At 37.1% G+C, this 113,122-nt stretch overlaps 1 protein-coding gene and 1 long non-coding RNA gene across 4 annotated transcripts; one reads left to right on the top strand and one right to left on the bottom strand.

Moving 5' to 3' along the window:
• Positions 1–26,318: 26,318 nt before the first annotated feature.
• TSC22D2 (TSC22 domain family member 2) lies at positions 26,319–75,941 on the bottom strand. Of its 3 annotated transcripts, XM_025913843.2 has the most exons (4): positions 73,827–75,941; positions 61,690–61,761; positions 30,121–30,172; positions 26,319–29,132 (listed from the first exon to the last, which is right to left on the bottom strand). In XM_025913843.2, the coding sequence occupies exons 1-4, from the start codon at positions 75,803–75,805 to the stop codon at positions 28,872–28,874; spliced, it is 2,364 nt and encodes a 787-aa protein (XP_025769628.1). In that variant the 5' UTR covers positions 75,806–75,941; the 3' UTR covers positions 26,319–28,871. The 3 variants fall into 3 exon arrangements, 2 of the variants coding, with proteins under 2 accessions (XP_025769628.1, XP_025769630.1); XM_025913845.2 differs by lacking the exon at positions 61,690–61,761; XR_015240052.1 differs by lacking the exons at positions 26,319–29,132; positions 61,690–61,761 and adding an exon at positions 49,769–49,927 and having other exon boundaries at positions 30,122–30,172.
• On the top strand, positions 75,917–78,649 carry LOC147577228 (uncharacterized). The gene is made up of 2 exons (XR_015240053.1): positions 75,917–78,362; positions 78,406–78,649. It is a non-coding gene; the product is annotated as an uncharacterized LOC147577228 (long non-coding RNA).
• The last annotated feature ends 34,473 nt before the right edge of the window (positions 78,650–113,122 follow it).

Here is a 113,122-nt window from a genome sequence, read left to right as displayed (position 1 = left end):
GCCGGATTTGTTCATTTGTTTGTGTTTTTAACAACAACAACAAGAACAACAACAACAGAGACTCATATAACAGTAGGACTTTCAATGCTGTGTGTTTTTCAGTTACAAATTTTGAATCTCCATTAAAAAACATAACTGCATCAGGGGTACTTTTTACATGAAGATATAGGTAGTTTGAGAGAATATCAGACTCTGGTAGAAAGTAACACAAGACTTTTGAAAATTAAGAAGACTTCTCCGTTCTTGGTTCCTATAAAGAATGAAATTAAAGAAAGAAAGGAATATATCAGTCTTTCTTAGGTTTCACAACAATTGATTTTTTTCCAGTTTGAAAACAATTTCTACTTACAGAATTTGATTTCATATACTTAAAAAAGGAATTGAAATGACTTATTTTTTCCAGTTCCATTAATGACTTGTGTTCTGATTTCCAACCACCAGGTGGAGACAAAACAAAACCAATTCCCTGTGTCTTCTGCTCTATAGGGGATGTGAGTGATTCTGAAATTTAAATTAGGGCACAGAAAATTTTCTCCTCTTGTGATTAAGCCATCGTCTCTTAGGGAATACAACCTCACAGATCAAAGACCACATGCAAATTCATAACACACATAATTTTTCGAAGAGAATCATCAGGTGTTCAATCCATGACTTTAAAAATTGACATTGGGAAACATTTATATTTTAACTAAGTTTAACAAGAGTATACATATTTATATTCCTGGGCTACATTATGGCCAGTTGGAGGATGGGTGAGATGAAGTAGAAATAAAACAGCAGAAAAAGAAGAGAAAGAGGAAGAAAGAGAGGCAGACACAGGCTACACAGAGTGCAACACTGAGGGGCTGAAGGCTGAGCTGAAACACAGAATGGGAGCCCAGTCCCACTGTCTGTCTTGGGGCCAGCACCTTTTTGATCCTTCTTCTAGTCCCGGTGCACGGAGGGTATCCGGGTCAGCAATCCCACAGAGCTCTTTCAAAGGCTGATTAACTTTCAAGCATCTCCTTTCTGAACTGGGAATCGGGTCTGCTTTTATTTGCAAACTTCAAAGTTTAGTTTTTAAGTGAAGAGTTTTTTTTCCACTGAACTTGAAAGATTTACCCACCTCATGTAAAGAAATCTCTTGAGTTTTTTTTTTTTTTTTTAAGTTCCCTCTTTGTAACTTTAGAAGTGTCTAAAGGGGTGAGATATTTACTATTCTCAGCAGTCAGGTGGTTTTATGTCTATCTTTTTTTTTTTTTTTTTTTAAGTTAGGGGTTGCTCATTCCATCATACTTGAAAGTTATAATTAATTCTAGTGGCCATATCATTCTTCTGAAACTTATTGCCAATCAAATCGATGGCACATGCGTGTGAGAACCACAGTGGGTTATACACTACCTAATTAGAGCCTTGTGAAGATGGTCTATGACAGGAACAAAGATAAAATTTCCCTTCTGGGAACGTAGTTCTAACAGCAGACCTTGCTTCCTGCCTCTTAAGGGATCTAAAAGTTTCAGTCACTACAACTCACCACAAAGAGGGGGAAATGGCTCAGTGTCTGTAGCTTACTTCTCCTTATTTACTAGGAACTGGACGCAATAAAATTAGGGGCAGATTCCAGCTATGGGCAAAACTTCTCCACGAGGGTCTCATTGTTCAGATGAAATGTCTAGCAAACTGTCTGCCACAGTTGTCATTGTAACTAGAAAATAGGGGAGATAGTGGAACCAGTCTCACTGTTTTAGAAAAGCCCATCTCACAGGTACTGTGAATCACCACCATTTATCATATTTGATGTTTTTGTGAAACTACATCATATGAAAGATGGTAGCCTTTTCACAAAAATGGGATGGTTTTCACATTTGTTTCCTATATCACGTGGAGAGCTTTAAAAATGGAGCAAAAAAGAAAGCCAACACTGTCTTGCTATTTAACAAGTTTTTACCTACTTTTTAAGAAAGAGCTTTTAACAAAAAATTGCCTCACTGGAAGCCGGGTGTGTGGCCTTGGGAGTTTCTGGGTGTCTGAGTCTCAAGACGGAGCATGTGCAAAGGTGATATACTAGAGAGCCAGAAGAAGTGTTATAACCTTTATTTACATTTTTACCACCTCAAATGTAAAGAAAAATATTAAGCTTCACTAATATTTTATATATGGGCCATGAAAGTACAAGTATATAATTCATAAATGTACAAATTTTGGGAGTGCATGTTCAAAAATGTTTTATTCTTAAAGCATGTGATCAAAAAAGTGTGATTACTGATCTAAACCTTTCAAAGATTAGGTAAGATTTAGTATTGTTTTTTCAAATTGCTGATTGCAAACTATTGTTGGAATGTACAATCAATTTAGTGGATTTTTTATTTTATTTTACTTGTTTATTTATTTAGTTTTCAGAGAGAAAGAGCACAAACAGGAGAGGGGCAGAGAGAAAGGGAGACACAGAATCCAAAGCGGGTTCCAGGCTCTGTGCTGACAGCTCAGCACAGACGTAGGGCTCAAACTCATGAACTGTGAGATCATGACCCGAGCTGAAGTCAGACACTTAACCGACTGAGCCACTCAGGCACCCCCAGTTTAGTGGATTTTTAAGGAGTGGAATAAAATAAGATATAAAATATCAGAGTGCATTACTCATAGCAGGAATTCAGTATTGTTCTGTGAAACTTTTCAGAAGAACATGTGTATGGGTTCCAATGTAAAATGTTTTTCCTGTTGTGGCTTGTGGTTAAAAAGGTGGAAAGCAACTGGACTTGAGTGGTTCTCAAAGAGTCATCCGTGGGCCAGCAGCAGCATCATATTGGAATTTATTAGGAAGGCAAATTCTTCAGTCCCATCCCAGATTTACTGTATCAGAAAGTGGGAACGGAACTCAGCCATTGTGGTTTAACAAATGCTCTGGGTGATTCTGAGGTTCTAAGGTTGAGAGCCACTGGCCTAGAGCATTTCTGGGACTCACCTGGTTGCAAAAGTTTAAGACTCGGTTAGATATTCATTTAACTAAGGCAATGTTTTTCACATTTACCTGATCATAAAAATCACCTGGGTGATTTACAATTACCTCCGAGTTCCTAACCAAGCAAGTCTGGGATGGGACCTTGGAATCTTATTTTTAACAAACGTCTCAGGTGATTCTTGTGCTCAAACAAGTTTGGGAGGCACTTTACCAAGAAACGTGGAGAACAGAGACTCTGTAGAACCTATTTTACAGAGCAGAAACAGTGTTTTAAAGAAACCAAATCTAAAGTGGGAAAATAAGCAATTCAAACCAGAACCCTAGAAGTTAAGAATTATCTAAACATTTTTAAGCTGAATGAAATGATCTTTCTTTCATTTTGAGTGAGTGGAAGCTGAGATTCACTTCTGAAAATCTTGCTCTGGAGTTCTGTATGGCACTTTGGCGGTAACACACAGTAGATGCTAAAAAAGTTCTAATTCTATGAGCCTTGAATGCCTACAATAATTAACCCTTGGGGATGCGGGCAGTTCCTGGATTCTGAATTTGGGGTAGATCCTGGAGGAGATGGTCTCAAATTCCTTCATGGCTGAATCAGGCGAGATTTCAAATACATTGGTGGGGTAGAGACCCTGCTTTCAAAAGTATCACAATTGACTTAGTTCTGTTACTGCTAAAACTCCATTCACAGTTCATTATAATTAAAAATAAAATCTTTGTAAGTTAGAAGAAGAATGCACATTATAAATAAATTCAATAGGGGCGCCTGGGTGGCTCCGTTGGTTGAATGTCTCACTTTGTCTCAGGTTATGATTTGTGGTTCATGAGTTCAAGCCTGATGTTGGGGGCTCGTTGCTGTTGGTGGCAGCGCATAGCCCGCTTCTGATCCCCTGTCCCCTCTCTCTCTGCCCCTCCCCTGCTTGCACTCTCTCTCAGAAATAAGACAGGGGTGCCTGGGTGGCTCAGTTGGTTAAGCATCTGACTTGGGCTCAGGTCATGATCTCATGATTTGTGAGTTTAAGCCCCATGGCGGGCTCTGTGCTAACAGCTCAGAGCCTCGAGCCTGCTTCGGATTCTGTGTCTCCTTCTCTCTCTGCCCTTCCCCCGCTCATGCTCTGTCTCTCAAAAATAAGTAACATTAGAAAAAAATTTAAAAAAATACATATACATGAATGAATGGATAGATGAATGAATGAATAAATTCAGTAAAAATGTGTATAAAAATCTGAAAATTCTTTCACACCCCTCTCATTCTCAGCTTCAAAACCCCAAGTAACTATTGCTAACAATTTGGAGGATATTTTCTGATTTTTTTAATATATATACATATTACCTTTAAAAACAAAATTAATATTAATGATATTCTATAGTTTTTCAGGAGACGATTGTTAATATTTCTGTGCCATTCCATATCTAGCCAAATATTTTGAACACCAGCAGATCTTAAATGTTTAATTTAACATACATTGAACTTATCTGACCTCAGAACACTTTTAAAATTAGAATGTATTTTGATTGAATATCCACAAGAACTCAAGGGAGACAACATGTGCTTGGATTAAAGAAGGCAGCTTAAACAATGTCTCCTGAACACATTACAATTGCAAGAAATGATATAAATTACATATTGCATGAAAAAAGTTTCCAACAGGAAGAATAATACGAGTGGAAACAAATTAAATCATTGCATTTTGCTAAGAATAATGCATACTAAGATTAAGTAAAATGTTTTCATTTTATATGTTGTTATAAAATGTGACATAAAAAAATTAAAAATAGCATTTTGGGATTATTTTACCCTATAGCTTAATAGCTGCAGTATTGTTTGGGGGTAAAGATCTTATATGTGGTTGGGGCGCCTGGGTGGCTCTCAGTTAAGCCTCTGACTCTTGGTTTTGGCTCAGGTCATGATCTCACTGTTCATGAGTTCCGGCCCCTCATTGGGCTCTGTGCTGACAGCTCAGAGCCTGGAGCCTGTTTCGGATTCTGCGTCTCCCTCTCTCTCTGCCCCTCCCCTGTTCATTCTCTGTCTCTCTCTGTCTCAAAAATAAATAAATGTTAAAAAAAAAAATAAAAAAGAAAATAAAAGTCCCATCTTTTAAATTAAAACTAAATAAACAAACAAAAAATATCCCATTTTTAAATATAAGAACATTGTAACCAAGGAAAGAAGTTCATAAACAGTACATTTTATAGTCTCTGTGTATCTTGATTTAGATGCTCTGAAAATCCTTAATTATTTCCCGTTTAATAGCTCTCTGCTGATTTTTCTAGAAACTTATGGGTACACGCATTCATTTGTATGTTAGACATATTCAAACATTTTGCTCTTTTAATTTGCACAAAGCTTTTGAGCCACAAGACTGTTTTTCATTGGAAACTTTCTCCTTTCAGCCTTCAGTCCATGAGGAACAATTCTGTATATTACATGTGCTTAATAATATCATAAACATCAAATAATAACCTCAAATGTGCATGGCAGCTGTGAGATAAGACACCTGGCATAGAGCGAGCAATTGTCACCTGGGACAGAAGGCGTAAAGGGATGGTTAGATGTACAAGCTTCCCAGACATGCACTTACACCTGAAGTATATTTCTCCTGCAATCTCTCAGCATTCCAAGGTTTCAGGAAGCAACCTTAGTATTCGCTGAAGCTTTATGGTTTAAGGACACAATTGTTATATTTAGCAAGGGAAAAGGGGCCCCTCCCTTGGTAGCTCAGTGGGTTAAACATCAGTCTCTTGATTTCGGCTCAGGTAATGATCTCACAGTTCAAAAGATGGAACCCCACATCATGCTCTGTGCTGACAGTGAGGAGTCTGCTGGGAATTCTCTCTCTGCCCCACCCACACTCGTATGCTCTCTCTTTCAAAATAAATAAATAAATAAATAATGTCTTAAAAATGCTACTAAGAAACCATGGATTTAACTTTTGGGTCAATTTTTTTCTGACATTAGAATCCAACTCTTGAATCTGGATTACTCAGCCCAGGACTCAGGCCCAAGGGCGGATGCTCCTCTACTGAGATGTTTGTTATTAATTCAATTAATATTGATGGTGGGGAGGGGAGGAAACACTCTAACATCACTTTAAACTTTATAACTTTCTTTTATAGGCTACAGAACATTTTTCTATGTAGCATTTTATTCAGCCCTTAGAAACAACCTATGAGAGAGGTATGGTTGCCATTTTACAGACAAGGAAACAGAGGCTCGGAGTGGTAAAGTGACTTGCGTGAGGTCTCTAAAATTCAAATTTGTACTTATCTGATGTCAAAGTCTGTGCTTTATCCACTATGGCAGGATTCCCTATGCTTCAGTCATTTGCTCACCATTAGCATTTTCATTGCATGTACTACAGATTCATTTTGTGGTTAAGATATATTTTTAAGTTGATTCATTTTTGCGTGTGTGTGTTTTACATAAGCATATTTTTAAAAGACATCCTATATTAGTGACTTATATTAGGACTTCAAAGTGGTAAGTGAAGACTTTACAAAGGGAACGAAGCAATGATAGTTTTAAGGCAATTAATTTCCAGATCCTCAACTTCCACAGGTATTCTTTACAAACACAAGTCTGAGAACATGATCTTTCCTCCTCTTTCTTCCCTGTCCCATTCTTACTCTGCCATGGCCTTGCTCTGGGGAATAAAAATCTCGGGGGCCTAAACAGACAATCTGAAACATCGGTTTAGGTATTGATTGGGTAACAAGTCCTTTTGCAACCAGGAGTTTCTCAGTTTTTATTTCGACAAAATTGAAGAAAGACCTAATCGGATCTTCAACATGTTGATCACTAGAAATAATGTCTGAGGAGAGATCACTATGTGGATTTGGGGATAGAATTCATGAATTCAAGGATCGATGTTGCCATAATAAAACTCACATTCCCATCTATTTATGTCAACAAGGTTTGTCAGAGCCGACATCTATAAAAATGAAAAAGAAAAATGGAGTTAATGCTAAATCTGTCTCATTCAACAAGAAAACAATATTCATCCATGGATACATTAATCAATTTAAAAATTCTCAGCCATATTTCTCTTATTAAGGTAAGTGTTCCCAGTAGAGCTTTTTAAGTCTAAATTAATCATGATTTTTCAATATTTTTGTTTTTTTAAATCAATTGTTTACTGATATAATGATATACTAATAACTTAATAGAAAAAAATTTAACACATAGAAATCTATGGTCATGTGTAATAAAAATTGTTTTACTCTGTTCAGCCCGCATAACAAAAATACCTTAGACTAGATGGCTTACAAACAACAGAAATTTGTTTCTCACAGTGCTGGAGGCTGGGAAGTCCAAGATCAAGGTGCTGGCAGATTGAGAGAGTCTGGTGATGACCCCCTTCCTGGTTCATAGACGGCCATCTTCTTATTGTCTCCTTACATTGTGGAAGGGATGAGAAATCTGTCTGAAATATTTTTTCAAAAGAATATGAATCCCATTCATGAGGGTTCCACTCTTATGACCTAATCACTTCCCAAAGGCCAATTGCCAACACACTGGAGTTAGGGTTGCAAATATGAATTTTAGGGGGACACAAATATTCAGCCTATAGCAACAATGTATTTTAATTCTTATAAGCATATTTTTATTGCATTAAGCAGAGTTACAAAGACTTTCAGGCTTAACAGTGTATTACATGGAGCCAGGGTTTCTTAACCACAATACATTATGGGGCAGTTAATTGTCTGCTGTTGTTTCGGGGCTTGCTCTCCTGTGCTCTTAAGAATAAATAGCAGCATTTCTGGCCTCTACCAACTAGACACCAGTCGCATATCCCCTAACTTCCTAAGTGATGACAACCAAAACTGTGTCTAGATATTGCCAAAAGTCCCTTGTGGCACAAAATCACCAGCAGTTCAAAACCACAGCATTAGGTTATAATTTTGTGGGGGGAGTGAAATGGAAAATGGAAATTCAAGAGAAAAGCCATCACGTGCATTTTCTGCCTCTTAAAGGAGAGCTTGTTCATCTTTAGTAAATAATGGATATCTGATCACTATGAGATTTAGATTCGGTTGTTATATCACCAATATTGCTTGCTGTTATGGATTAAATTGTGGCCATCCTCCCAAAGATATAATGAAGCTCTAACCCCTATTTCCTCAGAATATCACATTATTTAGAAATAGGATCATTAGAGAGATAATCAAGTTAAAATGGGGTAGTTAGGGTGGCGTCCTAATCCAGTCTGATGGTATCCTTTATAAAAAGGGGAAATTTGGACACACAGACATGCATGAAAGGAAGACAATGTGAAGATGGCCATGTGCTGTGGGAAGCAGAGGCCAGGCTGATGCAGCTGTAAACCAGGGAACGTCAAGGATTTCTGGGTCAGTACAAGAAGCTGTTAAGAGGCAAGGAAGAATTTTACCCAGAGTCCCAGATGGAGCATGGCTACGCCAACACCTGGATTTTGGATTTCTAGCCTCCAAAACTGTAAAGTGATTAATTTTTTTCTAGTCACCCAGTTTGTGGTTCGTTGTTATGGCAGCCCTTATAAACTAATACACATGCCATAAAAATAAAACCAGAAAAAACGAACACAATAAAGACAAGACAATGCTCTTAAATGGTATTAAATTCCAGCGAGATGCTTAGAAGCCTACTGAAAACAGGCCTGAGCCTCACCATCTATTTATTAAAAGGAAAGAATAGTCAGTGTCATGACCACGTTCATAGCAGTGTTATTCGCAATAGACGAAAACCGGAAGCGGCTGGAGTATCTGGATACTGGATGTATCCACTGTATCCACTGATGGACGAAAGGATAAACAAAATACGGTATACGCATACAACGGGATATTATTCATACTTAAGAAGAAATGCTGACGCAGGCTACAACCTGAGTGAATTTTGAGGGCATTAGGCTAATGCCACAAATACCATTATGTCCACTTACATGGAGTACTTAAAGTAGTCAAATTCATGGGGACAGAAAGTACACTGGTGGTGGCCAGGGGTAGAGGGGAGGGAAGAATGGGGAGTTACTGTTCAATGGGAACAGAGTTTCAGTTTTTCAAGATGAAAACGGTTCTGGGGATGGATGGTGGTGACTGCAGCAAGCAGTGTGAATGTCATTTCTGTCACAGTTGCAATGGTTAACACGGCCAGCTTTATAGTGTGTATTTTACCACACACAAAAAGAACAGCTAATGCTAAAAGAGACGTCGAAGGCAGAGCAACGCAAACTTGAGGTGACCTCATCATGCAAATGAGAAGTGAATTGAAATTTGAATGGTTTTCTGTGTGGCTCAATATTACTTTTCTTCAGTACCTGAAGTCATCCCACATGGTGGGAAAGGCTACCCTCCCTCATGTGGTGACTTCCCCTTTGACTTCCCCTTCCCCTCTGTGAAAAGCCACACAGAGCCAGGACCGGGACTTGGACCTCTACGCTCTTTGACTTTTAGTTCAGCACGCTTTCTTTTTTTTTCATTTGACTATAGTTTGACACAAATGTTACATCCATTTCTGGTGCACAACAACGTAGCGATTCAACAAGTCTATACACTACACTGTGCTCTCCAGAAGTGCAGCTACCGTCTGTCACCATACAACGCTGTTACAATGCCAGTGACTATATTCCCCATGCTGCACCTTTCATCCCCATGACTTTTTCATCCAGGACACTTTCCTTGTAACACAAAAGAACTTCTGTTGTGAAATAATCACACCTGGTCCTCAGGTATTGGACGAGAGAACAAACTGTGGACCCCCCATGTTAGGTTGGTGGTTGGCAGTGAAGCATTCTGGAGGGAAGGTTGGAGAAAGAAGAAACTCTTGGATATTCAGTTTCCAGGGAGAAGTCAGGGAGTTTTGAAGCAAAACGGAAGTGCCCAGGAGAGAGACAGTGAGCAGAAAAAAGAAATACGTTTTTTTGTGGTTTCATTATGATATAATTCAGGAGGAAAAGTGAAGATCCCATGCTTGAAAATTGCAGCGGGACTCTTAGAAAAATGGAGTTATTTAATAGTTGTCTATTTTATTCTTGTTTTGCTTGACCCTTCTGGGGTGCCTTGCATCTTGAGCAGCTATTATTTTTAATGTTTATTTATTTTTGAGAGAGACAGAGTGTGAGCAGTGAAGGGGCAGAGAGAGAGAGGGAGACACAGAATCCGAAGCAGGCTCCAGGCTCTGAGCTGTCAGCACAGACCCCGATGCAGGACTTGAACCCACAAACTGCGAGATCATGACCTGAGCCGAAGTCGGATGCTTAAGCGACTGAACCACCCAGGAGCCCCAGCAGCTTGGGTAGTTATTAAATGATAGCTGGAGACAAATATTTGGAGGCATTTAATCTGGAATTAGAAGTAAGAAAGGCTGGAGATGATTTTGTGAAGTGTGAACAGGAGCCGCAAAATATGTTCAGACCAAGTATTATTTGAAACACTAATTTTATGGCTGCATTAGAAGACACATTTTAAATGTGGGTTTGAAATTAGTTTGGACATTGTCTTTAAGCAGGGATTTGTAAATTATTCGAAAGCTGGGCCTCATTGAAAATGTATTAAGTAACAAATCGGATACTGCGTGTCTGCTAACATGATCCCTATGAGGCACAGAACACCATATAGGAAGCTTCTTGCCAATAATGTGTAACTTGAATCTAAGCAAGCCTCTAGAATTAACTCCAATTTACAGGAGGTGGGGAAGGGAGGAGAGAAGAAAAGATTAAATAATAACATTTGCGCTAAGATTTGCTTTAAAATACTTCAGCAAGGAAACAAAAGTAAAAGGAATGCGCATTAGTTTCCTGTGGCTGCCATAACAAATTACCACAAACTGAGTGGCTTAAAACAACAGAAATTTATTTTCTTTCAGCCTTGGAGGCCAAAAGTCCAAATAAGGTATTGGTAGGGCTAGATTTCCTCCAAAGACTCTAGGGGAAAATTCATTCCTTGTCTCTTCCAGCTTCCGCTGACCTCAGGTATTCCTTGGCCTGTGGCTACATCACCTTAACCTTTGCCTCCATGGTTATATTGCAGCCTCTTCTATGTCACGATTTCCTCTGTCTCTTTCTTACAAGGATACACGTGATGGCATTTCGAGTCCACCTGGATAATTCAGAATATATATAATATATATAATATATATAAACAGAATATATATAACATATATAAAATGCTCTTTTGCCATTTGAGACAATATTAACCACAGGTTGGGGATTAGGATGTGGGCATATCTTCTGAGGGCCACCATTCAGTCCACTATAGAATGGAAGGCAAAATCTTGATAACGGATACATTTTATGATTTATTTATCAAACTTCATTGAGGAATAATTAACATATATATACATATATGTACACATATTTTGTACATATAACATATATATGATTGTATATATTTGTGTAACATGATGATTTGATATACCTATAAATTGTGGAATGATTACCAAGATCAAGATAATTAACATATCCATCACCTTACATAGTGAATCTTCCTTCCTTCCTCCCTCCCTCCTCCTTCTCCTTTTTCTTCTTCTCCTTCTTCCTCTTCTTCTTCTTCTTCTTCTTCTTCTTCTTCTCCTTCCTTCCTTCTTTCCTTCCTTCCTTCCTTCCCTCCTTCCCTCCTTCCTTCCTTCCCTCCTTCCCTCCTTCCTTCCTTCTTTCCTTTTTTGTGGTGAGCATGGTTAAGATCTGCTCTCAGCAGATACTGTATAATACTGTATACAATACTGTATTATTAACTATAGTCACCGTGCTGTAGATTATTAGGTTTTCAGAACTTATTCATCTTGATAGCTGATAAATTTGAGTCACAGGCCTAGGCAGGTTTTAGTTTTGGATAAGTTTGTAAATTTTCAATATTAAAAAAATTTGAATTTCTACCTGTGGCAATGACAGATTAACTAAGATCAGATTTAACCTTCTGTCATAAACAAGTAGAAAACAAGACGTAATATAGATGAAACAACTGTTCCCAAATACTAGACAAAAGATTTCAGACCTGTGACCCCTGACAAAAGGAAAATAAATGAGGTGAGTACTATGGTCACCCTAACTTTCTACATAGAGGAAATTTCCAGACCACTGCACAGGAAGGGAGAACTCAAATAGGGCACAAAAGTATGAGTGAACTGAGAAGACTGAGATTGGAGTTTAGAAAAGCTGAGGAGGTGGAAATAGAGCAAAGTGCTGAAAACAAGGGAGCTAAATGGAGCTACAGGTCCAGAAAATTGAATAGAGGTCCTATTGAGTTATATTGCTCAATCCCAAATTGCACACATGTAGAGCAAAATTACACAAGACCAGGCAAAGAGTCACCATGGAGCTGAAAGATGAATATCTGAGAACTCATTCTGAATTCCAGCCAGCTACAGTATAAAATCCTCATTGAACATCTGGGCCCTCTCCAGAGATCACAGAGTCATACCTTAGAAGTGGGGCTAAACTAGTTCCAGAGTTAAGGTTACTCTAGGCCTGTCCTTTAAAAAGCTCGAAAATCAGCCTAAAAAAGAGCAAGCTTATTTTCAATTTGCTTAACTGTCAGAACAAAGTCTGACACTCTTTTAAGGAAGTCAACAAAATCTAGGAGTCAAGAATGAAAAACTTACGATGCCTAGCATCTGGTCAAATATTACTAGGCATGTGAAAAAGCAGGAAAACATGACCCTTAATCAGGAGAAAAATAAGTACATAAATATAAAGGGTTTTTCATTTTGATAATTTTTTAAAAGATAAAATATAAAAATACACGATAAAAATAATCTTTAAAAAAAACCCCTGCAGTTAACAATATACTTAATGCTAAAAAACTGAATGATTTTCTGCTAAGATTGGAAACAAAGAAAAGAAGTCTTGTTCAACATTTTACTACAAGTTCTGGTCAGTGTGGTAAAGAAAATAACATTAATTAATAATATTAATTAATTAACTAAAGATATTCCTAATGGGAATAAAAAAGTAAAACTGTGTTCATAGATGACATAATCCTGTATGTAGAAAATCCTAAGAAACACACTACCCCTCCCAAACACACACACACACACACACACACACACACATACACACACTGGCTGAACTAATAATAGATGAACTCAGTAAGGTTACAGAATATAAGATCAATAAATGAAAATTAATTGCATTTCTATATACTAGTAAAGCACAATTTGAAAATGATCTTGAAAAAAATTCCACTCACAACAACATCTCAGAAAGAATAAAATGATTAGGAATAAGTTTAACAAGGGAAGTGCAAGAATTATATACTGAAAATTATAAAACATTGGTGAGAGAATTAAAAATCTAAATAAATGGAGAGAAATGTTCATAGATTAGAAGACTACATATTATTCAGATGGCAATTCTTTCCAAATTGATCTATAGATATAACACAATCCCTATCAAAGTTTTACCAGAACTTTTTTTTTTAGAAACTGACAACTGGATTGTATATTTTCTTTTCTTTAATTAATTAATTAAAAAAATTTTTTTTACATTTATTTATTTTTGAGACAGAGGAAGAGACAGAGCATGAGTAGGGGAGGGGCAGAGAGAGAGGCAGACAGAATCCAAAGCAGGCTCCAGGCTCTGAGGTGTCAGTACAGAGCCTGATGCGGGGCTCAAAGTCACAAACAGTGAGATCATGACCTGAGCTGAAGTAGGACACTTAACTGACTGAGCTACCCAGGTGCCCCGCGGATACTATATTTTAAATAGAAATGCAAAGACCTCAAGATAGGCAAAACAATTTTGAGGAAGAAAAACAAATTTGAGGGCTTAAACTATTCTATTTCAAAACTTGCTATTAAGCTACAGAAATATAAAGCTGCAGAAATCAAGACAGTGTAGTATTGGAACAAGGAGAGACATGCAGATCATGGAGCAGAATTGATAGAAATAGAGATTACATTTACAGTGTAAGGTTTTTTCATCTATAGTCAATCAATTTTTGACAAAAGTGCCAAGGTGATTCAATAGGGAAAGGATAATATTTTCAAGTGGATCCATATACCAAAAGGATAAATTCAACCTCTTACCTCATACTATATACAAAAATTAACTCAAAATGGATCATAGGTCTAAATGTAAAAGCTAAATATATAACATTTCTAGAAGAGAACAAGGGAGAAAATCTTCATGACCTTGGGATAGGCAAGTGTTTCTTTTTAGATTAGACTCCAAGAAGGGGAAACATAAAAGTTTTGGTAAATTGTACTCCATCAAATTAAAGCATTCTGCCCATAGAATGCAAGTCACAGATTGCAAGAAAATATTTGCAATACCTATATGTGATAACAGATTGTATACAGCATATACAAAGACATCTTACAATTAGATAATACAAAAAAAAATCAAACAACCTAATTAAAAATGGGCAAAAGATTTGAAGAATCTTTCATACTTCATGAAAGAAGATATATCATTGGCCAACAAGCACATGAAAAGATGCTCAATCAACATCATTAATTATAAGGGAAATGCAACTTAAAATCACAATGAAACACCGCTACTTACTCCTTTGAAGTCTAAAATTAAAGAGTGGTAATACCAAGTCCTGGCAAGGATGTGCAGCAACTGGAACCCTCGGTGAGAAAGTATAATATATAAACATTTTGGAAAACATTTCAGCAGTTTAAAAAATCAAGTTGACTAAACATTTACCATAGGAACCATTCCTAGGCATTTACCCAAGAGAAATGAAAACAATATATTCATCCAGGGCTGCCTGAGTGGCTTAGTGAGTTAAGTGTCCAACTCTGGAATTTACTCCGGTCATGATGTCACAGTTCCTAAGATCGAGCCCTGTGTTGGGCTCTGTGCTGACAGTGCAGAACCTACTTGGGATTCTCTCTCTCCCTCTTTCTCTCTGCCCGCCTCCCTCTCTCTCTCTCTCTCTCTCTCTCTCTCTCTCTCACTCACACACACACACACACACACACACACACACAATCTCTTTCTCAAAAATAAATAACTTAAAAAAATATGTCCATTGAAAGACTTGTTCATGAATTTTCATGCAGCTTTATTCATAATTGCCCCCAATAGGAAATATTCCAAATATTCAACATTAAATGGATAAATCGTGGAACATCCCACAGTGGAATACCACTCAGAAGTACAAAGAAATAAATTACTGACGGAGCAACATGTATGAATCTCTAAAAACATTGCACTGGGCACAAGAAGCCAAGTCCAAAAGATTAATTTGGCATGATCCTATGTATATGAAATTCAAGAAAGGGGAAATCTAAAGTGTCCAAAAGGCTGGCTTAGGGCAGGGGACAGGTAGGACTCAACTGCAGAGGGGCAGGGGGAAATTTTTGAGGTGATAGAAGGGTTCTTCGTCTTGACTGTGGTTGTGGTTACATGACTTGCACCTTTGTCAAAACTCATCAAACAACTTATTTAAAACGATGCATTTTACTGTACAGATTAAACCTCAATAAAGTGGATTAAAAGATATTAAAATAAGAGGTTATTTAAAATAATGATTCCCTGCTTTGAATAGTTTCCTTGGAACCCCTACACTTTAGCCATTTTTCCTTTTTTATCCCACTCAATTTTTCCCCCCAAGGCAGGTAGTTTTATAGCTAAGTGTGTGTGATTATCTAAGCTAAGTGGGATAAAGGAGTACATGGGGTTCAAATAAAAGAAATGTAACATTTTGATATCTTATCATTAGAATTTAATATATTTGGAAGATAAATATAATTTGGGTTTTGGAGCTGGGGAACTGAAAATTTGTTCTAATTACATATTAGATAACTACAGCTAATAATACTGTACTGCACATTTGAAAGTTACTAAGAGAGTAGATCTTAAAACTTCTCAGCACAAGAAAAAAATGTGTAACTATGTATGGTGACAAATGTTAACTACACTTATTGTGATGATTATTTTTCAATATACACAGATACTGAATCATTATATCATATACCTGAAACCAATATAATGTTATATGTCACTTGTATCTCGATTTAAAAAATTAAAATAATTTTGAATTATTAAAATAATAAATAATTAAAATAATTTAGAAATAATTGTGAAGGACTCCCATCACAAATAAATGAAGGTGATTATTTAGCACATTTATGCTAGGTTTGAAGATTACCGTATGTAAAATTCTTTGCTTTTCACAGGTTAAAATTTATCTCATTGTTTTAATTCTACATGAGTTTTTTTTTTTAACCTTTATTTATTTTGAGACAGAGAGAGACAGAGCATGAACGGGGGAGGGTCAGAGAGAGGGAGACACAGAATCTGAAACAGGCTCCAGGCTCTGAGCTGTCAGCACAGAGCCTGACGCGGGGCTCGAACTCACGGACCGCGAGATCACGACCTGACCCGAAGTCAGACGCCCCTCTACATGATTTTATGTAGCATGCAGATATACAGCCCAAACAAGAAGAAATTAGATAGAACAAATGACAAGTATTCTCCCATTATCAGCCTGTAATAAATCCCAGGCAAGTATTTCAGAAGACTTTTTAGGTGACATAGTGTCAACAGGAAAGGATTCCTGAGAAGCCAAGGACTGTAGAGTAGTAACACAAGTGCATGCTTATGTAGTTGCAAAACAAAAACAAAAACCTCAAAAAGACCAAATTCTGGTTTTACTTTGTGTGCGCCTTAGCTCTCCACTTTTATATAGTGAAATGACTTCATACCCACAGCTCAACCATCCTTTTTTCCTATCTACATGGCGTGAAGGCAAAGGACTCAAGAAATGTTGGCTAATACCGTTCTTACCCCGGGGAAATTCTCACGCAATTGGACAAAGGTATATGGATAAGCAATTTTGGTTATAGGAAAAAATCAAGTGCCAATCGTCCATTAATAGGGAAGTGTTATGGTATGGTTTATTATAGAATACTACACAACCATTTATTTTTTTATTTTTATTTTTTTTAATTTTTAAATGTTTATTTTTGAGATAGAGACAGAGGATGAGTGGGGGAGGGGCAGAGAGCGAGGGAGACACAGAATCCGAAGCAGGATCCAGGCTCTGAGCTGTCAGCACAGAGCCCGATGTGGGGCTTGAACCCACAGGCGGTGAGATCATGACCTGAGCCAAAGTCGGATGCTCAACCAACTGAGCCACCCAGGTGCCCCACTACACAACCATTTAAATGAATAAAGATGAGCTCTGTGCTGTTACACAAGGATGTCCATTGATTATCGTAGATTTATAGAAAGCAAGTTGAAGAAGAATATGTTTGGTATGATACCAATTAAATAATAAAACCCGCACAATGTGTGTGTGCATGTATATCTGAATTATATGGAGAGAAAACTGTTAGCAGAGATTGCAGAGCAGGGTTGAGAATGAGTAGGTAGGAGAGGGTTTGCCTCTCTAAAAAAAAAAAAAACAAAAACAAAAAAACAACACAAAAATCTTCTTTATTGGAATCTTTCAATGATCATGTGGTACTTAAGGGAATACTAACAAACAAAAAGCACTCCTCCCCTGCACTGAGGTTGCAGAAATCAGATATCAGTAAACTGAATGCAGTCTGGTTGGTATTCTATGAATGGAGTCTTACCTCACCTTTCTTCATTCCAAGGAGGATATATTGTCACACATTGTCCTCACTTCACCCATCCCATATGGCCATCTTTTGAATCACAGAGCTGCCTCAATGAAATAAAATAGATGAATCGATGAATAGGAATAATTTGTGTACAGCTTCAACTTAATTTGTTCCAGAAAAGGAATTCCTTTTTTCTTGTGACCTCCAACCCATTTGAGTACAACAGGGAGAAAAACGGGATATGGCACCCCACAGCCTGGAATCTAGTTCTACCACTAATCAGATCTGAGATTTTTGGCAGATTACAAGCTCTCAGGATTCTCTAAACCTGTTTCCTTATCCATCAAATGAGCAAAAATACTTGCTTTTCCAAACCTTATCAGAGGATAGTTGTGAGGATGGGTTAAGGGGGGGGGGGGGGCGGTGACCTGATTTTGGAGGTGACCTGAATTATCATAGGTGGTATTCCCATGCCTTAAAAATCACCCAGTCTTTTCCTAGACCTTTTTGTCAAAAAGTGATGAGGAAAGAGAGCATGGCCTCAATCATGCCCAGAAAGAGGTACAAAGAAAACTAAGAGCAAGCATTTACTGCATGCATGCAGTGGGCCAGATCCCAGTTAAGTGATATACATGCTTTATCTTGTTTAATCCTCACAAGAAGGCTATGATATGGTTATCTCCGGTTACATTTACAGTTCAGAAAACTCAAGAATAAAGTATGTGTAACATAAGTGTGAACCCTCCCTCCATCCATCCATCCATCCATCCCTTCATCCATTTTATAACAGTACTAAGTACCAGGAATACAACTGTGAATAAAAAAGAAGTCTCTGTTCTCACAGAACTACCTTTGAGGGAGACCTGGTTTGAAGTTTCCCAGCCATCAAAGGGCAAAGGGGGATTCTCATTTAGTTTCACACCACTCAGCTTCTGGCTCTAGGCATTGGCAACCTTCTGTGCCACATTTCCTAGATAGTTCATTTTAAGTCCCACAGACTGGTCCCAGGACCACAATGCCCTTTCTTGTCCTCCTTCTAAGACTGTCTACCTTGAGCCAACATTTTGGAATATTCAGGGGTAGAAGCTTGTATTAACCAGTTGCTTTTTCTCGCAAGGTGTGATTATCTGAGCAAGGAAACTTCCAAGAAAGCTGCACTCCCAGATGAGTCAGCTGTCATCATGGCCATTACCTAATGCTGAACAGGGATGGGTTCTGTCTGGAGAACAGGACAGGGTAGCCTTCAAAAGTCCCATTTAAAAAGAGGCTGAGAGGGGCGCTTGGGTGGCTCAGTCAGTTGAGCATCTGACTCTTGATTTCAGTTCAGGTCATGATCTCATGGTTTGTGTGTTGGAGCCCCTCGTGGGACTCTGTGCTGACAGTGCAGAGCCTGCTTGGGACCCTTTGTCTCCCTCTCTCTGGCCCTCCCTCACTTGCATGCATGCTCTCGCTGTCTCTCTCTCTCTCTCTCTCTCTCTCTCTCTCTGGGTCTCTCTCTCTCTCCCTCTCTCTTTCTCTCTCAAAATAAATAAATAAATAAATAAGCATTTAAAAAAATAAAAAGAGGCTGATATTCCTGACCAGGAGCTTCTTTTCAATTTTTCTCAGTGAGTGCTTAACAAGGACAGTCAACTGGGGGCAGGATAGAATGGAGAAGAATGGGAGAGCAATGGGCCTGAGAAAGGTGGATGGAGGAGTGGTCCCTAGGAGGCCATACAGACCTAGGTTCTTGTGTCAACCACCTAGATTCTTAAGCTGATGTCCCAACACTGAAACCTCTTCTTGTGTCCAGAGCAATACCATTAAAACAATAAGCTGATTCCCATGGAGAGTCAAGACATGGTTAACAAAGGCAATAGGACACATGGGTACCAGTGTTGCTGATCTTTATTGCATTGCTTAGACATAATGCTGCATAAGCTAATTATCACTCATCCCATGCTGTGTTTCTTAGGAAACCTCCTGATTTGGAAGGGTAGTATCTCCACTATCCATGTGGTAGAAAGCGGGCACACAAAAGTCCACTGTTCATTTGTGTAACTCTTCATTCTCTGGTTTCTCAGGGTTCCCTGTCCTGATTTTCCTGTCTGCTGATGCTGCTCCCAAGCCAGCCTCCACTGTGCCTGGAGTGTGGCTTCCTCCCCGCATTCCCTCAAGGTACTCTTGACTCAGAAGTTACGCCCAGACTCAGCTGTAAACAGACAAGTCTATCTACCAACTTTTTGGGAGTCATTGTTTCCTGGCTTCTCCCTACTAACACTGAAATACAGCATCCTAAATCAACTTACTTCATTCCCCTCCCTCTTCTCGGAATAAATATCAGAGAAAATCTTCCTTAATCACTCCTCATTTATTTTTATTCCTTTGTAGGAATTCAGCTTATTATTTTGAAAACCGAGATATGAAAGGAAAGAATTAAGTCCCTGCCTTCCTCATATGAACTGTACCTCAAGGTAACTGAACAGATGATAAGGGCGAGTTCCTCTTTAGAGAAGTAATTTCACTAATGAGTGAGAAGGAATGATAGAGTTTATAGGCTAATGAGTCTAGACAGTGATTATTAACTGCTGCCCAAATCCCAAAATAGGGACAACCAGGCAACATGTGATGGAAATATACACCATCACTTACGAATTAATCTGGACAAAATATGAACCTGAAAATGATTAAGCTTCTAGAGCTAACTAATTTACAGGAACTCTAGGGGACAGATGATTCCACAAGAATACAACCAGGAAAGTTCAGACTTTGGAAAAGCTACAGGACAAACAACCCTAATTTTTAAAGAATTCAAGGGAAAAAAAGAGGGGGCTAGAGAGTCTATAGATGAAAAGAGACTTCAGAGGCATACCAACCAGTTGCACTGTATGGACGTTATTTTGATCGGATTTCAAACAAATGCACTATAAAAAATTTTAAGACAAGCAGGGGAATGTAGACATAAACTAGATTTTTAATGATATTAAGGAATTATGGTTATTTTTTAAAGTAGTATTATGGCTGGTTTTTAAAGAATTCCTATCTTTTAGAAATACGTGCTGAAATATAATAGGAATGGAGAAGGTGCTATGATATCTTGAATTTCTTTCTTTTTTTTTTTTTTTTAAATTTTTTTTTTCAATGTTTATTTATTTTTGGGACAGAGAGAGACAGAGCATGAACAGGGGAGGGGCAGAGAGAGAGGGAGACACAGAATCGGAAACAGGCTCCAGGCTCTGAGCCATCAGCCCAGAGCCTGACGCGGGGCTCGAACTCACGGACCGCGAGATCGTGACCTGGCTGAAGTCGGACGCTTAACCGACTGCGCCACCCAGGCGCCCCTTGAATTTCTTTCAAAAGAATCCAGAGGATGGTGGGAAAACCAGTGCGAGTATAAATAATACAAGATTGGTCACAAGTGGATAATTGTTTAAGCTGGGTGATAGATACACAGAAGTCCCTTATACTGTGTACTTTTGTATATGACTAGAAATTTCCACAGCAAAATGATAAAAAAAATTTAGAAGAGAAACAACTGGAAGAACAGATGTGGGATGTATAACATCCCAACAATCAGAGGGGTAAAATATGAGTAAGAAAACAATCAATTGAATAAAAGCCAGGAAAAGGGAGAAAATGGGGGGAACCTAGAAAGGATTCTGAAGAGAAAACATAAAATAAGGTGGCAGAAATACACCAAATATGCCTGTAATAATAATATACAAAAATGAATTAATCTATTAAAAGAAAACTAGGAAATTCAGCCATATATATATATGTATATTGTAAACACAAGGCTGTAAATTCCGCCATATATATCCATATGTATATTTTTTTTAACAAGAGTAGCCCCTAAAAAAATGAAAAGGAGGGAAATGAAGAGGTAGAAACCTTTTTGCTAAACAAATGATAATAAACTAAAATTAGGTAAAACAGTTCAATAAGGTAAGAAACGAAACTTACTGGAAGGAATTAGCAATACAGTGATCATTGGTGACCTTGTGAAAAATGGTTTTGGGGCACAGGGAGAAGTCCTACCAGGTCAGACTGTGAGCGACAAGCAGCGAGTGGAAGTGGAAGAAGTGGAAAGGCAGAATGGGCAGCTGAAAAAGCAGGTGGAGGCTTACTCATTTATCATTTATTTACATATTAAGCCTGTATAAACACTGGCTGATGTGATGAAGTCCAAGGAGAGGGTGAAGGAGAAGAAAAATAGAGAGGGAAAGGGGGAGGGGAGAAGGCTGAAAACGGTGAGACCCAGGGCACCAGGGAGGACGTTAGCAGAAGAGACAAGAAGGAAACACTTTCTATTTAATTTTATTTCTAATTTATTAATTTGTCATTACACAAACAATACATGAATGCATACTCAAAAACATTGAATATTACAGTTAAAGCTAATGCACTCCACCAAACTACTATTAACAGTTTGGTTAGTATCCTTCCAGACCTTCTCTATACATTTTTATAATATACAAATAGGTACTTAGGAAGTACACTATACAGTATTTGTGTGTGTATATATGTGGTATGTGTTTTAAAATCAATGGTATCATATGTATTGCATGTGTTAACCGTTTTTTCCCCAAACTTTGAAAAAAATGTATTGTATCTAAGAGATCTTTCCATGTCAGTAGGTGTATGAATCTTGCTTTTTTTTTTTTATTGATGCCCAGTATTTTATACTGTTCCAGCCTCTTGATGGGTATTTTGTTTTTTCCAATTTTATTCTATTACAAAGTTACAAGTGACATCTTTGTACAGGCCACCCTGTGAACACAGAATGGGAGTGTGTTTCATTATAAACTGGAAATGTTGAGCGACAGGGCACGTGAATTTTACATTTTAATGGATACCAGTCGACTGCCTTTAAAGGTAGCTGTGCCAATTTATCTGTTTTCCCACACTCTTGCAGGCTTGTGATTTATAGAGATTTTAAATATTTGCCAACTAGATTTGAGATAGCTTCTTTTTATTGTGCATTTCCCTTATTTTGCTGAGTTTGGGCATCTCTTCATAATCTTAGAAAACTTTTTGCTTATCTGAATTTTCACAGGGAGATTTCTACAAGGGATATGTGACCAAAAAGCAATAGACTTGTCTAGCTTGTCTAGCTGGAATTAATTTTTGTGAGCTAGAGATCTATTTTCTCTCCCCAAATGGTTATGTTGTCTCAGTATTATTTGTTGAATAATCCATTCTTTTCCTACTAATTTGAAATGTTACTTTTATCATTTACTCAATACATAGTTGTTTCTGGATTCCAGCTCTATCAGATTTATTTTTGGCATCAGGCACCTGAGTTATTCTTAACTTGGTTCACTGAATGGTAGCTGGTTTTGTCAGCCAAGATAATGAGTGTGTTGCTTATAAGACAATAGATAACATAACTCATTGACACACAAATTCTATTCTAGTTAAGTTTGATTTAAATCAGTTCCATTATCTACAAACTTAAGAGTATTAAAAAATGTGTAAACTTCTCTCTCAGATTAGTTCCTTTTTTTTTAGGGGACACCTCACAGGCTCAATTATAGAGATAGGAGGCTTTTCACCAAGTCCCCTCTTTCTAAAAGTACTGTTTGATGTTAAAGCTTTTTGGTGATGTAAAGTTGCTTCCTGGCAATGTCATGTGGCAGGGCAATATTACTGTTGATTTACATGAACCTTTCATTCAACAGATTATATGACGTTCACAAACTATGACATACACTTTGAATAAACAATGGCACTTTAGTTTTTACTTCTACATGGACCATAGCTCCTGGAGTGCACAAATCATGTCCCATTTATCTATCTCCAAACATCTATTACAGGGTGCAGCACCTGAATTGAAATAGAACTAAAGTGCATTCCAACGGTGTTTCTATAAAACAAAAAATAAAACCCAAACTTCTCAAAAACAAAACCTTTAGGGGATTGACAAAGTTACACATAGTCCTTTTTTCTGTCTGATTAAATTATGTTATCTATTTTAGTAGAAATACTGGAATAAGACACTGACCTGATAAATTATTTCACGCCAAGTGTGGGGAAAATATTCCCTTGTTGTCCATGGACTTCCTCAGGTATGACCTATCTCTAGATGCGTTGCTTGCCTGTGAAATGAGGATAAGAACTGTGATCTGGAAAACAGTTGGATTGCAGTAGGCAAGACTACTTTACAGTTGTTATATAGAAAAATGAAAAGGTAAAAACTTTTTATATGGGCCAGTAGAAGTGTGGCATTTGCCTTGTTTTAAAATTCAGTTATTTTTATGATCTAAGTTACCACACCTCTTTCTTCCTTCTTTCAAAGGGATAACTTTGGCTTCTGTGGGCAATGTCTTAGTCCATAAAGTTAGATGCTGTTTTATAGCTCAATCTATGACAACACATCATGGAAGAATTCTCAAAACTGCCTAATCTATCAGGTTTCCTGGTAAGGAGAAGAAAAAAATAATAAAGCTAACTCATTATGTTGAACAAATTTTATGACCAAGTAGACTGTATCAGTGCAAAATACCAACTTTTTACTTTACCATTACCAATCCCGAAAGGCTGTCTTACTTTTATTTATGATGATTGTTAAAAAAAAAAAAATGTCTATGACCTGTAGCTTGCTTTGTGTATGTGCCTCACTTACCATTTTTCATCTGTGAACATAGCATGCCATACCAACTGTAGCCCACTAAGGAAATCATTAAATAGCACTTGTACAGTGATATTCTCCACTGACAAAGGAATGCATACATTCAAAGAACAGATCTCGCTATAGAAATTCTGTGACTTGGCATAGAAGTACATGTAACAGAGTTGCATCCTAGAATGTTGAAAGGGTGCAAATATATGTCACTAAATAATAAGCCATTAGGTTAGTATTGCTAGAAAATAGAAACATGGGTTACTAGGCTTGAGGCAGGAAGGGGTGGGAGAAGAGATTATTTTGCTTAGGCAGGGGACTTACAGGGAAGAAAGAAGACTTCTGAATTGAACTGTGTCAAAGAATGAAAAGGTGAAGCCAACAAAACCTATTTTGACTTGGGTTTCAGTATCTGCAATGGGGCCAAAACTCACATTATCCTTCTTGGGGAAGGATAGCCTTGAGGGACAGGATTTGGACTCATGCTCTGGGACACTCTAATTCTAGTCACCATAAAGGAACTAAATTTGGTTTACCTAGAGGGCTGAATTTACAGAGGCATAAATGTGAAGCCAGGGGTCTTCCATTCCCCCTACCCTTTTGCTAAATTCTTGAAATTCCTTTAAACAAAGACTTTCATTTCACTGAAGTATTATGGCTGTTGGAAGGAAGAGTTTGACTAAAACATTCTAAGACATAGGGTTCTCTGATCTTTCTTTGGAAGCAGAAAGAACAGACACCGGATGTTGGGAATGGAATGTTCATTGTAGAGGGGATAATGGTATAGAAAGACCCAAGACAAACTTCCTCATGAGCATCACTAACCTATTTATCATTTTGTAATTTTGCCTATTCATTTCTGGATTATTGTACCTCCTAAATTACTTCTCCACTTCCAGTTTCAGCCCACCAATTCACCTCCCATTGGTAACTAGAATGATTAATTTTTCTAAACTGCTTATCTGGTCACAATCCCACTGCCTAAAATCATTCGGGAAGTTATTTTTGTTCTAGCTGCCAACTTACTATGGTGAGTCAGACTTTGCCTGAGTCTGTCTCCTGGGAAACAATTCTGTGGCAATTCAAGGAGTTTTGTTTGTGCTCTCCTTTAAACTTTGGAGCACTGTTTCCTTATCAGGTGTCATCTCTGTGAGGGAACCTCCCCTGACAAATCCATCTTTGTATGTTTTCACTATTGCAATGTACATGTTGGTTTGTCTAAGTCCTCAAACTGTGAATCTTTAGACCTGGGCTTTGTCCTTTTACAAGTATTGAAGAGAATTGAGTCAAGTCACAAGGTGCCTGCACTGAGCCTCCTTTAAAAAAATTAGACTTCAGATCATCTGAAAAATTTCCCCCCCAAATTAGCTGTTATTTTATTTCTAGTTCTACAGAGGTGAATTTCCATCTAAGAACAGGTATTTTAGTTACTCTAATCTTAAGGACTTCCCCCAGATCTTTTTTAAAAGGTCTAGGAGTGACCAGTTTGAATTTGGAGAAACATCATCTCTGAGCTGTGATAATTCTTTGTGGATAAAGACAGTTGTGATTACCTATCTCTGGGGACTTGATGGCAAAGCATTCCACCTTAATACTTCTACTTATCCCAGAACATTTATAATAGAATTGAAATATCCAGCTATTTTGAACATACAACTATGAGTTAAAGTAACCGCATGTTTAACGCCTCATAAGCCTTTTTTGGGGAGGGGGTGTAGCAAGCTGTAAAATCACACTGTTAACTACCTAAAATAAGTTCTCTTTGGGGAAAGTTCGGTTTGTATTGCAGACATATTGCCATTATCAGAAACGAATTCTTCACCTAGGATTTTCTGGTTGGTTAAGGTAAACCAACAGAAAACTTGTGTGGCACTTTGGTCTACAAGAGAAAATTACAGATGGCATTCCTGTAAGACTGTGCCCCCCAAATTGGCATCCCAATAAATATTCCAATTATGTGGACTAAGAGACCTTAAATCTGAGGTCAAACTGAAATTTACTTAAGATCTAAACAAACCGATCACTTGGGGTAATGTCTCGATGTTGTTCTCAAATACAGTGTATTTTATTCTAAAAAACAGTTAAGCTTTCCCACCTTTAAGTCTGTCCCTGACTTCGGGGTGAGGGCGTGCCTCAAGAGAGTAGGTTTGGATGTAAAGATTTCCTTTCACAGCTGTTTTGGGGGTTATGTAAGGGGAAGGGGGACCCAATGGGAAGGAGAAGGACGGGAGAGCAAAGGACGAGCACTATTGTAATTTTGCATCTTTTGAACACCGCACCATGAGTTATCTTATGTCATTAAACTGAAAAGTTTATTAATATTTAAGGCTCTTGATACATATTGTCAAATTACTTTCTAGAAGTACACAGGAAAGTTTGCCTTTCTACATTAGGTCCTGCTATTTAAAAGACAAATAAAAATTCATTAAATATTAATTTGCATTTCTTAGGTTACTAGAGGCTGAAACTTTAGAAACTGCTATTTATTTCTTCTGTGAACTACCCATATTTTCTACTGTGGTGGTTTTTTTTTTTTAATGCAAAAATAGTAATAATTGCTTTTAATTACCATTTTAAATTAACATTATCAATCATTTCCTTTGTGACTATTATTTTATGAAGTGTTTTTCTATCCCAAGAACCAAAATTTGTATTTTCACAAAAATCTCAGCCTTTTCTAATACTAGTTTTTCTCTGCCAGTTTTAAATATCACACTTTTTTTGGACTTGAGGAGCACACCTGGTGAGCCTTGTGATTGACATTCCAACACGGAAGTTTCATTTCCTAACGCACTGGTGGTGACTCTACTTAGAATCTTGTTCCACACCTACAGGATTACTTCTCAAGCTTATGTCCTTAGTTCCTTAGTTTTTTCCCATATTATTCATTAACATTAAAATTTTGTTTATATTCAACAATGTATCCTCCAGCACAACTAGAACATAAAATATTTGGTAATCCTACATACACCCCAATTTTATGCATTTCCTTTGTGGCTAAATCTGATGAAGTTTTAATTTTAAATAGACAAAGAACAGTTATTTATCCTCTTTTAACAACGCAGAGAGCTAACTATTGGTTCCCATTAACTCCTGATTAGCTAGCTGGCTATAGACATGTTAAGTTTTCTACAGGCACCTTTCTGAATTCAAGTAAAAGTTTTGGTAGACAAGGATTTCTTACTTAAAGGTCACTGACATAATATGAATCTTGAGTACAAATATTGCTCACCATTCTTGCATTCTTTAAATTATTTTACTTTGAAAATTTAAGAACTATCATTAAATCATTAAGAACACAGGTTTTCATTTAAGGAACATCTTGAACTGTGAAAATACAAATCTAATCAAATTAAATTTTGAACACATATAGAGCCAAATATTTCAACAAAACTGCAGTTTAATTTCAGAAAATGTGTTAAAATATATATTTATACATCAATTTCTGACATACACTTAATGTGTTAGTATACACAAAATGATGCTTTCTCTTGAAACTGTATTTATGAAATGTACATTTTAATTTAAATACTCAGTATACACTGCACTTAATCTGCATGTTGCATTTATTAAATACATTAAAATCTGCAATGTAACAAAACGTTTTCTGCATACGAAATTCAAAACACCATTTTAATGAACAAAAGATGGCTCACTTCATTTTTTTTTTTTCTTTTTTTTTTTTACAACTAGTGTATGGGACACTAGCTCAGCTCCACCATACTACCTGTTCGTTCTTTTATTTGACATTGTTCACAGACTAGTACATATTACAATAAGAGTGCTGGATAAAAACATGAGGTACGAAAGTGGTTCAAAGATTATAGGTCATGCAGATCATGCTAGACAGCAAAGAAAATTGTGACCGAGAAAACACTAAATAAAAATACATAAAGAATGTGCATTATAAAAAAAAACTCCATTACACAGCTTTGCTTCTTTGGTTACAAAGTAGGTTGAACAATTTCACAGCTTTTTATTCCCACCCGAAAAAAGAAAGTCATACGAAATGTCAAAAAGCAGAGGAATCGTGGCAATTTCTCTATTAGAAAGTAGAAACAAATGAACAAAGTTTTCTTCATCAAAATAGCCCAATTATTTATTATATCACAATAACTGGTGACTACCTGTACAGTTGCACTATGTTCTTCATACTTACACTATACAAAATTTACATTCAAGCTGGGTCTTTACTACTGAAAATAAATACCGAAGGTAAATTGCCATTAGTGTTAGAAATATGCCAGGATTCTTTTGTTCAATTATTGCCTAAACATTTTATCTATTAAATGCAATCCTGTCTTTCAAATCCTTTACTGATACTTATAATTATTCAAAAAAATTAAAAAAGTTCTGTGACATTGTTCATGTACATTATGAAAATAGCAGCCCTGTAATAAATAAAACACAAATAAATGAAAACTTACGTAGGCAAATGTTACTGATATTGAAAGAAAAGTGGCTCTTTAGATGAACTGTTATTTATAATGTGCGAGGAAGGCTCAGGGTAAATCCACGGGTAATAGGAAACATGGGAGAGCCACCAAAGCTCTGAAAAGACCCCACTCATGCGCACCAGGTAAAATGCAGACTCGGCTTGCTTTAATAAACCCCACCTATTATTCTCCTTGTGTACTGATGACATAAAACTGGACATCAATAGCGCTGCATGACATCTCAAAGAGAGGAAAAGCTCCTGTAGAATGATTGTCTAATACTGAAAAGGCCAAACACACAACCGAAGCATGGCTACTTGCTTTCGTATAAAGTGGAAAGTATACCAGTGGCACACAAGGATAGATTGCTTTCAGTTTTTTTCTTAATGAGGCAAGAAAGCTTTATGCTGAGGAGACATTCGGCTGCTGTGGAGGTTGCGTTGGCTGCGGAGGCTGTGCTATCACTGCTTGTTGTTGAGAAGTGCTACCAGGATTGGCCTGTTGGGCTGGGAGTTGGGATAATTGATCATTGTTTGAAAGAGATTTTAACAGTGCATTTTCTCGTTCAAGTAAAGAGTTTCTTTCAACTAATTCTTTTATTTGTTCCTTTAGAACTTCCACTTCTTCTCTTACTGCATACATCAAATGGCTTTTCACCAGATCCTGTGAAAAACAAAATTAGTAATGTCACAAAGAATATAAGGGAAAGGTGTTGCTATTTGGTTCTGGCCTACCTGGTGCCTTATAAACATGAGGCATTTTTATATTAGTTCTTTTGCTCTTGCTTTTAATGTTTCTACTGTATCTTGACTGGCCCTAAGGGAGATAAGAGTGGAAAAAATCCAGTTTCCAACTAGGCAGCTAGCCCAGGATTTCTTTTCAAATTTTGGAGTGATTTCCAAAAATACTAGGCTCCTTAAATTGTCAATTATAAGCTTAGAATTAAAAAAAAAAAAAAAAAAGTTTAAAATCACATGCTTAGATGTTAGACCAAGAGAACAAAGGATATTCAAGTGATATTTAACTAGTTCTAGCACTTCTTTAAGAGATAAGGTGCCTACGATTTCCAACTCTAAAATCTTAAAGAAAAATAGTTTGAGACTAATGGTTCTTATTTATAGTCTATAATTTTAATAAGCTTGAATCAAAATATTTTATATACAATATGAGCAGAATATCTTTAAGGGAATAAAAAAATTGATAGTAATAGCAGAAATCAGAAACAGATTCAACATGAACAGGTCTATTCATTAGAGATGAGTAAAACAGCATCTATAAATGGATGACAAAGGTTTCTAGCTGAAATTTTCATTTTAATATTCTTTTGTCAATAAACTATTTTTGATGCTGGAATATTTGAAGGCACATAATGCATTCTGATTATGTATGCCCCTTAAAATGGCCCTGATTTATCAGTGGTAATGCATGAAATGTGAGATGTTCAAATGGGAGAAATAGTAACTCCACTGGTATTTCTAGGCTAAAAATTCTCAATGTTTTTTTAGCAGTTTCAATTAAATGTCATTATATAAAAAATATACTTTGGTCATCTTGGTGTAAAGAATTTAGGTGTTTTTCAGAATTGATAAAAACCAACTGCCTCCTACAACAAACAACCTATAAAATGAGAGCACTATTAACTTTTACTTACCATTGCTTGTTCTATTTTGTTGTCAATGGCTACACCACCTCCCCCAGATGCACTGGAAAAAATTAGAATATTTCATTAAATTATTCTAAAAAATGTAACATCCTTTCCAACTCTTAAAATAATTAAAAACATTTGTTTTACTTAAAACCAAAAATAACTTAAAATAGCTTAAAAGTCTATTCTCAAAATTTCAGTACTCAGAGCTCTCATTTTGAAAATGAAGGATCTCAGTAAGTACAGGACTTCTAGAAATCCTTTGTAGTTCCAACATTTCTAATTTCCCTATGACATACATACACTACTTTAAAGTAACTCCCTATTCAGGAGTTAACTCAGTGAACTTTTAAAAGGATAAATTTTGAATGAGCACTACACTCTCCACATCTTTTAAACTTCATTTACTAACTATATATTCTAATTGACTTTCATGTGGAAATTCCAGTAGTCACTTACTGCATTAAAATTCAGATGATGACTTTTCTTCTAGAGATTTTAATTCTGGCTTAAAAATTTTCAGAACTGGCTTCTAAAGGGCCTTTGGGCTGGTTAACAGCGTTCTCAACATTCTGGCAAATCTACATACTTTGATTGTAGGTTACTGGCTGGTAAAAATCACCTACGAACGTATGTGGCTTAGACCAGTTTTTCCTGGAAATAATTTGAAGTAATCTAGCTGGTAAATATATCCCAAGGTCAACCTTAGCATTTGTATGATAATTACACAGAAGATTCAGTAACTGTCCTCTTAACTAGTAAGAACAGTGAAGATCTATATCTTTTTCTTGGTATTTTTGTAAATTTTGAAGAACAGTCATTAGATTTTCATGTAAAGACAAATCTGACACTTTAATCTACTTTAACAATACAAAAAGAGATCTTTAAACAATTTTGATATAAAACTTTGCAAAATTACTCTTCATAAAGTATACCCTAAGAAAATTTAGATGCTAATATATTTGAACACTTTTATTTTAGATGATGTAGACCCTCAATGTTCTATCAGACTGAGGCGCAGAAATATCCCGTCTTATGTAGTGGTGCCTTTTATATTGCAATCCAAGTAGATATGGTTATAATTCTGGTTCTGCTACTCACTACCTATGTGACCATCAGCAAAATCAAGTATTTAACTTCCCTGGACCTCCTTCCTCATCTGTAAAATGAAGGGGTGCTTGTCAATGCCTCAGTGGACTTCCTACTTCTAAATCCTTGAAACTGAATCAGTACATGAAAACATTAAACTTGTTTATCTGAGCATTAACCACATTAATTATAGCATACTCTTTCACTTCTTGCTGCTGCTATTTCTAAGATGAAACAGGCTTTTGTAGACCCAATAACTAGAAACGATATATATAGATTGTTAATAAATAATTATACATGTTAGGCTTTAAATGCTTGTAGAGCTATGCAAAACAAAGTATGGCTATATGTAACTATAAACGATAGAACAACTATATAAACCATAAGGCTTCGGTGTAAAGTTCAGTTCAGAGACCACTTGGATATGGTCACCAAATATTGCCTACAATTTGCAAAGAAGACATTAGCATTACTTCTAGGCATTTAGATTAGAGTCTATCTGACCATCCTAGATTGTACTTTCTATATTTTTTATTTCTATGTCAAGGAAAAACTCTATTAGTTTTAGTCAATTCTTGATGTGAATACATGCAAGCCTTTTAACACATCTGTTTTAAACAGAACACCTTCAATGCTAACTTTAACACCAGTTTTACATATTAACAAGCAAGCAAAACAAAACAAAAAATAAACCCTAACCCCTAATAAGGGTTTATTACTTTTTTTTTATGATTAAAATAATATTAGTAAGTTTCCAAACCATTCCCTTAGGCTAAGGAATAATTATCATCCTATTCTTTGCTGATATAATAAACTCTAATCCTGACTCAGACCTCTTTTACAGCAATGGAGGAATAAGTCTGCAAAGTATAAATGGATATGAAGATATGTGTCCCTTAAAAGGTATTAATATCCCAATTTTGTTAAGCATTGTACTTAAACCAGAATTAAATCAGTCACAGACACAATTACTATCACTACAGCAATCTAGTTTGAAGGCTGTTTTTAAAGAATTCTATAACCTATGGCAGTGGTTCTTAAACTTTAGCACACACCAGTCATCCAGAGGACTTCTTAAAACAGACTGCTGGGCTTCACCTCAGTTACTGATTCAGAAGGTGTAGGGTGGAGCCCAGGAATGTGCATTTCTAACAAGTTTCCAGGCAATGCTGATTCTGCTACCTGACAGAACATACTTTGAGAACCAATGGTTTACAAAGATGAAAGTCGTAAGAGAAAATAAAAAAACCTAATTCTATTTTTAAAACTTCTTAACCTGAATACAAAACTTCTTACCCTTCATGACTTTGACCCCTGCCTTCTATGGTCTCCTTTCTTCTCACACTCCATCTGGCTGGCCAATTGTGTTATGTCTTACATAACTATTTACAGTCTGTGAAACATATGTTCTCTCAGGTTTCCATGGCTTTGCAGAACTGCTCCCCGAGCTGCAAATGCTCATGCCTCCAATTCATCTGGCTACCTTTTACTTGTTCCTTAAGATGCTCCAGTGCCACTTCTTCTGTAATGCCTTCTGATTTCCTAAGGCAGAACCAATTACTCCATCTCTCTTACGGTTCACCAATCTTCACAAACTTTTTGTACTGCATAACCAGGAAAGCAAAATAGTGAACTCCAGCTCCTCCACACACTCAGTGTGTGAATTCTGGGAAATTATTTAACCTTTCTAGAACTCAGGTTTTTTATCTAAAATAAGAATTATATACCTCAATTCATAAAACTCCTGTGAGGATTGAATGAGTTAAATAATACTGCCATTGTTAGCTCCTATCAGACTGAGTTCCTTCAGAGAGGTTCTTTATCTTTCACCTGTATGAAGAAGTAAACTCAGTGCTTGGCACATAGGAACTCAAGTGCATACTGAAAGAGTAAATAGGATAGCAATTAGATTTGAAACAATTACCGGTTTATGTCAGAAAGCCATTAAAATATTTTGAGTTTGAATAAATCAGTAATTCTCAAAGTATGGTCACTGGACCAGCAATATCAGCATCATCTGGGAACTTGTTAGAAATGTAAACACTTGGGTCTACCCCAGACCTACTGAATTATATACTCTTGAGGTGGGACCCAGGAAATCTATTTTAACAACTCCTCCAGATGACTGATAGAAACTAAAGATTTGAGAAACTGATTTATAATAAGGATATCAACATGGCAGTCTTAAACAATCAAATAGGAGGGTATTCTATTTAAAAATCCCTGAACATGGTTTAAGACTATTATTTCAACGAGGGTTTTCAATGAGGGTCACAAGTTGTTTTCTACCATATTCAAAGTCAACATAGTGGTTTGGGCTTCACATTCTTAAAAAATGAAACTGATCAACAAAAGGAGAATGAAAAATTTTCCTTTATTTGCTTCCTTGACCTAATGTTAAAGTATTATGTCTTGTTTTCTTTTTTATAATTGCATTCACCACACTATAACTTGATGGTTAACCAGTGTCTGAACTTAAGTTACCAAGACTTTGTAACTATTCTGGTAAACTATAAGTGCTATAGAAAGGGATAATTTTTAAAAAGAAACTTTCTGTTTGCTATGGGTCACTCTTTTAGAATAAAAACATATCATGATTAGTATTTACTAGAAGAATTAAAATTTGTGGGTATTGAGGAAATGGACATATAGACATATAAATAATAAAAATATCTTTTATAGGATGATTTTCCACTAAAACTACAGCACCCCCCCCAAAGAATCAAATGAGCTTGAATTTAGTTTTTTGGTTTTTTTTGTTTTTTTTTTTTTTTTAAGATTTCATACATTTTTAAGTAATCCCCACACCCAACATGGGGCTCAAACTCACAACCGTGAGATCAAGAGTCACAAGCACTACCGACTGAGCCATCCAGGAGCCCCTAAATTCAATGGTTAAGTAAATTACAATTATATTCACAGGAAAAATAAAACTCAATGTATCAAAGGTACAGCAAGACAGCCCGGTTCAAAGCTGTTCATTTTTAAATTCATCCCAATTGGCTCCCCACACCACAGCTTTTCTTCCCCGGCCTCCTTACTCTTATCACAGATTACTTGGCAACCTTACTGAGAAGAGGCCAGATATGAACCTCTGGCTTTGCAAGTTCCCTACATTTTCATCTTTATTAAAAGGCTAACTGCCTCACTCACGCTCTCAGCTCAGTGACTGTACAAATCATCTCCAGTCTCTCCTCTCTAAAAATTAAAATCCATGAAGGCAAGGTTAGGCTAACTGGATCTCACTTTTTAAAAAACTCTTTATGAGAAATCAACTTTTTTCTTTGTCTTTACTAATGTGGACAGAGACATCATGGCTACTTGTTTAAAATAAAAACAGAGCGGGCGCCTGGGTAGCGCAGTCGGTTAAGCGTCCGACTTCAGCCAGGTCACGATCTCGCGGTCCGTGAGTTCGAGCCCCGCGTCAGGCTCTGGGCTGATGGCTCAGAGCCTGGAGCCTGTTTCCAATTCTGTGTCTCCCTCTCTCTCTGCCCCTCCCCCGTTCATGCTCTGTCTCTCTCTGTCCCAAAAATAAATAAACGTAAAAAAAAAAATAAAAATAAAAATAAAAAAAAAAAACAGAGCAAATTTCTTCTCTTACATCTTGACTTCTTTGCTCTTTTTCTGTTCTCCCTTCAGCACAAATGCTAAATAACAGAGCAACAAGGTAGAGACAAAGAACACTTAAATGACTGCCCACTTTTGCAGGCACACATTAACTTTAGTGAGTCCTTACTGCCAAGCTTGAGAAACAATCTCATTTTACAGTTCAGGAAACTGAGGCCAAGTAATTTACTCAAAGATACAATGCTACAGACAGAACTGAAACTAGACAATGTCAAAACACATGCTTTTTCTACCTTGACAGTACGACGGTGTGAAAGGAATAAGCAACTATCTATTAACCTAAAAGAAATAACAGACTTATGTATATTATAAATGCTTTAACTATGTACCAAATGTCATTTGTGAAAGCATAAGCATGGATCCAAAGATTAAACTATGTGCATAATACTATATCTTATCTAGCACATTCCTAAAAGAAGATGAGCTCTGAGAACAAGGGAGGTAACTTCTTGGAAAAGACTCAGTGATCTTTAGACAGCCAGTATAGCTTACCTATTTACCAAGAACTAAAATGCTCTTTTCCTCTGTTAGAAAGCTGAAGAGATCTTAAGCTCATATGTATCTATATGCAGAAAATTATTTTAAAAATTACCTTTTGCTAAAAGACCCTTCTAACTTTGTGTTGAGTCACAATCCCAATTAAAACTCCACTATAGGAATTCCCCAAACTGTAAAATCAAGTATTTTATAAGAACTTCTTTGATTGAGTTGGCAAATCTGATATACTCATGTTCAAGCCCCCTTACCCAAATAAGGTAATGATTCTTCAGAAACTCCCAAGTAGAAGCTACAGTCTTTCTTAGAGGCTAGTCCTCAAGAATCATGTACTGTTTCCAGTAAATAATCTACAACCTTCATTCCACCTCCCCTGCCAATAAGCTCTAAAATATCATCATTACTACTAAAATGGATTAATTCTAACCTGGGTAACATCTGACCTCTTTTCTAAGAAACAGGTATCTGTATTTTTTAGAAAGAAAACTATCAAATTGCTGACTGCAAAAAATGTATCTAATGAATGTACGCTATGAAAGTTAAAAAAAATTCATCACTCTTCTATAGGAGGAATTTAAAAATATTTACAGCTTAACACTTAAGAGCAAATAACAATTCTCCTTCTGAAAAAGCCAAAATAAGTAAAATTCATGTAAACTTACTCTATGGCCAAATGCAAACTTCTGCAGTCAGGAATAAAACTATCAGACAAAGTTAACAGTAAATTAAGCTAAGAACTAAAAAATTTTATGTATTCCAATTAACTGACCGTAAGTTCTCTATCAATATAAAAACAAAAATCTATTTAATTTCATTATTAAGTTCATAAAAGGCCCGATGAAGATTTTTATTAATAACACAAAATAAGTGATTTTTGTGCATGATAAAAGCTATTTATTATTCATGCTAAACAAGCAGGTAAAATGACTACTCACAAAACTAAATGTTATTATTTTCTCAAGTAACCAGTCTTACAATGGTGCAAAAGTTTTTATCAAAGAACAGTTAAAAACTCAGTTAAATATTTATATAAAGGTATTTGTTTTTAGCATCTACAGAAACCAATTATGTCCTTAGCATATTTTACATTCATCTAATTAACTTAAGGTCAAACTCCTGGCCAGAAATGAATATTTAAGAAGTAAAAAAGAATACATGCTGTGGATTGTACCAACGTCAATTTCTGGGCTTTGGATGCTATACTCATGCAAGATGTTACCATTGCAGGAGGGGGGCAAGGAGACAGGACACATACCACTGGGTGAAAGAGTACATGAGACCTCTCTGTCCTTTTTTTTGTTTTTTGGCAGCCTCTTAGGAATCTATATTTATTTCAAAATAAAAGATACATGCACATGGTAAAAAATAAATTCATAAAATTCAAAAAGGTATGCAATTAATACAAAGTCTCTCTCCTACCTCAGACCCCCTTTGTCCAGTCAACCATACCATCTGTATACGGTCTTTAAAAAAGCCTATTTAGGAAGAACTTCTGTAATACTTTGGAGTGGGAGAGGCCTAAGTAGATGCCTCAAAATATAGAAAAATAAAGAACTCTTTCAATACTTTCACTAAAATATAAAGTACTTCTACAAACCTGTAAGATTAGAATAGAATCCCAATTAGAAAAACTGGGTAGATTTCACAGGCACAGTTTAAAAGACATGAAAAAAACTCAAGATGTCATTCATAATAAAAATACAAATTAAAACTATAACATAATACCATTTCCCTAAACAGACTGGCAAACATATTAAAATTTAATACACTGTAAGTGAGATGGTAGGAAATGGGTCTTCTCGTATAGTGATGTAAGTCATATACTGGCCCTTATAGAGAGCAATTTGCTTATATCACAATTTTATACACACACACACACACACACACACACACACACACACACACACACACACATTCTCACTCTATTTATTCTTTGAGTCACCCATCCTACATGTGGGAATTTATCCTATAGATATTTTTACATACATAGGAAATAATATATTTACAAGGCTACTCATTATCGCACGGTTTATAACAGCAAGATTTCTAATTAACAACAGGGAATTAAGATCATGGTATAGCCATCATGGTAGAGTATTCAACTGAATACTACTGATCTATAAAAAAGACCCCATAAAGATGCTTTTCTGTGTACTCAGATGGGAACAACGTACCCTGGAGATCTTTAAAAGTAAAGGTGCAGATGTATGTATATGATCAGTTGTGTGAGGGGGATATAGATATAGATGTAGTATTTGCTTGTATGTGCATAAAGAAACTGGAAGTTTGTGCATACACACAAAGAAAGTGGTTATCTGTCTGGGAAGGCAGGCAGATGGGGGACAGAGATAGAAGATACTTTCATTGCACTTTGGAGAGTACTCAAAAACAAAACAAAGCAAAACAACAACACATTCCAAAATGAAAGTGACTCACAGAAGAGTTATTACCTTGTACAACGTGAACTCAAGACATGAACAAATGGCAGACAGGAAACAGAAAAGGGAGAAAGGACGGAAAGAGAGCCAACAACTCTACTTTCCTTATGAACCACTTCATTCCAGAAGATAGGTACTATGTTCAACATTCAAAACAACAATCAACATAAGTCATATTTGTGATTTGTAAAATTTACTTCTTTGGCTTACAATGAATTATAATCACTTAAAAATATCATGTAAATAATGTTTATAACTCCTAGTATAGTTATTTCTGTTCAAAGTGACTCTGGTAAGAAAAAAATAAGTCTGTGATAAACATTTTTTTGATATAATAGGCTACATAACTTTATATAATAAAAATGTTACTTTAAAAGTACATTCCAGAGAAGGCATAGATAAGAATAATGTAAACTTTACCTTCTTTTTCCAGATCTCTTTACACTTCCAACTAAGGATATCTTGGGGGAATTATTTTAGTATTAAGCATAAAAATTCTGATAACGTTTTCTTGTAAAGCCACTCCAACAAAACAATTTAAAAACTAACCAAACTAAAATTCTTTCTCTTAAAACACTTAAAATAGAAGATGTAAAAATTTAGTCTGGAAAAACTGGAGAGTAATACAAAAGTAAAACATGCACAGCAATTTTACCACTATAATCCAAATATTCCAAATAAACTAAGAAAGTTTAATATTCTATTATTTCAAGTTAAATACTTAAATGTAAAATCATATCTACTTAAGATAAATGAGCTTATGCACTAGCTAGTTATTTTTTATCAGACTAACATTAGGCAAGGTTTGACAGGATGAAAAAGTTATTTTCTTCCTTTGAGTCAGACTGAAATAAAAAGGGTGTGAGAAAGGGGTAGGAGGAGGGTGGCATTTTCTCTAATGTTGGAGTGCTTACATTTACAGCAGGTTCTCTTGAAAGAGATTTCATTGGACTATTTACACAGCAGCAATAGGTTATCTGATGACAGCATAATCCATTAGTGCGAAGTGGCTTAAACCCAAATTAAAAATCTGACACTACAGTCCTGGTTACTTTAATTTACCTCCTGAAGACTGGGAAGCCAGTATATGACTGACAATTATCTAGACTGAGATATACATTGGCATGTAGGAGTAAAAAAGGAAAGAGAGATTAGAAAGGATTTCAAATGTTGCCAACTGATGTCTAACCCAGAATACCTTACAAAAATAATGTGATTATACTGAAAGGGAGTAAAGTAGATGTAGTCCTGTATATTCATTCTAGATATTCTAAAGCCATTCTTTTAATTGCTAAGATAGAAGCTGATATTTGACCAACTTCTAAAAACATCAGAATTGGTGATTAAAGTAAACCTTAATTTAACAAAAGATCTGTTTTTCAGTGATCTGAAGGATGATCCTTCCTAGAAAGATAGAAAATTTAAACAGAAAAAGACAGAAAAACCAAAAAATTCGTTATGTGAACGAGGACATTAAAAACACCTAAGAGTGCAAATTACTTCAGCTGTGTTAGGAAAAGGATATGTTTAGCAACCATTTTGTAGTAAAAATCAATTCTCCTTTAAAAGGTTAACAATAGGGGCGCCTGGGTGGCGCAGTCGGTTAAGCGTCCGACTTCAGCCAGGTCACGATCTCGCAGTCCGGGAGTTCGAGCCCCGCGTCAGGCTCTGGGCTGATGGCTCAGAGCCTGGAGCCTGTTTCCGATTCTGTGTCTCCCTCTCTCTCTGCCCCTCCCCCGTTCATGCTCTGTCTCTCTCTGTCCCAAAAATAAATAAACGTTGAAAAAAAAAATTTCTTTTTTAAAAGGTTAACAATAGCATTCCTTCCCTTTGACTATGAACAAATAATAGCACTTTCAATACCTAAGGAAGTTTTCATGGTGCAAGTGTATGAAAATGAACAAAACTGGAGAAAGAACATGATAGAAAAGAATGTCAAGGGAAATAAAAACAGTAACAACAACAACAAAAAAACCAACCAAAACACTCAATATTTGTGTTTCATTTCAGAGACCAACAAACATGCAGTGGACCTATCATAAAAACAATCTTTTTATATAGCTAAATACACCTAACGTTTCTAAAAGTAATTCAGAATTCTTCAGCAAGGACATAAAAATGGGTCAAACAAACAAAAAATCAGAACCAGCTTACTATTTCTAATGCTAACATTTACATTATTCCCTCCCATTCCAAATGCCTGCTCAACTTTTAAAGCGGATATCGAAAACTCCTGGAGACTCTCCGTGGTTTATTCTCACACTTTGCTCATACTGTTTCTCATTCTCTAAATACTTCTGTGGAAATTCTACCATTCTTTTATGGCTGTCAGCTCAAATATTTTCTTTTCTGTAAAGGCTAGTTTTCTAACCTTTCTAGAAGTAGTATAGTCAGTCATGTCCCACACTATCCTTATGGCTCTAACCATGTATCTACCATAGACTGTGTTCTAATAGCTCCCACCAGATAAAACTCTATGTGCTATACACAAAACCTACCATGGGCTGTCAGCCATCTACTAAAGAATGCTGTAGAAGCCTGAACTCACAAATTGTATAGTTGGAATTTGAGTCCTAAATATATCATTTACTACTTTACCTCTGGGGCCTCTTTCTTCAGTTCTAACATAAGATAGCTGTACTAGACCACCTCCAAAGCTATTTCCCATGTTTAACGGCAAAATTGACTTTTCCCAAAAGTAGTCCTTGCCATCTAATGGACATGGTTAATGCTTCATTTTAGCTAAACTCAAAACAAACAATTTGGGAAACATTCCTTAATCTCGTTCCTCATTTTCAGTCTGAAACGAAACTTGCCATATCTTCTTGCTGGCTAATATCTAATTCATACATCTAGGTAATCCAAATTCCTTTAGAGCCAACAGAGCATAATCTTGAACAAACTTTGCCTCTAATTTCCTATGTAGCCAAATCTCAGTAACATTTATCTTTCTAGATGACACTTTTATAAAAAATGATAAATTCTCATGTCTCCTCTGCACACTGCCCAATGCTCAATGAACACTAGTTGGAAGATTATGAAGTTAGATGATGTCCACCAGTGGGAAGATCACTAGATATGGAATTAGCACACACATGCTGCATCTTGGCCTCACTTCGGATTTGCTGTGTCCTGAGGCTAGTTACTCCCACTGGGCTTTCTCTGTCATTTAGTTTCAAAGGTTTTTATGGAACTTAGTGTAACCTTCACATCTGAGGTTTTTTGGTATGTGTGTGAGGTGGGGGTAACATGGATCTTAAAAAAAAAAAATAAAAGAACTAAGCCAGTAAGGAGGGGGGAGAAGAAATATCAGGATACTGGAAAATGCTTGGTCATAGGTATTAAGCAAGGAAAAAGTGAAACAGTTTTTATAATTGAAGCACAGAGGATCTATGAAAGATCAGAGGGATGATAAAAGAAAGAGATTCACCTATATAACAAAGAAAATGCCACGGATGGCTGCAGTTTCTTTAGCTTGGAAGCAACTAGGAGTAGGGAGATGGTTAATGTGTCATAGGAAGATGGCTAGATTTTAGAGGGCAGGGGCCAGGGAGTGAGTAAAAGAGGAACCTGAGAATAAAGGTGAGAAAAAGAGAAATTTAAGTTTCACTTGGGACTGTTGAATTTTGAGACCTCTGGGATATAGATTCTGGTGGAGAAATACAGAAAGAACGTTGCTGGAAATAGGTATCTAGAACTGTAGAGTAATCTCTGGCCTAGAAGTCTAGATTTGAGAGTTTTTGGAATGTGGTAGGTGGCACAAAACCGTGAGAGGTGAGCTTGCTTATTAAACACTGAAAAGACAAATGGGGCCCAAACAATGGAGAACACTAAGATGAAGAGTTAATGGAAGATGAGCTTGGGAAGAAACTACCCTTCTTCGGAAAGCTAACTATTTCTTTCATTGAACTGAAAGGCCTCACAGTTGCCTTTTTTCCATCTCCAGCATTCTATATACTATTATTTTTTAAAAAGTAAACAATTCTTCCTGAAGCACCTGGGTGGCCCAGTTGGTTAAGTGTCTGACTTTTGATTTTGGCTTAGATCATGATCTCACGGTTGTGAGATCCAGCCCTAAGTTGGGCTCCACAATGGGCGTGAAGCCTGCTTGAAACTCTCTCTCTCCCTCTCCATCTGTCCCTCCCCTGCTTGTGCAACAAACACATGCACGCATATGCGTGCTCTCTCTCTCAAAAAATAACAGATCTTCTTGAAAAAATCCTCTCAATCTCACTTTCTCAATGAGGCCTAACCAAATGAGTGAAAATGAGACAATCCCCCTGAATACGAAACGCCAAATACCAGTGAAGAGCAACAGAGATAATTTTGTTTATCCAAAGCTAATCTTTTCACTTATGCCCAATCTTAAAGATACAGAGATGTTATTTATAAAAGCTTTTTAGAAAAAGCATACCTAATTGTATGGACAACATACTTGACAAAGTAAAATTCTATCACGCTAGCCCTGAGGATTTTCTGATCAAAACTAGCTTGTGTTTTTAGGTTATTAACTAGTCTTTCTTCGCCACCTTATGTCTCTTCCTAATCTGTCCCAAAGTCCAGGGATAGTAATAAATAAAATGAAGGTTACCAATGCACTGTTTCAAAATAGGGATAAACCCAGAAGAATAAAAGTATCACAAAGTTTTTAAAGAGACAGATGCTTTATTCTGGTTTAGACTAAAGGAACAGTCATCAGCTCTTAACAAAATGAAGAGAATATCTTATCAGGGAAAAACTCTGGTCTATTTTACTTTTAATAAATCAATAAATATTTTCCAATTGGGATATTTAAAAATTTTGGATTGCCTTGGGTGTAAGCAAAAAATTAAATTGCTCACTTTCAACAAATATAAAGTATTGTGAATATATGCCCAGAAGAGCGTAAGTTGTCTAGGTCATCAGTTTACCACTTGCTTACTTCTCTTTTGTTCTCTACTTCATTCTGGGGGCAAGACACCTTCCTTCTTAGCAGCTGCCTAAGCAAAAGACTAAATTCTCAAAGAATAATAAAGTGGTTTTAAGAGCACAGGATTCAGAAATTAGACAAGCTTGTTTTAAATCCCAATCCCACCACCTTCTAGTGGGGTGATCATAGCAAGTTAACATACTAAAACCAGTTTCCTTGTCTGTAAAATGGGGTTATAGTTGTACCTGCCCTAAAGGATTGTGTGATGATTATGACATTTGTCAACACTAAAAAAATAAACACTAAAAAAATAATTAGTTCCTTCTACTGTTTGGATAAAATTTGGACTGACAGTATAAAAGGTTACTATTCCAGTGTATCTTAGATCGCGAATGAAGCAGTGAGGTACAAATAAAAATCAATTATGATTAGTATTACACCTCACCCAAAGAACGAAATAATGCTAGTTATACCTTAAATTTACTTGATTCCTTTGTAGTCAATGAGTCAAATGTTAAAGATTTAAGGCAGTCACAAAATATATGCTATAATAAAAATTGCTTGAGATTTAAACTTACATCAATATTTATTAAGCACAGCACTCCTGTGGATTGAACAATAACGACTGTTTAGCATAAAAATAACTTACTGTGGGAGATATTTCCAAAGGCCACTGATATATAACTGAATTATTTCAACATAAAAATTTCAAAAAAAAAAAAAAGTGCTTAACTAAAAATCTCCTGTGCCTTCTTTTAGTGTTATATGATATTTCAACAATTAAATATTACTGAAAACAAATCAGAAGAGTGGGACAAGTACTGCTTTGCTTCTGTACATCACTCCAGTTGAGAATCACTGCTTTAGAATTACTTAATTCAAAAAGAGATTCTGACAGGACAATGAAGAAAAGGATAAAGCAGCACTACTATAAAATCTAAAGGGTTGTTATGTCCTTGAATTTTTCTCGGTAAATATAATACTGTGATATAGACATGGTAAATGATAGAATTTTACAACCATTTGTATACTTCAAATTGGGTAAAATTATTTATGATGAATTCTAAGAATTACATCATGACCCAAAATTTGTTAAATCAATTTAGATTCTAGCGCTAAGACACAGTCATCTGAAATGGAAATGTTTCACCTACATTCTCTTTGCTCTCTTCCTTTCTTGCCAACAGACCCCACCCTTTTCATTCTTCCATAAATAATTGTTTTTGTTGTCTCTATTGAATGTTCATCCTTGAATTAAACTGTAAAGGGAGGAAGTGTGTTCATCTGGAGGGTCTACTAATTATAACACTTTGCATAAAGTTGATATTAAACATTTAATTGAAAAAAAAAGATGGAATAAAATAGTATTAATATGTTATCTAATTGTATTTTGTAAGTTAGCATGAACTTATGTTATGTGGGCTAATCGTGCCAGGAAAAAGAACTAATAAATTACCCATTAAAAAATTTTTTTTCTTTAATGTTTACTTATTTTTCAGAGAGAGACAGAGCAGGAGTGGGGGAGGGGCAGACAGAGGGGAGACAGAATCTGAAGCAGGCTCCAGGCTCCAAGCTGTCAGCACAGAGCCTGACACAGGGCTCGAACTGACAAACCATGAGATCATGACCTGAGCCAAAGTCGGCCGCTTAACTGACTGAGCCACCCAGGTGCCCCATGAAATTACCCATTTAAATATTAGAAACTAATGAGAAGGATATCCCTAGAACATAGTAAAAACGGGCATGTCTCCCGAGAAATCTTTTCTCATTGACTAAAACATCTTAAATAAAAGGTCAATAAACCTTTTTTTTTTGTGATGTTCCTTGCCTCTGGTTGCTACTCACTGAGGAGGAAGAAAGGGTACTAGTTTCTATATAACTGGCAAATGAAGTAAATAGAAAAATGGTTTAAGTCTGAGGAATAGAATAGCTAGAGTTCTATGTACTTTCAGGTTACTTCTGACAAAATTATGCCAGTGAATCGCAGCAGTTCCATAGAAGTGATCATGGTAATGACAAAACTCATAGAAGACTTTGTGGAAAATAAAGTGGACTTTAAAACTCCTAAAGATCTTTTGGATAAAAACCTCGACAAAGATCTTTTACATTAGAATCATGGACTTAGGGAAAATAATTTTGTGAACCTAATGAAAGGCTTAATTGTATAAACATATATCATAAATATCCATGTGTGAGTTCTCTCAATTGCCCAATATCATTCTATACAGATGATTAAAATAGAATCTAAAGAGAAGAAATGAAAAAAAAAAAAACAAAAACAAAAAAAACCCAAAAGCTATCTTGAAGGTGGAAAGAGACCACAGGCTTGCTAGTTTGGTTAGATCAGATAAAGAAGACAATTCAAATTGGCATGCCTTTAAGGATGTCTCACAAACAAGTGGAAGTTCTAAGTGAACTAGATCCAGGAGTCTGAAGAAATTCATATGTACAGTACTTTGCTCTTTTTACACACTGGTGGATCAAAGCAGTATAAAGGAGTCCTGTGAAACCTTTGCATCTTTACTAGAATCAATAATTATGAAGTAGGAGAGCATTCTTGTGATCTCTAAGATGTTAAGCAACGTCTCCTTACCCATTTTTGGAAAAAAAACTTTAGAAATGCATCTATATTAACACCGATGATTTATGGCTACGAACTGCAATCCATATTCTTAATTATTTCAGCTATGAAAACACTAAATTAGAGAATGTTCTCACTTGAAGGTTTCCACAGAATACGCAATACAGCTTTTATTTTTACATAAACCTAATCTCTTTACTCAATGCTTTCAGTGATGGCAATCATCTGATTTTTCTGCTTCATATTTTAGATTTTCTGATATACGGGAAGAATTTTTACAAGGTTTAAATATGAACTGTAAAAAGACCAGGACACCATGATCAACATCACTGGGGGTGTTCAAAGGCTAGAGAACAACTAAGAAGGTATGTTATACACAGGAGACAAGTATGAGACAAGTGGTTGGCATAAATGCCCACTAAATTCCCTTCCAAGTCAGATTTATAATTCTAGACTCAGAAGATAAACTCAGAGATGGTAGTGAATAAAAAGGCTTTGGCTCTGGAGTCATACCCAGGTTTGAATCTTGACTCTATCACTTTTATAATATGACTTCACACAAGTTATTTGGCCTCTCCAAAGAATAATGATAGGATCAGACAACAGTATTCCGTGAGATAATGCATTAGTGTCTGGCACATATTAAATGCTTAACATATTAACTATATAATTTGTATGAATAAGGTAGAGCGGTCAAAAGCTAAATATCATAAAATACACAGGGAACACTAACTTAGGAGTGAGATGATGTGGTTTCTACATCTGACTCCTGCCTGTAATGTATAATTTCTAACATTCTTCCCAGTTACTAACTTTTATGATGCTACATTTCAGGGGGATTTTAATGTATTTAAACATTTATCAGATGCTGATTATGGAGACACATTACAGAATAAACATTACCCCAGAATTTATGAATGTAAGTGTGGGAGATAGACAAGTTAGAGGTATGATAAATGCTATGACAGGGTAAGATTTTAGAGGGTGTCTGGGGAAACATAATCAAGATCTAGGGTCAGGAAAGAATGTTTAGTAATGGAAGTGCCACAGTTGGGTGGAGAAAAAGACACACAGACAAGTAAAAAGACACAACAGTAGGTACAGTTAGCCATGCTAGAAAACTCAAATAATGAAGACCAGTTAGAAGATTTCTGCATTTCCACGTAAGAAAGGACTGTGTCCCAAATGGGGATGAGAGAGACGGATAGGCTGAAAAAATACTCAGGAGGTAGACGTGGCAGTACTTTGCAATTAACTGGCTATGGGAGAACACAGAAATTTGAATGTTAAGGAGAAATGCCTAGGTACAAGTTTAGAAATGCCACAAGTTTAGTGCCTAGAGCATATAGATGGATTCCTATAATATACAGATGACACTCAGAACCATCTACATGTTCTTAGCATGGTGAAGAACGTGAGAAGAGGGTATTGACAGCATCCTGAGGACACTAATTAATACTTAAAAGGACAAACAGAAAGGCAAAGCCTGCCAAGGGGACTGAGAAGAAACCAGTGAGGTAGAACGAAAAACTAGAAGAGATGGTATCAGAGATATCAAAATTATCAGTCACAAATTTAAAACCTATGACATGCCAGTATCAGCTTTGTACAAATTGGAGAAATTTGTGGAATACTAAAAACTATTTAAAAGCTACATAACTGTGATCGCAATTGTTGACATGCTTGCATATGTACTCAAAGTCTGGAAGGGAATATGCAAACACCGAGACAGTAATTGTGTTAAACACTTGGATTAGGTGTGATGGCTCTTATTCTGTTTCCCAAACATTCTGTGTTTTAATTTTGAAAAGGTGAATATGTTACTACTAAAGAAGCTGGGGTTCAAATATATTAACTGAAAAAAAGACTTCTAAATATTCTCATGTTCTGATGACCTATCAAATTGTCGTACACCTTAATCCATGGTCTTGAAGAAATTAAGTTTATACTTGATATGTAGACTAGTTCAACTTAACTGAAGAGTAAACAAATTCTTACAGTTTTACTGGTTTTTGTTTTAAGCAGTACTATTATTGTGGATTTAACTTAAAGTCCTACTTAGAACTTTATTATAAACACTTAAAAATAGGAAAAGGTTGTAACGTTTGAAGCTCATCTGAAAATAAAATTAAACCAATAGAAAAGGATTTACACAAAGTAGGGACTCAAAATAAAAACCATGTGTCTAAAAAATAAATTTTGCTGCACACGTGTTTTAAAAATAAACACTGACGAGGTATCTTAATAGAATTTTTCACAACTAAGGGCAAACGGGAAACTGATATAGCACTTAGTAGAAGGTTTTACATGAGATTCATTCCCCTACCCAAAGAAACATTTGCAGTTCAAAGTAGATTTTTAAACTGCTTCCCATTGTTTGCTATTTATAAATCCTAAATATCAAAGGGCGAGTTCCTTAATGGTTACACTTGGTACAATACTAAATACTTCTAACACATATATAGTTGCTTAAAATCACAAGCATTAAATTCGAATAGAAGTTATTTTCGAATGCAATACATATTTAAATAGCAACTTATCAAATTAGTTTTTTGGACAAGTGCTTTAAAAGATGGTTTTATAATAAAGGATGACCCATTGCTACTTAGGTTCAAAGGAAATCAAATTTATATATTCACGTCTTCACTCAATATAAAATTCTCCCTTATCCTTTAAGCTCCCCAGGGTTACTCTCTGCATACCGACATACAATTGAGAGTCATAGTTCCAGTTAGAAAGCTAGATTTGAATCCCAGCCCCACTACTTAATGGCTATGTGACATGAGCAAGTTACCCAATCTAAGCTTTCAATTTCCTTCTCTGTAAACTGAGGATACTACCTACATAATACAACAGTTGTGAAAATTAAATAACATGCCAAAAATAGGTAGCGGTAGTGCCTGATACATAGTAACCACTCAGGAGCAAAACTAAATTATCCTGTGGAGAAATCCAATCAACATTTGAGCACAGAGACTGACAGTATGAAATTCCTAAACTAAAAGTGGGTAGGCTCTGATTTGTTCCATCAGTCTAATGATCACTTATGATAAATCAGCCTTGGATAAAATTCAGTAAGAGTTACAGAATCAGTGTACTCATTAAAAATTTCTTTCCTACACCATGTAGTTAGGTATATTACAAGGCTGTCTCTTAAATACATTCACTAACAAATGTTATTCAACTGTCTTTGAAAATCTGACAAATGCTCTGAACCTTTCACCAAAAACTGAACATAAAGTTTCATCCAAAATTTCACAGGGTTCACGATCCCTTGAGGCCCACTCACCCACTGACTACCAAAGATGGATATCCTACACTAAAGAAATTAGAAATTGTTTTCCTAATTACCCAAGGTATATAGAATTATTGTAGTAAAGGAAAAAATAAAAACTAAAAATCTTATAGAATATGGGACAATTATTAGTTTGTGATATTTCCTTCCAGACTACTATTGATCGTAATTACTGCTTTAAGAAACTTAAGTTTATATAATATGATCAAAGTCATGTAATACAATCAGAAACAATTTAGAATATTATTCAAAAGATAGAATGTATGTAAGGGAGAGACTAACATATCTCTGGTTGAGAATAAAGTTAGACACAGATATGGTAGCCTATTTATATAATTTCAAAAAATCTTTGATACACTTACAGGATATGTACACCATACTCTAATGAACATACTTTTTCTACAACTTTATGACCTTGGACATAAAAAACTTAACCCAAATATGCAAAATATGATGATGATCTTTTGAAGACTGAAGATTAAGATCTTATCCTAGTCTAAACTGTATTTTCCTAAGAGTCTCCTACAAAATACAGCTGTGTAAAACAAAGTGAAATAAGAAGACCTATAAAACAAGTTTAAAGATTTTTGTTTTCCAAGCAGAATACAATGCTGAAAGGAAATGTTTTATTTTCAGGGCATACAAAAAAGTATATTGACTTATAAGTTTATCATTTTCATTTAATATTGGTTCTTAAGACAGGAACTGAGAAAAATTTCCTTGCTTTACTTTTACAGACATCTAGCAGAAAAATGCCTTTTATTAACAAAAAATAAAATCCCAGAAGCAATAAAAGTAATTTAAACTATATTGTATGAAAAATGGATGTAAGGTGGTTTGTTTTTTTCTAATAAAAGATTAATATATTAGTTCTCAAATCTCTCCTAGGATAATAACTAGAAAGTATTTGGGGGCTCTTAACTACACTGTGAACATCTACAGCAGATGTAATAGCAATATTTAAATAATGTTACTATAGCACAGGATGTCACTTTATTTTTTAAACTGATTATTTATTAAACACCACTGCAAAGATACGGCCTTCAGCCTCATGAAATTTTGAAAGGATTACATACCCCCAAGTATTTAAAATTCCAAGTTTGAACTTATATTTAGTACTATACTCTTAGTTATACAATGTGCTCATTTTGTTCATAAATATTCATCTCAATACAATAACATCAGGTATAATACATAAAATCTAATCCATTAAGTCTTACCAATTTATGACCTGATGAGACACTCTTGTGGACAACATTCAGTCCTTAGAAGCTAGAATAACCCTCCAACCATGTGAGGGCATCACAACTTTTAAACTTTCGGCTTTCGATCATTATTATGTCACATTCCTCCTCCGATGCTGAATTCTAAAAAAAATTCTAGCAAAGAGTTTAAGTAAATAAGTGTTTTAATCAAATAGCCTTTAAAAATCTTTTATAGCAAAGTTTTATGTTTTACCATGATTACACAACTGATATTTTGTACTTAAAATTTTTTTAATGTAAAATAATTTCATATTTAATCTGGATACTTCAAACTTTAAATTTCAACATGGACTTCAGGCCATCAGGAATACTTGTTAGTAAAGAGTCAAGGAGAAATGGAAACCAATTAAAGGTTTAAGATCATGATCCAGAAATTATGATGTAACACCATTAACTTGCTACAGACAGTTTTGTAGTCCTGTAGAATGGCACTTGAATCTATTATCTGGTTCACATCCACATGATTTTCTAGACTTACATACAGCACACGTGGCTGGATCAGTAATAATCCATACTGATCATTTAAATGCTCAAGACAGCATTCAATTTTTATACCTAAATCCTAATCTGTCTCTACCATCTCCAACTTAAAAATTAGACAACATGATAGAATAAAATTTTATTATGCATTTTATATAACAGACATAACAATGTATCCTGTTCAGAAGTGGTCCTACAGCTCATCTGTGTGTGGGCACAGAATGAAATTAGGGGTAGGAATATTTAATAAATGATAAAAAAAATTACTTAATAATCTTGAATTTATTAAATTTTACAAGAAAGCTTTCAATTGGGCATCTATTTTAATTGTTGAAGGGTAATATTTGTAACATTTTCTATCTAGTGTGAATACTCATTTGTTTTTAGTTGCCAGTAATCCACAGAAAAGGCAGCCCACACATTCATGGGCACATTTTTGCCAATTTAAATTATCCCTCTAAATAAAAAGACATAACAGGGCAAGGGAAAGGGGGGAAAGGAAGCCATTACTGAGGAAGATCAATATATGCAAAGCCACAGAAAACTCAAAGACAGCATTGTAAAGGAAACTCTGCAGCAATCTCCAGAAATATTTGACACAAATGTAGAGGGTTGGAGTTATGCTGTTACAGATTTTAACTTTTAATGGATTTTTTTCTATCACACACAGTCTTTAAAAGTCTCCTACACAATCTGAAGAACTATTAGAATTTTTCCAATTTATAAATATCTTTCCAAATGTAATCTCACAACACATTTGACTTCAATAAAATCATACAACTTTACTATCTTTTGTCAAAGTACAGCGTTATAATGTAATCACCTGGTGAAGGCAAAAACCCATAACGATGAGGTAAGTAGTAGTTTAAAGTCGTGGTCATTTCATTAACATATTATCAAAACATTTTAAGCAACTCTTGTCTCCTATCAACCACAATACTACCATGATTTTAAAAAGTCCTTTTTGATGATGTACTCTTTTATGGGACAAGTCCCATGAGAAGACACAATACCCAGACATATGTAGCAGAGTAAATGCTTCCTGAAATATATGTACCTGTAATGCTGGTAATTTGCTTGTCTGTAAAGGCTCTGATGGACTGGCCATTTAAAAGCCACACTACCTGACCCTCTGTTAAAGGGCCTGCCAACAATAAGCATTGTTAACGATAAATGCCTGGAAAGATTCTGGAATAAAGAATCACACCAGTCATATAAAGCAAACTTAGTTATTTTATTATGAAGCTTATAGAAAAAAAAATTTAAGGAGTATGTGCATTATACGAATGTATGGTAAATTTAGGACTTAAGAGCTATACTATATTCAAAAATACAAAATTTTCCTTATCAGATTTTTCCCCCAGCATGTATTTTCAAAATTAGCTGCTACCAAGTACAGGGGTCACATTTGAAGGGTTTCAATGACTAAATTCCAAAATGTAGGAAATCCTTATTAAAAATGTGAAATAAAATTGGGTAACTGAATCGCTTGTAGATGAACATAGTTAAGACTAATCAGATATTCTTTTTAAAATTAGAATTCTCCCCAAAATGAATATTTATTTAGAAAGTTGTTCTAATAGATCAATCATAATCTTGAATCTCTGGCAAGATTGCTATCAAAAACAAATTCTGAACATTTCCTATATTTATCATTTCCTTCTTTTTCAATTTGCGAGAAGGAAAAATCCCATTTAACCAAGTATGTGCTATTGAAAGTTCTTATGGTATAGTCCAGGAAGAACTAGGCTTAGGTTTACCATGATTTAGCTAATTTTATGGCAAATTTATATTGATAGAACAATGTAGAGAGCACAGGGGCAAGAAAGTGGATGATCTACAATTTCCAAGTCATCTGAAAACCGATACGCAAAATCAAACAAATCTGCAAGAGTTCCTAAAGGAACTTGCTATGTGAATAAATGGGCTTAGGTTTGGTCTGATATAAAATTTCACTTTCATGTGTAAACCACATCCTTAAAAACTTCACTACACTGTTTGGAGAAATCCTCGACATGATAAATCAATGCTTGCTTTTCTAAAGATCAGAAATGCTTGTTTTTTAAATGGAAAAAAGGGGGAAATGGGACAACTCTGTATGCTCCCAATAAATTAAGTATATAGTCTTTCCACAGATTACATATTGGGGAAAGGAAGCTAAGAATATCAAAGATAAACTTACGGAAAAGTTTTAGTCCAAACGTACCTAACAGAATAAGAACACTGGAAAGACAGTGTGTTCTAAGAAACTCACATATAAAAAGACATACACAGTAAAGGAAACCTGTATCTGTGGATGAGCCAAGGCAAAATTTAAGATGATTAGCTATGTTAAAAATATTAAAGAAGGTGTTTAGCATGCTGTGCACTATATCCAATCCACCTTTTGGTGAAAGAAACACAAAATATATGGCTTAAAAATTTCATTCATACAGCTCTGAAAAATACCTCTAACAAAATAGGTTATTGATGTTTTTAATAGATCATGTTCATTCATAAGTGATTTACACTCCTCATTCTTTCAAAAGGAGTAGAAACAGCTTATAGAGGATTAAAATAAATTAATTGGGAGTTGGAACAGAAAATAAAAATGGAAAACAGAGTAGGTAGAAGCCAATTATATGTTATTTAAATACATATGTGATAAGGAATGGCAGGCTTTGTTAACAGAAGGCAGGATATCTGACTGAGCTTTTATTAATAACAGCTAACAAAAGGAAATATAACTGCTCTTAAAATTTAAGAGAGCATCACATATTACGTTTTTAAGAGTTAATATCTCCTTCTTGAAACATAATATAACCATCCCAAACATACATTTAGCAACATTTTCCGAACTAAGTTAGTAATACCTAAAACAGAAACAGGTGCTGCAAATAAATTTTCTGAAGCTCAATGGTTAATAGTCACTCTGAACAGAAGGAGTGGGATTAATCAGACAATACAACTCTTCCGGAACTCCTTGTTACCTTCAAATAGTGGGTAGACCCCAGGGCAAGAATACTTTCTTTACCCTGACATTACCCACAGGGAGATATACAGTAAGACACACTTTTGGCTTCCAAGACACTGGTTACATATACCACTGTTTCTGGGTCAAATATCAAATTAAAAACTGAAAAAAAAAATAACAATCAGCACCTTCCAAATCTTTTGGTATTTATAATCAAGGATCTTTAAACCTTGAAAACAACCAGGAAACAAAATTGCATAAAAATGCTATTTATTAAGGATATATATCAAAACATATTCTAAATTATTACCACCTATTTAAATTTATTTCTGTCAAATATGAAAAATGTTTTAAAGGTATTCAACTGAAACCTAAACACAGAAGATAATTTTTGGTACACTAACACATTTAAGTGCTTTATATCCATCACAAAAATCTAATATATTTCCTGATTGGAGTAATTTATTTATTTATTTTTTTCAATATATGAAATTTATTGCCAAATTGGTTTCCATACAAAACCAAGTGCTCATCCCAAAAGGTGCCCTCCTCAATACCCATCACCCACCCTCCCCCTCCCTCCCACCCCCCATCAACCCTCAGTTTGAGTAATTTAGAATATTAGTACGAGTATGCGTGTGCACACATAAATAATAAAGAAAATGCCAACTAGAATATAGTCAGTCATTTCATCTAACTACGTACCAACCCAAATTAAGGAAACAAAAATATAAAGTAACTCCACTTGGTATTTGTTTCTTCCTAAAAGGCTGCCAAACTATCTGGAAGTTTAAATACACTGAGTGAAGTGTGAGCTTAAAATTTTAAATTGTTTAAGACTGGAAAGAAAACAAAACAGATGCTATATATATTTGTTCTGGCTCAACAACTTCAGGCTATATTTAAATATCCTCATCCAAACAAGTTCAGTAAAAGTTTTTCTTAAAAAGCTTTGTTAGAGTTCTAGATTCCATAGAAAAAATAAATTGGGTTTAGCAAATTAGTTTACACACTAATACACACATACAAGTTTCTGTTCTATTCAAAGGTTTGGTTTACTTAAAACTATTCTGGTGAAAAGTAAAAATAAATTAACAATAATAAGACCTTACCAACTATTTCCACTTATTTCAACGGTTTCTCAAATTTTACCCTGAAAGTAATTACCATGACCTCTCAGAGTAGGCTTTGGTGACTTATGTTAAGAAAATTTACTAACTAAAGAAGAAGGTGGTAAACACATGAGCAGAAGCATATAATAATGGATAAGCTGTTAAAAATTTATCATCATCAATTTTGAAGTCTGGTCATGTGATGAAAATAATGTCAGCAAGTCAGGTGTCCCATTTCAGCCAGCCATAGAAAAGCTAAGAGAGGAAAAGAAATGCTTAGAATCCACCAAACATCACATCAAACAATGAGACGCAGATCTATGGTTAAAAATCTGGTAGCAGATAATTCACCTTACACAACTATCAGAATAAAATTAGGAGGATACAACAGAATATAAAGGATAGCAATTAGATAATTTGTAACCCCAACAGGTGAGTAACAAGGTCTTCAAATTACACTACTTTTTCCAATTCCAGATTAGAATCCCAACTTAATATGTATGTATAAAAATCACCTAACAGAAAAAATTGGTACATGAATACACTTGCATTTCTGTTCTAAGGGACACACCCACATTAATATCCACAGGTTCTTCTCTTGCCATTACCCACCCCGCAAGTCTGAGAAATAAAAGACATCCCCTTGTAACATTTTTCCAGCCCCAACAGTTGTTTCAGCTGGATTTTAGGCATCTTGCCTATCTCCTCTCCCCAACCCTGACAATACAGACTAACTAGGCAGATGTGTTTTACCTTATCATTTTATCCAGAATACTAGCACTCCTTTTTTGTGGTGAACATTTAAACTTTTAACAATCCCAGAGAAGACTAATACAAGAGAAGTATTTAATTACATGAGAAGGAGGAAAAAAGACAGGTGTTTGATAATTAAATGTGATCTATGATCTTGTATTGGCTCTTGGATCAGGTAAAAAATGGTAATGAAAGACATTACTGGGACAACTGCAAAATCTGAATAATATAAACTGTGTATTAGATAACAGTATATTAAACTTGAATTTGCTAATTATACTGTTGTTAGATAATAGAATCTTCTTATGCTAGAAGTATTTTTGGGTCAAATGCACAGGATGTCTGCAACTTATTCTTAAATGGTTCCTAAATAATATGTCAGGGTCATAAAGCAAGTATGACAAAATGTTAATGAATGCTTAATCTTGGTAAGATTATTGGAGCTTTTTATTATTCTTGTAATTTTTCTGTAAATTTGAAATTTTTTCAAAATTCAAACATGTTCCCTTCTTTTTTAGTTAGTAAATGATATTCCCAGAATCTATCTTCTACTTTCCAAGATCACTTACCCTCTTCAGAGCTTTTCCTGTTCTCTAAAAGTAGATAATGTTTCCCAAGGTTATGGCTTGACCCTTTTACCCTACTCTGCTCACTCCTTGGCAAACTCAGCTTTCCCTAAAGCTTGAACTCTATATGCATATATACATAAATAAAACAAACAAATGGTTCTTAAATCTCATCTAGCCTTGGCTTCTCTACCAAGCTGCAAGTCTGCAGCTCCAGTTGTACCCTGAGTATTTCCACCTTGACTTTCCAGCAGCTCCATACATCCCAAAGTAGCTAAAACCAGAATCTCATTACTATTTTCTCCTTCTCAAACCAATTCGTTTACTAATTCTTCCTATTGGTACCATCATTCTCTCAATTAGGTTCTAGACTCTGGAGTCAAATATCCAGTAAGTTATAACATCGTGTAATTCCTACCTTCTGATAACTATTCTTTTCTCATCTCCATTGCCTAATTCAGGCCTTCATTACCTTTCTATTCTCTTTGGTCTCTGTCTAACCCAACATCTCTTCTCTGGTGTCTTCAAATGTTCTGTGCAACAAATTTAACCATCCTTACCACATATGCTCTATACTTACACAGTTGCTCACTGTATTACTCTAACTGGAATTCTCCCTTTCCCTCAGTTCTTTAATTCTGTATGAGCAAATTCTATTCACCTTTCAGGTTCCAACTCAAAAAGCCTCTTCCTAAAGAAGCCTTGCCCAGTACCTCCAGCTGTACTTGAGACATTCAAATGCTTGAATTTTAAATGACAGTTATCACTTTCAATCATGTGATGATTTTCTCACTTATCTTTTTCCATATTAAGACCCAGCTCACTGGTTTTCCTATTGTGACCAACACTTAAATGCCTCTGGTACAGGATTCTTTTCTAAGAGTTTGCTAGTCTTCCATTCCTTAAGCAAATACACAGTTCTATGAGGTTTTCTGATAATCATGGCCAACAATGATAAAACAGAAGTAGCACAATTCCAACACCTTTCTTATCTCTTCTTTTCCATTTAGAACTAAGTGCGGGGAATAAAACTCCACAGAACAGGGATTTTAGAAGTAATTGGCTTTAAACCTCAAAGTCAACATTCCTGACATAAGCAGGAAGACAGCTGTTAACTGTATTAATATTAATTTGTAGTGATGGAAAGACTTTTTTTTACAGAGCATGTGTCTACTTTAAGAAAGCAAGCTCAAGCCTCTCTGTTCAAACACCCACCTGACTGTCTGGGTAGAGTATAAAGAAAGTAGTTTTTAGCTACCTTTGCATTTAAAGTAACTAGCCTATAGAAATGGAGTATACTAAGTCTGTCACCATCTTTTCCTGTTTCTTTGAGATCTAAAAAGATTGTCTAAAATTACACTGGCTTTTGTGACAGGACTGTCACTTGCTGATCAATACCATAAAATGCAGGCAACTAAATACATCTAGGGATTTTTTACTCCACCTATTTAACCTAAGTTTCAACTTTCCTGAATTTACACACAAGTTCTTTCAATTTCTAGTTTTCTACACATGCTTCAGACTGTTAAACTTATAAATGCTATCATCTGATAATACCTGTAACTTCCTACTTTATTGTCTAAACATTTTATAAACATGTCTTTAGGTTTTTCTCTAAATCTGAGATCGAGTCCTAAAAGGTGACAGGTTACTAAAACTTTGTCCTCTAATTTTGTGTCTTTGATTATCCTCTACTGGATATCCTTAACTGGAATATGTCAAAATGTAATCACATAATAAACTACATAAGTACTATATAGAAATTATTAGAAAATATATCTGGGGTGCTTACAAAACAATTCAGGTTCATATCCTCAAGGTACTTCTAGTAAGTACAGAACATCTCCTAGTAAGGAAAGAATATTTAACTAGTAACAATTTCCAACAACTCATTATGGTGATTCTTGAAAATTATGTACTGCTGACCCTTTAACAACATGGGTTTGAACTGCACACGTCCTACTTATATGTGGATTTTATTTATAGTTGACATGTTATATTAGTTTCATGCGTATAGCATAGTAATTCAACATACCTTAATTTTTTATAGTACTATAAATGTATTTTCTCTTCTTTATGATTTTCTTAATAACATTTTCTTTTCTGTAGCTTAATTTGCAAGAATACCATATTTAATACATATAACGTACAAAATATGTATTAATCGATTGTTTATATTATTAGTAAGTTACACGTGGATTTTCAACTGCGTCCAGGGGAGGGAGAGAAAAGGGCCAGTGTCCTTAATCGCTGCATTATTTAAGGGTCAACTGTAGTTCAGATCTACAACTGTGCAGAACCACATAGATAAATCTCAAACATGGGGTGAAAGAAGACAGACGCAAAATAAGGAACTACAATTTTGTGTCTTAATCTGGGTGCTGGTTACAAAAGTATGTTCAGTTGAACTGTACATTTATGAATGGTGTACTTTTCTGATAAAAATTATACTTCAATAAGAAGATTTTTTTAAAGTCCTATCACTAAAGCATTCACAAAAACTAGATTAGCCAAGTTCTAAAACCTGAGGTTTACCATCTGGGTAAGTACTAGGGGGTGTTAATGATGTACCCAAGCTTCTTGGAGGATGAGTAAAACAAAACAAATTATCTTATACAAGAAGCTTATTTCTGATTTACTCCTAACTTCAAAAATGAAATCTCATAGGAACAAAACAAAGCAATTTAAATGAAATTACGTATCTAGCATAAAGATCAAAAATTTAGACACTCTTTAACTTAACTCATGTGCGTTATTTTCCTTATTTATTTCTCTTTAAATACTGGTGCTATCATAAGGAAGGACAAGCCAACTCAAGGGGATAGTGCACCTGGCAACTGTTACTCTCATTTGTTAACTACATTTATGCATTTTCTTCATTAAGGCAGAAATACTGCAAGCGTTTATCAATGAAGTCTAAATCCTTACAAGCTACCTAATTTCTTCCTTTAGTCTACCTGAGCAAAAGTTTCTTCCTCCCTACTCTTTTATCTTACTGACCCGATATATACAAGAGGGTAAATTTGTTTGCTATAAATCCTTACCCTCAGCTTTTTTGCAAAGGACTCAACAACAGCCTGTTCCCCAGTGATCGTTAAAATAGGTTTCTAAACTAATTTGTTACCTACCATTGCACTGGTAACAAAGCAATGCCAATAATTAAGTCTGGAAAGCTGTTCTTTACAGAGAAATAGAAAGTCAAATTTTAAAGTTACTATTCTAAAATGCCAATAAGCTAGGATATCACTAAGTATAACTATAGTAAAATAATCTCCAGAAAGCTAATTATGGAAGCTTAATAAATAGTCAATGCAAACACTCTGGGCTTCCTAAGAAAGGGATGTATTATTTTTAAAGTATCAGTATCAATTGTTCTTAAATTTGGCAATGGTTTCAGCTGATTGATTCCCTGAGTACTCTGTAAATGACAGGAAGATAGAAAACAATGATGGCACCTACAGGTAGGTGCTTAAACTTTAGTATAATAACTGAATAAAGTGCTGGTTATCAGTAGAAAGACAATCTCTAAATACAGGTAGAGGCAGATGGGTGAAAATCTTCTCAATTTGCTAATTCTAATTTAAAGAGAGAAGGAAACAAAGGGGCCATTAGGGAACTCTGAGTCAATGTGAGGAAATGTATATTAATTACTTATGTTTTGATTAAAAGATACTCTGCTAAAAGAATATTGGGGGGGGGGGAGGAGGGAAGATTCCAGTCTTTCACATAAGGTAAACCAAGGATCTTCAGCTATTCCGGGAAGGTTTAATGAAAATTGGCACTCCTCTACAGAATAGGAGTTCCAAGATTTCATAAATAAGAGCCTGAAATGTACTTATCAACACTGATAAGCAAATTTATACCTCAAACTTAGATACTGTAAAGGATTTATAGTCCCTTCAACTCCTGAATGGTTCTATTCAATAGAATCATCCCCTGCAAAATACTTTATTTGCCAAATTAGTGTAATTAAAAAAAAAATCCTTAATTTATAATGGTAAAAAAATGAATATGGCAATTTGGTCAGATTATGACCATGGTTAGGATAAGAGTATTTAATATATTTTAAAGCTTAACACACACAAATCTTCAACCCCTTGTCTGCAATGAAAAAAAACGAATAGTCCCACAATACTTTATTTGCTAATATACCTATTAAAAAGTCTGTAGCTATTTACCAACTGAACTCGTATAGTTAGAACTAATAAAGCTAGCCACTACTGCTCTCAACTGAAAATCTAGTAAGTTAGTTGAAAGGTTCAAAGGAAGCCACTAGTTCGTTTCTATGGAGTTGGACTTGTCACTTTAGTACCAAAGGGAAGAATGGCTGATCTATAATATAAGTTTGGTGTCAACACACTACAGACAAGTATCTATTAACATCTTTGGCTCTGGACAACAGGCTTCAGGGAGAAGAGAAAATACTTTCAAACCATGAGAAACTACAGATACAGCAACTTGCCTCATTTCTGATACTTAAATATTTCTGTATCTAAAAATGGAAAACAGATAAGGAGTATTTAGCTATAACAACAAATGATGAGCAGGCAACTTCTGTGGTTGTTTTATAATGGAACAAAAGAAAACTTTTGATATTAGGTCAAAATTATAAAAAATAAAGCTCAAACCTTTCTATATTGTTTTGATGAACAGCTCTTAATCATATTGATATCATGGTAGCTTACAAAATCTAGCTATTTGAAATAAATTACCATTCAACTAAAACTTCTCTTATTATACATTTCTAAATAGAGTGCCATTTTTCCTTTTTCTAATACAAAAGCATAAAGTACAACCCAAGGTACTCATCCTGGCTACATCTGATAAGCCATTTGAATGATTGAGCATCCATGCTTCTTTTATGGCACAATTTACACTTATGTCTTACTTTATATTGATATAGCTGTATAATTTCAAAATTGAAATTATAAACATTGTACTATAAATTTTAAAACTTCTTGTTCTATAAGTAACTATTTGAAAACATTTTCAGTTAAGGAACAGATCACCAAAAAGATACTTTGTTAGACAATTTCTTCAGAGTGACACACAGCAAATCACGTCTAAGAATTAAAAGACTGTTACCATTTGTAGGCAATGTAAACCATGTCTTAACATGACATGTACATGCACTTAGCAATACTCTTTTCTAATGAAAGAGATGAAGTTAAGTCCATGAGTGTTATCCAAACTATGCCAGAGGACACAAATGCGTTGCCAGGCAGAGTTAAAAGAATCTAGCAAAGCTTTGTGTGAATTTTTAAAACAGCATTTGTGCTCATTCTATTAATTAAACACAGAATGGAGTGCTAATAAATATTCAGCCAAATAACTGAACAGAGCATATACTAAAACTATGTAATAAGCAGAAAGATAAACCAAATTATCTTTTGCCATAAATGAACTCTTAAGACTTCACTCTATATTTTAAAAAGTTAAAAATGAAATTTATATAACATTTCTATGAGAAAAGCTGTTTTAGGAGTTTATAAAACAGTAATGCAGGTCTAGGGAATTCGAGCAAACAAGCTTGATGTTAAAGTTTCGCAGCAAGAATTAAACAGTGACTATTACTTTAATACCTTGGTCTCGTCCCTTCTCCAATTTCTTAATAAGTAACATTTCGCTTTGAGTCACTAAGGCGTTTACAGAGAAATATAAAATAGGAAAAAGTAAAATAACCGTAGTTTATTTTACAGAATATATTTTTACATTGAAATATAAAGGGTAAGTGGATATTTCATATAGCAAAATTCAATAGAATATGTAAATCCTTCAAAAAAGTAAATATACTTAAAAAATAAGTAAAAACAAAAGTATGCTTATATTCTATTTAAAATATAGATTGTCCTTTTGGTTTATTTTGCTGCTTTGTCCCATGCTAGATACCACATGATTCCCCCCCTAAAATGACATATAAAGTTTAGTTTTAATAATGTGATACCAGTACAGTGCAAAGCAATTCATGCATACACTTTTGCATGTATGCATTCCATATGTAAGTATTCATACCTATCCCAGAGGTTCTTTGATTCCTGAAACGTGTTCAAATGGAACGCTTGGTAGAAAGCAGTTGAAGGATTCCTGCGAGATCCAAGAATCAAATGGAAATGAGGTTGAGAAAGTACAGTCAAATCACTATTTTTCAAAAAAGATGGAAGATCTTAGATTTCTAATATAGTATAAAGCTTTAAAAGAAAAAAAAAACACTACATAAGCTTGCTTAAAAACATTTTGAAAGAAATTAAAAAACTGGATGAAATCCAGCAGACCCTGACAATTCAGGATCACAGTTATAAAAGAAAGGAGTAATACAGATAAAATAGCACCCAATTATGTGTGTGTGTTATGTCTACACAAACATGAATCAGTTCACAGCCTAATCAACATTAGTCTGTATCAGATGCCTTTATAAATCTCTAAACACTTAGCAGTTCAGCAAAGCTATTCTCAGGTACAGTTTTCATATACAATAAATTAGGCTACACCTTCATAATATAAAAAATCTTAACAGGATCTATTTAATAGGGTTTGATTACGACCAACGAGTCCTTTTCTGGGTTGGACTTGACATGATTTCTTCTACCTTCAGAACCCATTTATTTGTGTTTTCTCTGGTTTAGGGCAAAAAACGGTGCAGCAATTGTATGGCAGCTTTCTAATTTCTGGCATTAGTACAGTGCCCCTTTGAGGGGTAAGAGCTTATACACCTTAATCACCATCCATTTCTACCATTCCCTGGAGACACATTCCCTAGGGCTATAACCACAGAATCTTACCTGATGGGCTCATCAAGGCAAGCTCCCAGCCTGCATGATTCATCTCACATCCCTGGATTTCTTAAGAGACTATTAAAATTTGACTACTAAACCTCCTCTCTAATAGTTCCCCCTATACCTAAGCATATTTCCATAGTTTTCCCAACTTCAATCTGTATGTTAGGGAGCTAACAAAAACTTGTCACATTATACTTCTAAAATCCTTGACCCCCGCTGTGGCAAGGGTCTTAACAGCAAGTTAAGAACATAAGTGCTTATTGGGGCGCCTGGGTGGCGCAGTCGGTTAAGCGTCCGACTTCAGCCAGGTCACGATCTCGCGGTCCGTGAGTTCGAGCCCCGCGTCAGGCTCTGGGCTGATGGCTCAGAGCCTGGAGCCTGTTTCCGATTCTGTGTCTCCCTCTCTCTCTGCTCCTCCCCCGTTCATGCTCTGTCTCTCTCTGTCCCAAAAATAAATAAATGTTGAAAAAAAAAAAAAATTTAAAGAACATAAGTGCTTATTAAATACCAGACACTATTCTGGGTTTATCTGTTTATTTATGTATATTAACTGAATTCTACAACAGCCCCAAAAGTAGGTATTATTATTATTTCTACCTCACCAAAAGGAAAACACCTAACATCACAGAGCTAGTAGGTAGGAATCTGGTCCTACAGTTTATGCTCTTAAACTACTATGCTAAACATAGAGTTAAATTTTAACCTCTGTAGGTCTGGGTCTTTATTATTAGTACAATAAGAAAACTATTTCCAAATTCTACTGGAAGAGCGATGAATTACCGATGATCAACAAACAAATACTCAACAGAATTCCAGGATTTCAAAATTCTGATTAAGACTCATTGTATTATCTATTAAATTTTTTAAAAAAATATTTTTTAAAGGCTATTTTTTTATTTTAACCACTAGGATACCTCTTAGATGATCTAAAACTAGGAAAGGCAGACAGACACTAGATGCCAGAGTGTCACCAAAGCCAACTGTTTGATTAATTGGCATTTTCAGCATATCTACTTCTCTTTGCCTGCCCTACTTACTTTAACTGTTTCCTATTCTTTTAACCCTTTCTCTTTTTTTCTCTAGACCAGGCCTCAGATAATCAAACTGATTAGACCTAATATCAAGGATTCAGAGTCTGCTAACTACCATTTATTTAATAGCTTGTACCCTCTCAAGATAGATCTGTCAGGCCATTTTTTTTTTTTTTTTTTTTTTTTTTTTTACTGTAACTGGAAATGGGTCTACCAAATTAAACGAAAGTGAACTGAACCAACTGAAAACTCAATTGGCTTTTACCAGGCTTACTCAGGACCATATGGGGACAAGTTTGCTATTCACATAGGTCTGTTTGGAGACCCTGGATTTAAAACAGAGTGACTCAAAGAGGAAAGCAGTAAATATGAGAGGATAACAAAGAGTAAACGTGGAGGCTATTCTGCAAGGCTGGAATTTAAAATTCATTAAAGAGTATTTACAATATATTTATAAGGATGACATTCTTTAAAAAAACTTCAGATCCCCTGACCTTGGAAACATACATACATATATATTTAACTTGAATCAAATTCATATGCCAAATAAATTGGTTTTAAATGAAGTCATATGACTTGAGTTATGAGATTCCAGCATTTTTACAGCATAGACTCTAATAATGAAATGTTTCTCATAAGTTAAATGTAGAAGTGAAAAAAGAATGTATCTGCAGTTAGTTGTGGATCTTGGGGCAAAAAAGGAACCAATGAAATAAAATACTATAAATGGGCCTAAAGTCTTCAGAACATGTCAGAACAAATACTCAGGTTGCAAAAGCTGGCAGTGAATCACTTTTTACATACATTCAAAATGAAGAAGCCATATGGAGTTATACAATCTATGTACTCTAGAAAAATTCAAATAGTCTAGATTGCAAGGATAAACATTTGGTTTCTGGAATACTTCAGCAGGGTGTTTTCCATAAACAGAGGAATTTTTTGCAAATAGCAACAATTAGTCTCAAAACATTGATTAACAGCCATAGATTAAAGGAGTCAAGTCTGTTAAACCTAGCTGATCAGAACTTCAAAAGAGCCATTTGTAAATACTGAAGGGCTTGATCATCAAAGACTTCTGTTTTGGAATGGCATAAAATTGAGGAAATTAAGAGCCCAAGGAAAATGCTGTTAATGGGGATCATTTCAAGGTTATAGTCTATGTAATCTGAAGGCACCACGAGGCAACTGACGTTATTAAAAATTTATTGGAAAGAAATACTGAATTTTACGCAATTTTGGTCATAAATTCTCTTCTGCCCAAGAAATAAAATTTGAAACCAGTTTTCTAATAACATATTTGATGTCAATGCTAACTATTAGTCTAAATATAAAGCCAACAAAGCACTTCTTAGGGAGACTGAGGTGTGGTTTATTCTGAATTTATTTCAGCCACCTAAATTAAAATGCTGTTTCCCCATTTGTAGACATTGTTCAAAACCAATGAACGAATATATCTTTTTCTCTGACTTTATACACTAAATAGCCTGTCCTGTTAATATCTAAGTACATGATAGTAGTACATCACAATGGGACTCAAACATGACATATACCTACCTGCTTTGCTAAGACACTATCTTTGTAGGGTAACTGTAACAGAGAGGAAAATATAGATATATACTACACCTCAAAATTAAGCTACCAAAATCGTTGAAGCTTCAAGTATGAGGTACATGAGCCCTAAACTTAGCAAATACCTTCTTCCCTTATGTCAAAACTCAACTTCAGAGATCTCTAAATAGAAACCAGGGAAATACAATAAGCAGAGGAACAAGGGCCACCTCCAACATTATTATCTAAGGATTTAATATAATTAAAACTATTCTTTAGGTAAAGGGTTACAACACAACGGATTAGTGGCTAGAGTAGCTTTTCCTTCCTCTATACTATAGTCAGCAAAGTAATAGAACAAAACTAACTCTGGAAAAATCCAAGAGCACTGGCTTTGGAGTCAGAAGGCCTAAGTCTGAATCCATGCTTTGTCACTTAATAACTATGTATTTAAATCCTATAAGTCTGTTTTCTTAATCCATAAAAAGGGGAGGAACACTTCCCCATAGTTGTTGAAAAGTTCAAATGATATTATGCATAAATAGGGCCACAGATATAATTAAGCTTGATTTGTGTTTAAAACAGGATTACAGTTTCTAAATCATGCTATATAAAAATCAAGTTTTGGGGCGCCTGGGTGGCGCAGTCGGTTAAGCGTCCGACTTCAGCCAGGTCACGATCTCGCGGTCCGTGAGTTTGAGCCCCGCGTCGGGCTCTGGGCTGATCGCTCGGAGCCTGGAGCCTGTTTCCGATTCTGTATCTCCCTCTCTCTCTGCCCCTCCCCCGTTCATGCTCTGTCTCTCTCTGTCCCAAAAATAAATAAACGTTGAAAAAAAAAAATTTAAAAAAAAAAATCAAGTTTTGGTAGAGAATCTTAACATATACCAAATATTTCGTCATTACTAAGGTAATATTGAGGCAAACAAAATACTTAAGCTTAGAGCTACGTATACCAAGCTATTTTGTACATTCCATTGGATAAGAATCCTGACTTCTGGGACTGAGAGCTCCCCCAGGATTTCCTTATACACAACTTTATTGCAAGATTTTAATTAAAAGTACAATAATCACTGAAAAGGGTACTGAAATGGTTCCAAGATACATACTATTTTAACAATAAAAGCTTCAAGAAACACATTTAACAGCAACCATAAACTTCTGATAAAAAAAAAAAAATTCAATTTCTCACTGTAACATTTAAATCCTTCACTCTAGTTCCTGTCAAATTAACTACATTTCTCAAATCTGACATCTCACTCTTCCATTGTCACACAAACTGCCATCTCTCTCTACTTGGAAAATCATCCGCTTTGCTTATCAACTGACTTAACCTAAATGGCCCTTTTAAGATTCATTTCGAGAGTTGAAGAATGCACAAGTAACAATGGGTTGATTCTGAGGACAGAAACTGGGTGGCTGGAGGACAGAGGTATCAGAGAGGCCTTCAATTTATACTCTTGTATATTTTGAACTGTACAAAAGGTATTACCTATGCAGATAATAAATTATTTTAAACAGAGGTCTACCAAATCTGGCGTTAGGCCCTAAACTATTCCCATTAGTACCTTATATTTATTCCATCACAGCCTATAATGTATATGAAAGCTTACATTTTCATATAGCCTGAGATCTTGAGAGGGCAGGATAGTCTTATTTCTGTATACCAGTACTTACTCTTCAGGGAACACAAAGAAAGTTTAAATGACTGACATTGTTACTTTAAATGTTTTCTTGGGCTTCCAACCTACTTGATGAGTATCTGTGAGTTTAATTTTTTTTTCTTTCTTTTTTTGGTCACATGATAGTCTGGTGGCAAGAAGGCTTAAGTTGGCAGACATATATATATATATGTCTAGATATACAGAGTCACATACAAGAAACTTTAAAATCTAACCAAGTCTCAAACTCCTTCTTTACCAATGAGGAAAACTGAGAGAAGTTAAAAAACTTAACCAAAGAAACTGGCTAAGTGGTAGAAAAGTCATGACCAGAACATAACTATTATACATCTTATAACATCATGACTTTTCTGGCTTAAAACAATGTCTCCCTTTCTCTTATTAACATCTATACCATGGAATTACACTTTCAGATCAGAACAGAAGACTCTTGGTATGACTCACCAAGAGGTGATCAAGAGAGCAGTTTGGACAATGAAATACTAACATTTCTGTGATGTATGCTTGCCATTCATACTGTATTATGTATGGATTATTTACAAATTATTTGTATACCTCATTTAATCCTCTCAAACTCTTCAACACAGATATTACCCTCATTTTTCGTATGGGGAAACAGGAGGCTTAGAAAGCTAAATAACCAGCTCAAGGTCAAAATGCCTCAGGTATGTAGCACAGCTGGGTTTTCAGCCCAGGCATGTCTGACTCCACTATCTGTAAATGGCCATTCATATGACATGCTAATACATAATTAAACATACTACTGATTTTACTTGACCAAGAGCCTTCCTCTCCTTGTTTTTGCTTTGTTTTCAAAGGCAAGGGAGACCGAATACAAGTCAAACAAGGATGGGTTTTGGTTTAACTTATAAAACTATTTAGTTCTCTACTTAATTCTAATTCTACTTTAGAAACTAGTTGGTTTTAAACTTTGCTTTGGGTATCCTTCATTCACAGATTAAACAATCTACTTGTGTAATAATGAAGAGGGATACCCTAAAACATTAAAAGTAACATTTAAAATACACCAGCATTATTTATAATAATTGACATATTAATCAGTTTCTATATATTAATATTCTTTCATCAGATTTTATTTTTTTTTAATTTTTAACATTTATTTATTTGGGGGGGGGGCAGGAAGAGAGAGAGAGAGAGAGACACAAAATCTGAAGCCATTCCTCTGAGCTGTCAGCACAGAGCCTGATGCAGGGCTCAAACTCAAGAATACAAGATTATGACCTGAGCTGAAGTCGGACACTCAACTGACTGAGCCACCCAGGTGCCCCTGTTTCACCAAATTTTAGTGAAAGCTTATGGGAAAAGAGGTTTTAAGTAATTTAACATTCAGACTTCACTTGTTTGTCTTGCCTACTCTAATTAGCAAGGCACTTATTAATAGTCTATGTCCTAGGTGAACACACTATTAAAATTATTAACTCAGTGATCTGCAGAAATTTCACATAACTATCACATATAATGTATGACTTAATAAGACTTCATTCTTTTTAACAAATGTAAGCTTGGGTACAAAGAAATAAAACTAAATACTTAAATCTAATTTGGGGCTTTAAATTTGAGAAGCAATCCAGAAAAGCATGGATGAAATTTAATTCACCTGGTTTAAAAGCAGAACTTATAAACATAATTTTTGAAGATAAAAGCAGATAATACCTTAAATACCAGTCAAATTTGAAGTGTATATATTAAAATATATTATGAAAGTCACATAATGATGTATGGGAATGATATGAATTGGTTATTGTTCCTAAATCTTTATGGAGAAGTTTTTGCCCTGAACAATACTAGCTTAAGAATGTAACAAATATTGAGTAATTTGGTATGTTCAAGAAATGCTGTGGGAAAGACCCAAATTATACCAATGACTCAGGTATGCACATTCTTTGTGGATGTAGTAATTTGTTTTATACCATCTAAAACAGCAGCTTCAAATCACAAGTCCACTTGGTTTAGTATAAAGAAAAAACTAACTTAAGGGATTTATTTCAATTCAGGAATTTTGCTATACATACCCCTTAAATACTGTCAATTAATAAGATTTCTTCTTAAAAACCTGCTCTTCCCATTAATAAGAAATTAATAAGAAACATCATCATTCAGGCTACATTTATCCAGACAGACCTGTTTTTATAAACCCTTTCTTCCTCATACTTAAAGAGTATTTAAATTGCAATGCAATTAAGAAATAAACACTATCTGTTCAGAAAAGGAAATACATATTGGTCTAAAACAATTATTAAGAAAAGAAATTAGATGGCTTTTTCTCACTAGTAACAAGTGATGCTGTTCCTTCTGAGACCGTATTTCATGTCATTTCGCTCTATTTTCTTCTGTCTTGGTTATGTGCCATCACTCTCTAACTACCCCTGCCCCAACTTCTGCTATTTTAGGAAAGAAAAGTCAAGACCTTTTTATATTCCCCTATCAACCATTCCTCAGTAAAGAGACTCATTTTGGTTTCTTTACCATCTGATTGTTGGGGTGCTCTTTGTTACTAGGACACTAGAGAGCAGGACTGCTTCCAATCTCATCTGGTGCACAGAAAGACTAAACTCTATTCCAAATGACCAAGTACCAGATCCATAAATCCAGTATCATGTTTTACGATTTCCAAATTAGTGCTATCAGAATTTTCAACAGATTAATATTACATTTATTCTCAGTAAGTAGAAAACATTTATACCACACTACCAGTACTTTAAAAAAAAAAAAAAAAAAGACTTCCAATAGAAGCAATTTAGTTTAACATACCCTACTTCCTCCACAGGGAAAAAACAGTGTTACTAAAATAGTTACTTAGAGTGTGTCTTACCCACACACATATAAGCCATTATGTTTTCTAATGGTTATCCAATGTTTAGCCTACAGAATTTAGTTCATATAAAAATTTAAATATATATGTCTCTGTTAAAAAAAAAAGTCATACTCCTACTGATAAAACTCAGTTTTGGGAATTTTGGGTACTTTTGGACCATCAATCTTTCCGGAAATCTATGATAATTTCCTTTACTTAAAGCCATGTTTATAACCAAAGTATATTTTAGTAATCAGTGTGACACTCTGATGGATCCACCATTTATCAGTTTTTATACTAAATAATGTCACTCACACGCAGGATTTTACACTGATTACAAAATCCTTGATAAGAGTACGTAAGATACTATCTAGTGTGTGTGACTTAAACATCAACTGTAAATCTAGTAGGGCAAAATTATCTCTACAACTCAATATAGATAAAGAAACAAAAGCTCCCAAGAAATACAGATTCAGCTAAGGAGCTTTCATTTGTAAAGACTAAATGTAGTGAGACTTTTTGAGCTCTAAGAAGTATCTATAGATTTTATGATAAAGGTTAAGAGTTACAATCTCTTGATATACATTTGCATAATCTTCTCACTTAAACAGCAAGTTAAAAAGCTCTGTTAAAAGTGTGTGTGTATATGAGATATATGTATAACTGTAGCAACAAAATTTGTATATATAGCACATGTCAGGATACACCACTTAACATTCACAATTTATAATACTTAATCAGTCATTAGCAAACTACACAAATAAAACCATTAACAAGATATAGAGATATTGGCCACTAAGGGATCCTTACAATCAGGTTTTCAACAATCTTTTGGTTGTAGTTGACAGTTCACAATTGCATCCATTCATAAGAGTTCCTGGAATGTGGCCTACAGAGTTCACGTTGGTCAGCTGTCTGTGGAAAACGATCTGCACTGTGCTCCCTTTCCAAAAGGGAATATTTTGCACTCCTCCCCATTTACAGAAAAGGAGTCTGTTAAGGGTACAGGTAATTTAAATTTTTTTTTTTCAATGTTTATTTATTTTTGGGACAGAGAGAGACAGAGCATGAACGGGGGAGGGACAGAGAGAGAGGGAGACACAGAATCGGAAACAGGCTCCAGGCTCTGAGCTATCAGCCCAGAGCCTGACGCGGGGCTCGAACTCACGGACCGCGAGATCGTGACCTGGCTGAAGTCGGACGCTTAATCGACTGCGCCACCCAGGCGCCCCATGGGTACAGGTAATTTAAACAAATGTTGTAACTTCCACTGTAAAAGTGGCTGTTTTTTTTATGAACTATATTTTCAACCATTATTATATCCTCCAGTTTACACAAAATCAGTTTGAAGAATCAACAACTGACATAAGCCTTTTCAATGAGAAAGGCTAGAATAATATGTAAACTTTATGGTAACTGATAATAGAGAGTCAAAAGACAATGTTAACTAAGAACTTTAAAACATCTTCTTGCTTTCTATATACAACCATCAGCCCTCTTAAAGGTATATTATTAAAATGTATTATTAGAAGGTCCTCTTCTTCAAAATAAATGGTCACAAAACAAAGCCTTCCTTTAGGTAATGGAACCAAAATAACAAGATAAAGTTTTCAATATATCAAACCAAAAGAATCATTGGTTTGGTCAGTCATTTTTGTTAATCTTCCATTTTCCTTCCTTTTCTCAAAGGACTAGGCTATGTTTACTGATATCTTCTTTAAAAAAAAAAAAAAGCAAATATTTATAAATTTTTAGGAGCTGAAATTTGTCAACCTATTCACAAAGTTAAAGTCGTAATTACTCAATATCTCTCACTCTAATGTTTTATTTTGCATTCAAATGACTGCAACTAAAATTGTAGGCAGATTTTAACTTAAGAAGGCAACCCCAAATCACCATATTAAAATTATGATTTTGTTAGTACAGTTACCTCAAAAATAGTCATCTCAGTAATTTAAACATACACCTAGAAAAACTGTGTCATTTAATTTCAAGCACACAACTTTAAAATGCCCTCTCTTTTACAAAGCCTTTCCATTAAAAACAAAAGCAAAACAAAAAAACTATTTCTACTTAATGGATTTATTCCTTCACCAGGTGTGTTGGTCCAGTGACAAAATAGTCAAATGTGTAAGATTACATCTTGAAAACTAGCATGTTAAATTAAAAACCAATGAAAAACTGCAACAAAAGTAAGAAATGCACATTTGATAAACAATGCAGATTTTAAAAGACTGGGAGGGGAAGGGAAGTATACCACATTTAATACAGGACTGAACACATATCAAAACCCCTGCACTGGATTAACTGTTGCAGTAAGAACAGATACGGTAGTATCTGTGGTTCAAACATTCACACTGGGAAATAAGATTCTTAAAATTATCAACTTTTTTAATAAAATAAGAGGATAAATAATTTCATCTTTGAGGTCATACCCTAAAGAATACATCCCAGAGTTTCCATTTGTCAACAGATCTCTCTGCTTCATGCCATATCATCATATTCAAGTCCTGGGGAATGTAATTACATATGCTGTAAACTGAGAAAGGTGTGAGGAGGAGAGAAAATACATTCTTCATTCATAGATGTGCATGTGCTTTGCAAGGAGAGGGTGTGGTTTGGGAAACCAGTCATTTCTTGAGGAGATATGGGGACAATGTACAACAGGAACAGAGAGGCAAGCAAATGGTTATTTACCAACCCATCAGAAAAAAATGGCTTCTGGTAGCTAGAAAAGGGAAGATACCTGTTGCCTTTTACCAAAGGTAAACAAACAAACTCAATCTGCACTTCAAGTGTACCCCTATGTGTGAAAAGTGAAATATGGGAGCAGATGTAAAGAGATTTTTCTGAATGGCTTGTGGAATCAGTTTCTTTACTTGGTAGTCCCATCCATATAAAATTTCTCAATGACTAGCTAGCTGAGCTCACTTATGGACACGTGGTATTCTCTAAGAGTTCTCAAATGGAAGAAAGACTCCCAACAAGCAAGTCACCTACAAAAAAAGATGAACTTTGAATTACAAAAAGCAGAGAAGATGAATTTCAGTGAGCAATTTTCAAACCAACAAAAGTATATAACAAAAATACAAGGCTAATTGGAAATGAAAAGTTAAGAAAAGAATGTGAAGGAACTCAGAAGACACAGAGGAAGAAAAAGCTTTAACAGATCTCATTGTTCTACATACCAATTATTCTAGAAATCCATAAAGATATCTTTTAATCTTTTAAAATTAACCTCTCTCAAAACAAAAATCCCAGCAAATAAATGCCTAACCGTAAAGTACCTGGAACTTTCTCTGTAATTTTAAAATGTAATTTTAAAGCTTTGTAACAAGTCGGTTTTTAAAAATTTGCAATATATGTCAAATTTCCCTCTGACATTTCCTCAAAACCACTTAAAATCCTCAATGAACCATAACCAAACATCAACTATTATAGAATTGGTATGGCAATACACCAACTTTCAGTTAAACCATTAAAAAAGCATCCCTTAAATAGAGGGAGCCAATTGTTGACACGAATACTTTTACTAATCATATTACTCTAATTTCAAGAACTGTAGCTTTTACTACTGTCAAAGAATCTTATTTCATACCTCCTTTCCTGTAGCTAAAAGAAAAAGAAAAACTAATGGAAGAGAATATCTTTCAAACACATTTGCTTTAAAAAACAAAACAAAAAAAGGACCTTAATGAAGTCACTGGGAAGCCTCCTGAACCTTATTTCTATCTCCTTTTATTAAAAAGGCTGGAGGACAATATGATCTTCAAAGCCGGGCTTGACATTTCACCATTCTCTCTCCAGCCTCTCCGGATACACTGGAAGAGATACCTTACATGGATCTTTCCCCGTTAGAGGACCTCTGGTTTTCCAGAATGGAAAAATTCAAATTTCATGTCTTGGTATCAAAACTCACACTGACAGAACTCTCTTGCCATAAGTGTTCAAGTGTGACTGCTGCCTAAGAAAAGAACAATCCAATAGGGCATAGTCTAGTTACCACCTGTAAATGTATAGAATGAAGCTTAAATCCACCTTTTTGAATAAACAAATGTTGTGCCTTATCCACGTCAGTGCTTTTAAACAAGACCAATTTTCTCATTACACACCGTTACATTAGCAATCTAAAACCAATGCCCTTTCAAGAACTGACAAATCTTAATAAACAAACACAAAGAAATTTTTGTATTTAAAAATGCTAAGGGCCTCAAGTTGAAAAAAAGAACTCGAGCTGCATTCTAAACTGCAATGTTTGGTCAAGCATTTCTAACAAATATTTTAAATAAGATTTCCATACCTGTCTTCATCACCATCAACAGGAATAGCTATGCTGAATACAGAGGTGGCCAAACTGTTCATAGGTGTTAACTGAAGGGGGTTTGCCAGGGCATCTGCAACAGGAGGCTTCACAACAGGCTTATTTTCAGCAATGAGAGAAAGTGGTGGTTGAGGTAGGGGTTCTGATTTTCTTCTAGTATCGTCAACTTGCCCGACTAAAGGTTGGGTCTGAGTCTGAAACTGGCTTAAGTCAGACTGTGGTAGACTTGTTGGTACACTGGGTGTGCCTTGCGCTAAGGGCAGCCCAACATGCTGGATTACGCTGCCGCTCCTGCTGACTGGCGTATGGCTGCTCAGCTGCTGCGACTGGACCAGAGGCGCGGGTACATTTGGCATAGTAACAGAGGTGGTAGACACACTAGGCACGCTTGGAGCGGGCACGGCTGCAGGCACGTTTGGAACTCCGGGCAGCACGGCGTGGGGGCCGCCAGGCACGGCCGACGGCGCACCACTGCCGCCCATCTGCGGCGGAGGCACGGACTGGGGCTGCCCGGTCCCAGGGGGAACCAGGCCCGGCTGCACCGCGCATCCTACAGCGGCCAGGGGCACTCCAGCCGGTTGACCAGGCGCGGCCTGCCCGCCCTGCGCGGGTCCCGGCCCTGGAGCCACGGCTTCACCGGGCAGGGAAGACGCGCCTATTATCTGCGCACCCACCGTGGAGGCATTCTGGCCGGTGCCCACCGGCAGGCTGGCAGGCGTGGCGAGGCTCGCTCCGGCGCCGGTGGACGAGGGCTGAGCAGGGCTTGGCGGCTGCAGGCCGGCCACGTGCGGCTGTAGGTACTCACTCTGCCCCGTGGGCTGGACGGGCAGCAAATGCCCGGGCGGGAGCGGAGGCTGGGGGTACGCGAACTGCGGAGGCTGCTGCGTCGCTGGCGCTCCGAGGGTCGGGCCGGGCTGCGGCGGCAGGGGCATGCCGGGCTGCGTCAGGGTTACATTCGTCAGCGGTAGACCCTGTCCGTTGGGCCCCTGCGGGAGGACGCCGGGGCCGGCTCCCTGGGGCTGGCTGGGCTGCGGGGCTGCCATCATCTGCTGCGGCCCGGCCGCGGCTCCCGGGAACGGCGGCACTGGAGCCGCGCTTTGAACCACAGCCCCACCTACGGGCGGCGGTGGCTGTGGCTGCCCAACGCCAAAACTCTGCGGCTGGGCCGGGGCGGGCTGGCTCATTTTCTCCGACGGGGGTAGCTGTGACACAGCAGTCAAGGAACTGTCAGTTCCCGAGTCGGGCCCGTGCGCCCCCGGCATGGAGGCCACCACCACCACCACCGACCCTCCGGTGGCGCCCAGGCCGCTGTCCCGCTCCGCAGTCTGGTCAAAAGTACTGCTGTGTCTAATGCAATCCCCGGACCTGGTCAGGACGCTGCTGTCCGAATCCCGCTCATAGTATTCCATACACGTCCATCGGCCGCGTCGGTAGGGCTCCCCGCTCCCGTGGTCCAGCTTGATCACGCGAAATCGGGAACTACAAGTGGCGGGGGGCTGCGATGGGGCCGCAGTCCCTGGCCCGGCAGACGAGCCCGCGACCGGGGGACCGCCGGGTGCTCCCGCGGAGGGGGCCGAGGTGGCGGCCGCCGCCGCCGCGGTACTAGCCAGCGCCCCAGCCACGCTCCGGGCCGAAACGGCTCCTCCTCCGTTGGCGGGAGCAGCCGCCGCGGCCGCCAGCTGCCCGTCCAGGAGGAGGTTTGGGGAGACGGTCCCGGGAGTCTCCGCATCCCCAACATTGTTGAGCGTCTCTTCCGAGGAGCTGCGCTCACAGACCTCCTCAGGGCCATAATCCGTGGCCCGAGAGACGTCGAATATCTCGGAGGAGACGTCCTCCGTACGTGACTCGTCCGGGTCGTCCAGGCTCTCGGTGTCCTCGGTGATGCTAGTGGCCACCTGGGCCGTGGTGACACTAGTGATCTGGAAGCAGCTCTTCTTCTTGGCCGGCATCTTGGACATGGTGAGGAAGGCTGGAGGGCAGAGAGGCACGCCGGCTCCTCTGCGATCTTGCCGGAAACCAGGAAGGGCAGAGCAGGGGCCCCCAAAGACAAAGTCCGCGTCCGCGCTGGGGTCTGAGGCCCGCCGCTGTGAAAAGTCACTGGCTGATCCGGACGCTGGCCGCCCTGCGAGACATCCTCCTCCCCGTTTCCTTCAGTGTCGGTCTCTACGGCTCTGCCCCCGTCGCACTCGCGCGGCGGCTCCTCCTTCCTTTTCGCCTCCCGCAGTCGCGGCGCCTCGATTCAATCCCCTCAGCGGCGGCGCGAGCGCGATCCCAGGGGCGGGCCGGCTGCTTCCTCCTCCCGTCTCTGGGGCCGCCGTGGTCAGTCCAGCTCGACGCTCGGCGCGGTCAGCAGGCCGGGCTGGGGGTGGGAGTGGGAGGGCGAAGGGGAGGAGGAGGCGGCGGCGTGAGGGGCGGTGCTGCCCCGCTCGGGCTCCTCAGGCCAGTGCCGGCGTCAGCTCTGGGCTCTCTCGGACGCTGAGGGAAGGGGAAGGAGTGGCGAGTCTGGAGCCGGGGATTCCTAATTCAGCCAGGAGCGGCGGGCCGGGGCTGGCTGAAGGTCCGCGGGCGGGCGGGCGGCCCCCTCCCCGGCTTTAGCCGGAGCTCAGCCCCAGGGACATGTCGACTGTCTCTGGCGGAAACCCGCTCCGGGGGAGGGGAAAGCAAGCTCGGTCCTCCCCTTACAGGGGAGCCACCCCCGCGGGCGGGCGGCGGCGGTCTCGGCCTCCCCTCGCGGCTCCTGAGAGAGTGAGGGGCGGCGGTGGTGGTGGTGGTGGTGGCGGCGGCGGCCCGCTGGCCGGCGAGCGGAGGCGCTCCGGCTGTGTGAGGTAGCGGTGGTAGCTTCTTCGGCTCCTCCTCGATGCGCCCGGCTCGCAAACCCCGGAGAAACTGAAATTCAAACTGCTGAAGCGGCGGCTGCACCTCCCTCCCCTCCGCCAAGATGGGGCTGAAATGGCCGCGCCAGGGATGCTGGGAGGAGCAGCAGCCCGGCTGCCGCCGCCGCTGTCGACTAAAATGCCGCCGCTGCCGCAGCCACCGCCAGCGCCGCAGCCGCCGCCGTTCCGTGACGCACCGGCGTCGTGACGTCACCGCCCCGCCCCCTCCGGTTTCCTGCAGTTTCGCGTGGAGGCTGGAGGGGGGGAGGCGGTGGGCGGGACTAAAGGTTAAAAAAGGGGAGCGGTTTTTTTCTTTAATTTAAAATTTTTTAAATTTAAAATTTAGGCCGTAGGTCTTTAAGAGTTGAAGAGCTAAAGACTCTTGAATGCCAAGCCTGGAGGAGCTTATAACCGCGCCAGTTTTGTTCCGAGGCACTGGAAGACTGGATGGAGGTCATGTGCTGTGTCTAATGTTTAGCAGAATCTTACAGAAACAAGGGCGATAGAAATGAGAGTTAGGGAGATTTAGCCAGGATAAAGAGGGAAACCGCTGGAGGAACCGAATCACTTGAAAAAGTCTTTTCTGAAAATAAATGTTCACCACTGTAGTCAGAAGAGTGAAATGTCGAGAGAAATGGGGATGATTAACCAAGAATAGCAAGCCAGATTGAGTCAGAAAACTGATCTTTCGGCCAGAAATTCTGTCTCCAACAATGGCATCAGGAGATGGTTACTTGCCCAGGGTGAGGTCAGTTTAAAAAAAGATTAGAGGTTACCAACATATTCCTGATTTTCCTGAATTTGCTGTAATTCCAGGGTCGAAGAGTTCATTTAAACTCTTGAGACTGTTTTTACTTTCAGCACGAAATCAGCTTATGGGCTCCATAAATGTAGAACCTACTGCGTTAAATAGTTATGGTTCTTTCTTTTGTTTATTCTGAAACTCTTAGTTGGAGCCAGAGTGTTAACATGGTTTGAATTGGGCCATGAACAACCAGAACAAGTCAGAAAGCACCCTTTCCTCTCCAGTACAGAGAGCAGTTACCAAAGTACTGGAGAATTGATTATCTTTTAGCTACTTCCTGGCAAAAGCAAATGGTAAGGCCATTCTCTTAAACAGTTAAACAAAATGGGGAACGTGGCTCTTGAACTTTGACACACTAATATATCACTTAGGTAAAATCCAAGAAATCTGGAAATCAAGATTTCATATCACAGTTTTAGCAGTCATATCATGATGACTTAAATCAGTTAACCATTATGCTCAGTTCTCTAATCTTTGAAGAGTAGAAATACTTTTTATCCCCAAAGATGTTTCAATAATGACAATTTACTAATAATTTTTAGGTCCTTAGTTGTAAATATAATATACAGACATATGTCTTTTAACCTTAGTAGAAACCATGTCATCCAAACCCAAGTGCATGAGGTCAGGATGTGAAATAAGACCAGATAATAACATCCCTGTTTGTTAAGAAGATGGGACAGAGTAAAGAAACAAAGTGTAACGTTATGCTGCTATTGTGGTAGAGATAGCTAATGGAATATTTCATTTCTAAATCTCTAATTTCAGTAATTGTTAGAGATTTTTCCATTAATAAGTTAGATCAACTGGTTAAATCCAATATAAACTTAATTTAAAGTTTATATCCAATATAAGATTTAAAATTTAAATCCAATATAAGCTTAATTTAATTTTGCATCTACTTGCTGTATTGTTAAAAATGGTGACCAATTGGGGCGCCTGGGTGGCGCAGTCGGTTAAGCGTCCGACTTCAGCCAGGTCACGATCTCGCGGTCCATGAGTTCGAGCCCGGCGTCAGGCTCTGGGCTGATGGCTCAGAACCTGGAGCCTGTTTCCGATTCTGTGTCTCCCTCTCTCTCTGCCCCTCCCCCGTTCATGCTCTGTCTCTCTCTGTCCCAAAAATAAATAAACGTTGAAAAAAAAAATTTTTAAAAAATGGTGACCAATTGGGGCGCCTGGGTGGCTCAGTCGGTTAAGTGTCCCACTTTGGCTCAGGTCATGATCTCTCAGTTTGTGAGTTCCAGTCCTGCCTTGGGCTCTGTGCTGACAGCTGGGAGCCTGGAGCCTGCTTCAGATTCTGTGTCTCTCTCTGTGCTCTGTCTCTCACAAATGAATAAATGTAAAAAAAAAAATTTTTTTTAAATAAAAAAAATGGTGATCAATTTTGGAAAAATAAGTACCAGATGCCTGCTTATCCCATTACATTATCTTATTACATAAACTTCCTGATTACTTGTTATGATACTCTTAAATCACACACTTAAAGGAAAAGTCTTAAGTAATCTGTAAGATCATTTCTCCTTAAAGAACATGTAAAGGATTATGAAATGACAATGATGATAAAGATAATTTAGAAGAGATCTGCAAGTGGGCTATATTTTTGATAAGAATGGGGTTAAGGATGTTAAAAGACATCTTAGCAAAAAATAAGATGTATAAAGTTAAAATGTTTTATTTAATTGCTTAAAGATTTTTGTGTGTTTAAGACAATAAAATAGTTCTCTTGAAAGTAAGTTTTCCAAAAGTCTTAAAGGCCCTAGCTTCTTTTATATATTCGCTCCTTAGAGATGTAGAGAATTTATTGCATAAAACTGCTATGAAGAAATGGTAAAAATTCTGGTTGTTAAAAATAGATTTGAAAGCATTTTACAGAGGAAAAAAAATCATAATTGTCATCAAACAATGCACAACTATGTAATTCATGGTTCACCCACAAAGGATTAAAATCCTCCACATAACTAATTAAAGTGATAGGAAGACAGATGTACCAGCCAGGATATACACTCTGTGTGAGGAGAGCTGATAATAAGTAAAATGGTAGCCTAAGTCACTGAAACTGGGGAGACCTCTGGAGTCCCAAACCTCAAGACTAAGGGTTTTCATACAACTATGCTGGCTCCATGCTTACACCAAAAACTACATGTGGAAACTGTGGGAGTCCTTGATGACTGCTCCAGAGCACCCAATTTGAGTGTCCTACATCTTATACTTCCCTCAAAGACTTACTTTAAAGCCACGTATGGGAGGTAGGTTTAGGAAGAACAATGCAGGGGGGAAAGAAAAAAAAAAACAATTGCCAACAACTTAGAAACTAAGGACTGTTTCCACTGATGGTCAGAAAAAACAAAACCAAACTGAACCAAACACTACAACCACAATAGCAAGATTCCTTTGTTTGAGAGTATCATACTCCAAATTCTGCTAGGTTATTATCTAACCATATCAGTACCAGATGGTAAATTGTTTCATAGTCACAAGATCCTGGAATGTGCACTACAGATACTCAAGAAAACCTTATTTTTTTCAACAAATACATATTACATTTAAAATAGTAATAGTATATTAAATACTCTGGGTTAGAGAAAAAGACTCATACTTTCAGGAGAAATTAAGCAACTACCTAGACTAAGAGAAGTAACATTCGGAATTAATGCTATCAGTCAGTGACATTTATTGAGCACTCCCTGTGTGCATTAAGAATTGGACAGCCTGTGTCCTCGCCAACAACTTTTTTTGGGATTTAGAAATAGCTTGTGTTTACTTTCTAAATTTTTATTACCAACATGCTGGAAAATACAAAATGGAGGACTACTTTTCAGGTTTCAGAAAGCATTTGCTAGAAATAAATATCAGTTGTCTGAACAAGTAGTCCTTATTTATTACTATGGTTTTCCTGGGGTTCTATTTCTGGGACAATATCTTGCTAATAACCACTTGCACTGAGGCCATTGTATAATATTGTCTGAAAATCAAACAACAACAACAACAACAACAAAACAACGCTGCCATGAAAGAGGACTAAGCATAGTGAAATTCCATAAATACTTTTATAAAAGAAAACATAATCTGATTGAGATACACAATCTTTTCATCACTTGACAGCAAATGAAGTGTGTAAAAATTTCAAAATTTAAGAAAAGTTCTATTAGATAGTCTTCTAAAGTTTGATATACTATGAAACAATAGTGTCTTTTTTAATAGGGAAGATTCCCTTGAGTCCCAGTGATCTTTGAAGTTCAGGCAAAATATAGCAATTTGGTGGGAGGAAATGGTGCATTTTGAATAATAAATATAGTGTCCTATTAAAGCATGTTTTCTTCTATTATGGCACTTAATTTAGAATCTAAAATATTAATTATGTAGTTCTGAAATATATCTTAATGCTGCAATGTAGGGCAACTTCAACAGAAAATCTATTAGTGACTATATTACCTTTAAATACACACACACACACACACACACACGCTACTTATGACCACTTGGGATACAATTAAAGAAATCTACATTGCCTAATTTGAGAAAACTTGAGATCAAGAGTAAGCTTCAGTTTTATTTTAAACTTGTCTTGCAACTGTTGACAAATCTATTAATCCCTCAGTCTCCCATTACTAAAAAGAAGCAACATTGTGGTGAAGAGGCATTAAAACCACCATTCCCACTGAAAGAATAGATGGAAAAAGATAACACACGTGGCAGTGTCGTGGTGTCTTTGGAAGAAAAGATGGCAACTCACTGTGATATTATTGACAGTCACATTTTCAATGCAATTTGTCAATTAAAAAAGAAAGTTACTTGGGCCACCTGGCTGGCTCAGTGGGTAGAGCATACAACTCTTGATCTCAGGGTTGTGAGTTCGAGCCCCACAATGAATGCAGATATTACTTAGAAATAAATAAATAAAAACCTTTAAAAAAAGGTTACTGGATTACATGATTTTATGAAGAAGCCATATTCTGTCATAGATGAGCTAGTTATTTAAAGACATTTAATGGAAAATCTTTTGGTGAGGTGAATCATCACCATCTATTCTGTCTTTCTTGTGTATGTGAATTTGGTGTATGCATGTGTAATTATGTTATTACTTCAAGTGGTAGTATGTCTGTAATTTTAAGTTGTAACGTTAATACTCACAAAAGAACACTGAAAGACATTGCCAATTCTAGACTTCTAGGTTATAGTTCTTCTGTATGTTACTATTATCAGTTTATGAAGTTCAAAAAAATATGTTTTAGTGTAGAAACTTGTATAAATTGGATCGAGACATGAGGGATGGTCTAAGTGTTGACTGATAATCTGAAGGTCATTCTAACTTGGCTGATTGGACTATTTTCAATTCATAGTAAACAGCGGTTGAAAGGCACAAATAGAATCTTGACTACTTTGTATTAGCAGTTGTGTTTTAATTCCAAAATAACTATCTCTTTAGTCGTTGGAAACAAAACACTTTTAACTTTTAACTTTAGAATACTTGAAATACTACTTTGACAGCATTCATACTCATTAAAAGCTCAACCCATGACCCATGTTTGCACAAGGATTTGGGTGTTACTTAAAATGGTTACTTAATGAGCTGCTCCTCTATAAATTAATTTTCACTCCTCTCCTCCATCTTTCACCTGATATCTTTGGAGAAGAAGGAGGCTAGCAAGAAATAAGGAAATAGGAAAATGCAAAATCAAGGTGAAATGCTAACCATAGGCTTGTTGCAGTTTTGGCCATCAAATATCTAATGAATAACTATAACTATTACTGTGACCCTCATTTTGTGATATTCACCTATTTTTTAAACTAAATTGACTAGATACAAATATATTTTCATGTTCAAAGATTTAGAATAGTTTCTCCATCTTCACCCCATTTCTTCTGGATTGTGGTACTAATCGTTTTTTGCATATTGCATATGTTTGTTCAATAGCTGATTTACTTCTAGATTTTCAGTTTATAACTATTTCATTTATATTTGTTTGATAGGTTCTCCATCAATACAATGGTTCTACCCTTTCAGGAAAAAAAGATCAACCCTTTCACAAAAATGCATATTTTAAAGAAAGATAAATTGTGTGATAATGGTTCATTCATTTTCCGTGTATTCTCCCCAAGTATTGCTTTAAGCAACTACTGAATTGCTTTAAGCTTAACTACTGCGTTTAAAATAATTTTGCTTATTAATATTTTATTTGAAATATTTTATGTTGATGGAAAAAAATCAAGCTTATATTTTGAACAAAGAGCTCTGAATATCTCCTTATTTACTCATCTAATATATATTTGGAAGACTACTATGTGCTGGTCTCTTTGCTAGACTTGGGGAACAGCTGTGAACTAGACAAGAAAAGGAAAGTCTTTGTTCTAATAGGTCTTATATTTTAGAACAGGAACCGATGCCAAAGAAATCAATGAATAATGCGGTAATTTCAAAGATTCATAAGTGTGAAGAAGAAACAAACAACAGTGGAAGCTGGCGGCAAAGGCATCTTAGGTGTCTGGCTGGTGGGCTTTTTGTCAAAAGCCAGCATTTAAGAAAGAGAGGCAGACACGGCACAATGGCACTGTGGTGGAAATCAGTGTGTCGCAGGGGCATCTGAGAAGTAGGCAGGCCCTAGATCTTAGGGATCTCGTTGGCCCAGTGAAAGAATTTGTATTTTACTTTAAATGTAATGAGAAGCCACAGGAGGGTTACAGGCACATGATTAACACGCTATGATTTACATTTAAAAAGAAACCTCTCTGTTTTCCTAACTTCTCATAGTTTAGAGTACGTGGTGTATTATATTCAGAAAGATCTGTTAAAAGAGTCAACGATACATTTCTTTTCATATGGTTATAATACTTGTATCATACCAAAATGGTAGAAATATTTAACAATCTCTATGACATTTTTTATACAGAGATTTAATAACTTTATAGCACAACAACTGATTAAATACCTGTGAGACAAGTCTTTTTCTCAGTGAGACCCTAACTAATTTAATGTCAGTGATTTTGATTACTCAAGAACTTGAAATGCCCCACCTAAAAAAACCCAAAAAACAAAAAACAAACAACCCAACTCTGAACTACAGAGAAAAAGAAGGCATTTTGTTTAAAGGCAATTATTAGATAAGTGTGATAGAACCACCTGACAAGGAGAACTAACAAGTAGAGCTAATTTTAGGGAGGCTTGGTGCTGAGCCTCATCTTTCCCGTGAGATAAAAATATACATAGATAAATCTAGGGAGGATGGGAGAGATTCAGTTAGTCATAAAAGAGCCACAAAGAAGGGACCCTTATGGAAAAGGTAAAAGGCAAGGCCATACAGCTCAGTATCGGTGGATTGCCTTTTCTTTCTTGTCCAGGTACAATTGAACAGTGGATAATTTTTACTCTGATTCATGGGCTCTCTCTTAGCAAGAGAATGCTAGACTAGCATCTTGTTTTTAATGAAGCTACACTCGTGTTCTGGTGGCGACAGCTGGCCTCGCCACTTTCCTCACTCCTTCCTTTGTCTTCTCCCAATTCTAGGTTTATGTGTATGAATGTTAAATTTATTCTTACCATCGTAAACTCCAAAGCAGGGCCAACATGTCTGGGAGCTTCAGCAGAGATAGATGGGTAAGCCATCCTTTTCTCTGAAGCACACAAAGTTATTTTCCCAGTGGAACATGGAAGAAGAAGCACCTACATATTTTGTGCTATAGACCCCAGTGTAAATGTAAATGGGCTGCTATAAGTTCCAAACAAAGAAAGAAGGCTTGCTTACCTTATCTAATACTTTGAAATAGATTGTTTATTATTTGATGAAATTTGGTGTTTGTATGATTATAAAGCATTAAGACTTTATCCTCTTTAAAAAGGGTACACGTGTTCCCATGTTGCATTTTTGTTAACTACCATTCCAAAACTCTTAAATTATTTTACAGCTTAATTATGAAGCTTACACATATTGATCATATTGCTTTATAATTGTATCTTGTTGTGGGTAGGAAAATATTACTTTAAACAAACTGTATAGTCCACCTGATTAATGAACTTTACATGTAGTTGACTTCTATTTTCAAAAAAATCAAACCATTTTAAAGATGAACATTTGTTATCATCTGATGATTTTTAAAAAATGATGAATGTGGTAGAATATTGAGTTAAAAAACATTAAACAAAATTGTATCTCACCTTTGAAAGAAGGTTACATGTATGCATAGGAAAAAAACTGAGGGGAAAATACATCAAAATTTAAATAGTAGTTATCTCTGGGTGATGAGGTTATTGGCCTTTTTTGTTTCATTTTAAAAAATATTTTCCAGGGGCGCCTGGGTGGTGCAGTTGGTTAAGCGTCCGACTTCAGCCAGGTCACGATCTCGTGGTCCGTGAGTTCAAGCCCTGCATCAGGCTCTGGGCTGATGGCTCAGAGCCTGGAGCCTGTTTCCGATTCTGTGTCTCCCTCTCTCTCTGCCCCTCCCCCATTCATGCTCTGTCTCTCTCTGTCCCAAAAATAAATAAACGTTGAAAAAAAAATTAAAAAAAAATATTTTCCAAATTTCCTACAACAATCACATACAATTTTTATCTGAGTGTGTTACTTTTATATTAAAAAATGTACGTTTCCATACCACCTAAATTAAAAGTAGCTTTGTAAAGGTGTAACAACAGATGAAATGACAATTTTAGTCATGTGATAAATAACACTTTGTAATTTCTATCAAAAGATAAACTGCCCCTCAGTTTTGTTGAATTCCATCAAAAGGTAACATTAGGAATGAATAGTGCTTTTTCAGTTGAATCAAATTAATGCAAAAATGCTTTAAAGAGTTAATTTACGAAATTAAAAAGGAATTTAAAAAGAAATTAAAAAAGACATAAAGGACAGAAGTGTAATTGAAATATAAGAAATAAAGTTGAATGAAAATGGGGTGTTAGGAAACCTTTGTTCTATTGTAGGCTCTGCAGAATTCTATGTAGCTGTGTGTCTTTGACCTCTCTGGGTGTCATATTCTTTATCTGTAAAATAAGGAGGTTGACTGAGAGCATTACTATTTTTGGTTCTAATATTTTATGAATCTAGAGTCCCAAAGGACAAATTTGGAGTCTTGGTTTTGCATGTGACAGCCAACATATAAATAGGTCCACAAAACATTTTTGCTTTAGCTTTGGTAATACTCAAATATGCTAATTATTGCCTGATTCCCCAAGGTACCCGCCTGCCTCAGGACCTTTGCATTTCCTGTACTTTCTGCTTATTGCCTGAAATATTTGCATGCCTAATTCCTTCACCTCCTTCAAGTCTTTGCTCAAATGTCACCTTTTCAGTGAGGCCTACCCTGACTACACTATTTAAAACTGCAAGCCTCTCCCGCTCCCAGCTCCTATCCTCTTTCCTGCTTTATTTTTTTGCTGTTGCACTTGATACATTTTTTTTAAAAAAATGCTTTATTTATTTTGGGGAGAGAGAGAGAGAGAGAGAGAAAGAGAGAGAGAGCCCGGGAAGGGCAGAGATAGAGGGAGACACAGAATCTGAAACAGGCTCCAGGCTCTTAACTGTCAGCACAGAGCCCGATGTGGGGCTCGAACCCACCATCCGTGAGATCATGAACTGAGCCAAAGTCGATGCTAAACTGACTGAGCCACAGGGGGCCCCACACTTAATATCTTTTAATACATTATGTCATTTCCTTATTTTGTTTGTTGTCTATCTTCCCATGCTAAAATGGATTGCCTAGGAGAGCAAGGGCTTTCATCAGTCTTGTTCATTCTTGCATTTTTTTTTTTTGTTTTTAGTATGTATATATTTTTATTCTAGACACACAGAGAGAGAGAGATCCAGGGAGAGGGGCAGAGGGTGGGAGAGGGAGAGAGAGGGAGAGAGAGAGAGGGAATCTTAAGCAGGCTCCACACTCAGCATGGAGCCTGACACAGGGCTCAATCCAACCACCCTGGGATCATGACATGAGTCAAAATCAAAAGTACAATGCTCAACCCACTGAGCCACTCAGGAGCCCCAATTCTTGCATTCTGAAGGTGGTAGAGCCAGACACATATTAGATTTTTTAATAAATACTGTATAAATGAACTTTCCATGTTTATAATACCCTACAACATTTTCATTCACCATTATGAAAGTAAAGCAATAAATATGTCTAAAATCATGGAAGATTGGCACAGGGGGAATTCCCTGCAAAAAATAGGTACTTCATGTATCTTTAAGAGAAAATAAAAAAGAGGGGCGCCTGGGTGGTACTGTAGGTTGATCATTCGACGCTTGATTTTGGCTCAGGTCATAATCTCACAATTTGTGAGTTCGGGCCCCATGTCAGGCTCTGCACTGGGAGAGCTGAGCCTGCTTGGGATTCTCTCCCTCTCCTTTTCTCTCTGCAACCCCCCCCCCCCCACTGTCTCTCTGAAAATAAATAAACCTAAAGAGAGAGGAATTAAAAAAGAAATCATTTTAATTATTAGACATTTTTTTAAACTTGTTATTGAATCAATTTTAATCTTTGCAGAAACTTCAGAAAATATGCGAGCTATACATTGGATCATATGCAGAAGCCCTCGAGAATACAGCATCTTTAGTATTCCGTAGAAAGCACAGATTGAAATTTTGATCACGAATACACATTCCTTTGACACCACCATTTTTAATCATATTCATTTAAGGCATATTAAAATGCATTTAATATTTGGTATAATAGTCTCACATTTCCTTTCATAGGAAGATTTAATAAATAGATCTACTCTATGGGTAAAAAGTTCTTCCCATATAGTTTTTTAAATGTAGGTCTATAGATATGTCACTACAGTAACAAACTTGGAAAGAAGGCTCTATTTTTAATTCAGAGAATCTAAATGCTATGGGTTAATGAATACCTAGGCTAAAAAAATGTCTTTTATAGACTCCTTGGGCTTTGTTTTCTTCATCTGTTTAGTTTGGCTGCTCTCATTTACATACTTGTTCTCATTAGGGTTTGAATTTCAGAGCTGGCCTCACTCTGCAATGGGAACAAATGTCTTGCCATGTGATACTAACTTTCCATTACATCCTGAAGTATTTGCAGTCCCAGAGGCAAAGAATTTATGGTTGGTACATAAGAGATGGAACCATCACACAAAAGAGGCCAAATTTGAAAACATATATTTTTTGGGTGCTAATATAGTTTCAAGATAATGAGAACTTAGAATAATCAGCTAACGACCAAAAATGAATCATTGTTAAAACACTGGTTTTTTGGCAAAAAATAGCTAATGTTTCTAGTTGGTTGATAATTTTCATAGCAACCGTGGTATCTGGCACGTCATAAACACCTTTCATTAGGGGCCTTCAGACCCTTTTGAAGCAGCTCATTATACTCTGAAATAGTTCTGAGAATAAGGAAAAATAATACACACATTTTGCTGATATTCTGTAGCTGTGTAGAGGGCATCATGTAGCAAGTACTTAGGATGCATTATGAGATTTCCCAATAATTCTCCAGCCAACTAGGAAATTGAGTAGATGTAGCAAGAGATCTGAAGTATTGAAAGTCAATCCCCAAGTTAGAGTTTGGTCAGAATTCTAAACTTAATTATTTTATTCTTTAAAAAATAAATAAATGAATCTTGGAGGCTATTTCCACAGCAGGGTCACTATTACTATCCATAAAAATAACATGGCACCATATTTTCAAGGAGTTCTGTATATTTCCCAGCTTCTTCTTACTCTTTGCTATGCTCTATGAGATGTTTTGGTGGTAAGTTTTATTTTAGTGTTGGCCAGAAAGTCAAGGGAAAAGAGCGTTAAGAACAGTAGTCAGTAACTGTGAGAATTCATCACAGATCTATTCATATTTCTGGTCATACCTTGAATTTGTGTAGTACTTTATGGTTGTCACGTGTCATGTCATTTGATTGTTATGATGCTATGTGTTTCTGACCTTGGGCAAGTCATTCAGCCATGACTGTGGTCCCCTTTAGGTAAGCTGCATTTAATAGATACCTTCTACTAAGCCCAAGGAACGCTTCGGAATTAATAACAAAGTAGTTGAACACGTTACAAAGTCTTTAAAAGAAAGGTAGCATTGTAAATATAAGGTATTTTTAACCATCTAACTTGGGAAATTGAAATTTAGAGAGGTCGAGTGAGCCGGCCCTAAGTATTTAACCATGTTAGTTCAAAGAAACATAATGAAACAAGGGTTAAAATGTTTATATTTTATAGCTAGATTAAAAATGGCAAGAGATTTTTATCATAAAGGGCAAAATATTGTCTCAAGTGGAAAATAGCACTTTCTAAAAATATAAACAAATATTCATTCTGAACTATGAGCTCACTAATTTTACTTAAATGCATCAAACTGAATACGATTTCATCAGTAGTTGATCAGCATTCAGGCTACATATGACAAACCGATAAAACAAATTTTTTGTAAAAGATACCCAGTTTGGTAGTTAATCCCATAATGACTATGAATTACATGAACTGAAAGCAGAAATAGGAAATATTTTTGATAAAAGTAGTGTTTTCCAAATAGATATACAATCAGAATGGTACTTCATAAGCAACAGTTAAGGTGGTCAGCTGCTGTTCAAGCATTGTTGTATAGCTTATTTATCAGAATAAAACCTCCTTAAGAACACTGGCTATTATATAAGATGTCTCAATGTGCATAAAATGACAATCTCTAGCTTCTAAATTATTGTTTTTTAGAAATATATTATCATCCAAATCTGCATGATTGAAAGATTATTTGTATTTATTAAACATTGCTAGCATCTGAAAATGATCATTTTAAATTATTTTATCTTGAAATTTTTTATAATGAAAAATTCCAAATATATAGAAAAGTAGAATCATACAACAAATGACAATACTTGCATATTCAACAGGGTTCCTAGAAAATGGAGAAAAAGTGAGCAGCAGAGAGAGAACAGAAAAGAATAAGTGCTTAGTGTATGCCAGGCAGTGTGGTAGACACTTAAAATGTGTCTTCATTTAATCTTTTTTTTTAAATATTTACTTATTTTTGAGAGGAGGAGAGGGGCAGAGCGAGAGGGGGACAGAGGATCTGATGCGGGTTCTGCACTGGCAGCAGCGAGCCCAACGCGGGGCTTGAACTCACAAACCATGAGATCATGACCTGAATTGAAGTCAGATGCTCAACCAACTGAGTCACCCAGGTGCCCCTTTATTTAATCTTTACAGTAACTCTATGGGATAAACATTAGCATCTCTAGTTTAGAGATGAAGAGATTGAACCTCAGAGAGATTGAGGACTTCCTCAAGAGTTTAGAATCAGAACCATATTTGAACTGGTCTGCCTGCTCTCTTTGTCCCATGTTCTCTCCATTACTCCATTTTACAATTATAATTTATGAACTAGCAGATTAGATTTTCCCAAACTTGTGAAGAGAAACTACTTTCTGACTTTTTGTTTTGTTTTGTGAACTCATCATGTTGGAAGGAAAGGCCAGAAGAAAGGGGTTGAACCTGTTCTGGATGAATTTGAGGGATAGACCTGATAATGAGGTCCTTGATTGGGGAGGGAAGTGGGCAGGAGGTTGTTACTTGCCATGAGAAAGAAGCAATGGGCCAGTGCAGGCTTTGGGGTATAGCAGCTAATTAGGCTGGTGTGTTGGGAACCACTACTGTGGTTGGGTCAGGCTCTCTAGAGGGATTTCTGTTTACTTCTGTTAAGGAGTAGAGCTTTTATAGTAGGAGATAAAGCATTTCATTTTTCTATTCCTAAAAACAAAAAACCAACTGGAGGTGTTGGTCTGCCATTCTATTTCAATTAAAATGAAGTTGTGTCTTTAGCTGGAATGTATGTGTAACTGTCTTGGAATTAGACTCTCCAAGGTCAGACTATCTCCACACAGCAGACAAGCAAATTCCCGGGATACCAGGCAATGTTTTCAGCAGGCTGCTGCTGCTTCCTGTCCCAGAGAAGAGGAGACGTTGGTTCTCATCCCAGCTCTGCAACTGGCAAATCGTCTCACCTCTCTAGGCCTCTGTTTTTCCCCCTCTGAAAAATAAGGAGGCTAATATGGACAATTCCTAGACTCCCTTCCAGCCCTTCCGGTCTCTGGTTTTATGAGAACAGAAATCACAGCTATTCCTTAGGCCCTCTGGGGGGGAATAAAACCAAAATAATTACCTTCCATGGTAAAACTCTGTCTGCTGTACAAATTTTAGTGTCCGAAGATTTAAAGTCCATTTATCTGATAGACTTGCTGGGAAGCAGGTCAGTTGACATTTTCATACACTTATTTGAAGGTGTTTTAGCATTGTTAGAAAACTTTTCTGTAGGCTGAAACTTTGTTGAGAGTTAATTCAATTTTTTTTAACATCTCATTTTGAAATTCAAAGCAATTGACTTGTTTTGGGTGTCCTATTTAGGTGCTTTCCATATCTCAAATAATTTTGTCAAACACTTCAAAAGTTACACTCTGTCCTCTGAAATTGTTTTAGGGACAATTGCTTGTTATGTAAAATGGGATAGATGAAAGCTTAAATGTTATATTTCACTTATTCAAACATACACACCTTAATGACGAATGCCTGCTAAAAGGAAGTGTCTTAGTAAAGTATGACTTTGTGCTTTTTAATTGCATAAGGTTCATTTGTTCATGAATGGGTGGATAATCTTGGTGGGAAAATGAGGAGACTTTTACATGTATGAAAATACAGACTCCTTTTGGAGTTGTTGCTTGTTCAGCACACACGCGTTGACTTTCCATGTACTTGACAAGCACTGATTACTTGCTGAAGTTACACATGGGAGAAAGGTATGCTCCCTGCTTCTGGAACAACCAAAGCTAGTAGAAGGTGCTTGTAGTTTGTATGGAAAAGAAAAAGAGAGAGAGAGAGACAGAGAGAGAGAGTTTATAAAGTTTCTCTGCTATATGACCTCATTGCAACACATGGAGTGATATTATTATTTTAGTATACTCACAAGGAAACTGAGTCTCATAAAGGTTAGGTTATTGTCATGGTCAACTTGTTATTACTTGCTCAGTGTCTGTTGTCCTATTTAACAAGCCCTGGGACCATGTCTGTCTTTTTCGCTCCATAGCCTCTGTACCTAGTGTGATACCCGGAACCCAGTAGGTGTTCAATACGTATTTGATCGATTACTAAATATTGGATTAGTAGTACATCCGAGTAATAGTAGCTCAAATATTAGCCATTAGTAACATTAATCTTCTCACTCTTCAAGCAAGTGTTCTTTCACTATGCCGTGCTGCCTCTTTAATTATGTATCTGTTTAGTATTAACAGAATGGAAGCTTGAGGTCTGGAAAAAGAATTATGTACTACCTAATTTTTTAAATAAGGAAAGAGATGGCCTTTGAAAGGCAGAAGCTGAACACCTTTGCAAAGCTCCAGGATAAATCCCCCAGAACTGGGACCTTGAAACTCGACTGTCAGAGTACTATTTTCCTAATAAAGTTAAACAATTATGGCATATGTTTCAAGGTTTCCGATTGTTTAATGGTTTGAAATAATTTCGCATTGGCCATTAAGAGACATGGCAGCAAGTTTCAGAGTCTAGAAGAACCTGTGTGCTGTATTAGTAATTTGATATTTTATGAAGCTCAGTTTATGGTGGATGCTAAGATACAGAGTTATTAACACTTTCGAATACAAGGATGGAATTTGAAATGACCTTGGCAAAACCGAGAGTTGTTAATCCTAAATAGGAACATGTGTAGGCAGGAGAGGCAAAGGGACGATAACTGCAACATGTGACTGTGGCAGAATTGAATTTAGAGTACCAAATTCAGTTATCACAAAGTAATTCTTGTATTGCATTCTTCAGACTGTTACTAGAATACTCTGGCGAGTTGTGGGCCTACCCGTTTAAGAGATTTGTAACAAACTGTATGACATTCAGAGGATCTAGAAAATAATTGAGGGTTGGAGATTTGGGAATGTGAAACCATAGAAAATAACTTGAATTTCAGTCGTGTAAGACCTCAAAAACTTTTACGTGTCATATGCCCATTCTCAGAAGCTACTTTAGGATGTGCTCCACCAAAATGAGGGAATGAGGCAAGACAGAGGAAGACAATGGAGACAGGATACAGGCCAATGAGGTTCCAGGAGATAGGGAAGGGAAAGCCTGGGGGACAAGTGTGCCTCTGGTGTCCAGGACCATCCATCTGGTGGTCAATACAAGGCTCATTACAAGGCTCAAGGAGGGACTTCTTTAAGAAGATGAAATTAAAAGAATCCTGATGTGTTTGAGCAGTTTTTAAAAAAGGTCAAATAATGGATGGAGAATTCAATTAGTGGTAATACATAGAATACTTGATAAAACAAACAAAAAATAACCCCAGGGAAACAAAAGTATGAGCCAAAAAGAATAGGAGAAATACAGTATTTATATGACAGAGCTTAGGTATAAGTAACATTGATATGCCTACTATAATATAAACACTATTTAAAAAAAATTTTTTTTAACGTTTATTTATTTTTGAGACAGAGAGAGACAGAGCATGAACAGGGGAGGAGCAGAGAGAGAGGGAGACACAGAATCTGAAACAGGCTCCAGGCTCTGAGCTGTCAGCACAGAGCCCGACACGGGGCTCGAACTCATAGACCGTGAGATCATATGACCTGAGCCCAAGTCAGACGATTAACCGACCAAGCCACCCAGGCGCCCCTAAACACTAACTATTAATAGAACCAAGGGGCACCTGGGTGGCTCAGTCGGTTGAGTGACCGACTTTGGCTCAGGTCATGATCTCACTGCTCATGGGTTTGAGCCTCATGTTGGGCTCTGTGCTAACAGCTCAGAGCTTGGAACCTGCTTGGGATTCTGTGTCTCCCTCTATCTCTGCCCTTCCCCCGCTCACACTCTGTTTCTCTCTCTCTCTCTCAAAAATGAATATACATTAAAGGAAAAATTTTAACAACCAAAATTGTGATCTAATGATATTGAGTGCATGAAGAGGTGAGAAGGGGAGATGTGTGTGATGGGGAGGCAGAGGGCAATGAAGGAAGGCTATGTCCTTATCTTCCATAGTGAGGAGTTGTGGGGAAGGCCTATACTTTAAAAATCAGGGGCACTTGGGTGGCTCCGTCGGTTAAGCTTCTGACTCTTGGTTTCCCCTCAGGTCATGATCTTGCAGTTTGTGAGATCAAGCCCCATGTCAGACTCTGCACTGACAGCACAGAGCCTGCTTGGGATTCTCTCTCTCTCTCTCTCTCTCTCTCTCTCTCTCTCTCTCCTCTGCCACTCCTAGCCTGCACTGTTTCTCTCTTAAAATAAGTACATAAACATTAAAAAATAAAATTAAATTAACAATGTAAACAAATACACGTACAATTGTGGAAGTTAACACCAAAAACATCAACCAACCAATTAATGAGACAAACAAAACAAAATAGCTAAAAATGTTGGCTATAGTTGCCTTTGGAGTGGGGAGAAAAGTGAGGCATGAGGACGGTTATTTTTCACGATAGACCATATAAATTCCATCGTTTAAACTATGCGCATGTATGGCTTTAAAACTAAAAAATCAAATTATTTAACTACCTAAAACTATATATAAGAGGACACCTAACAATATCCAAACATGCAGAAATTGATCTTTTCTCAGAGTGATAGCTAACTGCTTGCGGTATTTGTGAAGTCAAGATACTGCTTGATGCTATGTCTGGTGAAGGTTCTATAGGAGTTTCTAAACCGATGAGGCATTTCCTTTCCCGGATTTGTGTGGCACTAACAGTCCACACTCAACAGTCTGGCATGTCTTGTTTATATGCAGTTATGGAGTAAGGCCTGAGTGCATTTCCCTGGCTGATCTTCTGGGTTCCTTATAACTCTGTAGGCCTCTGGCGGCAGTGGGGTGTGAGGGACAGAGCGCTGGCTTTGTAGATACACAGACCTGAGGTCAAACTCCAGCTTAATCATATGCTATTCTTATGACCTCAGAAAAGTGACCTAACCTTTCTGCACCATAATTTCCTCACCTGTAAAATGGGGCTATGTGATAACCTACCTCATTGCCGTGTTGAAGTATTAAGATGAAATTATAAAGCCCTTGGCAGGTGCTCGAAAAATGTCAATTTCCTTACCTCTGAGATAGTAATCTCACGGGTGCAGGGAAGTAATCATTTGAATCCCATTATGACGGTGTCTATTTAACCTAAAACAATCAGGTAGAAAAATTTAAATATATATTTAAATATATGCTTGTTTTTACCTTTTACACGAGGCAAAACAACCAGTTCTCCCGTCCTGGATGGATATGCTTTAAAGATAATTGATTTGCTCAAATTAGATAGCTATTTTGATGTCTTGTAGATACACTTTGAGTGTTTAGGTGTTACATGTGGTCTTGCTCTCATGCTACTACATGAGAGGACTCCAAAAATGCTCAAGGCCTATAGATGATGAAATAGTCAAAACATGCCCATCCAACCAGTCTCCCAAATTGCTGCATAACCCCTTGAGACCCTGTGAATCATAGTTTATAAACAACTATTCATGGATCCAGGTATTTCCCCTAGGGTATTATTTATGTGGGGCTGCTAAAGAGCAATTTTGGGGGGGGCATGGTGGGGGGGGCTTGCTAAGTATTAACTCTAGTGCCTGGCTCACAAAGGCAAAAGGATGGGAAGGTGGAGAAAAATCCATTTAAGAAGAGCCAAAGAGACTCCTTGCAGGGAGAGGATGACCAAAAAAAAAAAAAAAAAAAAAGCGCCTTTGTTTTTGTTTTTTTAATTTTTTAACGTTTATTTATTTTGAGACAGAGAGAGACAGAGAGTGCACACATGAGCGAGTGGGCAGAGAGAGGGGGAGAGAGAGAATGGCAGGGCAGAGAGAGATGGAGACACAGAATCCGAAGCAGGCTCCAGGCTCTGAGCTGTCAGCACAGAGCCCGATGCGGGGCTCGAACTCACAAACCATGAGATCATGATCTGAGCTGAAGTGGGATGCTTAACCGACTGAGATCATGACCTGAGCTGAAGTCAGTTGCTTAACTGACTGAGCCACCCGGGCGCCCCAGCTTTTGAAGAAGTCTTCCTAAGAACAAGGACCATGTGGTCCTATGGTACTCCATAATCCAGATGTCAAGAATAAATAAATGATCCTGGTTGATGAAGAGCAAACTGCCACTCACCCAACTTTGTAGTTCTGCCCAAAATGGATTTCCAGATGAAAGATTAAAAAAAAAAATCTCGGGGGGAGCCTTGGGTGGCTCAGTCGGTTAAGCATTGGCTTCTTGATTTTGGCTCAGGTCATGATCTCCAGTTCTTGGGAAATAAATAAATAAGCTTAAAACAATCTCTATGTTGCTGCCTCTCAAATCTGCACAGATATTGACAGTTCAGTGTATATTTTCCACATTAAGTTTCTGTCATCTGAAAAAAATATTTTCATCTTATATATTTTTAAAAAACATAACCAGTAACCATTTTTCTTTTTCCAGAATTTGCTCACAATTAAGCAGATTTCTCACTGTTGATCTAGATGAAAGAGCACTGAATTCCTACTTTGTATTATTCCATTTTATCTACCTCGAATAGGAACAAAAATCCTTTCAATCATTCAGCAATTGAATCAGTTCTTTGAATTGAGCAGCTGCTGGACTCTGGGGATACTAAATGACTGTGGCAGAGTGACTGGTTGGGAGGAGCTCATTTTCTTTTCTTTTTTAAAAGTATTTATTTGAGAGAAAGAGAGAGAGAGAACAAGCAGGGGAGGGACAGAGAGAGGGGGAGAGAGAGAATCCCAAGTGGGCTCCACACAGTCAGTGCAGAGCCCAAACGTGGGGCTTGAACTCACGAGCTGTGAGATCATGACCTGAGCCGAAATCAAGTCAGATGTTTAACTGACCGAGCTACCCAGGTGCCCCAAGGGAGGAGCTCATTTTCTATTTAGGGATGATGGTGGAGGGAGAAGAACCTAGATTTGGAAATAGACAGTGATGCTAAGATGACAATAAGAGTGTGTACACAGGTTAAGATGGCATAAAAGCCAATAAGACCAGCCCTGGGGTTTTCCAGAAAGGCTTCCACAGATGAGGTAAAGTTTTGGCTTGGTCAGAAGCTAAGTCAAGAATTTGCCAGTCAGGCAAAGGGAAATTGAGGACGTTTGTGAAAAAAAAGGAAAGGAATGGTGTGTAGTCAAGGAATAGAATCTAGAACCAAAGAATGTATTTGGGGAATGGCATGAGGCTCCATGTGGCTAGGGTAAGGAATAAGTACGGGAAGTTGGGAAGTGAGAAACAGAAAGTAGGTAACAGGAGTGACAGGCTAAGATGTACTGTCAAGAGAACACTGGTGACTGGGAGGTTGAGCTGGAGTGGGTGAGAGACTAGTTAGGAGTCATTCTGGTGAGAGATATGGAGTTCCAGAACTATGGCAATAAGTATGTCAAGCAGGGAATGATAAGTCATCAGAAGTCATTGAAAAATGTCAAGTACTATGTAAAATCATAAAAAGATATTAATTATTGGTATCACTATCTGTCCTGACTTGGAATGTGTTGTGACAACCCATCTCCAGTTTAACTATTTCCTGTGACCGGTCTAATGTGCAATGCCATCTATAATAGATATGTGCTGCCATCACAGTCTCCTTGTGACTTCCCAGAATTTATTATGAAGGCTATTTGTGGAACAAGCTCATTTTAGTCTCTTTAAACATCATAAAATAAACTTAGATCGCTCGTTTCATTTTCTGTAAGTACCCTGCAGAAGACAATTAACTTTGCTTCTAGCACAAGCGATAATGTCAATATAACTTGTGGAATTGGTAGAATAGTGAAATTTAAGGATGTGGGCAAAGATGACTGTGATTTTATAGGCTTTTTGACTTAGATGAATGAATTGATGGCTTTGCCACAGCATTTTAACATTCCAGGCTTGTGACAAAATGGAATCCAGTTCAAATTTCTCTTGACCTTCATTTTAAGAAGCCGAGTGGTACTTGTGATTAGCTATGTTAACATTTGTCAATATACATGTTTCGATTTGACAACGACTTAATATTCTGACCAAATATCTATGCTAAATCCATCAATAAGACAGCTGAGGAAATAATTTCTTGAAGAATTTTTACTGTTCTTCAGTGTTCCTCAGGCAGGAAGCCACAGGAAATAATGTATTGTGGTGCATATTTCCCTGCAGGATTTGATGTGTCATTCATTGTGCAGAATTGTGCTTTCCAGCTGCCTGTAGTTCACATTTTTTGTACTTGCTTTTCCCTCCAGGATAATTTGATGAAGTCAGTTCCTCAGAGATAGAAAAATGTCTTTTTATTTTTTTCAGGTCAGTCAGTTTGTTCCCCCTAAGTGAGAGATAAACTTGATTAAACAAAAGATTTAAGTAGCCAGAATTAATTATTTTGACATATGAAATAACCATGATTGCAATATGAAATAGTCATTAGATAATTTGAATAATCTAATAGGATAAGGGTTTTTGATTAAATGAAAATAGGGTCTGTCAAAATTGGAGCAGTTTAAGATGTCATAAATTAGAACCTGGGATATGGAAATAAAAACCACCCTTTTCTGAGAGAACCTTACTATTATTTTATTAGGTACTTTTTTTAAAGTTTATTTATTTATTTTGAGAGAGAGAGAGAGCACGTGCATACGTGTGCAAGTGGGTGAGGGACAGAGAGAGAGGGAGAGAGAATCCCAAGCAGGCTCAGCACTCCCTGCAGAGCCCTACCAGGGCTCGAACCCATGAACCATGAGATCACGACCTGAGCCAAAATCAAAAGAGTCAGTTGTTTAACTGACTGAGCCACCCAGGCACCCCTATTAGGTATGGTTTTTACTTTAAAGTTTCATTGTGCTTTTCTTTCCACTTCCCTTCACCCTTTCTTTATTGGAGAGTGAAACATTTTCCCCCTCTTAGATGGGAGAGTAGTAGAATAGAATGCTTTTAAGTCAGAACTAATATCCTGAAGTTAAGCAATTGTTTGGGTTTTTTTGAATACCTATACCACTGGTTTTTTTTGTTTTTTTTTAACCTATCTACATATTAGAACCACTTGGGAAATTAAAAAAATAAAAATAAAAATAAAAATAAAAATTCACAGACTCCACCTCCAGAAGGGAAATTAAAAAAATAAAAATAAAAATAAAAATAAAAATTCACAGACTCCACCTCCAGAATTACTGATTTGCTTGGTATAGGCTGGGGCCTGGGTGTTCACATTTTGTAAAACCTCCCACGCTGACTCTAACGTACAGCAGAGCCGAGGCCACTGACCTCTACCATTCTTTGTACCCCTAGGCTCATTTTTAACCTGCCAACCTTGACTCCCTATGCCCACTTAAAGACTGCTCTGGGGATAACTGTGACAACTGAGAGTAGGCGTCTCCAAGGGAGGGGACCATGATGATTTATTAGGGTGTGGGGAAAAATGAAATCGTCAATCTCTATTTTTAAATCTTATCCTCTTAACAACAGCTGTTTTTAAAATATTTTAGGGCACACATACTATATTAGCACAATATACCTTTTTTTTCTTTTTTTTTTCAGATGAAGATTCACCATCAAAAAGGTTCACAACCTTTGATATGGGCAGAAGAGAAAATGTCTTTTTCCCCATCACTACGTCTCCTAATTCTTTGGTGTCATCAGGATGTTTTTGTGTCTACTGATTGCCGAAGAGTCATTTATTGATTTATTTTTTAAGATTTTTCTTTTATATAATCCCTATACCCATGAGTATAGAGGCATGAATTTACAGCCTTGAGATCTAGAGCCACATGCTTTACCAACTGAGCCAGGCAGGCACCCCGATGCAGAGTCTTTCAGAGTTGTGTGTGGAATCTTACATGCTTTCCTCTACTCCACTCCTGACCCCTTCCTTTTTTTAGTAAAGTTTTCCTTAGGCCTTCTAAGCTTTTCTAAAATGCACAAGCAAGTTTGGGTATAGCAACAGAAGGAGAGGTTTTATCATAGAAATAACTTCAAAATAGCCCCTGATATTAAGAAATTGTTTTTGTTTGTTTGGCTTTTGTTTTTGTTTTTGTCTTTTTTTTTTTTTTTTGAGAGAGAGAGAGAGAGAGAGAGAGAGAGCGTGAGCCTGATGTGGGGCTCAAACCCACAAACCGTGAGATCATGACTTGAGCCAAAAGGCGCCCCTCTCCTTACTTTTTTGTATGTTTAATTTTTTATCATAAAAAGTTTACAAAACCTGTATGGATCATTTATGGTTCATTTATTTAAAAAGCAAATCCTCAGCCCAATAGTAAGAGCGTCCCAAACCACAACTCTTGGGCCTGCACAGTTTCAGATTGGGGCCTGCAATTGTGTTCTGCAGTGAATTCCACTCCTTCTGGGGCTGTTTTCCTCCTCCATCTCTAATCTTACCCTCTTTCTTTCCCCACTCCCCCACCTCCCCACCCCCATGTCTCTCAACCTGCTGACCATCACTTTCCTACAGTGAGTATCCCCTCTTCTATCTTGTCCCTTTCATTTGACTTCATGCTTTTTCTATCAAATCATTTTAGTTTCTGCCCCACTCCCACCCCTCCTCAGACTTCAAATAGTCAAACCTAGTCAGTTGCCCCAGGCCATTTTCTCAGCCCACCACCTAGTTTTGCCAAGCAGGCTGGCCGAAGCACAATCCTTCTCTTCTGTGCTTCTGCTCTTGGGGACCTGGTGTGCGCAGTGCGAGAAAAGTAGCTTCCCCTGCTTCGTTTGTGGACGGATTCTTGATCTTCTGGCTCTGGCCTGAAGTCTCATCCTGTTATGTTCTGCGTCCTGTCCTGTGTCCTGTCCTCTGGCCTCATATCACAATCCTGCCTGAGGGGATTTCAGATATTTGTTGATTGGGTGGATGTGACCTTTCTGCTCCCTTCTGCTGGGCCCAGTGGAAACCACCCCCCTCCTTTGTCCCCATGAAATGGAAAGTCTTGATGCGCACTTCAGAGTTTCTGTTGGGGGAATTTCTAGGATGCCTATTAATCTTCCCGAGTTTTTGTGCTCTTTTTAAATATGAGTTGCTCTGAAAGTCCCTAAAGCATTTATCTTCATAATTGCAACTCATCCCTGATATTTGGAGAAGTTCAGGGTTTTCAAATAACTTGGATGTATGTAGTCTCACTTGAGCAATCATTTCTTGTTCTTCGGTAATGCGCACAGCACCTGCTTTGCACATTCTGGGATGATAGGTGACAAGAGCAACTTTCAGTTACTTGGATATGAGCTCCATTCCACTGTCCGGATCTTGTTTTTCCCTAACAGCTCTCTGGTCCCCCCACCCCTAGCATGGCTATTAGATATTGCATCACCACTTCCCTTTCCCCTACTGCTCTGTGACCTACCACGTGAAAAGTGGTGTTCAGTGTGAACAAGCTGGCATCGCAGTGTTGGCAGCTGCATTCGTCTTGACCTACAGCTGGGCCTGGGTTGGGGAACTGAGGGGGAGGGGTTGGAGCTGGGAGAAGGGAGAAGAAGCTGAGAATTGTTCACTTTCTCTTCTCTCTTTGCACTTCCGATTTTACAGTGGAGCCTCCATTTCAGCTTGCGTTTCAAGGACACTAGGAGAACGAAGCTTTGGACCTAACTAACCTTCCAGTCCCACTTGCAGCCTAGGACTGAGACGAAATAGGAGAAGGGGGGACAAAGAGAAGGCACCAGGGCAGGCAAGGCAGTCCTAGGAAGAGTAGGGGAAAGAGGGAGGGACGGGGGAGAAGACACAGCCAGTAGGGAGAGGAGGAGAAAACCTTTACTCATTGGTTTCTTGGATTAGAAGAAAGCTGCATTATGCTGTGCCTTATTTAATTAACATACATTTCAGTAGGGGCGCCTGGGTGGCTCAGTCGGTTGAGCATCCGACTTCGGCTCAGGTCATGATCTTGCGGTTTGTGATTTCAGCCCCGTGTTGGACTCTGTGCTGACAACTCAAAGTCTGGAGGCTGCTTCGGATTCTGTGTCTCCCTCTGTCTCTGCCCCTCCCCCACTCGTGTTCTGTCTCTCTCTGTGGCTCAAAAATAAATAAACATTAAAAAAATTAAAAAAAATAAAATACATTTCACTAGACTTCTGATGAGGTATTTAAAATGTCCAAATGGTAGGTAAGTTATTGGTATGCTAGGATTTTAGAGGCGAAATGAAGCAATTTTTCCGATATTTCCCAAGGCAAGAAGCTCCTGACATTGAAGAGAGAATCATTTGTTGACCGTATTTTCTAAGTTTACCTCATAGCTCCTCATTAATATTTCCTATAATAGGTATTTCATTCATATCAGGCTGATGTTTTGAGTCAGCTTTCCAGGCCATTGGAGGTAATTGCTTCCAACTCTTTCTTTGGCCTGTATAGACAAAGCCTAAGTGTTGATAAGATTAGTTTATTCTTTTTGTATAAATCCTGGCAGGAGAACGTAGGTAACATTTATCCTTTTCATCTAATCTGGTCAGATAAGGAAATCCGGGAAATCCAGAAAAACTACAAAAAAAGAAAAATAGAAGGCCCACAGCTCAGAGTGAGTGGCCTTTAGTATTTGGTGTGTTTCCAGTCAACCTGCTGTACATACATCCATTTCTCCCTCAATGGGGACCATGGTGTTCATTCTAGTCTGCATTTTCCTTTTTATTTAACCCCGTACTAGACACATGCCTATGTATGCAACAGAATTTTTATAGATTTTATTGCAGGATAACACGAAACTGAAAATGCACAAATTGCGAGTAGCTTGATGAATGTTGACAAAGTGAACACTCCTATTTAACCAACAGAGCCCAACAGGCACCCCAGAAACAGGACACAACAGCTCCCCCAAAGCCTCCCTCATGCCCCTTTCCAGGCACAGTGCTCCATCCCACCTTCTTTTCTTTTTAAAAAAAAATTTTTTTTTAATGTTTATTTACTTTTGAGACAGAGAGAGAGAGCTTGAGCGAGGGATGGACAGAGAGGGAGACACAGAATCTGAAGTAGGTTCCAGGCTCTGAGCTGTCAGCACAGAGCCCGATGCGGGGCTCGAACTCGTGAACCACGAGATCATGACCTGAGCTGAAGTTGGCCGCTTAACTGACTGAGCCACCCAGGTGCCCCGCTTCATCCCAACTTCTAAAGCGGATTCTTCCCCAACCTTCACTTTGAACTTTATATGAATGGTATATTTACAGAATGGATGGTCTATTATAAAATATTTATAAAACTACAGTATTTTTTTTCTTTTTTGTTTTTGTTTAGCTCCTCTCATCATTATGTTCAGAGCAGCACTATTCATAATAGCTCAGGAAGGGCAGACAACACAAATGCCCATCAAAGATAGAATGGTCAAATATGTCGTGGTGTTTGCATACAATGCAATACAATGATGAGAATGAACATCTTTGGACATATTTTCTGGTATACATTCACACTCCTTTCTCTCCTAGAAAATGGACTATTGGGTTGTCTGTTAGGCATATGTTTAGCATTACCAGATGATGCCAAACAGTTCCAAAGTGGCTGTGCCAATTTTAGACTCTCACTGGTAACGTATGTTTAAAGGTTCCATTTGTTTTTTGATTTTTGGTAACACTTGGTACTTTCAGTTTAAAAAAGCCAAGCCATCAAAGGTAATTGGTTGAAACTCTTCTTTAACTTGTATGGATAAGGCCTATCTATATATTTATCCTTTCTGTATAAACTCTATGGGAACATATAGATACACTTGTCTTTTTTATTACTGTGATTATATGTTCATTTAAAGAAATCCAGGACAGGGATGCCTGGGTGCTCAGTCAGTTAAGCATCCAACTTCAGCTCAGGTCATGATCTCACAGTTTGTGAGTTCAGGCCCGGCGTTGGGCTCTGTGCTGACAGCTCAGAGCCTGGAGCCTACTTCAGATTCTGTCTCCCTCTCTCTCTACCCCTCCCCCACTTGTGCATGCACGTTCTCTCTCTCTCTCTCTCTCTCTCTGCTCAAAAATAAACATCAAAAAAAATTTTAAAAAAGAGAAGAAAAAAAAAGAAATCCAGGACAATTTTGGCCATTTGGTTGGGTGGGTAGTGATATCTCGTTGTGGTTTTAATTTTCATTTCACATATTTGTTATAGTCATTTGTCTATCCTGTCTTGTGAAATATTGAAGATTTCTTCAAGTCTTTTGTCTATTTTTCTCCTGAGTTGTCTGCTTTTTCATATTGACCTGTAGGAGTTCATTACATCTTTGAAAAATTCCTCTGTCAGGAATGTAGTACAAATATCTTCTCCCACCCTATGGCTTGCCTCTTTTTTTCCTTTTACGTTTATTTATTTACTTTGCGACAGAGAGAGAGAGAGAGAGAGAGAAAGAGAGCGCGCATGCATGAGCAAAAGACAGGGCAAAGGAAGGAGAGAGAGAATTCTAACAGGCTCCATGCTCAGTTCAGAGTCTGATTTGGGGGAGGGGTGGAACCTTGATCCCATGACCACAAGATCACAACCTGAGCCAATATCAAGAGTCAGATGCTTAACTGACTGAGCCACCTAGGCACCCCTATGGCTTGCCTCTTAATGGTGACTTTTAATGGAATGGAAGTTCTTAGTTTTAATGTAGTCCAACTTATCAATATTTTTTTTATGGTTAGTGTTTTCTGTGTCCTGTTTGAGAAATTTGGCCTATTTTTAAGTTCAAGAAGATACTCTCTTATGTTTTTCCTAAAAGTCATATATATAGGATATATATATGTATATATATATATATATCATATATATATATATAAATTTTATTTATTTATTTTGAGAAACAGAGAGAGAGAGCATATACACACAAGTGGGGAGGAGGGGTAGAGAGAGAGGGAGAGAGAATCCCAAGCAGGGCTCAGGGCCCACAATGTAAGCACAGAGCCCAATGAGGGGCTCAAACCCACAAACTGTGAAATCATGACCTGATCTGAAACCAAGAGTCAGATGCTCAACTGACTGAGCCACCCAGGCACCCTTAAAAGTCATATATTTCACCTTTCACATTTAGATCTACAATATAATAAAAGTTGATTTTTACATATTGCTTGTTGTAGATGATCAAAATTTTTTTCATATATCTATCTAATTGACCCACTATCATTTATTAAAAAGGCTTCTCCCCATACAATGTGACTTTTACATGAATCTGTGATATTCCATCATATGGATGTGGATGTATCATTTAACTAGTTGAGAAAGCATTTTAATTGAGTATTTTCTTGTATACATTCTTCCTTAATATTAGGCCCGCATGACTTCCAAAAAATAGAAAAATGACCTCAATGAGTGCTAAAGCACTTTCTTCTATAAAGAATGAATACTGAGATGCTAAAAACAGCCACAGATTTGTTAAAATGTGATAAAAATTCTTCGTTATAATTTTGAATTGATTTTACAAGGCAAACAAAAGGTAGACTTTAAAAAGTGAATTTTGGGGGTGCCTGGTGGCTCAGTCAGTTAAGTGTGAATTTTGACTAAAGGCTTATATAAAGCAATAATTTGCGGGGGCTTAGGTTAGTTCTAGTTAACAATGATATTGTTCTTATTTTATTAGCTGTACAAAAATTAACTGAATAATTAAGATACAGTTTTATATTTTGATGACCAGTTTGGAAGTATAACAAATTATTTGATATTTACCAGAGGAAACTTGGTTTGAGAATACATTGTACCACTACCATTTTTTGTTATTACATTATTAGCATTCGTTTCCTCAGTAACTTATTTTGAGATCTTCATTCTATTTGACATGACTCATAATTGTAAACGTATTAGAAAAATGGAAACTTGTGAAGAGTTATTTGACAAAGATGGCTATAATTAAAACTTAGTGGGGCACCTGGGTGGCTCAGTCAGTTGAGCCTCCAACTCTTGATTTTCGCTCAGGCTTCTGACTCCTGATTTCAGCTCAGGTCATAATCTCACGGTCATGAGATCAAGCCCTGCACCAGGCTCCACGCTGAACGTGGAACTTAAGATTCTCTCTCTCTCTCTCTCTCTCTCTCTCTCTCTCTCCCATCTCTACCTCTGCTCCTTTCCCACTCATGTTCTCACTCACTCTCTCTCTCTCAATCTCTCTCTCTCTAAAAAATAAAAAAAAATTAAAAAAACTTAGCTAGGAAGTGGGTTCTGTATATTCTGATGATATATATGTGAACTCTGTGATTGTAATTTAACATTCTCATATGGTTAGAACAACCATTTTGAATAGTTTATTAGAATAGACTTAAGCAGGGAACATAATGTCAATTTTCTAATGGACTTTAAATATATTATAATATAAAATAGTATTGGAGGAACTTGCTATTAGTCTTACTTTTAGTTACTGAGAGAGTGTCAGTGGTATTAATTAGCCTTTGACATGGGTTTTTCTCTATTAAGTATCTATTTTATGAAGTCTAATGTATTTGATTTTTAAAAATTGATCTTAAAGTGTGCTTAATAGCTCTGCCATTTAAAATGGTTGTAATCAAAATAGGCAAGTTGAATTTGTGATGTTAACTTAATTTTTTTGCACTTGGTTGAGCAAAACTTATTAATTTTAATTTATAAAATCTGACTACTCTGCAGTGCATAAAAATGCATTTGAATTGAATTTTAACCTTTACTAATAGACTTCTTGTTTTTCATAGAACTTAGTTTATATTCACATATATTTATCATTACATGTATCGACCATTTTTAATTCTGTCGCAATTATTTTAAGGTGAATAAGTTGGTGAAATTAGATTTATTGAGACTCTTGCACTCTTTACTTTTACACTTGCAAACCAAACTATTGTATCTATTCAAAAAATCCCAACTCCTTATTTATTAAATGCTTCCACGGAACAAAATAGAATTGGCAGCTATAAATTACTGTAGCAAGCCTTGAGGGTTGTGGAGACTGATTTTAGACCAGAGCGTCCTGAAGTACTGCTTCTCAGAATTTAGGCCTTGCTGCGTTCAAACAAAACAAAACAAAATAAAACACATACAATGGCAATGGTCAAATTAACTTGGGAAATTAACGTTAACCAGGTTTTCAAAATGCTGAGTTATTCAGAGCCTTTAATATGCTAATGTAAATTATGAGCACCCAAGTGGTTGGTTGTAGGGTAGGAGGTGGGGGAGCAGTGTGAGAGTATTTCCCAAACTGAGACTTGAGGGTGACTTCGGGGTCTTGTCCACCATTTCTGGAATATTCTTCAGGAAATGTTGGTTTGTAGAAACCTACTTTACTCACCAGTTCATCTTAGCTCCTGACCACTCCTCCAACCCCCAAAGACCCCAGTCTACAGTGAACCTGATCATTTTGGTGCTTTCTCTGCCTTATATTCCTGGCCTGAAAAGTTAGTATAATCCTGGTTCCTATGCAGGAGGAACTTGAGTCTCCTTTAGATCCTTGAACTTGATCCCAAACCATCTTTTCCTTCCTTCAACAAGCACCCTGAGCTCTTACTCTTGTCTCAGCCTGGAACAATCTTGCCCTTGGTATGACTGGCCCCTCATCAGTTTTCAACTCAAATGCCATGATTAGGCCACTTTATTTTATGTTGTCTTTCTCCTCCCTTGCCACTTTTTAGCATATTATGCCACTTTATGATCTTCATAGCTCTTGTCCCTGTCTAGAAATATTTATTTGTATACTTAATTTTATGTTAACTGTCTGATTTGCCCCACTGGACCATGAACTCTGAGACATCAGGGACTTTATCTCTCTTGCTTTTTTTTTTTTTTTTTTTAATGTTTGAAATTCAAATACCTTTTAATTAAATTGAAAAAAATTAAAACTGCATTTATAGTCAAACCCTTTTGTTATGAAAATCATGAGTGTTTGTAGATTAAGGCAGAGATATTTCTGGGTTAACAAGACCAGATTTGACTTTGGACTTTATTATTTAAACAAATTGTAAAGAATGGAGGAAAAAATAGGTCATTTACAAGAAAATATGTACGGAGAGATACAAATTTGATGACAGGAGAGACTTAAGTACATGCTGGCATCTCAGAAGTAGTTCCCAAAGAGCTTAATTTTATTTTCTTGGATTTTAAGAATGCCTAAGACCCTTATTCATCCTCGAAGAAGATGGCTCCATGGGAGCCTGATAGTACTTTAAATGTCCCATATCAGCAATTTTATACTCTACAAGGGGGTACATCTGTAGACATACTGAGTGTTACTGTAGGAGAGAGTGGTGTGGCTTTTGTAAAGAAGTTCAGGTATCTCAGTGCAAAAGTTAGCTGAACAGGCTCATTCATCTCTATGGTAACATCTTCCGCCTCTGTATCCACATTACTTGTTTGTGACAACTTAATATTTCCATGTCCTCATTCTCCACTTGCAGAAAACTTCACTCCATCTTTTGCACAGGAAATTACAACAGCGTCTCCAATATGACTGAGATCTCGGCATATACGTGCAAATTCACCAGAAGGCATCTTTACTGCACAGCTATACTCTTGTTCTGGAATTCCAAGTTGTTCACCAGCTAAATCCATTGAATCTACTAACTTCATTTCATAGATATGGGCCAGTGGTTCAGGGAGGGCAGTTGGCAGAGTGGCGGAATTGAGGTTGGCAAGGCCGGTGGGAAGAGGTGGTGGCAGGAATGAAAGACTGTGCTAAGGAGCTAGGACTTTATTCTGAATCTGATGGGAGCAGGAAAATTGGAAGGATTGTAATCATGTTCAAATTAATATTTTATTTCTGGCAGCAGCAGGGAGGATGCATTGGAGGACCTGAGACTATAGGTGGGAAAGCCAGTCTGAAACCTTTGAAACCAAGCAAGTAATTCACGTGTGAGAGACCCGCAACACATTTGCCCTTTCTCTCCTTTGTTCACAGTAGTTTTGATGGAAAACGACTTTTCTTCCATCTCCACATGCTTTAGTCTTACCTATTGTTTGAGGCCCAGCATGAATGAATGAATATGTGTAGTGCAGGCCAAAGAGAGCCAAGTACGTAACCCTGAATCTGTTGCTGCGGGTATGCGGCAGGTGATTATGCCGATCCTTCATGAATTCGCTCTGGGCATTTGGGACAGAACACTTCGATGTCTTGTTGTTTTCTACATGCCAGACCCTGTGTAAAATGCTATGTTTACAAGGGATTATCTGTTTCATCCTCACAAGCACCTGTACGCTAGGTGTTATTATTAGCTTTATATTATGGATTAATCAACTGAAGCACAGTTTTGTAAATAAATTGCTCAAAGTCGCACCATCATCAGTGAAGATTAAAAATAGAATCTTGGAAGATTGGCACGAGAGCCACAATAACAGCATTATCTTGTAAAGAGCATTAGACTAAAAGTCAACAGAGCTGGGTTCTAGTTAATAAATAATAATTATCATACATCCAGTTTCATAATCCAGTAAGATAGGTGTTATCCTCGCCATTAAAGGATACTATGGATTAGAGGGTTTAAATGAATTGTACAAGGCCACATAGCTTTGGATTTGAACCCAGGTATATATGATTCCAAAGTTAATGATTTTAATCACTTGGAAATGCCCTTCCTGGTAGTGATTCTCTGGTACTGATTCATTTGAATGGTCCACGACATTAGACTTTGAGGTCCCAGGACTGTCATCTGTAAAATGGCAGAATGGGACTGGATGGCACCAAGGGTCCCTCTGCTTTATGATCTATGATCTTAGAGCATCCCAGAGCCTCCATTGATCTCTTCCCATTATTCATCTTCACTGCTTTGGGTTGGGCTTACTCTTTTGAACAATAAGAGAAATGTGAAGAAAAAGATGGCCTGAATAGGTAGCTTGCAAGGTGAGCAAGGGGTAGAAGGCAGAGGGCTGGCTCCCAGCCAACTGGAAATTAAAAAAGGAAGTGAGGTGGTGGCAAACCTGAAGTCAAGCTCCATACAGTTGAAGTATTGGAGGAGAACACTGGGGAAACGCTTATGGAGTTTCAAGGTCGCCCAGAGGCCCTGTGAGAACCATGAGGGAATAAAGGGTATGCTAGCAACGAGTGCGTGTGGCAAGTGTGGTATCTGGATAGGGCCGAGAATGGAATTCAGTGAAGAAAAACCAGGACTTAGTGGATAGTCTGTTGAGACAACATTGTGTTGAGAATAAAGGTGGAGAAAAGCAGGTCAGTTGGGTGACACCTGAGCAAGGCAGCTTGTCTAAAATGGAAAGATCACATGCCATCTGGGGACATTTCCTAGGAAATGTGTTCGTAGAAAACCCAAGTTTAAGTAGATAAATTGCCAGGAAAGCTTTCAGGGGAAGAGATGCAGGTCATGTTTACGAGGCTAATTATATCATACGTAGTTGGAGCTTTGAGGTATACAATAAGCAATTTGCCTTCTTAGAGGTTTTTATGTCACGGAAACAAAAGCATAAAAGATGAGAAAGGGTGAGGTTTTAAGAGAGTGAAGGAAAAAAAGGCATAATTGGCACATGATAAAGAAAAAAAAGTAGGAAAATAGAAACCTTTGTTGTGCAATCGATGTGCAATACAACTGCAATAGATCATTAGGAAGGCAGGCCCCATTCCTGAGTCTCTCAGGCCTCCCTACAATTGCTTAACTCCCTCTGTCTGAAATACGGAGGCAAAGTTATAATGAGAACACGTTGTCATGGACCAGAAACATTCCTGCACTGGAATGTTTTGTTTTTTCTTTTTGTTTTGTTTTGTTTTTTTGTTTGCAATATAAATTTCATGGGGTTCGGTTCTTTTTAGAAGGATAGGGGCCCCTGGGTGGCTCAGTTAAGCATCTGACTTCAGCTCAGGTCATGATCTCATGGCTCGTGCGTTTGAGTCCCACGTCAGGCTCTGTGCTGACAGCTCAGAGCCTGGAGCCTGCTTCAGATTCTATGTCTCCCACTCTCTCTGCCCCTCCCCCACTCGTGCTATCTCTCTGTCTCTCAAAAATAAATATACATCAAAACAAATAAAAAAAAAAAAAACCAAGAAGGATAAACCTAGTCACATTTTCCCAACTGGGGCCTGATAATTAGAGATATCCATTTCATTATCCTTATCTCATTTTCTCCATATCGAGTAAGGGTCATTTAAGTAAAGCATGCTTAACATATGTTAGAGAGACTGATTACAAACACATTGATATAAAAAAATAAAGACTGGAGACATTTTGACATGTAGATGAAGTGATAGAAAAATGTAATTTTCATTCCTAGGGTCCCAAATGCTGTGACATGAAGTTCTGAAAATGTGCCCTATGATAATGACATAACCAACTGTACTCCTGTGTCACAACTAGGAATCTGTGAAGATGAAAACAGGAGGAAAGAAATTGTTTTAGGATGCATGCTGATATAATGTGAGATAGTTCTCCAGAGGCAAATGCGTTAATAATAAGGTAGAAACTTGAGACTTCACAGATGTTTAAGTGTTTGGGAAAACACAGAGCCTTCCTTAAGCAAGACAACACACATAACGTGGCAGATCTTCCTTCTCCTTCCGTTTGCTACTCCTAACTAGTGAACATGGGAAGAGAGACTGTGGCTTATTTTTCCAAAACTTTTATTGGACTGAAATCAGGTTTAAGGGAAGACACTGCAGGGAAGAGAAATGGTGTCTGTAGAAACAGAATAAATCCTTTTAGGGATGGGGCAAGTAAATCGGCGTATACTATTTATTGAGCACCTATTTTGTTACAGGAGCTTTATTAATTAAGTATCAGTGACTTCATTTTATGCTCACAACAATCCAGTCTTGTTCTTGAAAATGAGGATTCAGAGAATTGGGAAGTGTAAAGATACGCCCAAAGTCACATAGCTGCTAATGAGGCCAAGTTGGGAATTGTCTTTAACCCCCATTGCATGCTTTCTCAAACTATCCAAGCTTTGCAATCATCGTGTAAGTCATTAAAGGGCACGTATAATGCAAGAGGTAGATGCTGGTGTAGGACGATCACTTGGGTGATGTGCTTTAGGGATGATATAGAGACATCTCTTACTCCTACCCCTACGTGCAGTTAAACAAAACAATAATAATATTATCTTTATAAATAACATTATCTATAAAAATGATCATAATGTACATACTTGATTTGCAAACTGATCTTTGCTCAAACAGATGGCATATGAAAGAAATTTCTCTACCTTAAAATTATTAAGACTGGGTATTTGAACAATATTTTGACAGGGGTGCCTGGGTGTCTCAGTCCGTTGAGCGTCTGACTTCAGCTCAGGTCATGATCAAGCCCCGCATCAGGCTCACTGCTGTCAGTGTGGAGCTCGCTTCAGATCCTCTGTTCCCTTCTCTCTCTGCTCCTCCTCTGCTTGTGCACGCGCTCTCTCTCTCTCTCTCTCAAAAATAAATAAAAAATATTTTAAAAAAGAACAATATTTTGACAAATCCATTTACATTAATGAGAGTGTTGCAATATTTATTAAATTTATTCAGAGTGCCAGAGGAGAAGTAAGACCACTATGTGTTAATACTATTTATATCAAGAATAACATTTATTATGTGAAGCAGAGTAGCTTAATCTCACACAAATTTGATGTCCATTTAATTAATAATTAATTAATATTAACATCAGAGTACTAAAAGGGCTAGGTACACAAAGTCTAACTGTTTTTCTTTTGAAACTGGAATTTCTATATCCCCTTAATCAACAACAAAATTACCAGAGGACCTTCTTTTCTGATGTCATGAGACGTCAAATTATGTTATCACATTAGTTTGGCTGAAAGAAAAAATATTCAGAGACACTATGACATAGTATTTGTCTTCTCCTCTAGGGTACTCAGTTCTATGCTTGGATCAAATAAGGAGTTTAGGCTGTAATGTATTTTTATATCTTGAAACCCTTCACTGACCTGAATGAGGATCCCTGTAAGAAACACAAATATGCAACACACTCCTACATTTGCTATAGAAATGCTATTGAGGACAGCGTCTATCATACCACTTGATGCCCCCACTGTTAAACTCCTTCAGAGAATTTGTTTTAGATCGCAGTGCCAGGAAATGATGTCTTGCAGACAGCCCGATAAATAATTCTTCCTTCATCATAATAACAGCAAGTTGAATGACTGTGAGTCCTAACCTTTCCATCCCCAACCAGGAAGCTTAGAGACAAATTTGATGCCAAATCAAATACATTATGTTAATAACTTTAACATGTTGGCATTTTCCTTTCTCATAGTATTGTTTTCTATTTCCACCTTATTACCCTCATTTTATATTTGTATACAAAGGACCGTTCTTCCTTGTTTTCTCGGTTAACTTAGCTAAAGCAAGTAACTTTAAAAAAAAAATTTTAACATTTATTTATTTTTGAGAGACACAGCATAGGCAGGGGAGGGGCAGAGACAGAGGGCGACACAGAATCTGAAGCAGGTTCCAGGCTCTGAGCTGTCAGCACAGAGCCCGACGCGGGGCTCAAACTCACAAACCATGAGATCATGGCCTGAGCCAAAGTCGGATACTTAACCGACTGAGCCACCCAGGCACCCCACAAATATCTTTTCATTAAAGGAATGTAGTATTATAAATGTTGTATTTTACCACCTTAATAATTTATTTGGTTCATTTTGTCGTGTGTGTGTCATCTCATAGTTTTCTCTTGATCCTTGGAATTTAGAGTGCGTCGGGATGTAGCTAGCCATGACTCTCTTTTCAATAATCTTACCTTGCCATTAATGAACTCTTGGCCTAAAGACTAAAACCTCTCTTCAGCTCAGAGAAATTTTCTTCCTTTTTTCTTGATGATTATTTCCCCTTCATGTGATCTATTCTCTCATGAACTAACTTTTTCTT

Source organism: Puma concolor, chromosome C2 (assembly GCF_028749965.1).
Source record: "Puma concolor isolate L17-30 chromosome C2, mPumCon1.1.hap2, whole genome shotgun sequence".
NCBI lineage: Eukaryota > Metazoa > Chordata > Mammalia > Carnivora > Felidae > Puma > Puma concolor.
Note: the sequence above shows the minus strand (reverse complement) of the source record. Positions and strands in the feature narration are given on the sequence as shown.

Coding starts and splice junctions, on each gene's coding strand:
- TSC22D2 (XM_025913843.2), bottom strand. CDS start 75,805: ATGTCCAAGATGCCGGCCAAGAAGAAGAGCTGCTTCCAGATCACTAGT. Junction 61,762..73,826: donor GTTGATGGTGATGAAGACAG/GTATGGAAATCT, acceptor TGGATCTCGCAG/GAATCCTTCAACTGCTTTCT. Junction 30,173..61,689: donor TCAAAGAACCTCTGGGATAG/GTATGAATACTT, acceptor AATTTTTTCCAG/TGCATCTGGGGGAGGTGGTG.